Source organism: Symphalangus syndactylus, chromosome 18, assembly GCF_028878055.3.
Source record: "Symphalangus syndactylus isolate Jambi chromosome 18, NHGRI_mSymSyn1-v2.1_pri, whole genome shotgun sequence".
NCBI lineage: Eukaryota > Metazoa > Chordata > Mammalia > Primates > Hylobatidae > Symphalangus > Symphalangus syndactylus.
In genome coordinates, this window is record NC_072440.2 from 14,138,246 (window position 1) to 14,257,245 (window position 119,000).

The 119,000-nt window shown below is 52.5% G+C and overlaps 1 protein-coding gene and 1 long non-coding RNA gene across 4 annotated transcripts; one reads left to right on the forward strand and one right to left on the reverse strand.

The window, feature by feature from the left end:
- Positions 1-3,117: 3,117 nt before the first annotated feature.
- Positions 3,118-4,383, forward strand: LOC129468391 (uncharacterized). Its single transcript, XR_008652639.2, has 2 exons — positions 3,118-3,397; positions 4,057-4,383. It is a non-coding gene; the product is annotated as an uncharacterized lncRNA (long non-coding RNA).
- Positions 4,384-7,663: 3,280 nt separating this feature from the next.
- Positions 7,664-103,973, reverse strand: FBLN1 (fibulin 1). 3 transcript variants are annotated; one of them, XM_055253879.2, is made up of 17 exons: positions 103,783-103,958; positions 87,795-87,900; positions 81,275-81,410; positions 78,944-79,106; positions 75,728-75,787; positions 73,945-74,046; positions 73,211-73,348; positions 71,781-71,918; positions 65,787-65,930; positions 64,873-65,001; positions 63,630-63,755; positions 59,975-60,094; positions 58,445-58,576; positions 56,597-56,720; positions 33,872-34,014; positions 31,153-31,284; positions 7,664-8,496 (listed from the first exon to the last, which is right to left on the reverse strand). In XM_055253879.2, exons 1-17 carry the CDS (start codon positions 103,859-103,861, stop codon positions 8,357-8,359), a joined length of 2,112 nt encoding a protein of 703 aa, XP_055109854.1. In that variant the 5' UTR covers positions 103,862-103,958; the 3' UTR covers positions 7,664-8,356. The 3 variants fall into 3 exon arrangements, with proteins under 3 accessions (XP_055109854.1, XP_055109855.1, XP_055109857.1); XM_055253880.2 differs by lacking the exons at positions 7,664-8,496; positions 31,153-31,284; positions 33,872-34,014 and adding an exon at positions 43,650-44,100 and having other exon boundaries at positions 103,783-103,973; XM_055253882.2 differs by lacking the exons at positions 7,664-8,496; positions 31,153-31,284; positions 33,872-34,014 and adding an exon at positions 48,489-49,133 and having other exon boundaries at positions 103,783-103,959.
- Between the last annotated feature and the right edge of the window lie 15,027 nt (positions 103,974-119,000).

Here is a 119,000-nt window from a genome sequence, read left to right on the forward strand (position 1 = left end):
AAGCTCTCTGTGCCATGATGAGCTGGCATTGGTCTCACTGTCGTATGACAAACAGGAAAGCTAGCAGGAAAGCCACAGACCGACCTAGTAAGCGTTCTCGTTTTACCCTAGGTAGTCATTGCTGCCAAGTTTTTGTGGCACAGAAAGAAAAAAATAAGCCCCCTCTTAACCCCACGGAACTGAAGAAGACTGGAATGTGGGGAATGCCCAGTGCTCCTCAATCCCAATTGGAATAATCATGCTGGACTAGATTTCTTCTTGTTCACCCAAAACGCTAAGGTTCTCAACAGTAAGTCACCATCACCACAGGCCAGAGTGGATTCACCCTGACCTCAATGCCATTAGCATTCGGTCCTGGGATGCCAAAGGCTTTCTCTGCTGGGATCTGGGTTTAGGGGTTGAGGTGCTCAAGTTTCCAGGGCGATGCTTCTGGAAGGGTTTTACCAGTTTCTAATACCGAAGGCTCAGGGGAAGCAGTTTCAACTGGGGACCTCTCTAATCTAGGAAGACAATGGAGAAATAGTTTCTTGTGTGCAAAGCCACTCTTCACACTGGGGCGGGCTCTGCTCCCTAGAGCAAGAATTAAGCACCTGCTGTGTACGCACAGGAAAGGATGTTCAAGAGAGTGCTTTCTGGGGAATCTGAAGATTTCTTCCCAGATCCGTCTGACTTTGCCTGCAAGAAATGCAGAAAAGGGTGTTGCCTTTTAGGAATGATCAAGAGCACTGTGTACTCCACAGGCTGACTTGAATAACTCACCCTCACAGGTGCAGGAACCAGGACAAGGTGGCCAGGGTGTGGGACTCAGAGAGCTACAGTCTCACGTGACAAAAAAGTGTCAGGTTCAAAGTGGCTGGCTCATGTTGCTGTCATATTTGGCTCTGCTAACTACGTAGATTTCCCATGAAGGATGTTAGGACTTGACCGTTACCCACCGAGGACTTTAGCAGGGGTGTTCAATGGCCATTTCTGCTGCAACATTTCAATAGCTTCTGGGTCCCACCCTCCAGGCAACCCCTTCTTCCTCAGCCTAGTTCTGTGACCTTGTGCCCCCTGCCACTCCCCCATTCTTAGCTCCACAAGGGGCACCCACCTCTTCCCCCTCCCAGAGCCCCCTCACCTCCCACCCCTGTCTGTCTCACTTTTTTTTTTTTTTTTTTGAGACACAGTCTCGTTCTGTCGCCCAGGCTGGAGTGCAATGGCGCGATCTTGGCTCACTGCAAACTCCATCTCCCAGGTTCAAGCGATTCTCCTGCCTCAGCCTCCTGAGTAGCTGGGATTACAGGCGCCCACCATCTCACCTGGCTAATTTTTGTATTTTTTTAGTAGAGATGGGGTTTCACCATGTTGGCCAGGTTGGTCTCCAACTCCTGACCTCAGGTGATCCACCCATCTCGGTTTCCCAAAGTGCTGGGATTACAGGCATGAGCCATCATGCCCGGCCAGTTCTCTGCAGACACCGTCTGGGCATCCTATACACTTCAGTTCAATTCTGACGCTGGCCACCCAGAGTTAGCACAGGCCCCAGAGGATACGGGCTCCGTCCTGCAGGACAGTCCCTACTTCAGATGTCAGTTGCAAGGATTGGGTGCTCAGGTTACCCACACTTCCGTCTGACTTGGCTACACATCAGGGGTCCCCAGAACCCCCTCCTCAGGTTTGGTAATGGGCTACAATGGCTCACAGAACTCAGAGAAACACTTTGGTTACATGTATAGGTTTACTGTAAAGGACATTATTGATGACACAGATGAACAGGCAGACGAAGAGGCACACAGGGTGAGCTCTGGTAGGGCCCGAGCACAGGAGCTTCTGTCCCCATGCAGTTGGGGGGAGCCACCCTCCCAGCATGCGGATGTGTCCACCAGCCCGGAAGCTCTCTGGATCCTGTAGTTCAGGGATTTTTATGGAGGCTTCATCACATACGCGTGATGGATTATTAGCTCCATCTCCAGCCCCTCTCCCTTTCCTGGAGGGTGGGGGTGGAGCTGAAAGCTCCAGGCTCCTAGTCGAATCTGGGTCTTTCTGGTGCTCAGACCCCAACCCCACCCAGGAGCCACTGAGAGTCACCTCATTAGACCAAAGACAAGGGATTAGGAGCTTTGTGTCAGGAACCCAGAAAGAGACCAAATAGAAGTAAATGTTTCTTGTTATGTCACATAGCCACACCACGAGGTTGGTGCAGGAGCCCTTGAAGGCAGCCCTTGCAGGATCTGGGACCAAGAGGGCCTCCATCAGAACGGAGTTTTGGAAAAGTAACCTGGCAGCCTAGGGGAGGACTGGACAGAGTGGGGAGGACAGAGGGGAACTGATTCACCAGAGGGAGGGTGCGAAGTGAGTGAATGAATGAGTGGACCAATGAATGAACAAGATGGGACGGAAGGAATGAGACCAGATGGCATCAGATCGTATCAGGGAGCAAAGACTAACGGGCCCAGTTTATATAAGGTCTTAGAAACCAGATCAAGGAGGTAGGATTAACAGTGCTTTCCTCTAAAGAAGCACATTTCCGGCCGGGCACGGTGGCTCATGCCCGTAGCCCCAGCACTTTGGGAGGCCGAGGCGGGTGGGTCACCTGAGGTCAGGAGTTCGAGACCAGCCTGGCCAACATGGTGAAAACCCATCTCTACTAAAAATACAAAAATTAGCTAGGCATGGTGGGGGGTGCCTATAATCCACACTACAAGGGAGGCTGAGGCAGAGAGAATCATTTGAACCCCTGGGAGGCAGAGACTGTAGTGAGCTGAGATCATACCACTGCACTCCAGCCTGGGCGACAGAGCAAGATCCCATCTCAAAAAAAAAGAAGAAGAAGAAGAAGAAGCAAATTTCCAGGAAGAAGCAGGCTATGGAGATCAGGGCAAGCAAAGGACAGAATTAGGTTAGTGTATCAACTGGGTCCAACCAGGAAGACACATGTGTTTATCTCCTGCAGCACCAAAAACCACCCAGAAGACAGCTCAGTGGACCCTAGCAGTGGATTCTACATGTCTGCAGAAAACAAGCTGGAGTTACAGCATCTGCAGAGAGACTACATCCAGGAGGTCTGATGACTCAAAGTAATCACTGCAGTCTGACTTCTACCACTGACACCCTTCCCGTACATAATTTAAATGCATAATTATAATACCATTGCTTAGTTAATGGACACCAATTCGTGCAGGAGCTGCCACAAACAGTAATAAACCAGCTGTGTTAGAAATGGATCACTTATCAGTGCGTGCCCAAGCCTCCTAATGCCTCATGATGTTTAATAATTAAATCGTGACACCTTGAACTTGCAGCTGACACCATGAATCACAGTGGAATTCTCCAAATGGAATGCAGCCACACCTCAGCTTCTGTGCTGCGTGCTGCCACTGAGGACGTTCGATACCATTGAAGCTGTCAGATAGAGGTGGGTTATTTCCCTGTGCCCTGCACCTCCCTTCTGGCAAGTCCCCGGGAAGCAGTGGCCACAGATGATCTGGTGCTCTCTTAAAGACTGAGATCAGGCCGGGTGCAGTGGCTCAGGCCTGTAATCCCAGCACTTTGGGAGGCCAAGGCGGGCAGATCACCTGAGGTTGGGAGTTCGAGACCAGCCTGGCCAACAGGACGAAACCCCATCTCTACTAAAAAATACAAAAAATATTAGCTGGGTGTGGTGGTACGCACTTGTAATCCCAGCTACTCACGAGGCTGAGGCACAAGAAGCGCTTGAACCCAGGAGGCAGAGGTTATATGGAGTCTCGCTCTGTCACCCAGGCTGGAGTGCAGTGTCTCAATCTCGGTTCACCGCAACCTCATTTCAGGAGATGAGACCGGCATCCTTGTGGGAGAAGATGGCCCTGGGCTGGGCATGGCAGAGGGGCTGAGGAGGAAGCGTGTGTGTGTGTGGTGTGTGTGTGTGTGCGGTGTGTGTGTGTGCACGCGTGCACACATGTGAGCATGTGTGAAAGAATGTGTGTGTGTTGGAGATGATTACCGAAGCCTTCCTGGCACACAGTAGGTCTTTTTTCCCACAAAGAGTAATGTGATTATTGGGAGTAATGGTAACTGTGACCGTGCTTCTCACAGGCCGTATTTCAAAAGGTCTACGGTGGCTCCGTTTCTTCTCTGAGGCTTCAAAACTCCGTCAAGAGTGAGTTCCCATCTCATTCTATGTCCAGGATGAAGACGGATGGCCTCTTGGAAACCATCTCTTTGGCATGAACGATGTGGGGAAACGTGAATGGAAATGGGAAACAGTTGCTGGCACCCAGAAGTCATCCGGTCCGGATGAAGCCAAGTCACACGGAAGTGCCTCCAATTATTCTTTATAAATTCCTCTGAGGTTTCACTGCTTGTCCACACAAGACTTTAATAAAATGTGGCATCTAACTGAATGAAGACTATCCTTTCGGGTGTGTGTGTCATGACAGTACTATTTATGGAGGACCTCCTGTGTAGCAGTTCTTGCACTGTTTTATGTAATCATCCCCTTTCATCCTAACAATCACTCCTGTGAAGTATGTGTCCTTATTTTCATTTCGTTGTAGAGAAAACCAAGGCTCTGAGACATTAAGCAATGTGCCCAAGGCCACACAGCTAGTAAGTGGCTGGATTTGAACGCAGGCCTACAAGAAACTATAAGTTTCTTATTTGTATTTATTATCTCATCATATTGTCATTTCTTCAAAATGCAACTCAATCTCATAAAATGTCAGTGGCAGAATCTAGGTGGAAGGTGCCCTGGTATTCACTGTGAAATTCTTTCAACTCGGCTGTATATTTGAAAATTTTCATATTACAATTTTAGGAAAAAACCTTGATTTCCAGGTGTTTTTTCACCTGGACAAACTTCAGAACTTTGGAAAGGCTGGCTTCCCTCCTGGAATTCTAGTTAGCTGGGTTGGCTGGGTTGGCCGGGTGGGCCCTGGCACCCTCCACTCAATGCCCACCTGCATGTTAAAACGGGTCCTGCTAGGACCCTGGGCGGCCCAGGCACTTCTGACACATGCCACAGACTTCCTCTGTACAGTAGAATAGATGTCCTTTAGGAATAAAAAAAACAGGCAGCTTTCTGGTCGAATACCACTCTATGAGACCTTCTGGAACCTTCCCTCCAAGTTTCTTCTACCAGATCAACAAGAAGGACTCAACTTGGTGTCTCTGTGTGTTTTGCTTTCTCGTGCTGCTTATAAACTGCTTTGCCTTTAGTAATTCCCCTGTTATCTTGTACTAAGGCTACAATTAAGAAGGAATCACTCTTGTGGAGGAACTCAGAGGCACCTCCAGCTCCCATTAGCTGGTCCCTTAATGCCGCTGATGCTAGGCTCTGGCAGTAATTACTTTGCAAGTATAATGAGATACTTATGGGTCCATCAGGTGCCCAACCCACAGCATGATATGAAATATGAAGAGTTAGGCTAGTGGGTAATTTACACAACTGTCTACCAAGTCTCCCCAGGATGATTAAGAAAAGGAAATGCCGGACTGAAAAGATGCCAAGCTTCCAGAGCACATTCATGTGGCTCGATTGACAGTGACAACCATTATCGTCATCACCGTCATCGCTGCTTTTAACGGTTAAGTGACAATAAGCCGTCACACACGAATGCAGCACTTTGCAATGCACGAAGCCCCCTTGCACTCATGTTCTCCAGCGCTCCTCACTGCCATCTGGGAATCTCCACTTTGCAGATGTGGAAACTGAAGCTCGGACGATGGCAGTGACTCGCCCTGCTAGCCCTGCCTAGAGAGATCTGCCTTTGCCTCCCTGATTCTGAATCAGATAGGGTCAGGACTTCCTCTCTTCCCCTGGGCTCCTCAACCTGGCGCCCTCACCGCCCACTTGCGGGCCCCTCCTGCCCTCTTCTGCTCCAGACGGACACGCCCTCTGAGGCAGGACTCTGATTGGACAGCTTGGATCATGTGCTCATTCAAAAGCCAATTAGCAGCAGGAGGGGCTTGGCTCTGCATTCACCCTCCCATGGCAGCTGCCCTAAATTTTTTTTTTTTTTTTTTGAGACAGAGTTTCATTCCTGTGCCCAGGCTAGAGTGGATCTCAGCTCAATGCAACCTCCACCTCCTGGGTTCATGTGATTCTCCTGCCTCAGCCTCTTGAATAGCTGGGACTACAGGCGCCCGCCACCATGCCCAGCTGATTTTTGTATTTTTAATAGAAACGGGGTTTCACCATGTTGGCCAGGCTGATCTGGAACTCCTGACCCCAAGTGATCTACCCGCCTTGGCCTGCCAAAGTGCCGGGATTACAGGTGTGAGGCACCACGCCTGGCCTGCCCTAACTCCTGTTAGGAGTATGGGAAACTCTTTTCCCAAAGCAGCCTGAACCTCGGTTTTCCCACCCCACCCTACTGCAGAAGGCTCCCAGAAACCAACTTTGCTGAGCCCAGAACGGCCTGGCTCTGGCAGATTTGCCCCCAAGGCTGCAAGTGGGCGGCAGCACTCCCCCACATGTCCCTGTTTCCTGCCCCTCGCCCTGAGGCTTCCTTCCATTCCTGCAGCCAGCTCCCAGCCCTGCTTCCCTGCCAGGACCCCAATTCCCTAACTCCCTGGCATGAAGAGCTGCGTGGATGTTCCCTGCACTTGTCTTGTCCCCTGATGTGGCTCCTTGGACCGTCCAGCCCCACACCCGGCCTCTTCTTTCCCACCAGCTGCAGCGGCCAAGGCTCTAGCAGGCCTTGTACCTGGGTGGCCCAGGCTTGGCTTTGATGGACCAGTGACCCAAATAAGTGACCTTGGAAAGGTCTTCCCAAAAGTGGCGGAGACCATATTCTTGAGAGTTGGAGTGGTGTTGGCTTGAGTGTGGGGCTGAGATCTCACCCAGTGCTAGGGTCCAGCTGCGAAACGAGGCACAGGATGAGAGAGGTTCTGAGCCACAGACGGGGTCTATACCTAAGAGGATGGGATCAACCTAGGGAAGGATTTGGAGAAGAGGCGTGTGTGGAAACAGAGCCTGGATGCTGAGTCCCTGGAGGCTGGAGTGAGCCCTGGGGCACAGGGAGCCCCTGGCCCCGCCACTGATGCCAATTGGGGTGTCAGTCCCCCGACAAATTCAGTCTGTCCATATCTATTGCTGACACAGGGTTTAGAGAGGGCTTAAATTCAGATAAATGGAATTTGAATTCCCTCTTTGTCTTTCAAACGTGTGAATTTTGGCAGCCGAGTTCCTCTCTCTGAGCCCAGTTTGTCCACCTTAAGACTGTGTGTGATCATACTCACCTCACTGGGCCATCAGGAGGAATGAGCGAAGCACCTCATGTCAAAATGCCTGGCCCAGGCCTGTGTCTGGCAGGGACTCATGGCTGCGGAAGGGTCATTACTTCCCCCCAGGGATTTCTAGAGAGGATCAGGATGCCACCAGGGATGCTACTGGAAGCAAGTCACACAGAAGCCAGAGCCCTGGGTTTGCCTAGCAGCACCGGACATGGGGCAGGGAACGAACCCGAGCCACACTTCTCAGAGGGTGGGCATGGCACTGAAAACGATGTGTGTAGGAAGCTTTTCCAATACGCAAGCTGGGCCCCGCCCCAGAACCTTGAGGGGCAGGAGGAGCATTGAGACAACCTTGGGCAGGGTGAGGCAGGGGGGCGGCGGGGGGAGACTTCCAGTCCCTTAGCTGGTGGAAGACTCCTGTGCCGGCAGAGAGCCCTCTTCTTGAAAGACTCTGATGCACAGGCCATCAGGAGGATCACAAAGTTGTTTATTTTCCCACCTATAAGAAAAGATGGATGATGCAGGGTGCCGAGAAATCCCAGCCATTCCCCTGGTGAACATACTGGAGCCCCACGCGAGCCTAACAGACTGTGTCTTTACCAAGGGATTTTCCTCTATTTCAACAGAACTGCAATTTCCCTTCCAAGTGCTCCCCGAGGCATTGTCATGCTGCTTCTGGGGATAATTTATCGTCCACTTCTGTGCTATTCTACAGCAGCCATGTCCTTAGAACATAGAAAATCTGATTGGCCAAAAAAAAAAAAAAAAAAAACCAAAATGTCAAATTTCATACAATCAGGGCAAGAACTGGTCTTCTTTTGGCATTTGGACTGGCTGCCCCCTAAAAAATGTCTTTCTTTCCTTGGCCCTTAGCAAGGCCCAGCCCAGAGGCAGAGACGGGGGTGACACTTAGCCTTTGCATTAAAAAATGAGCAAGGTCTTCAACCAAACAGTTGAGCAATTGGACTCATTTTTTAAACACCAAAAATACATCAGATGGACTTATTCATCTGGCTCAGCTTAATACATGTTGGCCTAATGCTACAAACAAATACCTAACATTAAAAAAGTCTGAGGGTACAAACAAGTACAGGCCACAGTCACTGGCAGCAATGATTTGGCCTGGAGGTGCACCCGTGGCTGTGCTGCAGACCAGCCCTCAGAACCAGTACTCAGAGACGAAGATGTGGACGTTGACAACATTTCGGTGGGAAACCACGCCCCCGACCACGTAGTTCATCTCCAGCTTCAGCACGGCATGAAATGGGCCCACGATAGGCCGCACCTGGCGCACGACACCTGCGGAGAGAGCAGAAGGTGTGCTGGAAGTCAGAAGGGACTGCAGCAACGTAGAGATCTGGGAAATGGTTTCCCTCAAGGAGTTTCAGAGCTAGAAGGAGGCATAGACCTCATGGAGTCCCATCCTACGCCAGATGCTCAAGTCCCCTGAATAACACTGGCTTCCAAGTGGTCACCTCAGCCTCTGCTCCTGCCTCCAGGGACTGGTGAAAGTGAACTCACTACTTGCTGAGACAGCCTTTCCATCAAGCACTGCCCAACCTGGAGGAAAGCTGTGGGTGTGGGCTTCGGAACTGAACGGCTCTGGGATCAACGCCAGCTTCTGAGCCCAGGTTTTCTGCTCTACCGCCATTTACCTGACAGGTGCTTTTTTTGTTTGTTTTTTGTTTTTGCGACGGAGTTTCACTCTTGTTGCCCAGGCTGGAGTGCAATGGCGTGATCTCGGCTCACCACAACCTCCACCTCCCGGGTTCAAGCCATTCTCCTGCCTCAGCCTCCTGAGTAGCTGGGATTACAGGCATGTACCACCACGCCTGGCTAATTTTGTATTTTTAGTAGAGACAGGGTTTCTCCATGTTGGTCAGGCTAGTCTCAAACTCCTGACCTCAGGTGATCCACCCGCTTCAGCCTCCCCAAGTGCTGGGATTGCAGGCATGAGCCACCGTGCCTGGCCTACCTGACAGGTTTTAAGGGAGCCTAGAAAAGGGCCTGGCATGGAGTGGGTACCTCATAGACATCTTTCTCCCTCCTTCCAAGCCCCTGTGCCCAGTTCTGACCCCTGAGAAGAAATGAAGCAGGCGTATCCTCTCCCCCAGGACTTCTGAGGATTGCAGTGGGCCCTGGATCCTTCTGCAAGCAGAGCACCCCCAGTTCCCCATGGGGCATGCCTCTGGACCCCTTGCTGTGCATGCCTCCATGGAGGGTGACACCTGAGCTCACAGTTCAGTGTTTGTGATAACAGGGAAGCAAGAGGTGGCTGGAGTGACAGACGATGAAAGCAGCAGTGGCGTCCCCTGGGCAGTCAAAAGGAGGATGGGTGGTGGAGGGAGACTGGTATCAGTTCTGGGGAAACAGCTGGGAGTCACAGGGAACTCTGCCTGTACCAGGGTAGGGACCAGGCAAAGACCATGGCCAGAGGACAGGGCACAGACAAAGCTCAGCCACGGCAGGGTGGAAGAGGAGCAACCCCAGGCATTCTGCAGATTCCAGGGGATCAGGGTTGGGGGGTAAGAGAGTGGGTGTCACAACTGCTCCCCAGCCTGGGCCTGCCATCTCCATGGCCCCCGACCAGGCCCGGCTGGCACTGCCTTCCCTCTGCAGGGTACCCAAAGGCTCACAGAGACTCTCCCATACTCTGTACGGGGTGAGAGTATGGGACAGTCCTCGCTGCACTGTGGAGAAGCTGAGGCCCTTTCGAGGCCTAGGTTCCCCAGCAACAAACACTGCCATGCCCCTGTGCTCCTGCACTGCACGATCCAGATGCCCAGCATCTGCCAAGGCATCAGCTCCAGCTGTGCAGGGCAGCCTTCCCGCCAGAGCAGAGTGCTCAGCAGGTCCCCTTCACATGCACACATGTGCTCAACAGGCGCTGGGACGGTTCCCAGGGTTCCAGACATCACGAACAGGTGCTGGTTTCAAAGCTGGGGGAGATCTGGGATGAAAGGTATGCGCCATGCTCTGATGAAGGGTGTGCATTGTCCAGCGGGGGTGAGAATGGAGGTAGGGAAGGCTGGAGGGGTCAGGACAGGTTTCTTGGACTCCTCCAAGGGGTGCAGGTGTTCCTCTGCACCCCTCCTGCAGAGGAAGCTGCACAAGCCAAGGCTGCAGGCTGCTCCCCAGTGTCTGTGGCCGAACAGGCACAGACCTATGGGTGCTGACATTTATGAATGAACTGCCAAGGTCCACATGTTCTGACAGTGGGATTTGTCTAAAGTGGTGTTGAGGGTGGGCTAATTGGCTTTTGAATGAGCACATGATCCAAGATGTCCAACAGGTGGCTGTCTGGTCGTACCATCGGCCAATTTCTATGGCCAATTTCGGGTACCATGTGGCATCACTGAAAGTGGACTTGTGGAGAGATGTGTACAAGCAGCTCTCAGAGCTGGTGGGAGAGGTGTGAACCGGTGTGAGCTGGCTCTGAGACACCTGCTTGGATGCTCTGTGAGGAGCAAATATAGAGCCTGCAGCTTCACAACCACTCGTTGAGAAATAGCTACCAACTGTTTGCCACAAACGGCTGATTCCAGGCTGGATTCTGTGAACAGTTCCTCTGCAGGCTTAGGAAACGTGCACGGGGACAGCCTATCTCCAGCTCTTGGTGCCCAGGACACAGCAAAGGCTCAGGGGAGAACTGAGGGGTCAGGAAGGCCTTCGGTACGAGTGGCTGGTTCCTGGTCAGGAACATCAAGTTCATGCTCAGAACGAGAATCTGGGCACAACGTCCCCCCTTTCACTCTCTGGGTTTATGTTTCAAAAGTGAAAGGCCCAGCAGCTGGGGTGGAATTTCAGGCTGTTGCCTAAGCAAACATGGGCTTTAGCTCTGATGGAGAGATAAGCACAGGCTTCTGCAGGCTGTCAGCACCCTTGCTCTGCCTGCTACCCGGTGATGACATTCAAGCTTTGTCCTGCTTGAAAGCCCATGAACATCTTCAGCTCCCGGCAAAAGACGTGGGCTTATCACCACCCTGGGCTTGCCAGCAGGCCCTGGTGACCGGGTCACTCCTGCCCGCCCCTCCCTGGGCGCGGTCTGCCCACCAGGGTCAGTGTGGGCTCACAGGGCTGAACCCAAACACACCCCCATGGGCCCTCTGTATGTCATATTTTTCTCTCCCCAGGCCTGAGGCCAACAATGGTGCCCCCGCTGGCCACAGTGACCTGCCAACTTTACTGGTACTAGGCGCAGAGATGCTTCTTACCACCCTTCCTGGCATTCAGAGGTTTGGGGCTTGAAGGAGAAGGAGGAGAGGCTGGGTGAGCCTGTGAATCACTGTAGGGAGGAATGGCAGGCACCTCCACAAGCTACAGTCAGATATGTCTTTGTTTCAGCTGGGTGTGGTGGCTCACGCTTGTAATCCCAGCACTCTGGGAGGCTTAGGCGGGTGGGTCACGAGCCCATGAGTTCGAGACCAGCCTGGGCAACGTGGCAAAACCCCGTGTCTACAAAAAATACAAAAATTAGCCAGGCATGGTGGCGTGTGCTTGTAGTCCCAGCTACTCAGGAGGCTGAGGTGGCAGGATTGTTTGAGCTCGGGAAGGTCAAGGTTGCAATGAGCCAAGACCGTGCCACTGCATTCTAGCCTGGGTGAGAGAGCAAGATCCTGTCTCAAAAAAAAGAAAGATCTATTTCTGTTATTATTATATTTCTGTATATTATATAGTTTCATACATGATATATAACTATTATACATATAAAATATATATTATAAAACAATATATTATTTAAAATATATCTTATAAAGTATGTCAAATTTATATAAGTGTATTTTAAAGTTTAGATAAAGTGTACTTTATAAATTTACATATTAATTTATATATTTATATATAATTAAATTTACATATAAATACACTTATGTGTAAATATAATTATATATATCTATATTCATATAAAATATGTTTACATTTACTCTAAAATTTATATATAAAATATAAACATGATAAAATATACAATAATCATATTATTATGTTGATATATGTATATATTTATCTGAAATGTCTATATTTAAATACACACTCCTGGCTGCATGTGGGACCATTAATATTATCAACAGTTTCGATGCACAGAGGGTCTGCACATGCTACGTGTACCTGGCACTGGCTAAATAAGAATGTAGAGAAACCGAAGGTCTCTCCTTGGGGGTCAGTCTGGGGACAGAGAAAGAGAAGAAAGTGCTCATGCAGTGAGCTCCATGTGGGACAGGGACCTGCCACAGATGTTCTAAGTAGGCCCTTTGAGACCTGCAGGACATGAACTGACCTGGCTCCGTGGTAGGACCCCAGATGGGTTATTTGACCTTTCTGAGTCTCTATTTCCTCTTCTATGAACAGGGATTAAAAACAGCAACCTTTGGCTGGGCGTAGTGGCTCATGCCTGTAATCCCGGCACTTTGGGAGGCCGAGGTGGGCAGATCACAAGGTCAGGAGATCAAGACCATCCTGGCTAACACGGTGAAACCCCGTCTCTACTAAAAACACAAAAAATTAGCTGGGCGTGGTGGGACACACCTGCAGTCCCAGCTACTCGGGAGGCTGAGGCAGGAGAATCACTTGAATCCAGGAGGTGGAGGTTGCAGTGAGCCGAGATCGCACCATTGCACTCCAGCCTGGGTGACAGAGCAAGACTCCGTCTCAAAAAACAAAAACAAAAACAAAACAAAACAAAACAAAACAAAAAACCCAGCAACCTTCAAAATCACAAACAAATCAAACTTGATGTCATCCTTCTTCTCTCCACTGAGAAATGACCACTGGCTATCAAAAAGAATTCCAATATTTAAAGTGATCTGACTCCCAGTCAAAGCGTGGCTGAATGCTTAGAAACATACAGCAGGTGTTAAGTATTTCTCTTGGACTGATTTATGAGAGAGGAAAGCCCTGAACATATAGAAAATGATTGCCTCTAAATACCTCGCACCAGAGGACTTCACGAGGTTTGGTCTCTACAATGGCTGAAGACCGGAGCTCCAAGCTGATTGTAAACAGCTGCGTGGTGAGATGAGAAACTCGAAAGGAAGTAAAAGACTGCACGAGGGAAAAGGGTGCTGTGAAGGGGAAGGGAGGCGCTAGGCTGAATCACTGATGGTCAGATTCGGGGCCTGGATTTTCTCAGGTTCTTTGCATTTAACAAGAAAAGTTATTAAAGTAGAATAAGTAGGGATGCTGCGAGGGTCGAACAACAGACTGTATGGCTGCACACAGCAGGCGCTCGAGGAATGTGCACCCCTTCCTGCCCTTCCCAAATCCGCTTCTCTATCCCTCCCCTCTGACCTGAAGTCCACATTGCATCTCCCAGTCTGTGCACAACCCCACTCAACCCAGGACCCCCTTCCCCAGGCCATGCCCTGTCAGCGGACCTGCCCACACTCCTCCAGCCTAGCCACGTTTTCCTGAGCTCTGGTTTGGGAAACAGGTTTCCTCCATCTCCAGGCTAGTTCAAGCACAACTTCCACCTCCTTGCCCTCACCTCGACTGAACCCGGGCCAGTGGCCAGGGAGGACTTCATGAAAGAGGACCTAAACAGTTCAGCTGGTCCTCAGTGCCTGGCACATAATAGATGCCAAATAAATGCCTGCAGAATCAAGATTATGATACCACTTTTCTTCATAGCTTCCTAACCACCCATGAACCCATCCATCCACTCACCAATTCATCTATACATCCATCCATCCACCCACCCACTCACCAATCCATCCACTCACCCATCAACCCAACCATCCACTCATCCATCCATCCATCCATCCACCCACCCAACCATCCACTCACCCATCCATCCATCCATCCATCCATCCATCCATCCATCCACCCACCAATCCATCCACTCACCTACCCATGGATCCAACCATCCATCCATTCACCCACCCATCAACCCATCTGTCCATCCACCCACTCACCCACCCATGAATCCATCCACCCATCCATTAGAGGCTACTCTGCACAGAGGAGCTTTAAACAGGAAGCTTTAAATCGGGTTTTGGGGAATAAATAGGAGCCAAGGAAGCAGGAAGGACAAGTGCAAAGCCCAAAAATATGAAGGTTCAGGCCGGTTCTGGGAACAGTGTCAATCTTGGGGAGAGGCAGGCAGATGAGGCTGAGCCATGTGCTTCATCTGGTGGGGACTGCCCCCGGACCTCACTTTGTCAGTCTCAGAGAACCAAGAAGCTGGGTTATCTCCTGGCTGCCTCCCCATCACCAATTCTACACCACTGTTCTTTCAGAACCACCACCAACTTCCCTATCACAGGGAGGCAAGGGAAGGAGGAAGAAGTAGCAAGGAACACTCACTGCCCACATGCAGCATCGCAAATGTGAGAGAGCTGCCACCAGGGGCCCAGTTCCATCCGTCCATTTGATCCTACAGACTCTGATTTGCCATGTCTCATGTGCCAGACACTGGGACCAGCTGGACTGCTTCATAGAAGTCTTCACAGAAGTCTTCCCTGAACCCTCTGTGTCACCTGGCACCTGGTCTCTTTCCACTGCAACACTGCACCTGCTTATTGCAGGGGACGCTCACAGTTGGCCTCCCTGTTCAGGGACAGCGTCAGCTCATTTCTGCCCCATCGTCCCCAACCCAGGCCCTGGCAGGCCCATGGAAGGCCTTCTGCCATGATCACGTCATAAGATGAAGGCAGAAGAAGAAGAAAAGAGAGTGAAGGAAGGAGAGAAGTAAGAAGGAAAATCAGTCCCTGAAGCCTCACAATCTAGGAACGAAGACAACACTTTGTCCCGAAGGAAAGGCGAGCCACTGAAGGCTCCGGGCGAGAGCAGTTTCATTTGGAGGGACCACCCCAGCAGTAAATGGCAGGACAAAGAGGTGCATTTCCATCACGCCTGGCTTGTCTGTCTTACCTGCCGGGGTGTTTGCCTCCCACCTTTCCGAAGCCCCAGAAAGAAAAAAAGTCCACAGTGCTGAGTTCAATTGTGTTAATCTTCCAAATCCTCATCCCTGGCATTTCTGCTTCAGGTCTTAGACGCTGCTGGTATCCCTTGGCGTGTCTGTGCCTCTTAAAGATATAATTAAGCACTTTTTTTCTCCCTGTTGAAAAATGTAGGTCCCCTCGGGCGCTTCACTTTTATGTCTTGGCTCTGCTTTCTAAGTTGCGGCTGATGTGCTGGGAATCCAGGATCCTGAACACGAAGTGCTCGGGTCCAGTGGGGAGAACCTACGCTGCCTCTTGGGCTCTGGGGTCCACATTCTCGGCCCCATCTCGAAGCCATCTTTCAGCTCCTGCTATTTGACATTGCACTTGATTGTCTCTCCATTGTTTGAAATGATGAAAGTCAGTGGCAGGAGGTTGGGGAGGTCTCTCTGCCTGAGTCTCATGTCTCTGAGTCTAGACACTGGTTTATAAAGAGACCTAGAGTTACAGCCTCGAGTTCCTAGGTGGCACTGCATCGACCAGCTGTGTGACCTTGGGCACGTCATCTTCCCTTCTAAAGTGCAGCCTCCAACGTGAGGCTTGTAATTCTAGCTGACAAAGTGTAATGGAGTGTACAGGGCTGTCAAAGGGCATTTTAGCAAACAAGATGATGAATCAAGAGACTGCACAATATATCATACCAGTGGAAATTAACCGTGGCCACCACGTGGGGTCAGCCTTGAGCAGAAAGGAAGGGAAGTGTAGGGCTGTGTGGACAAGGTGCTGGAACAGAGAGGCCGGGAGCTCAGAGGAGACCCAAGCAGGCTTTGCCCATCACAAGCACCGCAGGCAACTGGGAAGAAGCAACCACCGGGCCTCAGTAAATTCACCCCAAGAGGCTCCACAGTTCCTGCAGGTGAGGACGAGCAGCACAGACCAATGGCAAAGAGGAAACGTTGAGAACACGTGGGGCCGGGCGTGGCGACTCACACCTGTCATCCCAGCACTTTGGGAGGCCAAGGTGGGTGGATCATCTGAGGTCAGGAGTTCGAGACCAGCCTGGCCAACATGTTGAAACCCTGTCTCTACTAAAAATACAAAAATTAGCTGGGCGTGGTGGCGGGCGCCTATAATCCCAGCTACTCGGGAGGCTGAGGCAGGAGAATCACCTGAACACGGGAGGCAGAGGTTGCAGTGAGCCGAGATCGTGCCACTGCACTCCAGCCTGGGTGACTGAAAAAACAAAACAAAACAAAAAAGAAAAAACAAAAAAGCACATGGAAGTACTATCAGCAGTCACAAAGCCACCAGCTAGAGTGTGGATGGGCTGGAAAGAGGTCACACAGCAGGAGACACGGGTGGAGACAGAGAGACCCTATGTGCCCACAGCCGCATTCAGCCCCCATCGCAGTTAGGGATGAGAAACAGTCGCCTCCTTCTCCTGGGGAGAAAAATGAGGCTTTACTAGTAGCACCTTCCGGATCACGGAGCTAACAGGGCCGCAGGTTTCCGTCCAGCTGGGACTGACCTCAGAGCCCAGATCTTCCCATCCCACTGCATCTCCTTCCTCCTGTCTGCAAAATGACGTGCAGGACACTTCCCGACTGTACTGCCCTCAGCTGAGTCATAAACATACGGCAAAAACAGCAGAAAGCAATTAGAGAGAATTGCATCAGGAGCTGGTGGTGCAGTCGAAGGGACTGAGCTCCCAAAACCTGGTCTTCTCTGCTTGCCCGAGAAACACCGTAAAAGCCGGGAAGCAAGGGGCACAGGTGTCTGGGCTGCATATTTAAAATACCAATTGTCAGTCAACATGTCTCAGCAAAACTCATCATCCGTATTTCTTGATTGTTATAAATGTGCTCCTTCCGCAGGTCTCCCGTGAGCTAAATCAGACAGTTTGGAGGGGACAGCTGCAGGTAGCTGAACGAAAGAGACAGCTCCCGGGGTGCACCTTTCCCCTTGGGGAAAAATATGAAGGGAAACGTCAGCTTTGGACTAAAGCCCTTCAGCCTTCACCTGTGACGTGGGAACTAACATTTCTGCAGTGCTTCGTCATCACAGAGCTCACTGACATCGACTGTCTCTCCTCTCATCGCAAACGCAGGCGGCGGGGGCTCACCGGAGAGAAAATTTGGCTCTGTGTGGTTACGTGAGTTGCTGACAATCACACGGCCAGCAAGCAGTAAACCAGAACTGGAACCCAGACCCTGGGCCACTGCCCCTTCCACCAAGCTCTGTGGCCTTGCCAAAGGAAGACAAGGTCTGGGAGAGTTCTGGAAGGATCTGCTGTGTGAGGCACCTCCTTTTAGAAGAAATGAACATGCAACTGAGACTAGAGGGATAAGAAATCATGTCCCCTCCCTCTATGTGTCTCCTGAGCCGACCTCAGCCTCCACCCACCTACATGCTGGGTGGGGTCCTCCTGGGCCCCAGACCCAAACTCGGAGTCCGCTCCAATCTCTCCAGACGCCCCTCCCAGATGGACAATTCAAATCCAAGCACACCAAACACTGACCCACCCTCCTCCCCTAAACTCACTTCCCTTCCTCCCCTACCCCTCACTCTCCAGGCAGGTACCCCCAAGCCAGGAACTTGGAGTCGCCCTCGACAGGCCCCTTACCCCCATCCCTCAGGTTAAACCATCACTGAGGCCAGTGGATTCTATTCTCAAAGGTCTCCATACACTCCTCCCTTCTCTCCCCACAACCCCACCCAGTCTCAGTTCCGGCCTCATCGCATCTACCTGAACACGTGTACCACCTTCCTTTTCACCCCTCCCATGCCCCTTCCCACTGTGCTCAGAGCCGGGAGGTAAATCCAACCGTGGGGGCCACTGTGGCTCTGCAGGGGGCTCTTCCCACCCTACCCCCACCCGGGCTCACAGCAGGTGAGACGCATCTTGCCGAGGCCCATGGCCTCACCCACCCCAGCTCTCCGCACACTGCGCCAGCCACACTGAAGCGCTTGCGATCCCCCAAGGTGAGGGGGCCATGAAGGGCAGGACGAGTTCAAGTCTTGCCAACTTGACTCAAAGACCTGGGCACACCAGAGGGGCCAAGTCCTGCCCTCTGGCTTCCAGGAGTGAAGGCTACTCTGCCTCCTTCTACAGATGCAATAAAGGTCTGGAGGGATGGAGGGGAAGAGAGGCCGGCCCGGTGGGCAGCCCTTGAGTGCAGAAAGAGGGTCCTGAGCCCTAGGCCTGCGGGTCAGAGCAGAGCCCTCCCTTCCCTATCTGACAAGCACGGAGCACTTGTTGTGAGTGGCTGCAGTGCTGGGTGCTGGGGTTACCAACATCGCCTGGCCCTGGTCTGGCTCTTCATGGGGCTCTCAGCCGCTGGGAGAGCAGGCACAGGGGATTGGGGCAGCAGAGGCTGATAAAGGTAAGCAAAGCTCCTTTGGGAGAGCTTCGGAGAAATACACACTCCAAACCGGGAACTGGTATCATGGAAGCTTCCCCAAGGGGTTAACCTTGAACTGACTTTGAAGAATGAGGTGCCCAGCAAGAAAAAGGCGGTGGGAGGGTGCTCTGCAGGGAGGGTGCTCTGCGGGGAGGGTGGAGAGACATGAGCCAGCTTGGTGCTCTCAGTTTTCCTGAGCAGATAAGAGTAAAGGAGGGAGGGCGAGGGAAGGGGCTGATGAGAGGGGCAGGCCAGTCATGCCCCTTCTCTCTCCTGGAGCCATGGGAGCCGCTGCTGGAGTTCAGCAGGAGGGGACAGGTGAGGTTGGTGGAGAACCATCACTTTCTTCTCCTTGTCTCCTGAGAAGCGCCATGAATGAGCCAATTCAGGGCAAAAAGGGGCCCCCTGCTGCAGGGTCACGGCACAGAGCCCCCCCAGGCAGGAGCAAGGCCACATCCTCAATGTCCCTTTTCCAGGCCGTTGTCCCAGAGGCTCGTGAATCTGCAGATGACTGTCTGCGCTGCCATGGACTGAACATTTACAATACACCTACGCTATGGACCACGCTCCATGTTGTCAGGATGCAGAAGTGACAACTGAGATTTCAGGACTGGGTCAGGCCTCAAAGAGCAGAACTCTGCCCTCTCCAAGGTCTCTGGGGAAAGTCATGACAGCAGGAACCCCACAGAGTCCCAGCATGATGTGTGCATTCTTAATTCATGTCACCTGAGCCTGGAAGCTCCTGAGCTCCTGCCTCAGTTTCCTCATCTGGAAAATGGGAATAATGATCTACAGGGTTGCTATGAGGAGCAAGTTTTATATATATATATTTATTTATATTTATATTATATTTTTATATATGCCCAGAAGAGTGCCAGGCACACCACAAGGACCACACAGGGTTTGCTGTTAATTTGAGGACTGTGATAGCTGGCCTTCTAGCCTTGGCCACAGATGGAATGTTCCTAGCAGAGTCCACCTGGAAGCACCTGACATCCTCCCAGTGCTGGCTGGGGAATGGCAGGCACTGAGCTCCTTTCACAGATTTAAAGACGGTCAGGAGAGGCAGCTAAAAGATTCATATCACCATCATTCCTTTTTTTTTTTTTTTTTTTTGCTAATTTTGCACAACATGCCTGTACTGCTGTTTGGCTAAAACATTTCATTTTTAAAAAAGAATAATTTATGAATGTGCCTGGTGATATTAAAGGCTTCTCAGAAGGTGCAGACCAGCAGCCTAAGAGGGTCACAAATCATTCCTGCGGGAGGCTGTGGAGACTAAGAGGCTGTTCCCAGCCCCTTTTAACCCCTTGGTGACTCTGGAAGTCAGCAGGTGTGTGTAGGATCTTGCGGCCAGTTATGGGCACCTGCCGGGGGCTAGGTTGGGGTGACCCCAGTGGGTGCATCTGTTCTGTGTGTGTGTATAAGAAACAAGGACAAACAGGGTGACAAAGGATAGCCTTGCACAAATAAACCCCTGGAGGCTCTTCTGTCTAGGAACTGTTTGGTGGAATTGAAAGTCAAGCGAAGAAACTCCCAATGCCACAACTGCTGGTGTTTCCCTCTTCACGACACCCCTCCCCCGGCACAAGCATTTCTCTGCTCTGGTTCACGACAGACTTTCCAGAAGGAGTTCCCCAGGCACGGCCACTCTGGCGCTCTGCCATTCCCTCTGCCTGGAGCCCTCTTCCTCCAGATCTCTGTATGGGTCACTTCCTCAGCTCCTGAGTCTTTGACAAATGTCACTGACCACCAGATTTAAAGCTGTACCACCATGCTGCACCCAGCCTCCCCAGCCCCTTCCCCCGCTCTGCACAGCCCTCACTACCATCTGACCACGTACATATTATGCTTGTTTCTCGTCTGCTCCTACCCTCTGGGATAAAAAGTGTATGAGATAGGTATTCATGTCTGCCTTAGTCACTGCTGCATTCCTGAGAGCAGGACCTGCCCCCAGGGATACACACGTTACTTGTTGGGAGAATGAGTATGAGGAGATTTGCAAAAGGGGCTCATCCAGGGCCTCAGGTGCACATAAGGAGCTGCACACTGTGCTTGTGGAGCATGTAGAGGGCATCCAAGAGGAGGTGACAGCTGACATGGGCTTTGAGGGATGAATAGGAGTTCACCAAGGGAGAAGGAAGTGAATGTCACGGCTACAGTCCAGGAGAGGAGAGGCCATGGAATATTTGGGGTCTGAGGCATGGGCTGGAGTGGCTGAAGCAGAGTAGAGGGAAGAGGAAGGAGTAAGATGCAAGCAGCTCTGCAGAGACGGAAGGCCAGTTGGTGGATCTGGGTGCTTCTCTCCAGCCTGGAGCCCAGGCATCCCTGAGCGCTGGGCCCCCAGGGGTAAGCCCTACTCTAAGAGATGCAGCAGTAACCACAACTGGCAGACGAGCACAAACTCCCTACCTCGTACACATTTTATTCTGGAGGGTAGGAGCAGGCGAGGGAGATAGGAAGCTCTGGGCTGGGGACATCTTTCTGGCCAGGCAGTAGGGATGGATGTGAAAAGTGGGGCTTAGAACACAGCAGTCACAGCAACACAGGCTGTGGGTGTGGGGAGTGGGTCCGTGCCTTCCAGCATCAGGAACCAGTGTCCAGACACATTTTGCTGTGACACGCATGCGGATTATGAGAAGGGAGATAGTCTAGCCAGGCTCCGTGACGTGCTCGTGAACCTCACATCCCAGTGACAACATCTGGGAGGCGGGTACCCGCAGGTCTGAGAAGCAGCCCACGTGCCTCACAGGAGTCCCCCAGAAGCTCACGAGAACGGCAGCATGTCAAGGTCCTAAAATAGGGACCTCTGTCCCTGTACCGTCTGTAGACCCTGTCCACATGGCCTGGCCCAGCCCTTCCTGCTGGCTCCCGGTGCTGTGGATGGCCTGATGTCACCCACCAACAGGCATCACTAGGACCCCATCCTGCCTGGGCCCTCGGGCTGACTCCACGGTGAATGGATGCGACCCTTTCCCACATGGCCCCATTCCAGGCCCTCCTCTATTCCTTCCAAAACACCTGCTTACCCCCACCACCTTTCACCCGCTCAGTGTGTGTCCCTGTCTTCCCACCCCTGTGATTCGCAGTCCCTGATGGCTCAGGCATGTGTCCGTGGGGACCAAGCAGGCACGGGAGATGGAAATTTTCAGATGCCCGCCAGGTGCTAAGTCTTCCAGCCCAAACCTTGACGAGCACCACTGCCTTTGTGCAAGGCAGACGTCTCAAGTTTGGCTTCCTTCCACTCTCCCACTGGGACCACGATGGTCCCATCCACGGTGACACCGCAGATGTGGAGCTGTGTAATCTCCCAACCTCTTTGGCTGCATCGTCTCACCTGAGCTACACCAAAAAGGCCTGTAGAGAGGGCTGTAGCCAACCCCGGGGGTTCGGCAGGGCAAGACAGTCCCCTCTCCCCACCACGCTGTCTCCTCCTGCAGAGGCGGCCACGGCAGGGGGTGCTGAGCAGGCTGTAACCCGCTGACCCTTCCTAGCCAGGTCCTGGGCTGGAAAACCGATCTCGGGTGTAGAGTGCGGCACTCACGTGGACAGTGCGTCTCCTGGGGCTGAGGCCTTGAGCTCTGAATGAATGCTGTCCACGTTACTGCAGGTCCAGCCCAGGCTGTCCAGGGGCCACCCACTGAGCAGGGAGGTTTCCGGGACTGGTCCCTGGGGCCCCCTGTGTGTCTCACTGAAGTAGGCTCAAAAGCAGAGACTGTATCCCATTAAATGCTACCAAGCCCTCTGAGGAGTCTGGCCTGAGCCCAGGAGCTACTGCAGGGAGGGTCACCAGCTTTGTGATGGGGGTGACTTCTGAGAGTTTCGGTATCTGGGGAATTGGGAGCTGATAACCTCAAGGAGGGATAACAGCGGCTGTTTCGGGGGGCTACACGCCATCACGCAGGGCATAGGGCCTGATGCCTCAGAGCCCATCTCTGCCCCATGGGGTCACGACATAGGGAGCAGAAATGGTGTGTGTTCTCCTTCCATCTCCCAGTCTCTGAGAGACCCTCCTCCCCATACCCTCCACCTCCTGGAACCCTCGGTGACACCCCAGCTCAAGATGGAGTCAGGCCGCAGCTGATCCCAGCCTGGAGGAGGCCGGGCCCCCCACCCTGGGAAAGAACTTGGCTGCCGGCCAGGGTGTGGCCCCCGGGGTGACAGGGCTGTGCCTCCCAGAAGAGAGAAAGCGCCTAATCCCTGGGATTTGCCGTGAAAGCCAGGACAGGGCAATCACTCATCATCGGGCAGGGACGGCTGCGCTGTTGTTTTTAGGTGGAATTTCTGAATCTCATTTGTAATGTGTACTGATCCCCGGCCAAACTCTCCACATGGGCTGCAGGACGCGGTCAGTGGTGCACATTTAACCCCTTAAGAGGTAATAATTTTAACGAGGTGATCTGGGCCCTGCTGGCTGGGACAATGGATGGTCTCAAGCCTTGACTGAGGCCTTGCCTGGCCAGGGGGAGAGGTATAGCTAGGTAGATATCTCCATTCACAAGCCCTTGTACCGGGGCTGCTGCATACAGTTGAGCAGGTTGTGCACTGCAAATAGACTCACCGGTGAATGGTGCTCCCTAGATTTTGCAGTGCACAACACATTCAACTGTACATAGCAGCCCTGCCACACGCCACTTCTCTCTCCCTCTCAGACATGAACTGGGATGACACCAACCCCTAAACCACAAGCACTTTCAGCTATGGGAACTCTGGCAGGATGCTATGGATGCCGGTGGGGAGCTTCTTAAAAGCAGGATGCGTAGCTTGGATGTAGATCTGTTCTCCAGTACCCAGCACAGGGCCTGGCATAGAACAGTACCCCAGGATGTTCTTGTTGAATGAATAAGATAGTTCAAGGATGAATACGATAATATCAAGGATGATAAGATGATTCAAGGCTTCCTTGGGAGGCCTGCTTGCTGGCTTGCTTCCGGCCAGGCCAGCCTCACCAGCCCAGGCCGCAAGATCTGCCTATTAAGTAGGTCCCGGGCAGTTGGAGCCACTTTGGGCTGGATGGTCCTGGCCTTGTCCCATCATCCTTGCTCTGGCCTGTTGTCCCCTAAGGAGGCTCCGGGCTCCCACCAGCCCTCCATTTCCAAACTTCTTCCTCCCAGCGGCTCATTTATCCTCCAGACTAGACCACTCTTATGTTAAAATAGGCACAAACCTCAGTCCCTATTACCCTGCAGGGCAAATATTATTATGGCAATTTTACTGAGAAGAAAGCTGAGGCTCAGACAGGTTATGAAACTTGCCTAAAGTCACACAGCTGGAAACAGAGAACGAAGCCGCAAGCCCAGAGCAGTCTGTCACGGCCACACACACACAATCACGCTTTGCCTAAAAGGGGCCACCCAAGCCATTGCTATTTTTCAAATGGTAAACTTGAAATTGGGTAATAATCCTTATACACCCACAGATGGAAGTGAAAATGCGATTTCAGAACATAAACGGTGGTAGTTCCCTTTAAGGGGGGGTGCGAGTGCTGCAGGAGCGTGTTGACACACTGGCCAAACTCAGAGGCTCCCACGACTCAGCACAATGTGGGAAAGCGGCTGTCAAGTTCACTTTCATGGAAAAGCCTGGGTGTTGTGCCGGCTTCTCATCCCATGTTGCCTCAGCACGCATTCTGAATATGCGTTGAACTCTCACACCAGAGCAGGGCTCAGTGACCCTTGCTGCGGGTTCCAGCTCTCCACCTCCTCCCAGTTCCTCAAGGCGGTTGACCCAGATGACTGCCTTATACCACCACCTCCTGGGGGCCCCTGCCTTATGGGACAGCTGGATACAACCCAAAGACCCTCACACCTACATCGACAGTGCAGGTCTATGCAGCAGTGACTCCCATCTGTCACCGCATGACCTCAGGGAACTGCTGCTCCAAGCCCCCCATTTCGAATTCCTCACGGGAAACCTGCCTGGATAACACCCTGGACCCCAGTAAAGGCTTTGGTCCCACAGGTCTCTGTCTCTCTCCCTCATTCTCTCTCTCTCATGCTGCAGGCGCTTCTCCTTCCCATTGGCCCTGCAAGGGGTGCCCCCCACCTCTCTAGGACCTGTAACAAGCTGCTTCTGTTACTTCCTGTGTTGATTGCGCTGCCTTCTGTGTGTCTCACCTGACTGGCACACCAAAACCCAGCTTCCTTCCCGATCAGGGCTAGAAGGTACAGCCACTCTCAAGAGAGACGGCAAGGCCAGATTAGGAAGAACTGATATTTACAGAACATTTAGGTTTCCCTCAGTATTTACATCCTGTGCACCCACTGTGTGCCAGGCACCGCTGGGAGCTTTCACATACATCGTTTCATCTGATTCCATTAATGAGATGCAGTCTCCAATCAGGGCATTTCCTTCCTAAATGTAATATAGGTGACCATGTCTAAGGTGAGCCGCTGGTCATCCACCCTTCGATCATGTGGACTTCATCGCTGCCGTGCTGCTTGGCCGGCCTTGCCCCTGCCAGGAGCTGAGGACCCAAACCCTTCAGCTTCTCTGAGGAACCCTGCAGCAGCTGAGCCCTTAGAGCTGCCTGGGGGGCTGAGGGGCTTGGGGGACAACAGAGAGCTGACTTAAGGACCTGCTTGGGAAGTGCAGCTCCAACTTGCTGGCTGTGGGACCCTGGGCCAGCACTTTCTTTTTTTTTCTTACATAAATGGTGATACCAGCCCCAGGGTGGCCGTCCCACAAGGCTGCTCACGGATCTAACAGCATATGGTGCTTGTGAAGGGGCTCTGGGCACAGGATGGGTGGACGTACAGGGAGGCACCGGGTGATTCCAATGCAAAACTGCCAGCAAAGTCTCCAAATACTGTCCCTGGGCCCAGGGCAGCCTTGGGCTGGGGACACGAGGTCTGGTATTGATATTACAGGACTGTCCTTTCCCCAAGCCAGAGAGTATAAAACATCTCAGAGATCAAACCCTGTGCATACGCACTCACCACTCACACGCACCCACCCACACACACACACTCCACACCCAGCCACACATGCACTAAATCACACCAGAGGGCTTGCCCAGAAACAAGTGTGCAGAGTGGAGTAGGTCTGAATGTCTTCTAAGATGCGTAGGTTGTCATTAAAGCCCATTCCCAGCCGCGAAGCTCCTGCCCCGGCCTAGAAAGATCCTCCCTAAATTGCAGCCAACCCCAGCATCTATCTGCACCGGGTGCGGCTGTTGCTGTTACTGGGGAATCATTGAGGCTGGGAGGGGTCCTGGAAAGGAGGCAGGTCTGGGGGTCCCAGGGAGCAGCATGATGGGTTGCCTGTGTGACCAAGGATGAGTGGGCCCTCGGCAGGTAAAGAGCTGGAGAGAGGCCCTCCAGGACCTCGCCATTCCGCAGCATGGTGACATCTGAACCTCATCTTTTGACTGCCTGGACATACAGCGAGGTCCTTCCTCATCAAGGGCTGGCCCAGGACCCAAGATCCCATGGCCAAGAGCACTGTAACTGTGTAAAAGGAGGTGCTTCACTACTTCTCCTCTATGGCTGGGACTCAGACTCAACTACTGCTGACAGATGCCTGCCAGTGTAGATACCAGCTGGTATAGACCAGAAAAAATAATCAGGGCTTAAAATAGGCCATGGGGATGGGGAGTCCCGGACCTGGGCAGTTCAGGTCTAAGCCCTATCCTCGAACACTTCCTGGCTGGGAGATCCTGGGGACTTGGCTCCTCCAGCCTCAGTCTTCTTACCTGCTGAGTGGGTACAACCTCAACCGCAACCTCAAGCTGCAGGAGGCCCAGTGGGTTAAATAAAGCAGCAGGATCTGGAAGCTCCATGGGCAGCACAGACCTCCCGTGGCTCCCATGGTCCCCAGGACAGCATCCACCAAGGCCTGGCCCTGCAGCCCCTTTCAGCCTCCCCTCGACCCTCCCTGCACCCTGGATGCTCCAGTAGCCCCAAACCGCATGCTGTGCCCTCTCTTCCCGGCTCCCTGCCTCTCGTCGCGCTGCTCATGGGCCAGCCACAGACGTGGCTGTAAGTTTGGGTGTCCCACTTCTCTGGCTCACCCCTCAGCCTCAAGACCCAGAACGTGTGTGACCTCTTCCAAGAAGCCTCCCCTGACTGCCCCATGGTCATGTCCGTGCAACAGGAGGGGCTGGCCTGCAAAAAAACTACAAAGACAACTCCGTAGCTCCCTGCAACCCTGGAGGCCCAAGGGTCAAGAGGTCCACATGCAAAATTCGTCCATAGGCCAAAGAATTACTTCACCTGCGGGCTTTCCAGCTCCTCATGGCATTGGCAGGGTTTTAACAGAAATGTGGCCACAACCAAGCCTCATAGCACATAGATTTCCCTCCCTGGAGAAATAGGGAGGGCATTTTTGCAGGCCAGGCCCTCCTATCACACAGACATGACCCTGGAGCAGTCAGGGGAGGCTTCTTGGAGGTGGTCACACACATGCTGGGTCTTGAGGCTGAGTGGAGTGAGCCAGACAGACGTAGACGTGGCTGGCCTGAGAGTTAAAAGGAAGTGGTGAACTGGAGGCTGGAGGGGAGGTCTGAGGCTCAGACAGCAGCCACAGCCCAGAGGCCCGGGGAGCCCGGGTGGCCTCGAGTTGCCTTTCTGTCTCTCTCATCCGCACGCTGATGATACACAGCCCGCCCCTGCTGCAGCCAGGGCTCCCCCATTACTCATCACTCAGGAGATATTACCTGAAAGATCTCTTCCCAGAGCACCCCGGATTACAGCCTGCAGAGCTGAGAATGAATCCAGAGCCAGATAAGGAAAGCTTTGTAGTGGCCTGAGAATCCCTCGGGCATTAATGGAGCATTTTTGCACAGGGCGAAAACGCATTCTTCATTTTTCTTTGACAGCCGGTTAAAGAGGAATGCAAGGGGGCTGTACAAAGACAACGGCGCGGGCCCTGCTGCGGGCTCCTCGATCCCCGCTAAGAACGGGTCTTTCAAGGCTACATCAGGGGAAGACCCAGCCCTTGCAGGTTCTTAGTGGACTCGGGGCATTTCTCTCTCTTCTTCTGTTACCCTGGGAGGACTGAACACGGCGAGCCCCGGGGCCTGTGCGCTGATTGTTTTTCTGGGACATCCAAACTCACGGCAACTTTGCCCACGACAGCACCAGTCAACCCTGGGCTCCCGCTCTGTGCGGGGGTGGTGTTTGGGGAAGACCGGGCTCCAGGCCCGCTCTGGCCCCAGCTCTGAGTGGCCTCGGGCAAGTCTCTTGCCCTCTCTGGCCCTCGCTCTCTCCTTTGTTAGAGGAGATAATCCCACCGTGTCACAGGGTCCTGGCGATGATGAAACCCTGGCTCCTGGTCATCACAGGTGCTTGCTAAGTGTCATTCCCTCACATGCAAGGACACTCAGCTCAGTCCTCACCTCCTCCAGGAAGCCCTCCTGATCCGGTGCCCAGTGTCCACACAGGGCATGGCCTAGAGCAGACAGGTGTTCAGCAAGCCCTGTGAGTAGGCGGCATTCCCTGCCATGAGCTGCAGGCAGCACAGAGCTGCACGGGGCTTCCCAGGAGGCTCAAGAGCCTCCCACGCTCCCCTCCAGGAGCAGCAGCCCTGGAAGCCGCTTTCTTCCTCTCCACCACCATCAGGGGTTTCTGTCTAAGTCACTGCTTGAAATCAGAACTGCACTGCTAAAAACAAGTCTGAAAACATCCCAGGCCCTGCGGTTTTTCAGTTGCACAGTCTCAGGCGGTCATTTAACTCAGCTCCCTCCTTTGCCCAAGGGAGACAATCACGGCCCGTCACTGGCAGTGTCTGCGAGGACTGGGGAATGCGGGGGTGAAGGTGCCCAGCAACGGTAAGGAGCCGGCGAGGGTTCAACCCCACATTTCCAGGGCTGCTTCAGGCTGGGCTCGAGTCCAATGGCGGAACCATCTATTGCCAGGTGGACAGGCCAGGGGCCGTGTGCCGGGATGGCTGCCCCTAGGGACCAGGAAGCTCCCAGGACGTATGGAAGTTATTCTGGGCAGAAGAGGAGGGAGAAGGAAGTAGGGATATGGAAGCCCAAGGAAGAGATCTCAGACAGAGAAATAAGATCAGCGCAGTGGGGACAGAGACAGGAGCCAGCCAGCAATGCAGCCTAGGTCCCAACACGCAGGGCTTGCCTCCCTGGTCTCAGTCCTCCACCTGAGATGACATGGGCACCAGGTCAACTCCAGGAGCCCAGCCAGGTGGGGCATCCTGCCCACAGGCCGAGGCGTGGAAGAGGCAGGGGCCTCCCCAGCACACAGGGCTACAGGCACGACAATTCCAAGGGCCAGGCTGGGGCCCTCCCCCACGCAGCCCCAGCCCAGAATTCCCAAGATCAGGGCACCCGTGACCAACTGTGCTGGGGGAAGCCACTGGGTCCTTGTGGCCTCATCCACATTCCGTTCCCAGAAGCCCGCTGCTGGGACGGCACCTGTGATCATCTCTCATACCCTGGGACTCCGTTCCATTGCCCACTGTGTCCCTGATTCACTGTGAGAAGACTGACAAGCCCCCTCGCCCTTCCGGGACTCAGTTTCCCCTCCTACAGAAGAAGGAGTTGGAAGAGATGGTCTCTAGGAGCCTCCAGGCTCTGACATGCCACGATTTTCTGCCCCAGTGGATGGGAAGCTGAGAAACAGACACTCCCAGGTTGGTTCTGTCTGGAGCAGATGCAGCCAGAGAAAGGCGCTGGTGGGTGCTGGTTCCAGGCCCAGCAGCTGCCCAACCTCTTGGCTTGGCTCACCCCAGGAAGGATGTAGGTGGGAACTAAAGACGCAAAACCTGCCAGGAGACTTCCCCTGAGAGAGTCTCCACAGGCCATCAAGGCCTGTCTCTCTGTGCATGCCTATTTCGGCATCATATTTTGATGATCTGATACGGGGTGGCTTCTCCCTGCTGCTGAGATGCAAAGTCCTCAGGGGCTACGTGGCATTTATCCATCTCTGTATCTGCAAGGCTCAGCCCAGGGTCAGGCACGGGTTGGGGCTCAAGAATTCAGAAACAGAAGAATGAGTGAGTGAACTAGAAGGTCCTAGGATTCCAAACTCCCATGTTCCAAGATCTAGAAATCACCTGAGGGCCATGTCCCAGCCACACCTGCAGGCCCAGCATCAAGCACAGGGCTGGCTCCTTTGGGGCGGGGACAGCTGTGGGCTAGTGTCAGGGTGCATACCCCACCCACCAAGTAGGGCAGGACAAACCCCTGACCCAACCCCCTCCCTGCCTGCCCTCCTGCATAGGGGCCTGAAGGGCCCTCAAGGCTGTCTTCATCTAAACTCTTATTTCACAGTGGGGGAAACTGAGGCCCAGAGTGGGGAGCGACTCAAGGGCAAGCAGCCAGTTTCACAACTGCCGACAACCAAACCATGTGCCTTCCCCTTGGAATCACACGAGGGCTAATGCACCATTAATTGTAATTAACTAATTATTCCTGCTGCCAGCTAGTGCAGGAGGAGGCTGGGGTGGGGAGCCCCCCAGTGACTCAGTCATGTTTACAACATGCAAACCCATTTAAAAGCTTGTAAAGGTGCTATAAATGGCTCTTTGGCAAGAGGGGAATAACGATTCCCTTTCTCCAGCTGCCAGTTTTAACAACCGTCGGGTTTGCCGGGGGGCAAAGGCTGAGCTTCCAAGGTCCAACAGCGCCACCTGCAGGCCGCGCTCCAAAACGCTCTGCGCTGTGCGCACTGCATGGTCGCTGGTTCTGGTTAGGACCTCCCGCAATCCAGCGCCTAAGGGACTATGAAGCCCACTCCTCCCAGTTCGCAATGGGGAAACTGAGGCCCAGGGGAGGGCAGGGACTGTCCGTCCGTTGCTCAGCTGCTTTGAAAGTGTTCAGAGTATAAATCCAAGTCCAAAATGGCAGATGCCACCGTTTTCATTTCCCATGACTGTAAATCTTTTAAAATGTGACAGTTCAGGAGAGGGGCTGTGAATTACAGAAACAAGTGTGCGGAATGGAGTGGGCCTGGATATTTTTTCACACGAGTAGGTTGTCATTAAAGCCTGTTCCTAGCCAGGGAGGGCCCTGCCCCCCGCCTGTAAACAACTTCCCCAGCCTGCACCACCAACAGGACAGGACTTTCATGGTCCCCTCATGCCCCAGCCTCCCTTCACACTCCCCAAACACCGGATCTCCAGGGAGAAAGGGCAGTGAGCTCCCCATTCAGATGGGCTGTGCACACAGAGTGGCCTTGGTCCTCTTGCCAACTCATGCATGGGGAGGGGACGACTACTGCTCAAGGCCACATGGCGAATCCAGCCAGCTCCAAGGCTGAGAGACCAGAGCTCAGGCCCTCTGATTCCTACTTTGCTATCCCTCCCATTGTACCCCAAGAATAACAATCCTCTTAGCTCCCACTGACCGAGGGACTGTGCCAGCCCCCAGGACAAGCACTTTACTTGGGTGGTATGATTTGAAATTCATGGTTGTGAGATGCACAGCTCTCTGGAACCCACCCATTTTATAGGCAGGGAGACCGAGACCCAGAGAGGTCACCCAGAGAGTGGAATCACCTAGGTGGCACAGCTAGGTTGGATCCCAGGCAGGATCCCCCACTCTGGCTGTTCCTCAGGCCGAGACTGATTGGGAGCTGTGGTGGCCTCGGTGCTGGGCCCTGAAGGTTGGGTGGGCTTGGATTTGGGGAGGGGACTCAGATGGGAGTTGAGCTGGGCCAGAGAGGGTCTGGGGGTGGAGGGGGAGGGGTGACTGGATAGAGCTGATATTCCCAGCCACTCACCCACGGTCATGCCGTCCATGTAACGCTTGATGATGTCAAAAGAGTCCCGCAGGTTCCCTTCCGTTATGTCGAAGATGATGTTAGCCTGGCTGGCAGGATGCGGTGGCGTGATGGCCCGGAGGAAGATGATCTCTGCAGAGGCACAGCATGGAGAAGGGCTCAGCACAGCCTGGCCCCAGGAACTCACCCTTGGGGAATGAAGACCTAACCCGGGCCCTTTCACGAGACAACATCAATGAAGCCAGAGATCCCCTGTGTGGCGAGGGTGGAGGGGTCTGGACCTTCCTATATCATAGCCCATCCCTGTTTTGTAGGGGGGGGAACTGAAGTCAGGAGAGATTTTGGATCTTCCTCGGGGACACAGCTAATCAGAGGAAGGGCTGGTGAGAAGTCATCAGTCACTGTGCATATTCATGAAGGTGGGGACCAGAGGAGGGAAGCGAGTGAGGGGACAGAGGGAGAGAGCAGAAAGGCCAGAGGAGTGGGCTCCTCTCCCATCTATAGTGCCTCGGGTCAGGGGGGCCACTGCTCAGAGTGGCCTGGGTTCTCTGGGGGGTGTGTCCATCTCCCAGATCAGACAGTGAAGCAGGGCAGCCCCAGCTCTGGGCTGTCTTGGGGGAGTCCTCTCTGTGGGCCTCAGTTTCCTCACCTGTAAGGTGAGGAAGGAAGCCGGAGGAGACCCACTAAAGGTGCTTTCAGGACTTAAGGTCAGGGTCTGGATTTCCTGGGCCCAAGATGCTAACAGGTGTCCCAGTGGCACTCGGCTCCCTGCGATAACCAACACTCAGATCGGGGCTGGCCGGAGAGGCCACAAAACCAGCCACTGGGGACTTGGGAAGGATTTGTATGTGGTTTGGTGAAACCCCATCATTTTGCAAAAGGCAAATACCAGTTAGTTATTTTCTCTGACCCAAGTCTGTGCCACCCTGTGACGATTCAGCGCTGTTCCTTTTCGGGAGGAGCAAGCCTAGGGGGGCTGGGACCGGGGACGGCTCCTTGGGCAACCACGTGCTGGGGAAGCCTCTCCTCCCCCCACCCCCCCCCACACACGGTTATGTCATGGTGTAAACACTGGTGTCCTCGCGGCTGGCTCCATTGTATGCCTCCCCTGAGAGGGTGGGAGGACCCCTTCTTATCGCCATGTCCCTAGAGCCTGATGCAGAGGGGCTCTGTTCGTGGCTGCTGAATGAACTCATCATGGCATGCTTCTCCGCAGGCCAGGGATAGGGACTCCCTAGAGGGCAGGGGTGGCTGGGGACCGGGCACACGGGCAGCACAGCCAGAAAGCGAGGTGAACAGGACAGTGCTCCATCCATAGCCCTCTGCCAGGCTTGGGAGCACGCAGCCCGGGCCCTGCTCCAGAGAAATGCTGCAGTGATGGCAGGCTACACAACATGTCTACACTGCATGCCAGGAGCTTCCTAGAGAGCCAGGCCGGGGTGTGGGAGCACTGACTGGGTTACACCTGAGCTTCCTGCTTCCCGTCTGGCCCCTCCAGTTTACCTGGCCCTGGATCAACAGGATGATGTTTCTATACGCAAACCTCATCCACTGCAACCTTCCGATGGTTCCCCCAAAGCCTGGGGGTTGAAGGCCCAACTCCAATTTTAGCCTCCTGTTTATCCTTCCAGCCCCCCTCTTACCAAGGCTCTACGGCTCCAGCAGAAAACCTTGGCTCAGTTCCTCAAATGCCCACACTGCCCCCCCAAACCTCCAGACCCGTCAGGCCATGTCCTGCTCCACTGGGCACCCTCCTCTCCCCTTCTCCCCCTTTCACTCAAATACCTCACCACTCAGGACCCAGCCTGGCCCTCACTTCCTCCCGGAGGCCCTCCCTGATTCTCCAGTGCTGGTCACAGAATCAGCGCTTAGTGGCTCTCTGCAGAACAACCGTTACCCACAAGAAAAGACCACCTGAACGGAGCTGAGAATGGGCCAAATGCTGCTGTGCCAGGTGGGTGTGGGGGGGACACAGACGCAAAGAAAGTTCTGCATTTCAAGTTGCCAGGCGCGGTGGCTCACACCTGTAATCCTAGCACTTTGGGAGGCCGAGGCGGGTGGATCATGAGGTCAGGAGATTGAGACCATCCTGGCTAACACAGTGAAACCCCGTCTCTACTAAAAATACGAAAAGATTAGCCGGGCGTGGTGGCGGCGCCTGTAGTCCCAGCTACTCGGAAGGCTGAGGCAGGAGAATGGCGTGAACCTGGGAGGCGGAGCTTGCAGTGAGCTGAGATTCAGCCACTGCACTCCAGCCCGGGTGACAGAGCGAGACTCCGTCTCAAAAGAAAAAAAAAAAAAAGGCCGGGCGCGGTGGCTCACGCTTGTAATCCCAGCACTTTGGGAGGCCGAGGCGGGCGGATCACGAGGTCAGGAGATCGAGACCACGGTGAAACCCCGTCTCTACTGAAAATACAAAAAAATTAGCCGGGCGTGGTGGCGGGCGCCTGTAGTCCCAGCTACTCCGAGAGGCTGAGACAGGAGAATGGCGTGAACCCGGGAGGCGGAGCTTGCAGTGAGCCGAGATTGTGCCACTGCACTCCAGCCTGGGCGACAGAGCGAGACTCCGTCTCAAAAAAAAAAAAAAAAAAAAAAGAAAGTTCTGCATTTCAAAGCCTGGGCCACATCGTACAAGGAATGACTCCTGTAGGCCAAGCCCTCAGCTGAAGCCGAGGGAGGCCCTAGGGGGCCCTGGGACCCCCACGCCCATTCCACTCACCTTCAGGGCGGGTGAACTCGCGGAAGGTGGGCAGCGAGATGACGGTGTGGGAGATGGTGTGCACGGGGTCGAACACACACGTGACGTCGTTGGGGCGGCAGGACTTGATGCAGCGGACCGTGTCTGTCTTCTCCTGGTGGAGCCTGAGGGGAACCACAGCACACGAGGCTGACGGGGAAGTTGGGACAGCAGCTCCCACAGGGGCCGAGGTCCAGGGAGGAGGAGCAGGTGGCCAGGACAGGGGCATCTGTCCCAGAGACAGCTCCATCAGAGAACGGCAGTGGTCTCTGCAGCCTGGCTGCTCTGTGGGGAGGCTTCATGGCCCTTCCTGCAAACTGGACTGGGACCGAAATGCCAGAAACACCCTCCAGCTTCCATGTGCCCTGGCGGATAAGCACAGCTTGGAAATTTGTGCATGAACTGAGCATCAATAGCTACAACAGCAAAATAGAGTCACAGGTTCACTTGCCCAACAAGTATGTTTTGAGTGCCAGGCACCAGGTGCTAGGGACAGCAAAGCGAACAAGGGACACATGGTCCCGCCTTCTCAGAGCCCACAGTGAGGCTGGGCAGCAGGGTAGATAGAAAGCGCCAAGCTCGGTGCCCAGCACAGGGAAGTCAATTCCACATCATCAGGCGATGGGGAGGCAGGAGAAGAGGCTACAGTCTCTCAGAGGTCTGGGTTCTAGCTACTGTGCTAGACAGATTTTTACAACCTCTTGATCATAAAATAAAACACAGATACAAAATTACACAAAATGAAAGTATAGTTTAACGAGTTATTATTTAAGGCAAACGCCTTTATAATCACCACCCAGGTCAAGAAAGAGAATTGGCCAGCCACCGAAGGCCCCACAATTGCCAGATGGAGCTCAACCCCTCCTGCAACCCAAAAGTGACCCCTAGCCTGAGTCCCACAGCAGTCCTCTACTTGGGTTTTTTTTTCTTTTTTTTTTTTTTTTTGAGACAGAGTCTCGCTCTGTCGCCCAGGCTGGAGTGCAGTGGCACGATCTCAGCTCACTGCAACCTCCGCCTCCCAGGTTCAAGTGATTCTCCTGCCTCCGCTTCCTGAGTAGCTGGGATTACAGGCGCGTGCCACCACACCCGGCTAATTTTTTGTATTTTTTTTTAGTAGAGACAGGGTTTTACCATGTTGGTCAGGCTGGTCTTGAACTCCTGACCTTGTGATCTGCCCACCTCGGCCTCCCAAAGTGCTGGGATTATAGGCCTGAGCCACTGCGCCCGGCCTACTTGGGTTTCTTTATAGTTTTCTCACAACAGTGTGTATCTCTAGATACAATCATTCAGACTTGCCCATCAGCAAGTTTTTGCTCTGCCTTTTAACTCCATTTTAAGCTACAGGTTTCTTCTCCGTTCTTTTCTTTTCTTTTCTATTTATTTATTTGAGAAGGAGTTTTGCTCTTGTCGCCCAGGCTGGAGTACAATGGCGCAATCTCGGCTCACTGCAACCTCCGCCTCCGGGTTCAAGCAATTCTCCTGCCTCAGCCTCCCAAGTAGCTGGGATTACAGGCATGCACCATCATGCCTGGCTAATTTTTTGTATTTAGTAGAGATGGGGCTTCACTATGTTGGTCGGGCTGGTCTTGAACTCCTGACCTCAGGCGACCCACCCACCTCGGCCTCCCAAAGTTTTGGGATTACAGGTGTGAGCCACCACGGCCAGCCTCCTTTATTTTCCATACAACTTATCTATTAAAGAACCTGAAGAATTTGAGCTGCTGTGTTTCCTACAGGCTGGACTTTGCTGATTGCATCCTCATGGTGCAGCTCAGTGTGGTCCTCTGTCCACCGGATTTTCTGGACATTGGCAGCTGGATCCAGAGGCCTGATCCCATGCAGGCCCGGTCCCTTTGGCAAGATGGTAGGTGGTCGTGTGTCTTCAGTGAGAGCCACACAGTGACTGGCTGTCTCTCTGTGAGGACAGCATCTACTGATGCTCAAGGCCTACGCCCACTGATTCATCAAGGATTGCAAAATGCCGATCGTCTGGTTCTACCATTTCATTTCCATTTATTAGCTGGACTACTCCTGTAAAGAGATGCTTCCCTTCATGTGCTATTGTGATTTAATTACCAGGAAATAGCAGATCAATACTTGGTTCTTTCCTTGAATTTTCTAATTTTCAGGATAATAAGCTAACTAGTGCTCTATCATTCTCCAAAGGATTTTTTGGGGAAAAAATAAATCAGTATGAACCCATGATTGAAGCCAATCCAATGAGGTTTGATCCTCTGCAATTTTTATCCTTTGTTGAAACTCAAATTTTCACATCTCTTGCTAGAGGGAAAATGAAGTTGGCTCCTGGGTCCTTTCGGCCCGGTCCTTGTCGTCTTTCACAGCTTTCTTGCTATCTGATGTGACAAGATGATCCAGCCTTATTTTACACTTTTACTGCCCAAGACCTGGAATCAACCATTTCTCCAAGAAGTCCTGGATTTGTATTTCTGTTTTTGTTTTTCATTTATTTTTATTTTTATATATTTTTTGAGATGAGTCTTGCTCTGTCACCCAGGCTGGAGTGCTGTGGTGCGATATTGGCTCACTGCAACCTCCACCTCCTGGGTTCAAGTGATTCTCCTGCCTCAGCCTCCTAAGTAGCTGGGATTACAGGCGGGCACCACCACGCCCAGCTAATTTTTGTATTTTTAGTAGAGACGGGTTTCACCATGTTGGCCAGGGTGGTCTCGAACTCCTGTTTTGCTTATAATAGGTGTGCATTTGTTTGCTATACAACAGACTGGGTGGCTTAACCAACAGAAATTGGTTGTCTCATGGTTCTGGAGGCTGAAAGTCCAAGATCAAGGTGTTGGCAGGTTTGGTTCCTTCTGAGGCCTCTCTCCTTGGCTTGTAGAAGTCTGACTTCTCGCTGTGTCCTCCTCACATGGTCTTCCCTCTGTGCATGTCTGTGTCCTAATCTCTTCTTCTTCTTCTTCTTCTTCTTCTTTTTTTTTTTTTGAGACAGAGTCTTGCCCTGTCGCCCAGGCTGGAGTGCAGTGGCATGATCTCGGCTCACTGCAACCTCTACCTCCCAGGTTCAAGCGACTCTCCTGCCTCAGCTTCCCAAGTAGCTGGGATTACAGGCACATGCCACCACGCCCGGCTAATTTTTGTATTCTTAGTAGACATGCAGTTTCACCATGTGGGCCAGGCTGGTCTTGAACTCTTGACTTTGTGATCCACGCACCTCGGCCTCCCCAAATGCTGGGATTACAGGCATGAGCCGCCACACCTGGTCCCTAATCTCTTCTTATAAGAACTCCTGTTGTATTGGATTAGGGCCTGTTCATACGATCTTACTTTTACCTTAATTACCTGGTTGAACATGACCGCATTTGGAGATAGGAACTTTAGAGGTATTGGGGATTAGGAATTCAACATATGAATTTGGGGGGGGACACAATTCAGCCCCTAACACTTTGTATGGGTGTCATGGTTTGCATTATGTCCTTCCAAGAAAGATGGCAAAGTTCCATCCCCAGTACCTCAGAATGTGACTTTATTGGGAACTACGGTCATTGCAGATACAATTAGTTAAGATGAGGTCACAATGGAGTAGGGTGGGCCCCTGATCTAAGATGACCGATATCCTTATAAGAAGAGGGCTATGTGACAACAAAGCCACACAAGATCATGTGATGACAAAGGCAGAGATTGCAGCGATGTAGCTGCAAGCCAAGGAACACCAATGATCACCAACAAACCGCCAGGAGCTGGGACAAGTCATGCTCCTACAGAAGGAGCATTCTGCCACAGAAGAGGCATTCCCTTACAGAAGGAGCACTCCCCTACAGAAGGAGCACACTCTACAGAAGAGGCATTCCCCTACAGAAGGGGTACTCCCCTACAGAAGGAGCACTCCCCTACAGAGGGAGCATTCTGCTACAGGAGCACTCCCCTACAGAAGGAGCACTCCCCTACAGAAGGAGCACTCCCCTACAGAAGGAGCACGCTCTACAGAAGGAGCACTCCCCTACAGAAGGAGCACTCCCCTACAGAAGAGGCACTCCCCTACAGAAGGAGCACTCCCCTACAGGAGTATGTCCTACAGAAGGAGCACTCCCCTACAGAAGGAGCATGCTCTACAGAAGGAGCACTCCCCTACAGAAGGAGCACGCCCTACAGAAGGAGCACTCCCCTACAGAAGAGGCATTCCCCTATAGAAGGAGCACTCCCCTATAGAAGGAGCACTCCCCTACAGAAGGAGCACACCCTACAGAAGGAGCACTCCCCTACAGAAAGAGCACGCTCTACAGAAGGAGCACTCCCCTACAGAAGAAGCATTCCCCTATAGAAGGAGCACTCCCCTACAGAAAGAGCCCGCTCTACAGAAGGAGCACTCCCCTACAGAAGGAGCACGCTCTACAGGAGCACACTCTACAGAAGGAGCACTCCCCTACAGAAGGAGCACGCCCTACAGAAGGAGCACTCCCCTACAGAAGAGGCATTCCCCTATAGAAGGAGCATTCCCCTACGGAAGGAGCACGCCCTACAGAAGGAGCACTCCTCTACAGAAGGAGCACTCCCCTACAGAAAGAGCACGCTCTACAGAAGGAGAACTCCCCTACAGAAGAGGCATTCCCCTATAGAAGGAGCACTCCCCTACAGAAAGAGCACGCTCTACAGAAGGAGCACTCCCCTACAGAAGAGGCATTCCCCTACAGAAGGAGCACTCCCCTACAGAAGAGGCATTCCCCTAGAGGTTTCAGAGGAAGTGCAGCCCTGCTGACACCTTGATTTTGGACTTCTGGCCTCCAGAACCATGAAATGATACATTTCTATTACTTTAAGCCACCCGGTCTATGGTACTTTGTTATAGAAACTCATCCATGGAATTTGACCTTGATGCTTTTGGGTTGATCATCCTTAGAGGAAATTAGTTTTCCTGGAGTTTGAGAAAGAGTATCATTCACAGTTATCTTCCTGACTTTGCAGGGCTCACCTCCTGACATTCTTCCACATTTACCCGGACCTTCTCTTCCCACAGTCTCTATGGTCTCTTTCCTACACAATTTCTGTTCCATTTCCAGCAGTCTCTCCCTCGTGTGAGACCCTGACCTTAGGGGGAGCTGTGGTGGCTAAGTTTCAAAAGCTCCCAAGAGCAAGCCTGCGCCAGCCCCTTCCTCCCTCCCACTGGCTCTGTGCACACTCTGGCCCCTGGCGTGAGCAAAACGCCTCCCAGTTTCAGCTGCTGCTCCCCCAAAACACCTAGTACACTTTCTGGGGATACCTGTTGATTATTTTGGGGTCCTGCCACTGTTTTTTCCTGCACAGATGCCAAAGTCATGCAGGTGGGCCTGAACTGCAGACAACCATACCTTGTTTAGTTGTAAATGTTTTCCATGGAGTTTTATTTTCCTATCTAGTTGTCTGGGTGTTTTTTGGTTGGGATCCAGAGACCTTCAGAAATAATGCATCTGCATCTTTCCGGAGTCTATGCTACATGTTTTGCATATCCTTTTTTTTTCTGAGACGAAGTCTCGCTCTATCGCCCAGGCTGGAGTGTGGCGGCACAATCTTGGCTCACTGGAATCTCTGTATCCCGGGTTCAAGCAATTCTCCTGCCTCAGCCTCCTGAGTAGCTGAGATTACAGGTGTGCACCACCACGACTGGCTAAGTTTTGTATTTTTGGTAAAGATGGGGTTTCATCATGTTGGCCAGGCTGGTCTTGAACTCCTGACCTTGAACTCTGCCTGCCTTGGCCTCCCAAAGTGCTGGGATTACAGGCATGAGCTGCCACGCCTGGTCCATTTTGCATCTTATTTCATTCCAGCCTCACAGTCCTTTCCTCCTTACCACACTGCCTCCTCCTCTAGCTAATAAGATACCCTGTTCTGGGTTTGGGAATGGCAGAGCGGCTCTGTGAGATGGGGCTGGAGCAACAGTTTCATTCATCCCAGGGATGCTGCCTCTCTCCAATATTTGCTGCAGTGTAGGACAGGGGTTCAGAGCACAGATCCCAGCCCAGGCTGCCTGCGTTTGAATCCCAGTGCCACTGGAAACCAGCTGTGGAACTTTGGGCAACTTCCTTCACCTTTCTGTGCCTCCCTGTCCTCACTGTGGAATGGGGATATTAACACTGCTTGCTTCCTTAGGCTGCCGTGAGGAGTAAAAGAATTACATGCTTGGAACAGCACCTGTCTCATGGTCAGCACTGTATGTGTTAGCTGTTGGTGTTGTTATTATTATCATTACAATAAAAATCACCCTTATTACTGTCTTTTCTCCTTGGGAGCTTGATTTACTAGTGACACAGCCAGGAAAGCACAGGTTCTAGGAATCAAAAGTGATGTCAGCTCCACATATGACCTTGGATCCCTCCAAACTCTGAATCTTCATCCCCGGGTCAATGAAGAGCCACACGAACGCCCAGTTACCTTCCAATGAATGAAGAAACTCGCACTCACACTTACGGAATGCCTACTCTGTATCAGGCGCTGCCTGCTGGACTATTTCAGGCCGTCTTCAAAATCAGCCATGAGGTGGGCCTTGAGGCGGGCCTTGAGGCTCTGAAAGGCTGACGACGTCTCCAGGGTCACAGAAACTAGTAAATGGCAAGAAGGAAATTCAACCTCCTGCTCTTATTTTGCTTTTCCTGCGTGGTGCCCTCTCTCAGCAGGATGAGCTGGGAACATGGCTAGGGAGCCCCAAGGAGCTGCGGGACAGGGGTGAGCACTCAGGCCATTCAGCTGTCACTCCCACGGTGCACTCAGGCACACACGCAAACCTTGGTGGGATCCCAAATGCAACGGGACCCCTCAGGAGGCAGGGAGTTCCACAAGCAAAGGGGAGTCCCTTGGTGGGAATGTTGCAGAGGAGCTTCTGGCAAGCTGCGGAAGGTCACTGGGTAGGCTCCAAAGCCCCTGAGAGGTTTCCCCCACCTCTTCACATTCCTATGCACATGAAGGCAAAGGTGTTCCTTCCAGCCTGAGTAATCTGGCCCCTGATGAATGGATGCCTGAATAGGACAAGAACCCCTGCTGTGGCTTGCTGGCTAAACAGAGGAGACAATTTTTATTTATTTTTTTGAGACAGAGTCTCACTCTTGTTGCCCAGGCTGGTGTGCAATAGTCCGATTTCAGCTCACTGCAATCTCTGCCTCCTGGGCTCCAGCAATTCTCCTGCCTCAGCCTCCTGAGTAGCTGGGATTACAGGCGCCTGCCACCATACCCAGCTAATTTTTGTATTTTTAGTAGAGATGGGGTTTCTCCATGTTGGCCAGGCTGGTCTCAAACTCCTGACCTCAGGTGATCTGCCCGTCTCGGCCTCCCAAAGTGCTGGGATTACAGGCGTGAGCCACTGCACCTGGCCGAGGAGACGATATTTGAACTAAGCCTTAAAAATGCTATCCATTCATCCACCCATCCATCCATCCATCCATCCATCCATCCATCCATCCATCGGTCTCTGTCCATCCATCCATCAACCCGCATGTTTATTCAGATGTTTACTGAGCTCCTTCTTCAAGCCAAACACTGCAAAGTTGCAGAGAATACAGAAATTAACCAGACACAATCCCCGCCTTCAAAGAGCCTGGCTAGGGGGGACGTTAAGAAACAGCCCCAACACAATGGGGTAAATGCTCTGATGGAGGAGCCTGGGGCCAGGGGAGCTCAGGCTAACTGCACTGAGGAGGTGACTCCTGAGCCAAGTCTGCAAGGAGAATGGCAGTCTGCAGGGGGACAGCATGGCACATGCTAAAGCCACAAGAAGGCAGATTCAGGGAAGGGCAAGCCTCCCCATGGGGCCAGGGCACAAGCACATGAATGAGCTGCAGTGGGGCAGGTGCAGCTCAAAGGGTGGGCAGGGGCCAGATCACGCCAGGCCTCCAATGCCATTCCAAGGGGGCTATGCTTCATCTGCTGGGAAAAGACAACCATGGAAGGTTCTGAGGAAGCTCAGACCATCGTAACCAGACTGGTCCTTCAGAGAAGCTCTTGGGCTGCATCTTGGAGAAAGTACTAGAATATGGGAGACTTGAGGCTGGTGCAGACCAGGCATGATCAGAGAGAGGACCAGGAGACAAAGTGGCGAGGGCCGCGGGGAAAAGGGCTCGTGCTCCCGCAGCACAATCACAGCTGCCTCAGCGCGAGGTGTGGGGCTGACTCTGTCCAGGTCCATCTTCCTCACTAGGCATCAAGGTGGGCATCCCTCAACCCCTACTTCCATGGAAGAACCCTGCAGTCCTCTTTACTTGACCCCGCTGGGATGTTCTGCCTTCCCCGCTTGGATTTCTGCCTGGAGACGGTATCAGCACAGTGTCACAGCCACAGAAATGCTAGTGACATAAGCCAGGGCTGGCAGAGTCATCTGTTCCCTGAACAGACATTGACAGAGCACCTTCTGCACGTGAGATGTCTTGCAAGGAGCTGGGAACACCGCACTGAATGAGACAGACCTGGTCCCTGCCTTCACAGAGCCTTCTGGAAGGTGGGGAAGACAAACGTGAAACGCGAGTCAACAGGAAACGCAGCCTGTTACAAGCACCACGAAGGAAAGGGGTCATGAGAACGATGGACAGAGAAAACAGAAGCCAGGGGTGGCAGGGAAGGCCCCTCTGAGGAAGACACATGAGCTGGAGTTTAAGCAACATTCAGGCCAAGGGTGCAAAGCACGTGCCAGGGGACCGAGGCAGCAGAGCTTGCAGCGTGGCTCAAGGGAAGTGGGCAAGGACAGAACAAGTTGAGGCCAGGCTGGAGATTGCACACAAAGACTAAATTAGGCATGGCCTTCAGACATCTTGAGGATCTGGAGGCCTTAACCCAAATGGTAAGGAAGCTGGGAACGGTTTTAGGCAGAGGCTAAAAGATCATTCCAGCTGCCAAGCAAAGAATGAGCTGTACGGGAGGTGAATGGACGCTGGGAGCAGCAGAAGGGGAGAGGTGACTGGCTTGGCTGGACCATGGTGGAGGAGATGGAGGGAGGCAGGGGGTTAACGCCCTCAGTGGAGGTATTGTGGCAGAATGCAACAGCCAGAGCCGCGGAGTCAGTAAACCAGGGCTCAGATACCAGCTGTGTGATCTTGGGCAAATCACTTGCCCTCTCTGAGTCTCCATGAGGATGACCACCTGCCTGGCAGGACTGGTGTAAGGCCTGTGAAGGGTCCCGTGAGCACCACATGTATTGTGTGGTCCTTTGCCTCCCTCTGGCATAGGGCCAGGATCCTCAGTGGGGGCAAAACGACTTCACTGAGGCAAGAGCTGCATCTTAGGAGCCGCAACCGCGTTCCGTATTTCTGCACCACGGATTTGGGCTTCTGATCAAGACAAACAGAACAGGAGGCTTGAATCTCAGGAGAAAGCTTTCTTGTCTCAGTGAAATGCTCACCTCCGGGGATACAGCAAAGAACCAGGCAGGGGCCAGCAGACCCGCTTCCTTGACCTGGCGTGGCCACAGCAGGCCAAGCAACCCTGGCCAACCCTTCCCCTTCTCTCTGGGCCTCAGTTTCCACATCTGTAAAATGAGAGGGGACTGTGCTCAGCAATCTGAGGGCCCTTCTCCACCACCACCTTTATTCTTTGGGTTCAACACAAATGAAGACGAGTTAACACATGTGAAATGATGTGCCCCGCCCAGCCTCCCTGTCAGCACAGACAGTGGGCTCTGTGAACAGGGACCCCCGAGCACACACCCTTTAGTGGGGAGCGCTCCTGAGTCAGCCCTCAGGGGTACCAGGCAGCGGCCAGTGCCCGGCTCACCCCCAGGTAACAAGCGGCACAGACTCCCAACCATGCCAAATAAAACCAAGGCACGCGAGGCTCACTGTGTGGGACGCTTGCTAAGACTTTATTAATGCCCCGGAGGGCAGGGTTAGGAAAGCAACAGGAGGGAGACCCCGCGACACGAAGCGAGTGCTCAGAGCTCTGCAGACACAAAGATGAAAAGCTTGGCCACAAAGGAGCTGACGGTGCCGTGGCGATAGAGATCCATCTTGACGGTCAGGAGCAAGTCCCTGGGCTCGGGGACAGGCTTGGTGAGGGCCACCACCCCACTGTGGGGGCTCACCTTCCGGGTGGTGAAAAAGCCCTCCTCATTGCCGCCGGTGATGGCCAGCTGCATGCTGTCCCCGGGGACAGCACTGGAGGGGCCCATGCGGAAAACCACCGCGGGCGCTTGGATGTTGGTGGGGAAAGAGAGGTGGTAGTAGGTTATTCTCAGAGGCAGCTTGGAGCACTCCCGATTCTCATGGCAAGGCAAGCGCTCACAGCGGCTGCAAGAAAAGTGGGCAGAGACAAGAAGAGGGTTAGGGCCGGTTCAGCAAGCGGAGAAACGGCAGAGCGTGGGGATGCGGGGCTGGCAGGCAGGGCCTCCCGCCGCCCCTCTGGCCGATTCAGCCAACACAAAGGGCGCCCCCCACTCACCTGCGGGAGGCGCCGTGGACCTCCAGGCTGCTGATTCAGGCACTAGCCTCTTCCAACACCATCTGGGGCGCTGGGTGGCTGGGGGCCAAGGGCTGTGCCCGAAGTGAGGTGCGTCCTCTGCTCACCGGCAGAGCCCCACCCCAGGGGCACTCCACAGGCACACCCTGCCCTTCCCAGGCCCTTGCCTAGACAGTGGCCAGGGCTACACAGGGCTCTTGGGTGTGTCTCGGAGGTGACCCGTGAAATGACTATCTCTGCCACTAGCAATCAGAGCTGCTGCCGTTCACCAAGTGCTCAGCTATCCCTCACCACGCACTCTCTAGTGTGATCACTGCCACCACCCCCTGACAGTGGCTTTGGTGCTATTTTTCACATGAGGACACTGAGGCTCAGAGAGAATGTGGCCTTCCCACTTCCCAAGGTCACAGAGTGAGTGAGGGAGCCATATCTATGCTCAGCCAGTAAGGTCAGTTCCCAGTTCCCTGTCACTAAGCCCTTGTGTTCCAGGCCCAGTACCCCATCTGGGTCCACAGGGCCAGTTCAGGGCTTGGAATGGAAATGGGGACAGATCCCAACTTCCTGTGATAGAAACAGAGACAAGTCCTAAGTTCCTGGGTGGAGACAGGGACGGGTCCTAATTTCCTGCAGTGGAGACAGGGATGGGTCCTAACTTCCTGGGTGGAGACAGCGATGGGTCCTAACTTCCTGAGTGGAGACAGGGATGGGTCCTAACTTCCTGCAGTGGAGACGGGGACGGGTCCTAACTGCCTGCAGTGGAGACGGGGACGGGTCCTAACTGCCTGTGGTGAAGACGGGGACGGGTCCTGTGATGGTTAATAGTGTCAACTTGATTGGATTGAAGGACACAAAGTACTGATCCTGGGTGTGTCTGTGAGGGTGTTGCCAAAAGAGTCACATTTGAGTCAGTGGGCTGGGAAAGACAGACCCACCCTTAATCTGGGTGGGCACCAACTAATCAGCTGCCAGCACAGCTAGAGTATAAGCAGGCAGAAAAATGTGATCAGAGAGACTGGCCTAGCCTGCCAGCCTACATCTTTCTCCTGTGCTGGATGCTTCCTGCCCTCGAACATCGGACTCCAAGTTCTTCAGTTTTGGGACTCGGACTGGCTATCCTTGCTCCTCAGCCTTCAGATGGCCTATTGTGGGGACCTTGTGATCGTGTGAGTTAATGCTTAATAAACTCCCCTTTATATATATATGTATTCCATTAGTTCTGTCCCTCTAGAGAACCCAAACTACTACAGATTTTGGTACCAGGAGTGGTTCTAGAGGAACAGAATATCAAAGATGGAGTTCTTTCATTGGTTTTGGGGTTTCTGGAGTTGGCTGGTTAACGATTAGACCCAAAAATGCTAAGGACTCTACTTCTAATAGTATAGAGAACACTGATAGTCCTTGGCATGAACTGTTTAGAGAGTTATGCAAAATAAATGCATTTGAAACTCCTGATTCATCACTCGTGAGGCAAGTTTAGTGACTATACGTAATATCTTTGATCATATGTGGAGAACCAAGGAACATAATGAAGCTGGTTGGTTGCTCCTAAGTTTAGTGGACAAAGTGATGAAAGAAAATGATGAACTCAGGGATTCCATCTCCCGGCCTCAGAAGCAGATACTGAGCTTCAAATCTGCTAAGACTGCCCTGAGTGAGTGTCTTATCTCCTGCAGAGGAAGAGCTGAAATTGTGGAAAAACAGACACAAGCTCTTATCATGCGAGTGGCTGACCTGCAATGAAAGATGCAAGCACAGCCTCACCAGGTGTCTGCTGTTAAAGTGAGGGCACTGATTGAAAAAGAATGGGACCCTGCAACTTGGAATGGGGACATGTGGGAGGAGCCTGATGAAGCTGGGGACACTGAGTTTGTAAACTCTGATGAACCTTTTTTGCCAGAAGAAACAGCTTAACAGCTTAACAGCTTCCCCATCCCCAGTAGTGGCAACATCCCATCCCCGACCCATCAGCCTTTGCACCTTTGTCTAAGGAGATAAACCCCATGCTGCCTGAGGCAACAGTGATGGCCTCCTGTGAGGCAGTTGCCAGGCAAAATAATGCTGATTCTGCTCAGGAGCCACCCCCAACACCCCTGTTTGCCTCTAGACTTGTAACTAATGTCCTGGAGGGCCCCTAGAGATAAGGTTGAGAGTGTGACCCACGAGGAAGTGAGCTACGCTCGAAAAGAACTGCTTGAGTTTTCTAATTTATAGAAACAGAAATCTGGAGAACGGGCAAGAGAATGGATATTAAGGGTGTCGGAGAATGGTGGAAGGAACATAGCGTTGGATCAGGCTGAATTTATGGATTTAGGCCCACTAAGCAGGGACTCTGCACTTAATGTTGCAACTCGGGGATTTAAAAAGGTTCTAATAGTTTATTTGCTGGTTTAGCTGAAATACGGATGAAGAGATGGCCCACTGTGAGCGAGCTGGAAATGCCTGGTCTTCCTTGGTTTAATGTGGAGGAAGGAATCCAAAGACTTAGGGAGACTGGGATGGTAGAGTGGATTAGTCACTTTAGACCTACTCAACCAAGCTGGGAGGGTCCAGAAGATATACCCTTGACCAATGCCTTTTGAAACAGATTTGTGAGGGCAGCACCTGCATCTTTGAAGAGCCCTGTAATTGCTCGTCTTGGTATGTCAGATCTAACAGTGGGAACCGCAGTCACTCAACTACAAAATTTAAATACAATGGAAATAATTGGATCCTGAGGTGGCAGTGGCCAAGTGATAGCACTCAACCGTCAAAGGCAAGGTGGGTGTAGCTTCTGTAATGGACACAGCAGAGGCAAAGCGGCAATCGGAATAGTCTGTCTTGTGTAGGGCTCTGGCATTGGCTAATTAATCACAGTGTTCCTATAAGTGAAACTGATAGGAAGCCTACTGCATTCCTACTTGATTTGTTTAAGCAGAAAACCTCTAGGTCAAGTGGACAAAAGAATAATTTGAATTACAAAAACAGAGAATCACAGCCCCTCGATCAATTTCCAGACTTGAACCAGTTTACAGACCCAGAACCCCTTGAATGAAGGGGAGGCTGGGTCCTCTTGAGGAAGGACCCCACTACATTACCGACAATTTATGCAGTGAATCTTTCTCCCATCCTTCCCCAAAGAGACCTCTGGCCTTTTACCAGAGTAACTGCATTGGGGAAAGGGAAATGATCAGACATTTTGGGGACTACTGGACACTGGTTCCGAGCTGAGGTTGATTCCAGGGAACCCAAAACGTCATGGTGGCCCTCCAGTTAAATAGGGGCTTACAGAGGTCAGGTAATTAATGGAGTTTTAGCTCGGGTCTGACTTACAGTGGGTCCAGTGGACTCATCCTGTGGTCATTTTCCCAGTGCCAGAATGCAGAATTGGCACAGACATACTTAGCAGCTGGCAGAACCCCCACACTTGCTCCCTGACCAGTAGGGTGAGGGCTTTCATGGTTGGAAAGGCCAAATGGAAGCCATAAGAGCTGCCTCTACCTAGAAAAACAGTAAATCAAAAACAGTATCACATCCCTGGAGGGATTGTGGAGATTAGTGTCCCCATCAAAAACCTGAAAGACTCAGGGGTGGTGATTCCCACCACATCCCCATTCAACTTTCCCATTTGGCCTCTGCAGAAGACAGATGGATCTTGGTGAATGGCAGTGGATTATTCTAAGTTTAACCAATTGGTGACTCCAATTTGCAGCCGCTATACCAGATGTGGTTTCATTGTTTGAGCAAATTACCATATCTCTTGGTACCTGGTATGCAGCCACTGACTTGGCAAATGCCTTTTTCTCCATTCCTGTTCCAAGGCCCACCAGAAGCAATTTGTCTTCAGCTGGCAAGGCCAGCAATATACCTTCATTGTCATACCTCAGGGGTGTATCAACTCTCTGGCTTTGTGTCATAATCTTATTCATGTCATAATCTTATTCAGAGAGACCTTGATCACATTTCGCTTCTGCAAGATATCACGCTGGTCCATTAAATTGGTGACATTATGCTGATTGGATCCAGTGAGTGAGAAGTAGCAAACACACTGGATTTATTGGTGAGACATGTGCATGCCAGAGGGTGGAAAATAAATCCGATAATAAAATTCAGGGACCGTCTACCTCAGTAAAATTTCTAGGGGTCCAGTGGTTTGGGGCCTGTCGAGATATTCCTTCTAAGGTGAAGGATAAGTTGCTGCATTTGGCCCCACCTACAACCAAGAAAGAGACACAACGCCTAGTGGGCCTATTGGATTTTGGAGGCAACACATTCCTCATTTGAGTGTGTTACTCCAGCACATTTATCAAGTGACCTGAAAGGCTGCCAGTTTTGAGTGGGGTCCAGAACAGGAGAAAGCTCTGCAACAGGTCCAGGCTGTTGTGCAAGCTGCTCTGCCACTTGGGCCATATGACCCAGCAGATCCAATGTTGCTTGAGGTGTCAGTGGCAGATAAGGATGCTGTCTGCAGCCTTTGGCAGGCCCCCATAGGTGAATCACAGTGGAGGTCTCTAGGCTTTCGGAGCAATGCCCTGCCATCTTCTGCAGATAACTACTTTCCTTTTGAGAGACAGCTCTTGGCCTGTCACTGGGCTTTGGTGGAAACTGAATGTTTGACTCTGGGTCATCAAGTCACCATATGACCTGAACTGCCTATCGTGAACTGGGTGCTTTCTGACCCATCTAGCCATAAAGTTGGTCATGCACAGCAGCATCCCATCATCAAATGAAAGTGGTATATACATGATCGGGCTTGAGCAGGTCCTGAAGGCACAAGTTAAGTTACATGAGGAAGTGGCTCAAATGCCCATGGTCTCCACTCCTGCCAACTTGCCTTCTCCTCCCCCAGCCTGCACCGACGGCCTCATGCAGAGTTCCCTACGATCAGCTGACAGAGGAAGAGAAGACCAGGGCCTGGTTCACAGATGGTTCCGCACGATCTGCAGGCACCACCCGAAAGTGGACAGCTGCAGCACTACTGCTCCTTTCTAGGACATCCCTGAAGGACAGTGGCAAAGGGAAATCTTCCCAGTGGGCAGAACTTCAAGCAAGGCACCTGGTTGTGCACTTTGCATGGAAGGAGAAATGACCAGATGTGTGATTATATACTAATTCATGGGCTGTGGCCAATGGTTTGGCTGCATGGTCAGGGACTTGGAAGAAGCATGATTGGAAAATTGGTGACAATGAAATTTGGGGAAGAGGTATGTGGATAGACCTCTCTGAGTGGTCAAAAACTGTGAAGATATTTGTATCACATGAGAGTGCTCAGCAGAGGAGGATTTTAATAATCAAGTGGATAGAATGATTCGTTCTGTGGACACCACTCAGCCTCTTTCCCCAGCCACCCCTGTCATTGCCCAATGGGCCCATGAACAAAGTGGCCATGGTGGCAGGGATGGAGGTTACACATGGGCTCAGCAACATGGACTTCCACTCACTAAGGCTGTCCTGGATATGGCCACTGCTGAGTACCCAATCTGCCAGTAGCAGAGACCAACATTGAGCCTTCGATATGGCACCATTCCTCGGGGTGATCAGCCAGCTACCTGGTGGCAGGTTGATTATATTGGACATCTTCCATCATGGAAAGGGCAGAGGTTTGTTCTCACTGGAATAGACACTTACTCTAGATATGGGTTTGCCTATCCTGCACACAATGCTTCTGCCAAGACTACCGTCCGTGGGTTCAAGGAATGCCTTATCCACCGTCATGGTATTCCACACAGCATTGCCTCTGACCAAAGCACTCACTTTACGGCTAAAGAGGTGCAGCAGTGGGCTCTTGCTCATGGAATTCACTGGTTTTACCACGTTTCCCATCATCCTGAAGCAGGTAGATTGATAGGATGGTGGAATGGCCTTTTGAAGTCACAATTACAATGCCAACTAGGTGACAGTACTTTGCAGGGCTGGGACAAAGTTCTACAGAAGGCCATGTATGCTCTGAATCAGGGTCCAATATTACGACACTGTTTCTCCCATAGCCAGGATTTACGGGTCCAGGAATCCAAGCGTGGAAATGGAAGTGGCACCACTCACCATCACCCATAGTGATCCACTAGCAAAATTTTTGCTTCCTGTTCCTGCAACATTACGTTCTGCTGGCCTAGAGGTCTTAGTTCCAGAGGGAGGAATGCTACCACCAGGAGACACAACAACGATTCCATTAAACTGGAAGTTAAGATTGCCACCTGGACACTTGGGGCTCCTCCTACCTTTAAGTCAACAGGCTAAGAAGGGAGTTACAGTGTTGGCTGGGGTGACTGACTCTGACTATCAAGATGAAATCAGTCTACTACTACATAATGAAGTTAGAGTATGCATGGAATACAGGAGATCCATTAGGGCATCTCTTAGTATTACCATGCCCTGTGATTAAGGTAAATGGGAAACTACAACAGCCCAATCCAGGCAGGACTACAAATGACCCAGACCCTTCAGGAATAAAGGTTTGGGTCACTCCACCAGGAAAAAAAAAACAAGATCTGCCAAGGTGTTTGCTGAAGGCAAAGGGAATACAGAGTGGGTAGTAGAAGAAGGCAGTCATCAATACCAGCTACGAGCCATGTGACCAGTTGCAGAAACGAGGGCTGTAATTGTCATGAGTATTTCCTCCTTCTTTTAAAAACATGGCCAGGTGCTGTGGCTCACGCCTGTAATCCCAGCAATTTCGGAGGCCGAGGCGGGCGGATCACTTGAGGTCAGGAGCTCAAGACCAGGCTGACCAACATGGTGAAACCCCATCTCTACTTAAAATAGAAAAATTAGCTGGGTGTGGTGGCGCACACCTGTAATCTCAGCTACTCAGGAGGCTGAGGCAGGAGAATCACTTGAACTCGGGATGTGGAGGTTGCAGTGAGACAAAATCACACCACCACACTTCAGCCTAGGCAACAGAGGGAGACTGTGTCTTAAAAAACAAACAAACAAACAAACAAAAATCAAAAATGTTTTTGCATGTATACACTTGTACTAACAAAAATGTCTTCATTTTATTTCCTTTCTCTTTTATCAAGTGACATAAGATTTATTGAATTCACATCAGCATTTAAGTATCGCTAACTTTAATAGTATTTGGGTTGGGGATTGGTGAGTTTCTGGTTGTATGAAGGATAGTTGTGTTATGTTAGGCGTAATTATGACCGTATTATTGTCTTTATTTGAAGATTATGTATGATCTCAGGAGATGTGCATGGGTTCAAGTTGACAAGGGGTGGACTTGTGATGGTTAATACTGAGTGTCAACTTGATTGGATTGAAGGATACAAAGTATTGATCCTGGGTGTGTCTGTGAGGGTGTCACCAAAAAAGATTCACATTTGAGTCTGTGGGCTGGGAAAGGCAGATCCACCCTTAATCTGGGTGGGCACCATCTAATCAGCTGCCAGCATGGCTACAGCATAAGCAGGCAGAAAAACGTGAAAAGAGAGACTGACCTAGCCTCCCAGCCTACATCTTTCTCCCATGCTGGATGCTTCCTGCCCTCAAACATCGGACTCATTTTTCTTCATTTTTGGGACTCAGACTGCACTCCTTGCTCCTCAGCCTGGAGATGGCCTATTGTGGGGCCTTGTGATCATGTGAGTTAATACTTAATAAACTCCCCTTTATATATATAATGGAATATATATGTATGTATATATATATATTCCATTAGTTCTGTTCCTCTGGAGAACCCTAATACAGGTCCGAACTTCTTGTGGTGGAGACGGGGATGGGTCCTAACTTCCTGCGGTGGGGATGGGTCCTAACTTCCTGCGGTGGAGACGGGGACGGGTCCTAACTTCCTGCGGTGGAGACGGGGACGGGTCCTAACTTCCTGCGGTGGAGACGGGGACGGGTCCTAACTTCCTGCGGTGGAGACGGGGACGGGTCCTAACTTCCTGCGGTGGAGACGGGGACGGGTCCTAACTTCCTGCGGTGGAGACGGGGACGGGTCCTAACTTCCTGTGGTGGAGACGGGGACGGGTCCTAACTTCCTGTATAGGATGAGCACAGATTCCAACTTCCTGTTACAGATTCTAACTTCCTGTGACAGAATGGAGATAGGTATTATCTTCCTGCTACAGGATAGTAACAAGTTCTAATTTCTTGTCACAAGATGGGACAGGGGTCATCTCCTGTGTCCTGAACTCCTGGCCCATCATACTCTGAAGGTGGCTGCCTTAGGAAGCAGGGCCCAGGTGCGGAGCCCCAGAGGACCTGGCCCAGGCGCTCCAGGAAGCCCTGCCATCTGGGCTGTGTCTGGATTCTGCGGTCAGGAGCATCCTCTTGTCCTGGCCTTCTATCACATCTCCCTTTTGGCTTTTTAAGTTTCCATGTCTCGTGCTGGGTTACTTGGACTTGCTTGAGGCATTTATTGAGACTGGGGTCTCCTTTTACCTCCTCTTTCCCGGTTTGTCGGGACTGACAGGAGGCCATGCATTTACTTGGCTAGTGACCATTCCAAGCTCTTAGAAAGGACTGGCCTGGGAGTCAGGGGCACTGAAGTGGGGAGTCCTGCCTGGGAGGGGCCCAAAACAGAGGCAGGAAAGAAGGTGGGCACGGGTGCTGCTGGTGGTGGCCTGCCCCAGAGATGCCCAGGTCCAGGCCAAACGGGAGTGCTCCAGGCGATCTGAGAGCTCTCCCCCAGCGAGGGCCTCTGAAGAGAAGCGTCCGTGAACTGGGGGAGGAGCATGGGACCCATAAGCTGCGCTTCCGGGTGCAGGTGAACTGCGCTTCCGGGTGCAGGGAGCAGGCTGCAAGCAGCAGGCTTTCCTTCCACTCGCTCCCACCACTGTCTCCCATCGTCCTCCCGCTCTACTGGCTGGAAGACAGATGCCCAGTGAGGACGCAGAACTTGCTGATGGCTCCATGGTGTGTAGTAAGGGGCAGACTTGGCTTTCAAAGTCAGCCTGTCTTACTTCAAAGCTTTTACACACACAATATATGCACGCACACACGCGCACGCGCACACACACCAGCAACTTCAGGACCACCCTGGATGGGGCTGGTCAGCAGGTGGCGCTAAAGTCGCCCGGTGGGATTTTGGCTTCCCGGCTTCTCTCAGCATGGCCGGTACTAACCAGGGGTGGAATTTGTTTTGCCAGAGGGAAGCATTCACCCAGCACACTGGAGGAAAGCAATGGGAGGTGTGCGCATAGTGTTCTGGTGCAGCTCCCGCCGTCATCACTCACAGCGAGCTGGTCACTCCTCCCTTGGAGGCTCCCCCTCCGACCCCACACAGTCATTCCTCAGAGCACCCCAAAACCTTCTCTACACTAGGAGTTTCTGGGCTGGCTCCTTCTGGACAAAGAACAGGGCCTGGGGCACCCGCTATGTGCTTTGCAAATGACTAATGCACAAAAATAAACACGTCCTTGATTTTCCTGGTAAGTCCTGGCTTCAATGATCCTACTTCGCTCTACTCAAACTTATTAAAACACCAGAAACATAACTGTCTGGCAAACTGCCTGTCAGACTGGGAACGGCCCAAAAATCCCTTTTAGCCAGTGTGTCTAGGTCAGGGACGGGTTGTCATCACTGAATCTATTACAGAGCAGGGCATAGGCGAGCCCGCCCCGTCCCCGCCTGCCATGCAGGCCCTGGTTTCCAGATATGTCCCCTCAGCAGGCCACGCATCCTGGGCCATGTCATGCGTTAGAGGACAATGTGCTCCAACTCACCAGTTCAACACATTTGACCGTAACACCCCAAGCTCTATGGAAATGATCCTCAGCCACCACACACCAGAGAAAAAAGGCCCTCTAGGCCCCCCTCCTTCTCCTGGGAGGCACGGCAGTTCTGGCCACCGCCAGGTGCTTGTGGATATCCCTGCCGGCATTTTCCTGACTTTCACGTGCTCGTCGTCTGGGAGACAAGCCCCGGGAACTGGCCAAGGCAGGGGGGCCATCGACGGCTCTATCTCTGCCACCACCCACCATGTTACACCCTCAGGACCACAGCTGTTCACTCGTGTCCCATCCCCGGGAAGCGGCAACCAAGGCCACCCGGCTTTGCTCCAGCTTTCTAGACCACAGGTCATCAGGTGCCGGCCCCACTGAGGGGATAAAGAGGATGTGTCCGGCCCCATCAAAGGCTGTGGGACAGCTTTGCACACTTCCTCCTGCGGGCAGAAGGGAATTGTGTGGGCAGGACTGTACAGCCTGGTCCTGCCCACAAGGCCGAGCCCTGTGGTTTGCGGCTCAGCTTCCTGGGTCATGCTCCAGTTACCAGCCCTCGGCCGCTGGGATGTTCCCCAGATGGGAGCCGTGTGACTGGAGAGAGAAAGCCACAGCGGCGGACTCTGCAGTCCTGTCTGTCAAGGCTCCCGAGTGAGGCGCTCTTGCTGAGTTGTTAACCACAGAAGCTCTGGCCACAGGTCTCTCCTAAATATGGCTCTTTTCGATTTTAAAAATTGCTTTCTGAAGCTTAGATGAAAAAACGTTTTAAGCAGCTTGGATTTTTGATGAGCAGGAAAAGGGGCTGTAAAATACAAAACTCCAGTCTGAGGGGTTAGCAGTGCTGAGAGGGGGTGGCCCCTCCTCACTATCAGTCCCAGGAGTCCAAGGGCTGGAACAAGCCAGGCGCCCAGCAGGTCAATCCCTTACTGCACAGCACACAGGGCCCAGGTTTCGGGCTGAACTCCCCATTTCACCACACATGTGTCCATATTCCCACCGCTTCTGCCTAATTTGCTCCCTCTTCCACCTTCATGCAGGCATGGCCCACTCCAGACAGCCCCCTGCCCACCCTCACGCCCAGCCAGGTGGGGGTCCCTCCTCCCTCTTAGCACACGCTCCAAAGGCGGAGCCAGTGCGGGCACAAAGCCCTTTGTGGGCTGTCTACGCAGGTGCCTACACGCAGTAGGTCCAGGAAGAAATGACTTTCTCCAGCACTGAGGAGTGGCAGAGGCTTCCACAGCCAACATGAGGGGTGGAGCTGGGTTCTGCTGATTTCAGCCATGACCTCAGCACACATGGCCAACCTGCCCACCCTCAGGCTTAGGAGGCGCCAGGGCCCCTGTGCAGGGCAGCCTCCCCCTCTTCGAAAGGTGGTTTCACGACTGTGTGCAAGTTAGAAATCGAGGTCACAACCACAGCCAGCCTCCTGGAATCTTCAAGCCCAGGCGCTGACAAAGGCTGGGGAGAGAGTGAACTTACAATGACAGACGGCTGCACAGCCTCCAACCGAGGCCATGGAACTTTCTTAATGTCTCAGAGAAGCACTGTCACTGCCTGCCAGGCTGTTGCATAACCATGAGCTCTTCGGGATGCTACAGACTTGCAAACCCAGTTTTGGGGCAGCTTTTTCCTAACCCAAGCTCAGGAAGGAAACAAGATGTTGGGTTTTCGAGCAGACAGAAATCCGTGCTGGGAAACAGCAGATCAGGGAAACGGCCGGGCCAGCCAACCAGAACCCCAAAGCCAGGAAGAATATGGAGGGCTGCCAGGGACAACGGGGCTGCTCGGACACCCAGAAGCCTTGCTATGCCACAAGCCAGGGCAGCTGCCCCTAGGGTCAAGCGGTGGACACTACCACTGATCCTCAGGTGGCAGGGGCAGCTGGCCAAGAGCCCAAGGCAGGCTGAAGGTCAAGGGGCCAAGGCCTGGGAAACAGCTGGCTGCCTGCATTGTGCACTCAGAGTGCTGGGGGAGGTCACAAGTCCACAGTCCTGAGATCAGTCTCAGCCAGCATGGAGCTTTTCCTGAAGCAACTGACAGTGGCACTAAATGAGACTTTCTGAATACAATTAGGGGCAAGGGGGATAAGAAGTGGGAACCGTGGTCTCAAGTGGGCGCTGTGATGGCCTAGGAGTGAGCGAGCCTACAAAGACATAGGGGCATACAGCCCCATGTTTAGGATCTGGAATCTTTGATGCTGTTCCCACACAGTCACTAGGCTGGACGAATTCTGGCTTTCAGGTGGGCACCTAACAACAACGTCCAACAAGTCACGTCGGCTCCCTGGCTTTGGGCTGACACGGAGACATTGTTACCTACGCATCTAAGTCAGAGCACGTTCTGACATCTGCATGTTACAGATGAGGAAACTGAGGCCCAGAGAGCTTGCCCAAGGCTTCCACCCTAGGAAAAAAGAGGGCTGTGGTTTCTGCCTGGTTCTGTGCACAGCCTTGGCCTGAAAACATGACTATAGACCCCAGACTCATTTGCAGTTACTCCCTTGACTTTCTGAGACCAGTGTCACTAGCATTTATGGGCTTGAGGGCCAGGGATCAGGTGATCTTTGAGTGCCCTGAGTCCCTCATGGGAGGACACTGAGGTCACAGCCTGATAACTCACCCACCCGGGAGCTGGGTCACCAGGAAGGCCAACACAGACAGACGATGGCATGGTCCAAGGGACTTACGTGGCTGCGGAGCGGCGGTAGTTCTCAGGGCACTCGAAGGCCAGGCAGCGGAAGCCGCCCTGGATGTTGAAGCAGGTCTCGTTGATGGAGCAGTTGTGGATGCCAGTCACACACTCATCAATGTCTGCAAGAGACCCCACAGCAGCACAGTGAAGGCAGAGGCAGCAGGAGCCATCCCCATCTGGAGATGGAGGAGCCCAGGCCTCCCATCAACTAGGGTTAGGGGTGGCGATCAGGCCATCCCTGCCCTCCACTCACTGATCTTCAGAGCAGCATCCTGTGCCAGTTCTTACATTTATAGGATATTTACATTTATAGAGTGTTAACTTATCATTCGCAATCCCTGGAGGGAGCGTGACGATGGTAAAAATAAACACTACATGATGGGTCCTGGGAATCCTCCTAAGAACTCAATGAGGCGGATACTGTTACAATCCTCATTTTATGAGGAGCTCACAGAGCTTAAGAGATCTGCTTGAGGTCACGCATTTTATAAATGTCAGAGCTGAGCTTTGAACCGTGGCAGGCTGGTGCCAGAGTCCATGCACTAACTAACCAGAGCCTCTCTGCGGCTCCCAAGGCACAGCACCCTTACCCTAGGTGTGACTCAACCTCTTAGGAGAAAAGGGCAGGAGCTGCTAGCTCCACATAACAATGAGAAAAACAGCCTTCGAGGGATCATATGTCTTGCCCTGTGTGTTGGGGTTGGTGGCTGTTCAGGGTGGACTGGAACCACCAGGCCTGGGACTCCTGAGATGGGGCCTGGGGCACCCCACTGAGAGGCCTCTGGAGATGGGGGAGCAGCCCAATTCCCACAGACTCTGGAGCAGCCAAACAGTGGGGTTCAGGGGCTGTCATCAATCCTGGGAGACATCCATTAAGAGGTGCCAAATGCCTGAGCATCGGTGGCAAAAACAACACTCCCCAGCCTCAAAGGCCGGCTCAGGAATGTGTTTATGCTGAGTCTGGGCGGGACCCCAGGCTGCGGTGAGGGAGCCTGGCCAGGAGAAAAGTCATTTGCTCCGAAAGAAATGCAGACACAACCGGCCTTCCATCCAGAGCCCGGGGCAAGTAGAAGGGGCCTCCCAGGAAACACCGCAGCTCCTGCCTGCCTTTCATCAAAGTCACCTTCCTCATGACCGGAAGCTACATCTGTGGGACCCAGGGGGCTTCCGGGGCCCCAGGATCCACAGCCCTGTGTGGGGCTCCCAAGGAACTGGCTGGACAGCCCTACCTCCATGACTCAGCTTCTGGGCCCAGTGTGTACACTGAGGATCACGCGCTCACAAACATCTACTCAGCACCCGCTGTCAGTGATTGAATGGATGGTTACCGGATGGCTCTGGGGGACACACGCTGCCCCCTAGAGCGTTCATAGAAATGGGGGCTGAATGCAGAACCAATGCCATTGGCACCCACTACTTAGCCCATGCTGGAGCTGACCCACAGCCATGAGTATCCCTGGGCCATCCCACACCAGGCCACGCCATCCCCTGGCCTGGACTGCTTCCTCCCTGGCGGGCATCTTCCTAAAGGCCTCTGTTCCAGCCTTTTCAGGGCTGCTGAGGGGAGGGGAGGAGGGCTCAAGTGTTCCTGCCGGATGCAGCTGCCATGGGCTCAGAGAATCCAGAGGACAAGTGTGCTGGGGCCTGGGTGTGGGAGACCAGGGTGCTGCGGACCCCAGGACACCCCTTGGATGGGGGAGAGGCCTCCTTTTCCTGAATGCATTCCATCCGTGCTGTGGCCCTCGGGTTGGGGAAGCACAGCCCCCGAGCCCGGCCTCAGCCCCACGACATTGCAGGGCCCCAAGCAGAGTGTGAGGGACCCGAGGGCATCCCGCCCGCTCACCTTGGCAGTTGCGGCCGTTGGGGGCCAGCCTGTAGCCAGACGAGGGGCAGCTGCACTGGAAGCTTCCAGGGATGTTGATGCAGCGGTAGGAACAGATGTGACCCCCGGTGGGCAGGGCGCACTCGTCGATGTCTGCAACGCCAAAGCCTACCTCAGCCTCAGTGTCCTGGCATCTGGCCATGGCTGCTGGCCACGCCACATCACCCTGGGGGCTGCACTGGGGCACGGGAGGGCAGCAGCACAGGGCAAGCTGAACACAGGAAGCCTCAGAGACCATCATGCTCAGAGAGGCGATGGGACTAGCCTAGGGTCACACAGCAAGTTCATGGTGTGAAGTATGCATGTGGCGGGCAGGGGGAAATATGGACCACAGTTCAATAATAAGAAACACACCTCAGCTGGGTATACTGCCTCATGCCTGGAATCCCAGGCATGGGAGGCTGAGGCAGGAGGATTACTTGAGCCCAGGAGTTCAAGACCAGCCTTGGCAACAAAGTGAGACCCTGTCTCTACAAAAAATCAAAAAAGTTATCCAGGCATACTGGTGCATGTCTGTGGGCCCAGCTACTCAAGGAGGTAGAGGTGGGAGAATTGCTTGATCCCAGGAGATGGAGGCTGCAGTGAGCCATGTTTGTACCACTGCCCTCCAACCTGGGGGACAGAGCTGTCTCTGTCTCAAAAACAAACAAGCAAACAAAATACACACACACCTTACATGAAAACAGTAATCATCATAATTGCCCTTAATTGCCTGTAATTGCTGTCATCTGGTTTAATCCTCCAATGATCTGGTGAGGCTGAAGTTCATCATCATGTTACAGATAAAGAGTTGGAGCTCTGAGTCAGGAATATAGGAGGTCCCTGAGCCCCCTCCTTACCTCTCCACCATGCACCACCACCAAGCCCTAAGATATGCGGCCCAAGGTCCCAGTGCACGTTGTAATCACCACCGTGCACATTTACTAAAGAACAAGTCAGGAGTGGTTTGCTGCCTTCCCACCCTCACGCTTAAGGATGGGAAAAGTATATTAGAATTTCAGTTGGGGGCTGGGCACGGTGGCTCATGCCTATAATCCCAGCAATTTGGGAGGCTGAAGCAAGAAGATCACTTGAGCCAAGGAGTTCGAGACCAGCCTGGGCAACATAGCAAGACCCCATCTCTAATTTTTTAAAAATAAAAAATTAGCCAGGCATGGTGGTATACGCCTATGGTCCCAACTACTTGGGAGGCTGAGGTGGGAGGATCACTTGAGCCTGGGAAGCTGAGGCTACAGTGAGCAGTGATTGCACCATATCACTCCAGCCTGGGCAACAGAGCGAGACCCTATCTCAAAAAAAAAAAAAAAAAAATTCAGTTGGTGGGAAAACAGCAAACCACTTGCTAGCCTCCAAGGGTGGACATGGAAGGTTTGCCAGGTGAAGAAATCCCAGCAGGCTCTTCCCTGTGGATTTTGAAAGTCAGAGGCCGTGCTGCTGTGTCATGGCAAGGCCAGGGGGTGCTTCCCCCTCAGCAAGCAGGGGCGTCCGCACCTTCACAGGTGACTCCGTCCACATCGCTGAGCTGGTAGCCTCGCCGGCAGTAACACTGGTAGGAGCCGTAGACATTGGCACACTCCTGGCTACAAGGGCTGCTGCTGCACTCATTGATGTCTGAAATACAAAGCGAGGGTCACTGCTCAGAGCATCACACGTCCCTGCCTCCACAGCAGCCCTCAGGGTCAGTGAACAGAAAACCTCCTCTCCACCTCCCTCAGGTTAACGCACTCAGAGAGGTGGAGGTCCCAGGGGGCGTGGCCGAGGGAGAGGCGTCATCGCTGGTGCCTCCGGACCCTCCATCCCTGCCCCTGCCTGCTTCGACCACACCTTCTCCTGCCAGGACGGCAGCGATAGCCTCCAGCCTCGGCCCCTGGAAGCCAGCCCCGACCTGGCTGCCAGAGTCCACTCTAGTTCTCAAATGGAAATCTGATCCTGTGCTCCCCGCTTCACCTCCAAGATGGCATCCTACACAGATGACGGCACACAAGGAAGGCCTCGGCCACCCAGCCCATATGCCAGTACTCATCATACTCCAATGCACAGAACTCACTGGGCCACTCAGCAACTCTGAACTACTGCTCAACTGTCCCCTTTACCTAAAGCAGAGGTCAGCAAATCATAGTCCATGGGCCAAATTCATCCCAACACTTGTTTTTATAAATAAAGTTTTATTAGAACACAGCCAGGCAAGGCATGGTGGCTCATGCCTGTAATCCCAGCACTTTGGGAGGCCAAGGTGGGTGGATCACGAGGTCAGGGGTTTGAGACCAGCCTGGCCGGCATGATGAAACCCCATCTCTACTAAAAATACAAGAATTAGTCGGGCATGGTGGCACACACCTGTAGTCACAACTTCTCGGGAGGCTGAAGCAGGAGAATTGCTTGAACAAGGAGGCAGAGGTTGCAGTGAGCCAAGATCACACCACTGCACTCCAGCCTGGGCGACAGAGCGAGACTCTGTCTCAAAATAATAATAACAATAAAATAAAGAATACAGCCACGTTCATTTCTTTTTTTTTTTTGACACAAAGTCTCTGTCTGTCGCCCAGGCTGGAGTGCAGTAGCTCAATCTCAGCTCACTGCAATCTCCACCTCCGGGAGGCTATTGTCCACTAAATGTGGATATGAATTCAAGCAGTTCTCCTGCCTCAGCCTCCTGAGTAGCTGGGGGATTACAGGTGTGCGACACCATGCCCGGCTAATTTTTGTATTTTTAGTAGATACGGGGTTTCACGATGTTGGCCACGCTGGTCTCGAACTCCTGACCTCAAGTGATCCGCCTGCCTCAGCCTCCCAAAGTGCTGGGATTACAGGTGTGAGCCACTGCGCCCTGCCACATTTACCATGGTCCTCTGGCCACTTCTCTGCTACCACAGCAGAGTTGAGCAGTTGCAACAGAGATTGTGGCTGGAAAAGCCTTAAATCTATACTGTGTGGCTGTCACAGAACGTCCAATAGCCTTCCACCCCATGTTTCACCTCTGTGGCCCCCACACACCAGGCCTGGCCTCCACCTGTCCAGGGTGGTCTCTCATCCCCCGCTAGAGACACTCCCCAGTGCAGGACCGAGTTCTTGCTACACGCCCGGGGCAGGTGCTTAACAAATGGTTAGTAAGGTCACATGGCAAGGCTGGCCAGGCTCTGGTTCTATGTCCACAATATTGTCCACTAATGTGGATATGAATGCCGACTTTTCAGTAATTTACAAGTGACTAGAGGAAGCACAAGCCAGGAATCCCACTACTTCTACTAAATAATAATAAAGCCAGCAGCCTCCACACTGCCAGCTCTTCATCCTGTGCTCAGCCCTGTGATAAGCTCTTCACATGCTTAATCTCGTTTCATCCTCACAACTCCCTATGGGGTTGGTCCTACTATGCCCATTTTACAGATGAGGACACCATGGTCCAAGAAAGACTGAGTTACTTCTTCAAGGCCATGGAAATGGCAGAAGTCAGGTTTGAACACAAGCCTGAGAGACTCAACTCGTGAATCTTGTTCCTTGTCCACACACGTTCTTGTGAACTAATCCTAGGACCCCCTCACACCGTCCATCCTCCGATTTGAGAAATATGCACATCACAGTTCACCCTGGCGTATCTAACCCCTGTGACCATCTCATCAGGAAGGAAAATTCTCATGGCAGAACTTTAGGACCTGCCATGTTTTGAGTCAGGCTGCAGAAACCGTCCTCTGAGCCAGTGCACTGCACCAAACAGGGTGTCATGGGCAGTGTGGACGATTGTGGACGGCCATCCAAAGCTCTCAGTGTCTGCTCAGCTCAGAACCTAATCCGTATATAAGACACGACATCTGCCAAGCACCTAGTATGTGCCAGGCCCTGGGCTGACATGCTGTTCATGTGACCTTCCCATCAGCCCAGGAGGTTGGTGTTATCTGAGAACCACAAGACTCTGTCCAACCCCCACATACCAAGAGAACTGACCCAACTTCAGCGTGGCTGCCATTGGCCCAAGACCACGTACCCAGGATGCAGACCCAGTCCCCTTGGCATGCCTGCCTGAGAAAGATCAACGCTGCCAAAAGAATTTTCTCTTGGTTCCAGCCCAAACCTGACTACAGGCGCTGACCTCCATTTTCCTGAGAAGCATCTACTTTAGAAAAACTTGCAAATGTAAATGGTTTCTCTATCCCTTTGAGATGTGCAACCAAGGAGTGTCTTTCTCAAGGGCTGGGGACATGCCTGGGGAATGTCATCATCGGGAAGGCCAGGGTGCTTCTCCCTGTCTCTGTGAGAGGGAAAAGCCTAACTCCAATAAGAAGTTAGAGACAGGCCGGGCGCAGTGGCTCACACCTGTAATCCCAGCACTTTGGGAGGCCGAGGTGGGCGGATCATCTGAGGTCAGGAGTTCAAGACCATCCTGGCCAACTTGGTGAAACCTCGTCTCTACTAAAAATACAAAAATTAGCTGGGCGTGGTGATGTGCACCCAGCTATTCGGGAGGCTGAGGCAGGAGAATCGCTTGAACCCGGGAGGCGGAGGTTGCAGTGAGCCGAGATCGTGGCATTGCACTCCAACCTGGGTGACAAGAGCGAGACACCGTCTCAAAAAAAAAAAAAAAAAGAAGTTAGTGGCAGGTGAACAGTGACCCACGCCCTAAGGGCCTCAGTACTTCCTCTCACAGCTCGTCATTTACAAAGCCTCCCTCCTTTTGTTTGGGTGACTTGAGATCAGTGGACACAGAGGCCTGTCTCCCCTAGGCAGCATCTGATTAAAACCCACACACCATCTTTGTGCAAAACCAGCGTCCAGTTTTCGCTGTTGTTTCACACATCAATCCCTCTCCCTGGGGAGGACACGGAGGCAGGGAGAGGTCGGGTATAACCAAGGCCCCGTGACTCGTGGGTCTCACGCTCCAAGCCCCATAATCCTAGCCACATCCCACATGGCCTCTGCCGCGGCCTATGAACCCCGACACCGCCTCAGAGGGCGGATGCCATCAGGAGAAATCGGGTGGGCAGGCGGGCAGTCCTTTCTGATGAACAATAGTTTATAGGCACTTCCCCTGCTAACACGTCATTTAACAGGGAAACCAACGCGGATCTGCTCCAAATGAGTCTGCAGAAGGGTGGCTTCCCCAGGAGGAAGGTGACCTGGGGGAAGTGATTGGACGGGGCTCCAGCCTCACCTTCACAAGACCTGCCGTCCACAGAGAGCCGGAAGCCCACGGAACAGCTGCAGAGGTAGGAGCCCAGAGTGTTCTCGCACTTGTGGCCACACAGGCGCCCAGGGTAGCGCTGGCACTCATTGACATCTGAAAGTGAGGGGCGGGCCGACTCAGGGCAATGTCCAACACAGTGGCACCACACTCCACCCTCCTAGTAAGGCCAGCTCATGTCTGTTGTCCTCCACCTCCTCTAGCCTTGTTTCTTTTTTTTTCTTCATCTTTCAGACAGAGTCTCGCTCTGTCTCCTAGGCTGGAGTGCGGTGGCATGATCTCAGCTCACTGCAACCTCCGCCTCCCAGTTCAAGTGATTCTCCTGCCTCAGCCTCCCAAGTAACTGGGATTACAGGCATGTGCCACCACGCCCGGCTAATTTTTGTATTTTTTGTAGAGATGGGGTTTCGTCATGTTGGCCAGGCTGGTCTCAAACTCCTGACCTCAAGTGATCTGCCTGCCTTAGCCTCCCAAAGTGCTGGGATTACAGGCGTGAGCCACCGCGCCTGGCCTCCAGCCTCACTTCTCAGATAAGGAATGCAAAGTGACTTGTCCCGAGCATGCGGGGAGTCAGTGGGAGAGCCGGGACTGCCACAGTGTGCCTGCCCGTTGGGCGAGCCTCGTGCTCCTTCTGCAGCAGCACATCTGAACTTGTGCCCTCCTGCCAGTCCTCCTCCCCAGGGCCCACAAGGAGGGTCTGCCAGGATCTAGCAAAGTGCCCACTGTGGGGGAGTGGAGTGGCAGCTGCCAGGCTTCCCTGAGCACCGGTTTGGTGACAGCAGGCACTGGCTGGACAAGACCTGACCCCACTCCTGGTCAAGTTTTCCCCTCGCTGCCCTGGGCTAAAGGCACATCTCTCTAGCTCCTGTGGCTCTACAGCTCAGCGGTGAATCTCCAGGAAATCACTGATGCTGCCCACATGTGTAGACCTGGCTCATCAACACTTGGACATCCCGGGTCGAGCAGAACCCCTTTCTACAGGCAGGGAGCAGGCTCACACACAGGGGGGCTGTGCCAGTGGCTGCCTGGCTGGGCAGCAGCAGAGCTGGGGCTAGAATGGGGTCTCCTGACTCAGGGTCTTCTCTCTCGGGGTCTGCCTGCACTTGGGATTATCTGAGATGAGGATCAGACCACGTCACTCGAGGTGCCACAGAATGTGTCCCTGGTGCCATGTGACCGGGTTCCCCCGAGGCCTGTGGGGCCCCCCACGCACCCACACACATCCTGCTGATGCCGTCGAAATAGTAACCCGTCTTGCATTCACAGCGGAAACTGCCGGGAGAGTTCACACAGCGATGTCCCTTCCCACAGGGCTCAGCAGGCGGTGCGCACTCATCCACATCTTGCAAAGGAGAAAGAAAGCCATGATGAAAACCTTTAGTTTGGGTTTTTTCCCCCCAAGATGATCAGAAAGGAAAGCAAGAAAGGAACACATGGAAACGGGCATTCCATTTCAACACGACTTCACAGAGCACCTACTGTGTGCCGGGCCCCGGACTGGGAAGACAGCTGACCCGGAGGCAGCCCTACCTGGTTGGCAGGACAGCAATGACTCCCATTAAGGTAGGAAGTGCCCAGGAACCCAGGGAGACACTGAAGAAGTGTCCTGGGGGTTATGCAAGGAAGTCTCCTTCCCTGGCGGGATCTAAGCAGGCTGGGTGCCCTGGATCCAAAGGAACGTAGGAGCAGGTGGGCAGAGGGAATGACATAAGAGCAAACACCCACACAGAGAGGAAAGGACAGTGCTTGTGTGGGGAGTGGCAAGACCCACATTGCCTGAATTACAAAGTTTGTGGAGTTGGGCCAGCTCTGGGGCACTGGACTGTAAGCAGAGGCATCCATCCTTTGTCATCAATGGGGAGCTGATGGAGCTGTAAACAGGGTGGGGTGCGAGAGCTTTGGGCTCAGGACAAGCCGGACAAGGCTGAGGCAGTAGACGGGCTGGTGCTCTACTGCACCAGTCCAGGCAAAACAATGAAGCCCCATGCTTGGGAATTGACAATGGGATGCATGGGCTGATAGAAATGGCTTTGCTTTGGGGATCAACTTTCTGCTTCCAGAGAAGGCAGGGTGCGTGCTGGAAGCAGACAGGAAAGTGGATTTCAGATTTGTTTTCTTAATACCAACCAACACAGCGCGTTCCCTCCTCGTTGAGATGGTAGCCACGGCCACAGTTGGGCACGTTCTTCTGGCACGTGTAGGAGCCCTCCGTATTGATGCATGTATGCCCGACAGGGCACGGGGCACTGATACTCAAACACTCATTGATATCTGCAGCGGGAAAAGACAGAGACCACGTGGTTAAACCTGGAGTGTGTCCCAGAACCCAAAAACTGGATCTCCAAAGAAACCCCCCTTCCCACCTCTTTGCAAAACCACAAATGGAGGGGCTCAACCCCCTCACCCTGGACCACACAGCCGCCTCCCAGCTGGCTCCCAAATTTTACCGCCGCATAGTGCCTCAAACACCACCTCTCTGGCTCTTCTTCCTGTCCCTAAATCTCCAGCACCTCCACCGTTCACTCATCGGGACCTGCCTGCCTGGCTTTTTCTGCATTCATCTACTCCACACACTGGGCACGGTGTTAAGGAGACAGGTGACCGTCCACGTGGTGCCAGCAACTCTGGCTCCCAGCGAGGCTCTAGGCCCCTCCGATGACCGGGCTTCACAGGGCCTATGCTGAGCCAGGCCCACCCGGGAGGTGCCATGGCTCCCTGAGCCCACTGCACGGCAGTCTCCTTCCTTGAGTGGACACACCTCTGACATGGGGACGGTGGGGCATTTACCTTTGATGACACACAGTGAGCAAGTGTGAACCCATGAATGGTCCAGGAGGGCCATGCTACACAGGGATTCCCTCCTTCTGCTCAAATTCGGAGGAAGAATACACAGATTGCACTTCCCGATAGAGGGAGTGGAAAAGGACCCAAGCGTCTAACCATCACCTTGGAGAAGCTTGCTCACTTACAAAGCATCTGGGGCGGGGGGACAAAGAGAGGGAGTGATGGTGGAAGACCCCTGAGCATAAGTCAGAAAGGAGGACAGCTGTACCCCTCTCCCTGCCAGCCAAGTTCACCCTCCTCAGTCAAATGAGTCAGCCCTTCGCGCTGACCATGCAGCAATTTACAGTTTACAAAAGCTTTTACATCCATGACCGCTCTCGAGCACCACAGCCAGCCTGCAAGTGAGGTGAGGCAGGTACCACTATCATTACCGCCTGCACTTTACAAACAGGAAACCAAGGTCCAGAGACTGAATGACTCTGGGCTCATGGCTGCAGTCAGGGGCCAACCAGGGCCTAGGTCTAGAACCAGGGTCTCCTGCTTTCCAGCTCCCTTAGATCAGTGGCCGGCAAATGATGGCCCTTGGTTCAAATCTGGCTTACACCTGCTTTTGTAAATAAAGTTTTATTAGTGTGCAGCCAGGCCCACTCTGTTATGCATTGCTTAGGGGTGCTTTTACACTGCAAAAGGCAGAGTTGAGTGGTTGCCACAGAGACTGAAGTTGTTATTTACCATCTAGCCCTTTAGAGAAACAGCTGGGTGGCCCCTGCCCTGTCACACGACTAAATGCAGCGTTTAGCAGAGTGGTGGCTGCCTTCCCCAAGGCGCTGCAGGCTCCTCACTCAGACTGCATTCCCCAAACTCTGTTCCACAGAACAAGTGTCCCTCAGAACAACAGTGTCCCTCAGAACATCGTGTGCTCCACAGGGGAAAGACTTGGCTATCAATGAATGAATGAATGGGAATGAATAAACAGAGAGCAAATCAATGTAAAGCGTCAGGTGAGTTTGGGAACATGGCGCCCAATCTCTCCCTCTCAGGGATTCACATAGGAAAAGCCCAAGCTGCCAAGGTCCCCATTCACTTGGCTTCACCCAGTGCTTCCTAGATTCAGTGGAACCCCTTCCTGCCCCAGGACCTGCCGACATCCCCAGGCAAGGTCAGCCAGGGCACGTGGGAAGCCCTGGCCCATTCCCTCCTCCCCACTCAAGAAGAAAGGAAGAGGCCGGGCGTGGTGGCTCACGCCTGCAATCCCAGCACTTTGGGAGGCCGAGGGATGGACCACCTGAGGTCAACAGCTCAAGACCAACCTGGCCAACACGGCAAAACCCCATCTCTACTAAAAATACAAAAATTAGCCAGGCATGGTTGTGGGCGCCTGTAATCCCAGCTACTTGGGAGGCTGAGGCAGGAGAACTGCTTGAACCAGCAAGGTGGCGGTTGCAGTGAGCCAAGATTGTGCCACTGCACTCCAGCCTTGGTGACAGAGCGAGACTGCGCAAGACTGTCTCAGAAAAAAAAAAAAAGAAGAAGGAGGGGAGGGGGGAGGTGGAGATGGGGGAAGGGAAGGAGGGGGAGGGGAAGGAGGAGGGGGAAGGGGAGGAGGGGAGGGGGAGGGAGAAGAGGAGGGGGAGGAGGGAATTCCAAGAAAAAGAGCAAAGAAAACCAGACAAAGCCATGCTGGTCTCAAAGCCCTCGGTGACCCAACCTTAAGGTCCTAGAAAATTCTCCATGCATGATGGGGCAGAGACCTCCAATTTCTGGGACCCTGATCCATCCCTTGTGCTAGCTCTGCAGGAAGAGCTCTGCTGCTACAGGCAGGAGGCTCAGATGGGCTCTTGGGGCCCCAGGATGGTTCTAGGAGCTCCGGGAAGATGGATTCTGGCTACATAAGGGAATCGGTGCTTCCCACCATGGACCATGTTCTTCCTGGGTGAGGGAGCGGGTACCACGGGCAGAGGTGTGGGAGCAGAGGACCCAGGGTGCGTGCTGGGGGACCAGGACCTGACAAAGAAGCTTTTCAGCCCTCTCCCAGATGGCCTGAAACTACCTTCTATCTTGATGTATCTTCTCCTTAGAAAGAAGTATTTCTGCTGATGCAGTCGTTTTTAAAAAGATAAGATAAAGGTGCTGACATGAAATGATTTCTAAATACCCTGTCAAGTGGGGAAAAAAAGCAAGTCGCAGAACAGTCTGGTCCCATTTTCATAAAAAAACAAAAAGTCTCAAGGCAGCAGAGCCAGAAGGGCTCACAGACCCTGCCAAGAGGCAGGCAGGACCGGCCAGGGGAGGAGCGTTTACTTCCTACACTTAGGTTTTGTTTGCTGATTTGTAAATCAAGACGTACATAATTTTTGAAATAAATAGAGATCTTTTAAAACAATGATTCCTGAGCTTGATTGCAAGGATTGAGAGCACGTGAAAAGCGGAACCCCATCCTCATCCTGGCATCCCAAGATCAGGGTACCCTGAGGGAGCTGAACATTTGGCTTCCGATTCTGTCACTGAGGACCCAGGGAGATGGCACGGAACAGCTCAGTGCCGCCAGCTGGCCTTCAGCCCACAGCCTGCTTGCCAGTCCTGGAAGGACAGTGAGGGGACGGCTCCCTCAGCCCATACGCAGTGCTGCACCCTGTAGAGAGGAAAGTCAGGGCTAAGCTGAGACTTGCAAACGCTGCCTCTTTGTGGAAATCGGGGCTGATTTTGCCATGAGTCAGGGTTTCCATCCTCAGTCGACGCCAGCCTCCTCCGGATCCCCCTTTGAGCAGGCTGCAAGTCTGAGCAGGACTATCCTCCCCGCTGGCCCCAGAGAGCCCGTGGCTTCCCTGCTCACCACCCCCTGCGCTGAGTGACAACCACCCCTCCCTGCTGGCAAAGGACTGGCGAGGGGCCAACTGGCAGCCGAGCCACAGCCCCCCCAGCTCAGAAGTCTCCCCCAGGGGATGACAGGGAAGCTGTAACAGAGGAAGGCTGGGGCGGATTTCAGACGAGGCCCCTGTCCTAAGGGCTCACTGTTCCACTTTTCTTTTTTTCTTTTTTCTTTTGAGACAGAGTCTTGCTCTGTTGTCCAGGCTGGAGTGCAGTGGCACAATCTTGGCTCACTACAATCTCCGCCTCCTGGGTTCAAGCGATTCTCCTGCCTCAGCATCCAGAGTAGCTGGGATTACAAGGTGCTCACCACTACACCCGGCTAATTTTTGTATTTTTCGTAGAGACAGGGTTTCACCATATTGGTCAGGCTGTTCTCGAACTCCTGACCTCAAGTAATCCACCCGCGTTGGCCTCCCAAAGTACCAGAATTACAGGCGTGAGTCGCTGTGCCAGGCCATATCCATTTAATATCTTTAAATATCTCGGTGGTTAAAAAAAATGCAGCGGGGGAAGAGCTCTCTCTCCAAACCACTATTTCAAATAAATGATCAATACAGATTTCGCTAAGGGAAAGTTGAAATAGAAGCAAGATGGAAATTTATACTCCCTTGCTCATGGCAGGGGAGAGGTGATGTGGCCACCCAGGTAGGGAGGTTCTGACTAGTGTGATCTGTAGCTGGGATTCCTCACCTCTTCTCCTAAAAAGTCTCTCTGACCTCAAAGGCAGGACCCAGGAGCGTCTGCCAAGCAGAGGCTGAGGGAGAGCCAGTGGATCAGGACTTAAGCGCTGACTGCAGTGGCCTAGCCAGGCAGTCAACCTGACAACGGCAGGGGAAAGCAGGACTCACCTCCTGTCTTTCCAGAACCAGTAATGCAGGCTGGCCAGCACACAGCTCCTCTAGCGTGAGCAGTCTTATCCAGGCCTCCTAAATTCATACTAAGTTCACATGGGATTCTCTCTTTTCATATTAGTATTTCTCTGATATCAGCAGAGTTTCTTTTTTTTTCCTTTTTGAGATGGAGTCTCGCTCTGTCACCCAGGCTGGAGCGCAGGGGCGTGATCTCAGCTCACTGCAACCTCCGCCTCTCAGGTTCAAGTGATTCTGCTGCCTCAGCCTCCTAAGCAGCTGGGATTACAGGCACCCATCACTACGCCCAGCTAATGTTTGTATTTTTAGTAACGACGGGGTTTCACTATGTTGGTCAGGCTGGTCTCAAACTCCTGACCTCAGGTGATCCACCCTCCTCGGCCTCCCAAAGTGCTGGGATTACAAGTGTGAACCACCGTGCCTGGCCAGAGTTTCTTTTCTTATTGTGGTAAACTACATGTTCGCCACGTGAACTACATGTGAACTACAAATTTTATGTAACATAAAATCTGCCATCGTAACCATTTTAAGTAGATGGTTCAGGGGCATTAGTGCATTCACACTGTTGTGCCACCATCACCCCCATCCATCTCCAGAACTTTTTCATCTTCTCAAACTGAAACTCTGCACCCAGGAAACACTCACTCCCCATCCCCCACTCTGCCCAGCCCCTGGCACCTTCCATTCTACTTTCTGTCTCTATGAATTCAAATACTAACACAGACTATTTTTTATTTTTATATTTTATTCTATTTTTGAGACAGGGTCTTGCCCTGTTGCCCAGACTGGAGTGCAGTAGCACGATCACAGCTCACTGCAGCCTCAACCTCGCTGCTCAAGGGATCCTCCCACCTCAGCCTCCCAAGTAGCTGAGACGGTAGGCATGCGCCACCACACCCAGCTAATTTTTTGTAGTGATGGGGTCTCACTATATTCCCCAGGCTGGCCTCAAACACCTGGGCTCAAGCAATCCTCCTGCCTTGGCCTCCCAAAGTGCTAGGATTACAGGCGTGACCCACTGTGCCCAGCCAAGTATTTTTTAAATAATTTTTTAATAGGCTAAATGCCTGTGGCAGGGAATCACCACTCACCGAGTGCTTCCTGTGTACCAGTACTTCACAAGTACCTCGCCTAATCCTGGCCTCAAGTCTATAAGCCAGGTATTATGATTACTCCCATTTTATAGAGGAAAAAAATTAAAGCTCAGAAGAAGTAATTTTCTTGGGTCACTCTAACTCCAAAACCCAAGCTCTTTAATCTAAACCCAGATCAGCAAACTGTGGCCCTTGGGCCAAATCCAGCCTGCTGCCTATTTTTGTAAATAAAGTTTTATTGGAACACAGCCGCACCCATTTGTTTACAGATGACCCTTGGCTGCTTTAGACTGTAATAGCAGAGTTGACTATTACGACAGAGACCATATGGCCCACAACAGCTAAAGTATTTGCTCTATTCGCTGTCCAGCCCTTTACACAAAAAGTTTGCCAACCCCTGTTCTGTACACCATGCAGCCCCGCAGATTCCAGAGGCCTGCCCCAAGGCTAGATCGCTGGCCCCTCCTGGAATAACCCACTAATCCTGGCAGCACACGTCTTACCAATACAGTTGCCTAGAGCATCTTGTATAAAGCCACTCTTGCACTGTAGCTTGGGTCGGCAGCGGAAGGATCCCAGAGTATTCTGACAGATAAAATCGGGGAGGCAGTTATGAATACCACTCTCACACTCGTCAATATCTGGTACATCATAAAAAAAGGAAATTGTTAGCAAGAGTCCTGCCAGAAGCATCTTACAACACTTTAAAATCACAAGAAAGCTTTTTTCTAATGCGCATTACTCAGACTATAACCCAAAACATTCTAATAGAGAAATCATACACAAAAAGGACTTCACTGAGCCAAATCGTGCTCCAGTTGCTAAAGACTTATAAAGCTGACTTTTTTCCCAAGGCTCTTATGAGGCAAACTGTCTGTTGTAATAAATCACCCTGGCATTTTCCTGGCAGGTATATATATATTAGTATTCATTCAGGCTAAGTGTATGTTTAGTTTAGATCATAAAGCAATTATCTTAGTGGCAACAAACACAGTCTCTATAAACATATTCATTCTGAAGCCTTCACAATAATCCAAATATTAACAAGGGTTACAGTCATGATAGGATGTGATGGGCTGCCCTTCCCTTGAAGTTCATGGCTGTCAAATGGTCAAATGTGTATACTCAGATGGCTTGGCCACTGGGCTCTTGGGGTCCAAACCACCCAGCTGGTGTGCGGGGGTGGGGAGGACAGAATTTGCTCTGTGGCCCTCAGATGTCAGAAGGGGTGTGCCATGCTTTGAAGTCACTCTCATGATACAGTGAGTGACATTTTTACACAAGTGGATTTGTCCTTCTGAAAGGCTTGAAACGCTCTGCAAAACTGTGTTCTAAACGATCCTCATCAGAGCCTCCCCATCTGCCAAATAACACACCTAAGGCTTGGCGGGGAAAGGCTGGCAGCCAGAAATGCCATGTGTTTATGCAGTGGAAGGGGATATGCTTTGAACTTCAAGGAAGCCTGGATTTGGATGGAAGGCAGCTGTTTTGCAAAAACAGTTGTGGGGTTTTTTTTTGCTTTTTTTTTTTTTTTTTTTTTGAGAAAGTACATGTGAGAACCTGAAATTCATCCCTGGTCTTGATTTTAAATAATCATGCACTGAGCCTTTTTAGAAACCCAAATCTGCCATCATTTACTCTGCACCGTAAGAACGTAAATCTTTCCTAACAGCAGAACTAGCTGGTACCGGTGCACTACTGTCAACTTTTTCAACGTTCTGAACATTATTGGCAAGCACTTTCATTTTCCATCCCACCCGTCCAGACACCCTGGTGGGTATAACCACCTCCCTCCTGCGGATGAGCAGGCAGTCACCCAGGCAGCCACAGAGGGCGCAGGACTGCGGGAGCCCAGACCCCAGAGCTGCCCTTCCCACCGCGCCCTATCTACGCCTGGGAGACCAGGTTTGCAGACTCAGAGCGCATGCTGTACCTTTGCAGCTATTGTCCTCTGTGAGCTCATAGCCAGTCCCGCAGCTGCTGTCCCGCTGGCAGCGGAACGAGCCCACTGTGTTGATGCAGGATTCTCCAAGCCGGCAGCTGTGGCTGCCCGTGATGCATTCATTGACATCTAGGAGAGACCGAGGCAGTGCGGGGGTGACCAGCAAGAACGACCCAACCTAATACATCCTCAGAAGGAATGTGCCAAAGCCACGGTGGAAGTGGTTCCCTGCACCCTCGCAAACTGAGCTGAGGCCCACCATGTGCACATCCAGGCTGTGGACTGCATGGAGTCGAAAGCAGTGATTTCTCTCCCCTGCTAACGTTCGTATCTACTGCTTTTTCTGAGACTGGAGTTATGTGGTCCTCAAGAACCCCATCGGGGGGCAGCATCTTCTCCATCTCCCCCATCTCACAGACGCGGGGGCCAGGAGGGGCTGAAGGATGTGCCCAAGGCCACTCAGCAGATCCTGGATCCGGAACCTGGTTAGACCCCAAATCCATCCTCTTTCCCAGCCCCAGTGCTTATATTGTCTTGGAGGGAAGTCTTGGCAGGGGCCTCTGTGCTGCAAACTCCAGGGAGCACAAGAAAGCAAGTCCTGGGCTGCTCTCCACCCCTGAATGGGGTCTGGGTTGTACAAGGCAGGCCCTGCTCAGTCCTCCAGCACAGAGCTCCCAAGCACAGTGACCTGCCAGTCCTGCTGGCACCTGGAACAGAGATATTACCTTCACAGGAGACACCATCAGACAGCAGCTGGTAGCCCACGAAGCAGGAGCAGACCACCTCGTCACCCGTGTCTCGGCACTGCTGCTTGCAGGGCCCGCCTCCTGGAAGCACAGCGTGCGTGAGCCAGGGCTGGACGCACCCAGGCACCGCGTGGTTTCTAGCTCCGTTCAGGCTGGGTCATAGAAAACGCCCTCTGGGCAGATGAACCCAGGAAGGCAGGCTGACCTGGCTGGAGCCCACCTGCTGCCCTCCTGGGAGACCCCCAAGCTCTGGCTCTGGACACCCCCCAGGGGCTGCTGCTTCAGGTCCCAACCCCCCCGTCTGGAAAATCAGGTGGTGTGCAGGGTGCCCTTTGTAGGCTGGGGTGTACCTGGAAGGGGTGAGGCAGAGAAGAGCTCACCGCCTGTCACGGACATGGGGGTGTGGGCTCCACGTGGAAGGCCAGGCTCCAATTAGGCCTCATGTACCTGCTCCTCACTAAACTCTCGAGCTGTCCCGCTGCTCCAAGCCCACTACCATGGCCTCAGCTCCTGCAGCTGCCCACCTGGCTGTGGCCACAGCCTCCTACCTGGTCTTTCTGCATAGCCCAGCAGCACCCCACAACCTGTTCTTCCTACAGGGCAGCCAGAGTGATGCTCAGAGTGCAAATCTCATCAGGATAAGCCTCGACCAGGGAAGGATTCTACAAGATACACTTCTAACTGCTGCCAGCCTGCCTGTTTCTCGGTCCCCTCCCTCTGGCCCTCTAACCCCACCTCCTTCCCCGGCCCACTGCCTCCCAATACCCCGCTACAGTGGGTCTGTGCCCTTTACATGGCTTCAGGTCTCCCTGAGGACCGTTTCAGGGTTATTTTCCCAGCTAGTCCTGCCTCCTCCTTGCAGACCAGCTCTCCCCTCCCCAGAAAGCTCCTCCCATAGTCCTGAGGCTTGCTGGGGTCACTCCCTTCCTCCCTCCACCAGGCCCCTGGACCGCACCCCTGGACCAACTGTCACTGTACACTGACTGCATCATTTGGGGATTAAACTGGCCCCTAATTAACACCCTAACCACAGGGCGAACCACTGAAAGAGCTTGTGAGGCAGATCTGCAGGTCTAGACATGCCAGAATGTTCCATGAAAGAAAAACAGTTTTATCATATGAAAAACAAACCTGCGAGGCCTTTACTTAAATGTGCAAACATCTCCTTGTGAGGCAAATGAATATATAGAACCGTGGCTGGGGGTCCAGGGGCACAAAGGCAAGGAACACTTAGCCCTGTCCTCTCCCCTGAGAGCCTGAGGGAGGCCTCTGTCACCTTCACAAGGCCTGGGGGCTCAGTAATGTGCAGGCTTTCCACACCAGCCCTCACCAGGGCCCCTCCTTGGTAAGCCCCCACTTCCCCTCCCCCGCCAGCCCTAGATCTGGAAGGGGGAAGAGAAGGAGGAGCTGGGAGTCCAGGACTTCTCAGGGAGGAAGTGGCTCATGACTGGCTCCCAGCCAAAGGGTACTTTGCAGGGTAAACCAAAGCAAAACCTGGATTCCAACTTCCAATGAGATCAGCATTGAGATTCCTTGGTTTTGTTTTGGTTTTCTTTTTTTTTTTTTTTTGAGACAGGGTCCAGCTCTGTCGCCCAGGCTAGAGAGCAAAGGGGCGCGGTCATAGCTCACTGCAGCCTCAACCTCCTGGGCTCAAGGAATCCTCCTGCCTTGGCTTCCCAAAGTACTAGGATTACAGGCCTGAGCCACCTTGCTGGCCCCTTGGGGTTTAAATACCAACCCATGGGGGACGCCCGAGTCTCACCTCGGCAGCGGTCATTCAGATATGGGTCCTCTTGTTCCTCCTCGACCTCAATGATCTTATCTAAGGGGGAAAAAGACCAAGTCAGACATTTATCCGAACACCCATCTTATCTTAAAAGAAACTCCCAGCATTCTCTCTTCTTGTCACTATCAGGCAGTAATGCCCATTTGAACATCTTATATAAACAGCTAAGTATTAACTTTATCCTCTTTAAGACAGAATTACACTTGTAAATGTATAATTGATCTCTGATCAATTATAGGCCAGGCGTGGTGGCGGGCACTTGTAATCCCAGCACTTTGGGAGGCCGAGGCGGGTGGATCACCTGAGGTCAGGAGTTCAAGACCATCCTGGCCAACACGGTGAAATGCTGTCTCTACTAAAAATACAAAAATTAGCCGGGTGTGGTGGCATGCGTCTGTAATCTCAGGTACTCAGGAGGTTGAGGCAGAAGAATCGCTTGAACTCAGGAGTCGGAGGTTGCAGTGAGTCAAGATCACACCATTGCACTCCAGCCTGGGCAACAACAGCGAGACTCCGTGTCAAAAAAAGGATCAATTATAACAGAAAGACCACAGACACAAAGGCCTGTAATCATTGACTTCATGCTGGGTGATGTTCCCATAGTCCAAATTACTTGACCATCTCAGCAAATGCAGTCACAGCCTTGCTAACAACCAACACACGCCCTCCAAGTCTAAAGCAATACACACAGTAAAAACTTGAGTCTCCTGATTGATTCTATTAAATGCTATTATGTGTTTGAAAAGGGTTACTCTCCATTTCTGTACTTATTTGTCGCAGGCCAGCACTGGTCTGGGGACCTTCTGCATGGCCCCCAGGAAGCACACAGTGGGTCCATGGCACAGGTAGCAGTGGGAGGAAGATGCGGCTGTGAAGACAAGAAGCCCTCCCAGAGGAGGGAGCATGCGAGGAAAGTCTGGGGCAAGGACTGAAGCAGATAAAAGACAGAGAGATAAAACATCTAACATCTGGAGCTGCAGAAAAGCCCAGAGACTGCTCACACTGCAGACATAAATCAGTGAAAATCCACCCCCGAGACGCAGGAGAAATCCTCCACCAGCACGAATAGTTTAGGTTTGTTTAAAGTGAAAATGTCATCTCTGATTTCAAAAGCCAAGGAATGAGGCAGAAAGTGGCCCCAATCCCTCTTGATGACTGAGACATCTGAAATCATCTCAGTGGCATCCATGGGACCCCGGACTTGAAAAACTAAGAACAAGAAGTGAAAGGTTCCCTGTGTCACCCGGGACCCTACAGCCATCAGCTTGACTTACAGACTACAGGTCTGAGGGTTCTTCCCTTTCGCCCCTTCCGGCACCTCCCCACCTCTTTATTTATTTTATTATTATTTTTTTTGAGACTGAGTCTTGTTCTGTCACCCAGGCTGGAATGCAATGGCGCCATCTCGGCTCACTGCTAAACCTCTGCCTCCCGGGTTCAAGCGATTCTCCCTGCCTCAGCCTCCCAAGTAGCTGGGATTACAGGCACCCGCCACCACGCCCAGCTAATGTTTGTATTTTTAGTAGAGACAGGGTTTCCCCATGTTGGCCAGGCTAGTCTCGAACTCCTGACCCCAGGTGATCCGCCTGCCTCAGCCTCCCAAAGTGCTGGGATTACAGGCGTGAGCGACCATTCCCGGCTCACGCCTCTTTATTTTTTAAGAGAGTGGGAACAAAGCTCAGAGAGAGGAGGGAACAGGCCAAAAACCACACAGCAAGCTTGGCCCAGGCGGAGTCCTGCCTTCTTCCAGACTAATTCTGTTACAGCACAAGAAACCATGGCCTAAGTGTAAGAGACTACTGGACAGCCATGAAGTCTCCTGAACCCTGTAACTGAACCACACAGAAATGCAGGGCAAGGACACAGAACTGGGGGGCACACAGCTGAGAGCTCTCTTGAAGCTGCTCTTGGGGTCACATGCCCCTTTGCTGAGTAAGTGTCTATGATTTGACAGAGCAGAGCCAGCTATTAGCCAGCGATGGCCCCTAGCTGCTCGCCCATATATCATCAGCTCCAGATGGAGAGGGCACTGGCCAGGAGATGGAAGGCCAGGGTCTCCCTCCTCCACGTGTCGGCCGTGCAATCTTGAGCATCAGACCCTCACCCAAGAAGTGAGAGCAAGGCCAGCCACCCATGCTGCCCCGGGCAGCTGAAGGGACAAGGGGAGATGGTGAGGGCAGACACTTACGGGGCCAGGTGCTGTACCCAACCCTTGACACCCAATCTCACACTCCATCCTCCCAGCACCTGATGAAGTAGGACTGCAACTATCCCCACTTCCCAGATGAGGGGACCGAGGTACACATTAGGACCCGGATGGGAGCACGGATTTGTCTGATCCCAGACTTCAAGCACTCAGCGTCTCTCCAGGACAGCGGCTTTCAGATAAGGTCACAAATATAAATGGCTCCGACAACCGGAGTCAGTCCATGCTGGGTTAAGGCAATGGTGACACGGATGCACATGTTACCTGTAATGGTTCATTTTAAGTGTCAATTTGGCTGGGGTATGGTACTCAAATATTTAGTCAAACACTAGCCTGGATGTTGCTGTGAAGCTGTATTTTAGAGATTAATATTGGCCAGGCACGATGGCTCACACCTGTAATCCTAGCACTTTGGGAGGCCGAGGCAGGTGGATTACCTGAGGTCAGGAGTTCCAGATTAGCCTGGCCAACATGGTGAAACCCCACCCCTACTAAAAATACAAATATTAGCCAGGTGTGGTGGTGCACACATATAATCCCAGCTACTCGGGAGGCTGAGGCACAAGAATCACTTGAACCTGGGAGGCAGAGGTTGCCGTGAGCCGAGATCACACCACTGCACTGCACTCCAGCCTGGGTGACAGAGCGAGACTCTGTCTCAAAAAAAAAAAAAGAGAGATTAATATGTAAGTCTGTTGATGCTGAGAAAAGCAGATCATTTTCATCAGTAGAAGGCCTTCAGAGAAAAAAGATTGGCCTTCCCGGGGGAGGCGGCATTCTGCCAGCATACTGCCTTTGAGCTCCAGCTGCAATGCCCCTCCTTCCCTGGGGCTCCAGCCTGACGGCCTGCCCTGCAGATTTTGGACTTGCCAGCCCCCGCGATCACGTGAGCCAAGTCCTTAAAATCTCTCTCCACTCTCGCTCTATATACACATCCTGGAGAACCTTAATACACTGCCCATTAGGGAAGGAAGGGGGAAAATTACCCGTTTCTTGGAGGCCCCCGACATCCAAATCTCTGGTCTCCTGGCTCTTGACACAGCACGCCCGGAAGACCTGTCCACACTGGTAGCCGACCATGAGGCTGTACTCGCAACTCTGGCCCTGGGCCTGGGCCGCCCTCCCCAGCAGACAGCAGTGGCAGCACCTCTGCAAACACAGGTGGAGATCCCAGATGGAGGAGTGGGGCAGACAGCCCAGCGGGGTCCACGAGAGGCCTCAGGGGATGCCTCTCTGAGCCCCTTGTCCACATAACCTGGAGAGTGATGACTCAAGTCTGGCTTAGATACCACTTCTAAATGTCAGCAATAAATAGCAAAGCAAGGCCATCCCCCTACCCCAAATCATCTAGGTCCCAGTTTTGAAAGGAACCTTAAAGGGCCTGGCATCCACTTCCCCTCCCCACCCCGACATGCGATTGCACCCCTCAACATCTCTGCCCTGCCCAGCGACCACCCTACTCTGCTCACACACCTCCAGGAAGAGGGAGCTTCTTATAGCACCATGCACCAGCTCCAAAGTTCTGTTCCTTTTGCATGGTCTGAGATTTCTCTACCATGCCCGGAAAAATGACACGCATGCATCTTGCCTCTCTGTTTTTGAGTTAGAGGGGTTCAGGCAGCAGGAATTGCACTGTGCATTTGAAAGCACAGGAACTTCAAGATGAGTCATCAAGCAAGGTCAAAGGACAGGGTGGCTGTCTGCCACCTGGACCCAGGTCCCAATAGTTACTTCCAAGTCCCTGTGGCCTCACACCTGAGTCCCAGAAGCAACATTTGCCCTGACACATGAAAAGCCCTGCTTCAGTCTTTATTAAGTGGTTATCCTAAGAGGAGCACAGAACTTTCTAAACAGTCCCCAGCAGGAGCCGGGAGGTGTGGCTTTGCCTCAGTTATGTGGCGCTGATGTGTCTTCCAGGCTGCTTATTCTACGCCCTCCGCTGCCAGGAAGCATAGGGAGCATCAGTCACCTCGTCCATCTTTTGGGGTGTGAGTAATCCTTCCCGGAAACACAAGTCGCTCATCTGCCAAAGCGATCTGTTCCCACTCCCGCTAGAATGTTCTGCGCTTTTTCCACACCTCTCAAGTCTGGGGACATGGGCACAGCTGTGTGCCAGACCGACGGCATCTGCAAGGCCCAGCCCTGCATTGGGTGTTGGGTGTTGGGCATGGGGACAGTCATGAAACGCCCAAAGTCCTGGTTCCCAGGCGCCCCCACCCTCACCCCACCCAGCTCTCTCCTGGGCCAGAGCCCTGCCCTGTGAAAGCCCACACAGGCCAAGGTGGGCAGGGGTATCAGGACCCCCAACTCCTCCACACGGAGTCCCTCCACAGCCCAACCTATGCGGAGAATCCCCACAAAGGAGCTCCCCCACCCTCTCCTGGTATCCAGACTTCATTCAGATTCTTGCTTCTTAAAATTATTCCATCACCTTCCTAACTAGGAAAGGGAAGCTTCTTCCAGGGAATGCATTTTCGTCATCTGGCACCTCCAACAGAAGCCCAGCTTCTAAACCCGAGCTCCTCCAGGCCCAAGTTCCTCCTGGCCGGGCTTGTTTTCCTTGCTGGCTGGGTGGTAAGGGAGGGATGGCCTGGACACCTTGGGTTTACTGCCCGTAGGCAATGCCGTCAGGCACCTTTCCACGTCTTGCAAAGACACAGCCCTTCCACGGCCAGAGCGGTCCTGAGTGACCTGCTAGCACGTAGGGTCCTAGGAGCACTCAGGGAAGAGGACTATGCCATTTATTCACAGCTTACCTTCAGGGCAAGATCCCGTCTGGGTCCCTGACAGGACGGCAGAGAGGCCATTTTGGAGGGTGGGCCTCTCTGGACCTCAGTTTCCTCTTCTAGGGTGGTTATAGAGGTCAGATCTTATCAGAGGTCTTAGTGAGCGCCCATTTTTACCTCTGGACCCTGACTAGTCTGTGGGTAGAGAAGCCTGAAAGCCTCCTGGGTAGGGTGAGGGTGCCGACCCTGAACTGAGAAGAAGATTCTGGAAGCCCAGGAGGAGCCCTGCTTTGACTTCTGCATCTGCCCAAAGCCTGGAGACAGGCGGTTCTCAGGGCAAGGCCAGCTCACTTCACCCCCTGGCCTCATGGGAGACTCGGCCCCAGGTGTCCTCTGGGGTTTACGGCTACAAAGGAGGGGGAGAAACACTGGGGTTTTCCACCTGCCTCCTGGCCCAGGAACCTCCAGCTGCTCACAAAGAAAGGTGGCCTGAGGCAGGGAGCGCTGACAGACAGTGCCACTTGGCTGGGAGGGCCTGGGTCTGCCGACTAGTGGGGACAGGCAGCGGCCCACACGGTCTTTGGCTCTCACCTTCACAAACGTGGCCTCCAGGCTGGCGTTGTCACCATGGGGAGTGGCACAGTGGTCCTGCTCGTTGGCCAGGCTGATGCCCGTGGCACAGTGCAGCTCCTCCAGCTGGCTGTGGCAGCACTGCTCCTGCACCATCCTGTGGGCAAGGGGTGGGCTGGGCCAAGGCTCTGTGGGCAGGGGGCCCAGGGCACGAGATCCCCGGGGGTAGGGGTGCTCTCACCTTTCAGCCTCCCCTTCCCTGCTCCCACAGACACAGAGAGAGAAACACACAGCGCCCCAGTGCAATACAGAAGGAGCTCAATTAGCATTTAGTTAGAAAGGCTTGGCCGGGCACAGTGGTTCACACCTGTAATGCCAGCACATTGAGAGGACGAGGTGGGAAGACCAGTTGAGCCCAAGAGTTCGAGACCAGTCTGGGCAACATGGTAAGACCCTCTTTCTTTCTTTTTTCTTTTCTTTTCTTTCTCTTTCTCCCTTTCTCTCTCTCTCTTTCTCTCTGTCTCTTTCTCTCTCCCTTTCTCTTTCTCTCTCTTTCTCCCTCTTTCTTTTTCTCTCTCTGTCTCTTTCTCTTTCTTTCTCTTACTCCCTTTCTTTCTCTCTCTTTCTCTTTCTCTCTCTTTTTCTCTCTCTGTCTCTCTCTCTCTCTTTCTTTCTTTCTCTTTCTCCCTTTCTCTCTTTCTCTCTGTCTCTTTCTCTCTTTCTCCCTCTTTCTTTTTCTCTCTCTGTCTCTTTCTCTCTCTCCCTTTCTCTCTTTCTCCCTTTCTCTCTCTCTCTCTCTCTTTCTTTCTTTGAGATGAAGTCAGGCTGGAGTGCAGTAGTGTGATCTCAGCTCACTGCAGCCTCTACCTCTCGGGTTCAAGCGATTCTCCTGCCTTAGCCTCCCCAGTAGCTGGGACTACAGGCATGTGCCACCACACCTGGCTAATTTTTGTATTTTTGTAGAGATGGGGTTTCACTGTGTTGGCCAGGCTGGTCTGGAACTCCTAACCTCAGGTGATCCCCCCGCCTCAGCCTCCCAAAGTGTTGGGATTACAGGCGTGAGCCACCGCGCCTGGCCTCTTTTTTTAAAAAAAGAAAGACAGAATGCAGCATGGTGTCTGGAATCAGAGTCAGGAGGCCCAGTTTTGTCACCAGAGTGGTCGCGTCACTCCTCTGAGCACTAGGCTTCACCCACAGAATGTTCCTGCTGATTTGAAAACCAAAAAGCGGCAGGGGGCTGACTCTGGGCCCAACCTTCCACCCCTTTAACAGGTCGAGCTCTTCTCAGTGCTCGTTCCATCTTCCAGGCTCAGAGCAAACAGCTTCTGAGAGTCCTGTTGGGTAGCCTACCCAAGGCCCCAGAGGGAGGGATGGTGGCTGCAATGGCACCTAGCTGCACAGCCGACGCCTCCCAGCCCCCCCGGCTCTGGGGAGAGGTCCTCGACCTGCCAAAATCAGCTCCTCCAACACAACCATGAGGCTGTGACAGCTAGAGGCTGGCGTGGGCGGGCTCCAAAGGCAATGAGCAGAAGAGGCGTGTGTCACAGGTGGCCCCTGACCAGACCCAAAATAACCCCAGCTCCGGCCAAAGCCAGCAAGGGCAGGAAGAGCCACCCAACCCGTGCCTCCAGGAGAGAGGGTGGGGGCCTCCCCAGCTTCCCTGCACCGCCAGCCAGGCCACCTCTGCACAAAAATGGCAGCCACCAGCGCACCTTCCCCCAACCTTCCCTGGGGGACTGGAGGTCTGAACCCGGCTGCCCATGTGTCTCCAAAACTGCCTTCAGGCTCTGGGATGGAATTACTGAGCTGAGCTAGCACACATTTCACTCATGCTTTCAGCGGATTTGCAAATAACAGGCGTTTCACTAAACTGCCAGAGCGAGCCACCAGACACACGTGCATCCATTCAAAAACTATTGGCTGGCCAGAAAATCACAAGTGTTGGTGAGGATGTAGAGATGTTGGAACCCGTGTGCATTGCTGGTGGGAATGGAAAAGGGTGCAGCTGCCGTGGAGCACAGTTCCTCACAAAATTAAAAACAGAATAATCATAGGACCCAGCAATTCCACTTCTGGGTATATATCCACAGAGCTGAAGCAGGGTTTCAAACAGATACTTGCACACCCATGTTCACAGCAGTTTGTTGTTGTTTTTTGTTTTATTTTGTTTTTGAGATGGAGTCTTGCTCTGTCACCCAGGCTGGAGTGCAATGTTGCGATCTGGGCTCACTGCAACCTCCGCTTCGTGGGTTCAAGTGATTCTCCTGCCTCAGCCTCATGAGTAGCTGGGATTACAGGCACCCCCCACCATGCCCAGCTAATTTTTTATATTTTTAGTAGAGATGAGATCTTGCCATGTTGGCCAGGATGGTCTCAAACGTCTGACCTCAAGTGATCTGCCCGCCTCAGCCTCCCAAAGTGGTGGGATTATAGGCGTGAGCCACTGCGCCCGGCCTCACAGCAATATTATTTACAACACCCAAAAGGTGGAAGCAATCAAGTGTCCCAGGCACCTCAGGGTGTCCAGCTGCCTCAGGCTCACCCCCAACACCCCAGCCTCTATCTCACGGCCCCCTCAGCCACCTGGTTACCCTTGTATCTGGTGCTTCCTCCCTGGGACTGGCTCCACTCCAGCCACCCTGGCTGCCTTGCTGTACACACCCTCTCCCCTGGGCTCTTGCGCTGGCTGTTCCCTCGGCCTGGGATGCTCTTCCCACTTTCCATACTGCCCACGCCCCATTCAGGTCCTGGCACAGTGAGGCCAACCCCACAGCTCTAAAATTATAAACCCGCCATGAGCAGAAGCCCCTGTGCCTCCCTGTTTCCCCCACGGCACATCCTGCCTTCCTACAAACCATCAGACGGACTTATTACTTCCTTTGCATTCTGCATACCCTGTGGAATGCCACCTCCACGAGGCCAGGGGACTTTGCATATTTCGTTCACCGATTTATCCCCACTCACCAGAAGGGAGCCTGGCACCTAGCAGGCCCTCAGTAAGATTTGCAAAATAAAGACGGGGTTAGAGAAATGCTGGGCTGGAAAATGTCAGCTTGGGACCTGCTTTAGGTTTCACTGGATGTGTCCAAATTCCACCAAAAGACGCTCAAGGACATGTGGGTTTAATCTAATCCAAGGTTTTAGGTGGATTTAGATCTGGATCCCAAAGAATGTCGGGCCTTGGTGGAGACCTAGAGTCAACATGATACATGATGGGAAAACATCAAAGCTGCCATCTTCTGACCACCCCAAACATGTCCTTGTTGAAGCTGCAGGCTGCTTAACCCCTGCTTGGCTAGAGCCCCTGGTTACGGAGAGGTTGGCCTCTCCCTGCAGTCCTCTCTGAGCCTGTCACCCACTCAGGGAGCTGACACCCCCTCCTTTGGGCCCTGTGGACCCTCAGGGCCTCACACCCTCCACTCCTGCCAGGAGAGCTGGCCTGGGCTTGCCTGCCTGCCTATGGCTTTCATCCTGTCTCTTCCTGAGCATCAAGAACCAATAAAGATTTGTTGAATGAACAAAAACTGATTTTACTTCAGCTGGTGAGCCTCACAGAAAGCCACTTCAAAAGAAGAGAATTTGGCTGGGCGCAGTGGCTCATGCCTGTAATCTCAGCATGTTGGGAGGCGAAGGCGTCGGATCACTTGAGGCCAGGAGTTCGAGACCAGCCTGGCCAACATGGTGAAACCCCCGTCTCTACTAAAAATACCAAAATTAGCCAGGCATGGTGGCAGGCACCTGTAATCGTAGCTACTCAGGAAGCTGAGGCAGGAGAATCGCTTGAACCCAGGAAGCAGAGGTTGCAGCAAGCCGAGATTGTGCCATTGCACTCCAGCCTGGGCGACAGGGCCAGACTCCATCTCAAAAAAGAAAAAAAAAGAACTGACTAACACAACAGACAAACCAGGTGGTCAGTGACCCCTGTTTCTTGCATCTTTCAAATTAAGAGGTTTCTTGTAAATCAGATTTGATTTCTGATGTGCCGTATCCCTTCCCCGCCTTCATTAAAAATGAAAATCTGTACAAAACTCATTAGAAAATCCCTTCATTAGCATGACTGCACTGCTGGCCACGCCCCACACCCACAGCCCTTGCCTCACCCAGACAGGAGCTGTGACCTCCCCAGGTTGGGGAGGCTGGGGCGGGGTCCTGCTCACCTGAGGATCCCCACAGCCGCACCAGTGCCTGCCTCCTGAACCCTTATGTGGGCTCCGTCTCACTGTGAGCTGGAGCCCAGGCTTAGCCTCTGATTGGCACAGGCTGCGTGGGGTTTGGACCCCAATGAGAACAGGGTAAAGGGGAAGCATGCAGGAAGGGCTGGAGGGCAGCGGACAGCACCTGGGGCCACAGGGCAGTGACGCAGGCAGAGCCGGGCAGCTCAGTAGCTCACTTGAGAGGCAGCCTGGGACAGGTATGTGGCCCCTGGCCTGTGTGTCCACTGGGATGAGTCAATGGGCCTCCTGGGGCCTAAGTGACACAATGGGCCAGTCACTTGCATCTGGTGACCCTGGAGTGGTGTCCTGGGCATTGAGCCACATGTTTCAGGGACACTGTCATATGGAAACTCACGATACCCAGGAGTCTGGACTTGCACCCGCACTTAAAGAGAGAAGGAATGCCCTCTCAGCCATTCTGATGGTATTTCTTACATTTCAGGAAATCTAATGTATGTCTGAAATTTCTAAGAGGGCAATGTGTTTGTCCTCTGGGACTCAATGGAGATTAGGATAACCCCAAAATTGGCCGGGCACAGTGGCTCATGCCCATAATCCCAGCACTTTAGGAAGCCGGGGCAGGAGGATCACCTGAGGTCAGGAGTTTGAGACCAGCCTGGCCAACACGGTGAAACTCTGTCTCTACTAAAAATACAAAAATTAGCCTGGTGTGGTAGTGCGTGCCTGTACTCGAGAGGCTGAGGCAGGAGAATCGCTTGAATCTAGGAGGTGGAGGTTGCAGTGAGCCAAGGTCAACATACTGCACTCCAGCCTGGGCAACAGAGCAAGACTCTGTTTCAAAAAATAAAGAAAAAAGGTAACTCCAAAATTTATCAAAGACATTAGTGAGTAGAAGTCAGTAATACATTTGATAGTGACTAAAATCCCCATTCACAAGCAAGGCCCAGAGAGCTGCTGAATCTGCGGCCTCAGTTCCTCTGCCTGCACGGTGAGGGGTTACACGGGCTGATGCCTCACTTTCTTTTATTTCAGTAAGTATTAATAGTAGTGGCTCCCTATTATGGGCTAAATTGTGTCTTCCCAAAATCCATCTGGTGAAGTCCTAACCCCCAGTATCTCAAAATGTGACTCTATTTGGAGACAGCGACTGTAAATCACTTTAAAAAGTGATACGGTTAAATCAGGTCGATAGGGCAGGCTCTAATCCAATAGGACAGGTGTCCTTCAAGGAAGCGGTGAGCAGGACACAGACACACACAGAGGGAAGGCCGTGTGAGGACACAGGGAGAAGAGGGCATCTACAGGCCCAGGAGAGGGGCCTCAGAAGGAGCCCACCCTGCCGACACCTCGGTCTCAGACTTCTGGCCTCCAGAAGGAGGAGCCGGGGGTTGAGCCGCCCTGCCCCTTATACTCTGCTCTGGCAGTCCTAGAAAACCAATACGTTGCCATGGTCTGGCTTTGTGGTGCTGGTTTCATAGGTGATCTCTGATTTTTTTCTTTTGACGGTGGGGGCACGGAGTCTCACTCTGTCGCCTAGGCTGGAGTACAATGAACGGTCTCAGCTCACTGCAATCTCCGCTTCCCGGGTTCAAGCGATTCTCCTGTCTCAGCCTCTCGAGTAGCTGGGATCACAGACGCCCGCCACCTCAACCAGCTAATTTTTATATTTTTAGTAGAGACGGGGTTTCACCGTGTTGGCCAGGCTGGTCTCGGACTCCTGATCTCAGGTGATCCACCCACCTCAGCCTCCCAAAGTGCTGGGATTACAGGCGTGAGCCACCGCGCCCGGCTTCTCATCATTTATTCTAAGCTTACACAGTCTCAGAATTTTCAGAGAGCTGGAGTCAATGTGGGGAGAGAAGAATAAAAACAGTCGATCCAGATGTTGGCTACTGCAGAAGGTGAAAAACCGGCTGGTCAAACGCTTCACTCTACACCGGCTCATCGGCATTTTTGGGGTCTGTAGGTGGTCCGTGTTTCTGTTCGCAAGGCTCTTTAGTCACATCATCTCCTCTGCTCCCCCACAACTGTCCCCCCTTTTTTTTAAAAGAGAAAACTGACTTGCCCACAGCTGCCCAGCTGTGGCAGAGCAGCTGCAAGCCCAGATCTTCTTGCTGCCAGCCAAGTGAAAGAGACAGATACCCCAATAATCACAGAGTGGCACAGGAAGGGTGAGCCAAGGCCCGGTGTCAGGCAGGTGCCAGGAAGGAGGCAGGAGTCACCCACTGCAGCACCCGCAGGCTGGATGGATCCGGGCCTGGGTGTCCAGCCTCTCCCAAGAGGTCTGGCACACACTGTCCCTTCCTCTCCCACTTTTCTCTAAAGGAACATTGTTCCAGTGAAACAGTGGCCACTGGCAAACGTACCTGCATTCTTTGGATTCCGTAGCATATGGCAGCGAGCAGTCCTTCTGATGAGTGGCCATCCGGTGTCCATCCGCACAGCAGGCCTCCAGGAGGACATCCGCGTCCACTGTGCAGGGAAGAGAACAAGCTGAGAGGTGGCTCACCACTCAACGGGTGGAGGGCCCTCCCAGATGTACCACCAGGACATGCATGTCCTTCTATCTTGACTACAGCATCAGGCTGAGGGCACATCCCTTAGTCACTCTGCAAACCAGTACTGAAAACCCCACCAGGCCCCAGCTGGGAGTCCACACCCCACTCCTTCCTAGAAGAAAGACCTGAATCCTCCCCCATCTGAATCCAACTAGGACAGGGCTGCAGCTCAGCCCCTGAGATCCAAGCACACATGGATCCCTGCTCCAGCCACACGCTGGAGATGCTGGTACGGTCCCTGTCCAGACACGGTCCCTGCCTTCACAGTCCAGTGGGCAAGAAAGACAGCCCCTGATGACAGAGGCACGGCCACGCTGCCGGCCAGCCCAGCCCAGCAGGTCAGGGAACAGCCGACATGACTCTTTCCAGAGGAGAGACTGCAAAGAGGGAGGGGGTTCAAAAGGCAACGAGCTGAGTCAAGTAAGAAGGAAAAAAAAATATTTCTTTTTTTTTTTTTCTGAGACAGAATCTCTGTCGCCCAGGCTGGAGTACAGTGGCGTGATCTCAGCTCACTGCAACCTCCACCTCCCAGGTTCAAGTGATTCTCCTGCCTCAGCCTCCTGAGTAGCTGGGATTACAGGTGCCCACCACCACGCCTGGCTAATTTTTTGTATTTTTAGTAGAGATGGGGTTTCACCATGTTGGCCAGGCTGGTCTGGAACTCCTGACCTTGTGTGATCGGCTGGCCATGGCATCCCAAAGTGCTGGGATTGCAGGAGTGAGCCACCACACCCAGCCTAAAAACCACCATTTCTAGACCAGCTTCTGTGACCCACATCCGTGTTTTCTCCTTTAATCTTGGGAGCAAAGGGGTAGGAAGGGGGACATGAGCCTCAAGCTACAGATGAGGAAACCGAGGCTGGTGATGGTTTCTGCCCTTGACTTACCACAAGACCACCTCTTCTACAGAAACGGGGACCTGTGAGAAGTCTGGTGAAGACAGGACTGGCAGAGCAGAGAGCACAGGTTCAGGAGTAACAGCAGCCTGGCCATCTCATCTCCCACTCGCAAAAAGGGCAGATGAAAGGGTCACGCTCCAAGCAGCCGGCCCACGCCCTCAGAGCCAGGCCACAGCCCAAATGAGCTGGGCACACAGGCCCTTGTGCCCCATGCCGCAGCCCAGGCTACAGCCCCAGTGGGCACCCTCCCAGCCCTTCAGCTCATGGAAGGGAGACGACCCCATTGTGCCCCGAGGGAGGAGCGGCCGGGTGCCAGGTGCCCACATACTTGGCCCTCATTCTAAAGGACTCAAATGCCAGAAAGCATTAGCAGGACAGCCCCAGCTGCTGGGCAGAAGGTCACCTCTTGGCAGGATGCTACAAAACTGGGCTTTAAGAAGCATCACTTTTCCTTCCTAATGGCTTTCCAGCCCCTAGAGGGTAAATCCCACTGGGCTTGGCAGCGTTTCCACACACACAACTGTGGATGCTCTGCCTGAATGCATTCTTATTCCAGGCTGGGCCCTCGGGGTGGCCCAGAAGGAGGCTGCTGTCTGCTGGGTGAGGCAGTGCCTTGCTAAACCCCCCTATCGGTCATCAGCCACCGTAAGCACTTCTAGACTATGCGGCCTTCAGATGCTCCATCCCGTTCTCTGCAGGGGAGGAGGAGAAACTTCCAGAAACATTCCAGAATGGATAAGGTCAGTGCACAAATGAGCTAGGGCTCAGCCAGGCCATTCCACAAAGCCAGGAGGAGGGGGTCTCACCTAGAACCATGTCCCCCAGTGACACATTCTGGGCTTTCCCTTTTCCCCAGGGCTTCCAGGAAACTCAGAGCTGCTTTCTGCAGTGCAAGGTAGACCCACCCTTCTGACTCTCACCCAGCTCCCCCAGGCTGGCAGGAGGAGTCCTGCAGTGCCGTGGGTAAGGGTGAAGGTTCATCCCACAGCAAAGCCCAACAGTTTCCAGCAGGCTGACCACTCAGCCCCTCTCCCACCTCAGGTGTCCCCTCTCTAACGATGCTGTTCGGTGAATGTGAGATTCACCAGAGCCAGAGCTAACGTCAAATTGTCTGGAGTTGCAGGCCTCCCAGCACCAAAGGAAAAGTCATCAGGAGTGACAGCCACATTATCATGGGGATAACCTTGAATGTTCCCATTCATTCCATTCATTCATTCATTCATTCATTCATTCTTGCTCTAATTCATTAAGAAAAGCAAAAGCACTCACTAAGCCAAGGACCTTATCTGTTACAGACGAGACAGGCTGTGGTGCACTCCTGGGTGAACACAATGTGATCCAGCCATGTGGCCTGACAGCAAGGCTGCTCTCCCCTGTGCAGCCAAGCCCGGTTCCCATCTGTCCCCAGACCCCCTTCACCCCTTCTCTGGCCAGGCCCACTCAGCCCCTACCTGCAGTTTCACCCTCGTGTCTTCCGCAGCCCGTCTCCTATCCTAGCCCACCTTCCGTGCCCTGTCACCCTCTCCTGGCCGCCTGCCTGTCCACCCTGCATGGCTCGGGTGCCCCTCTGCTCCCATATCACCCCGTGCCTGGCGCATGTCTCCCCATCCTCCAGAGCCCTGCCTGCCTGCCTTACCCTCATAGCCACAAATGTCTTGAGGGCAGGCTCTGTCTCCTGTCCTTGTATGCCCCCGGAATCCATGCCAGTATGTGGCAGCTACAGAGTTGAGTAGAAACAGTGTAAGCTTTGGAGCCAAACAGCCTTTGGTTCCAGTCCCAGCTCCAGCACTTTCTTGCTCTCTGACCCTGGGCAGGCAGCGTCGCCTCTCTGAACCACAGCTTCCCCAGTGGGAAAACGGGGCTTGCACTATCTTCCCAGGGTTGCTGAGAAGAGGGATGCACTTTATAAAGTTCCAAGCACACAGAAAGTTCTCTGTAAACAGTGGCAGGAGGATTAAACCATCAAAGGGGATTGACTTATCGCGGCTCATACGAAATGGGGGAGACAGCCGGGTGCTGGTGTGCAGAATCCCCCGCAGGTGAGCTGTGGCCCCAGAGCCTCCTTCGGACTCTGAGAAAGGAGAACACAGGGAAAGGCAGGCTCCCATGGCCCTGGGAATTTTGCACCCAGAGCTGCAGAAACGGTTTGGAAATGCTTCCTGCTGGGGAGTCTGGGTACTGTGAACCTCACTCTCAGCAGGACAAATGTGAAGTGCTTTGGTCTTCCAGAAACTCAGAAGGCAGCTCCCATGTTCTGAGCAGCCCCAGAGCTGAACTCTGCAAAGCAGGGCTGTCTGGGGGCTATGCCCGAGGGGAGCTGAGCTCACCCCATCATTAGCCAAGGGAGAGCTCCTGCACAGCCCCATCAGGGAGTCCACGAAGAGCCGAGCAGGGACCACGGCTAGGCTGGATGGCGACGAGGCAGAGGCATGGGGAGGAGACCCAAGAAGTGGGACGACCATCCTCACTGTAACACTCACCAATCAATTGCCAGGCCCTGACCCACAAGGGCCTACAGACAAGGTCCCTCTCAAACACCGGCTCTCACCCCTCAACCCCTTCCATTCATTCTGCTATCATCCTGCCTGGGCTCCAAATGGAATTAAGAACAGAGGAAGGTGAAAAGCGTCAAGTCACCAGTGACATGAACATACACGTTAAGGTGTCCCTGTTCCCACCCAGGCTGTGCTGCTCCCACAGCAAACTAGCGTGCGACCAGCTCCTCACAGGGCTCAGTGGACACTGGAGGCCCCCACGCCCTCCTGCCCACTATTCCCACCCACGGCTCCTGGGCCCCGGGTTCTGGCATCAGGCTCAGTCCTGGCAGCCTCCAACACTGTTCTTTCTTGCTCCTCCTGAATTAAAACCTCCTTCGGGGCCAGGGATGGTGTCTTCCTCCTCTCACTGTCCATGTCGCACCTGCCCACGCCTAGCACAAACGTCATGGCTCAGTAAGCACCAGTTAAACAGAGCCAGGGCAAGGGGCCCGATCTGCAAGACCACTCTTGACATGCAAAGGCTGCTAGGGCAAGATCCTCTGCCCCCACAAACAAGCCTCCTCCTCCTCCATCATCCCAGGAGGTGGAGGCAGTGACCCCCAGGAAATCCCGAGGGGCTGGAGCCCACCCACACAAAATACGGGGCTGGTTAGAATTTCCGCAAGAGCCAGGGATGAGCTAGGGGTGGGGGAGTGGCTGAGGCTACAGAACTGCCAGTTTCTTAGCCTTGGAGATGTGCCTCGATTTCCCTGATGGACTCAGCACTGGTCACCTCCCACCCATTAGAGGAAAACTGAGCTTCAGGGAGAAGAGGGGCCTGGCATCATGGCTCCAGATGCCAACAAAAGTACTATCTGCAGCAGGTTAAAGATGTGTGTAGCCCACACAAGAAAAGGTGCGTCATTAACTTGGGTTCCAAAACAAGGGCACCGACCTCTTTTCAAGCTCTCCTTGGGACAGGGCAGGAACAGGCTCCCTGAAGCACAAAACCAACTCCGCTCCCACCCCTCAGACATATCCTTTCCAAGACACATTCTAATTAGACAAGAAAAAAAGTTGTCTCTGTCAGCCCTTTTAAATAAACAAGCTTGGGCCGGGCGCGGTGGCTCACGCTTGTAATCTCAGCACTTTGGGAGGCCGAGGCGGGCGGATCACGAGGTCAGGAGATCGAGACCACGGTGAAACCCCGTCTCTACTAAAAAATACAAAAAATTAGCCGGGCGTGGTGGCGGGCGCCTGTAGTCCCAGCTACTCGGAGAGGCTGAGGCAGGAGAATGGCGTGAACCCGGGACGCGGAGCTTGCAGTGAGCCGAGATTGCGCCACTGCACTCCAGCCTGGGCGAAAGAGCAAGACTCCGTCTCAAAAAAAAATAAAATAAAATAAACAAGCTTGGCCAGGTGCGGTGGCTCACGCCTGTAATCCCAGCAGGTCGAGGCGGGTGGATCATGAGGTCAGGAGTTCGAGACCAGCCTAACCAACATGGTGAAACCCCGACTCTACTAAAAATACAAAAATTAGCCAGGCGTGGTGGCGCATGCCTGTAATCCCAGCTACTTAGGAGGCTGAGGCAGAAGAATCACTTGAACCTGGGAGGCAGAGGTTGCAGTGAGCCAAGATCATGCCACTGCACTCCAGCCTGGGCGACAGAGCAAGACTCCATCTCAAAATAAAATAAAATAAACAAGCTTTATTCTGGTTACGAAAATCAAGAAAGGCCAGTAAGGCAGGTACGGTGGCCCAGGACGAGAGGACCTGTGAGGTCCCTAGAGGAGTTACATTTGTAGGGAATTTGTCAGAGACAGGAAGTAAAAGGATGGGTGCCACAGGCTGGGGGAGAGGGGACGGGGAGTTAGTATTTAACAGTTTGGGAATATGAAAAGTTCTGGAGATGGAGGGTGGTGATGATTGTACAATAATGTGACTGTATTTAATACCATTGGACCGTACACTTAGAAATGGTTAAAATGGGCCGGGTGCAGTGGCTCACGCCTGTAATCCCAGCTACAATTAGCCGGGTTTGGTGGGGTGAGCTTGCAATCCCAGCTACTCAGGAGGCTGAGAGGCAGGAGAATCACTAGAACCTGAGAGGTAAAGGTTGCAGTGAGCAGGGATTGTGCCACTGCATTCTAGCCTGGGCGACAGAGTGAGACTACATCTCAAAAAAAAAAAAAAAAGGAAATGGTTAAAATGGCAAATCCTATGTGATGCATATTTTACCACAATAAAAAGTATATTTTTTAAGCAAAATAATTTAGTGTTTGTTGGTCATAACATCCTGCATTAGGAAAGCAATCAATGTTTTGCCCGTTGACTTACTTGCCTTCTTCAATCAATGTTGTTTTCATGCAGTAATCTGAACAGTGTCAAGCGAATTAATTTAGTAGATTGTATTTCAGAATGTTCTGTACAGCAGTTCGACAGTGTATGCGATGGTTTACATGGCAAGCTATGAAACTTCAAATGAGACTTAAAATGTTCAGTAAAAAATAGATTGCAACTTTGCAACCAAAATAAAGATGACTTAACAACTTTAAAAGAACAACAACAACAAAAAGGCCAGGCATGGTGGCTCAAGCCTATGATCCCAGCACTTTGGAAGGCAGAGGTGGGAGGATCGCTTGAGCCCAGGAGTTCAAGGTTGCAGTGGGCCATTACTGCACCACTGCACTCCAGCCTGGGGGACAGGGGGAGACCCCGTCTCAAAACAAACAAAAAACTAAAAACAAAAGAACACCCTGAGGATCACAGCTCCCCCGTGTGTCCTGTGAGGTGGGGCGATGGGGGTGGGGAAGGGCCTGGGGTCCAGCCCCACCCTGGCTGTGCCTCCCGCATCCCTGCAGGCACTTCCAGTTGCTCATTTGCCTGGGGATCGGGTCACCTGTGGATATCCAAACGCCGGGTGTCCTGAGCTTCACTGCCCATCACACAGGCTGGGGACCATCTGAGGCCCACAGAGGCACCTCCCACCTCACTGTCCTACCCACCTGCTCATCAAGTCCCACCCCATGTGGTGACTTCTCAGTGCCTTCCCAGGACCCTTGGCCAGGCTGGGGTGGGGGCAAAAAGGGGACGGGGGCTAATAGATCCCCCATGCCAACTCCACGCCTCACGGGTACCAAGAGTTCTGCGGGGGTCGACAGCATCCAACCAACTGCCTGATCAGTCAGACCCCCCACCTTCAGAAGGGTGTCAAATCAAGGCCATTTGTACACAAGCCCTAGGGCAGCTGAGCAGCCCTGGAACACTGTGAGTCAGGAGGGTAACGCGGGCCAACCGAAGCCACGCCTGCTTCTTCCATCCCAGACCACCAACAGTTGTGAGCGGCTCTGAGATCCAAAAATTACCTCTGACCAGTCCCACACTGGACACCCACCCAAGCAGAACAGGCACTCGCTGGTAACTCGACACCCCGTCACTGGGCTGTGGGGGATCAAGAGAGAAGCAGGGCCTCAGGGGACCTGGAATCTTCTCTCCCAGACCATTTCCTGTTGTTTCGGAGGAGTTTCAATCAACCAGTCTCAATGTGACCCCTGCATCTGACCATGTGAGTTAGATCCAAAGCATAATATTAGATAAAAGCCAATAGCAAACTCTCGCAAAATCTTGTTAACCTTCAACTCGAATGTTCCCAGGGAAGGCAACACTGCGAGTTAAAACTGCTCAGCCTTGAATCCGGCTCCCTCCCTTACTAAGACTCAGGGAGCCTCACGTCCTTCATCTGTAAAAATGGGGGAAGAGGCTGTGGCTCACGTGTGTAATCCCAGCACTTTGGGAGGCTGAAGTGGGCAGACATCACTTCAGGCCAGGAGTTCGAGACCAGCCCGGCCACATGGTGAAACCCAGTCCCCACTAAAAATACAAAAATTAGCTGGGCATGGTGGCGGGCGCCTGAAATCCCAGCTACTCAGGAGGCTGAGGTGAGAGAATCACTTGAACCCGGGAGGCAGAGGTTGCAGTGAGCCAAGATCGCGCCACTGCACTCCATCCTCGGTGACAGAGTGAGACTGTCTCAAAAAAAAAAAAAAAAGCCAGGCATGGTGGCTCATGCCTGTAATCCCAGCACTTTGAGAAGCCGAGGTGTGTGGATCACCTGAAGTTGGGAGTTTGAGACCAGCCTGACCAACATGGAGAAACCCTGTCTCTACTAAAAATACAAAATTAGCCAGGTGTGTGATATATGCCTGTAATCCCAGCAACTCGGGAGGTTGAGGCAGGAGAATCACTTGAACCCGGGAGGCAGAGGTTGCAGTGAGCTGACATCGTGCCATTGCACTCTAGCCTGGGCAACAAGAGCGAAACTCCGTCTCAAAAAAAAAAAAATCATGGGGGAAGATTGATGAGATAATCCAGGAAAAGTGCTTACATCAGCACACTGACCACAGGAAAAAACAGAAGCTTCAAAATTACACAAAAGGAAAAGTTATCACACCAGGATTGGGAGAACATTCTTTTTCAAAGGAACCACACACTCCTCCAGGCTGACACGGTGCCCGATGGCCAACACGCCACCACGTCCACCACCTCTCTTCAGGAGAGAGACATGCCTGCCAGAATAACTGTGCAGATGGATAGAGCTGGCTCAGTTCACAGGCCTCAGATACCGTTTGTTGCCTGGGACAGCTGCTAAAACTAAATTTTTTCCAGGTGAGTTAAACCTCCATAAGGATTATGGTGTAGATCAGCAGCATGCCCCATGTTCCAAGGCATGCAGAGAAACACAGGTCACATGGCCTACGGGGACCATGCCCTGGACACCTGGGAAGGATATGGCCACGTGCTCTTTCTAAGACTACAGATGGGCAGAGATTCTATACCACTCCTTGGGTGGAAGCTTCCAGAATGTCAGCCTGCTAACTGTAAACATCACAGAAGCTTTGGGCAATGCCTGATCCCATTCCCGGCAGCCTGTGAACCACGAGGATCTTAATTCCCAGGTTGCTGATCAAGCAGACTGTCACAGAGGGGAGACTGGGGGCTGGGAACCCGGAGGCCTGGAGTCTGCTTCTGATCTCATGGTTGAGAGTTTTCCCACCTGGAGCAAGTCTGGGCCTCAGTTTTTTCATTTATAAACTGAATGGAGGATTTGGCCTGCAGTTAAGAGCAGGCTTCCCAAATCCCACCCTGTGTACGGGCATTGCTTTGGCAAAATTTCCACTGGGTTGCAACAAAATAGGGTGAAAGCAAAGCAGGACCCAGGGACCTCTACAAAGGCAGCCCGATTCCATCTACAATGCTGTCTTTTATTGTGAGGCCGTGTCCTTCCAAAATCTGGGGCATTAAAATGTCCCCTACCTCTGTGAAGTGGTGACGATATGAGATGGTGGTTGATTGAGTGTCTGTTTTTTATTTTAATATCCTCATCGGGCAAACAAGGATATTTTAAGTTGGCAAAGCTCCGTGAATAGCTGGGGACGAAGTAAAGGCATGTGATCAGAAGCCAGCCTCAATTTCCTTGATTTCCTTTGCTCAAGCTCAAAAACTCAGAGGCCGCTGAGGGCGTCAGGAGTTCTGAAAAGTGAATGGGAGCTTGAGACTTTGTCCCGTGTGCCTCCTGGACTCACCACCCAAAAGGATCATACCCCCGCCCCACCTGCCCCACAGCATTGTCTAAAGCTACAGCAAAGAGTTGGAGTGGCCTCCGTGGTGTCCAGAACCAAGGAACCGAAAAGCCTGAAATGCAACGAGATGTCAACCACAGAGACCCTGATGGAAAGTTCCAACCAAACAGGACTGGGCGACTGCACCCAAGCCCCACCTGTGCCCTGCCCCTCCCGAGTAGCTGGGATTACAGGCACCCACCACCACGCCCAGCTAATTTTTTGTATTTTTAGTAGAGACGGAGTTTCACTATGTTGTCTGGGAAGCCAGCAGCGGTCTAGCCAGATTGGCCTATGTCCCTACATCCCTTACAGGTCCAGGATGAGGACAGGAGGAAGCAGGGCAAACTTGAGCCTGCTCTTAGGGCTCCTGGCCCCATCCCCAACACAAGACCCGCCTGCGTCCACTGCTGAGCCTGTTCCCTGCATCTGTCACAGAGATGACAGGGGTCTTGGATGGTGAACCAGCCGGGAGGAGGCAGCAAGAGAGGAGGAACAGAAGGCACCTCTCTGGGAAGGTGAGAAGCATTCTCCCCACAGCTCCCTCCAGGCAGCTCTGGCCCAGGCAGCAACTTCCTACATCAGCCCAGTGCACACAGGGGCATCCTCATCCTTCTGCAACATCCTCCCTGCTCCAAGGGCCTCCTGGGCTTCCAGGACGCATCTCCCCGTGTTCCTCTCACTCCTCTGGCCACCTGTCATGCATCCTCTGCACCTGGCATTTGGAACCTGGAGCTTCACAGGCTGGAGGGTCCCAGGACGCTTGCTCTCCTTAGGCCAGCTTGTTCATGCCACACCAGCTCAAAGGTCCCTTCCTCCAGGAAGTCCTCCCTAACTACCACCAATGCACACACATATGCACATACACACGCATGCACATGGGACAAATATGTTTTCTTTCTTGCATGGTCTCTTTGTACCCTGAGCTTCCCAGCACTTAGCACAAATAATTAACTCTGTACTTAGTGCCACGAGACTGAGCCAGACACTGTCTCATTCTGCCTCCTGCCCCCATGCCTGCCCTGAGCAGTCATTCAATAAATGTCCGTGAATGAATGAACGCACAAATGATCTCACGTGATCCTAGCTCTTCTATGAAACGGGGGCAAAGAGAGAATCACCAAGTTGCCCGAGGCCATGCAGCCTCTGCAGAGGCAGGCTTCAGATCCAGCTCTGACTCCAAAGCTCATACACACCCCGCCATCACACTCCAAAGGTAACAGGCTTCCCCCACTGAACTACACTTAAAGATTCAAGTCTTCTAAAGGTACGTGAGGCTGGCTGGGCGCGGTGGCTCACGCCTGTAATGCCAGCACTTTGGGAGGCCAAGGTGAGCAGATCAAGAGGTCAGGAGTTAGAGACCACCCTGGCCAGCATAGTGAAACCCTGTCTCTACTAAAAATACAAAAAATTAGCTGGGCGTGGTGGCGGGCGCCTGTAATCCCAGCTACTCGGGAGGCTGAGGCAGGAGGATTGCTTGAATCTGGGAGGCAGAGGTTGTAGTGAGCCAAGATCGCGCCCGTGACAGTGCGAGACTCCATCTCAGAAAAAAAAAAAAGATACATGAGGCTGTCCAGTGTGCTGGTGAGGGGTATGACGTCAGGGCCAAGCTGCCCAACCTCGAGTCCTGCTGCTGCCACTTAGCAGCTGTGCACCCACGGGCTTACTACCTGGACTCTCTGGGCCTCCGTGTCCCCTCATTGATGAGGGGGACAATGACAGCATGTCCTTTGCAGGGCTAGGGTGAGGGTATACCTAGGTAACACAGGTGAACTGGGGCAGGGGTGGGGCAGGAAAGTGCTCGAGTCCCCATGCTGTGGGGAGACCACGCTGGGTGCACAGGTGTTGGGTTTCCATCCTCAACCCACCACACGCATCAGTGACTCTCAGAAATGGCACCGTGCCGGTCCACAGAGGAGTTGTAGGCCAAAAAAGAAGCCAGGTTTCATACCTAGGTAGCAAAACTCACAGGACCTTTTCACTCCAGTGGGTAACAGGATCCAAATGGAAAAACAGGGCCAGGCGCGGTGGCTGACGCCTGTAATCCCAACACTTTGGGAGGCCAAGACGGGTGGATCACTTGAGGTCAGGAGTTCGAGACCAGTCTGGCCAACATGGTGAAACCCTGTCTCTACTAAAAATACAAGAATTAGCCGGGTGTGGTGGCGCATGCCTGTAGTCCCAGCTACTCAGGAGACTGAGGCAGGAGAATGGTTTGAATCCAGGAGGTGGAAGTTGCAGTGAGCCGAGATCGCACCAGTGCCCTCCAGCCTGGCCAGCACAGTGAGACCCCGTCTCAAAAATAATAATAAAAAAATAAAAATAGGTTCAAAACAACACTGGATCACCTATTTCGTAGGGCTGCTGAGAAGACGACATTCGTTACTAAATGTAAAGCATTTCACCTATAATAATTACCCAGAGGGCACTCACACCTTATAGTGAAGTAAACAGAGGCAGAGAGTTTGTGGGTGTCATCAAGATCTCTCCGGGCACTTTCAGAATTGGGACCAACATACAGCTTCCTAACCCCCTTCTAATGTTGGCTCCGCACAGTGTAGTAACCCGCGAATAACCTGTAGGCAGCTAGGGCGACAGGCGCCCCGCTACCTCCCACCCCAGCCTCTAGTTAGGACCACTGTGGGGTTAAAGGAGGTGGGGCCCAGCCCAGCTCTATGCCCAGCCCCAGCCCCGCTCCTCGCTGGGTGACCTGTAGCAGATGACTTAGCCAGCCCTGAGCTCCCCTCCAGCCTGAGGGGGTCTCCGATCCCAGGGAAGTTGACACAGTGGTTCCCCCCTCCCACCCTGTTTAGTTATGGGGCCACATGTGAGATCATTACAAGGAAACTGGAACCATATGGGGCCTACAAAAGGATTCGTTCATCAAATTGTTATGATTTGCTATTCTGCAAAAGGAAAATCTTATTGTATAAAATATGCTGGCAAAATAACTATATGCCCGCTTAGAACTGTTCTAATAAACTTCACCTGGAAGGCGGCCCTGCCCAGGTGCCCAGTGCTCAGCGCCGGGCCTTAAAGTCTCACCAGGTCGGGGAAGCTGCTGGAGAAATCTCTAGACAGCACAGTCTTCCCCAGTGGTGAGGAGGCGGTGGAACTGGAAGGAGATGGAAGGAACTGGTGGAACTGGAAGGGGGTAGAAGGAGGGGGTTCCCTGGAAGTCTCGTGTTTTCTCTTCCTTCCAGGTATTTGGCCCTGCCATTTCCCCTGCCAGGAACACCCTTTCCCCCATCCTCCCAGCCCTACCCACAGACTTAGCCACTGCCTTTTCCTCCTCAGGTTCCCAGTTTGCATGCCGCTTCCTCCGGGAAGTCTTCCCTGACTCTGCCAGTAGGGCTCAGTTCATTTTTCTGGATCTCCTAGCTGCATGGGGGAGAAAAACCAGGTCTCTCTCCTTTCCTGCCACGTCCACAAGACATAGAGCAGTGTCTGGCACTGAGCTGTCCCTTAGTGAAAGACTGACTGAACAGCTAAGAATACCACCTTTCCTGACACGGGTTTGGCACTGACGACTACCAGTCCTATAGCCCCATGGGGCTTCCTCTCAGAGCCTGGCTGGGAAATTCAGTAGTAGTAGAACGTTCAGAGGCATCTTGGGGAAAATGATTCTGGGGTGTTGGCAGAATCGCGCTCTTCCCGCGCTCCCCTCACATCAAGCCCCATCTCCTCCAAGGAGCCTCCAGGGAGCCCCCAAGGGCTGAGAAGGCTCCTGGTGCCAACACTTCCTAGGGAAGGGGACAACAGGAATAATAGCTAATACTAATAATAGAGCTGCCGGCCGGCGCGGTGGCTCACACCTGTAATCCCAGCACTTTGGGAGGCCGAAGTAGGTGGATCACCTGAGGTCAGGAGTTCGAGACCAGCCTGGCCAAGATGGTGAAACCCCATCTCTACTAAAATACAAAAATTAGCTGGGCGTGGTGGGCGCCTATAATCCCAGCTGCTGGGGAGGCTGAGGCAGGAGAATCGCTTGAACTCGGGAGGCGGAGGTTGCAGTGAGTCGAGATCATGCCATTGCACTCCAGCCTGGGCGACAAGAGCGAAACTCCGTCTCAAAAATAAAATAAAATAATAATAATAATAATACAGCTGCCATGGTAGACACTATCCTATGTTCTCTCTCTTAATCCTCAAGACAACCTAAGTAGGTTTTTGTTCCCTTCATTTTATAAATGAGAAAACCAACAAACCATCTCATGGCTTTTTCTGATGGAAACTGATTTCTGGTCTCACAAGGCCCGTGGAGCCCTCCAGGGCCTAAAGATGAGTCAGCTGCGTGCCTCCACTCCTGCCCCACACAGCTAACAGGGGTGGCAAATGCAGCCCTGAGTTGGGGGGCCCAGGAGCGGGGCGTAAGCCAGAGCTGTGGGTGCTACAGGAGAGGCCCCAGCGCTGACCCCCATGGTACAGAGTCTCATCTTCATGCATTCAGGGCCCCGGCCCCCACCTCCTGACTGGGAAACTTCCAGGAGTGGCGGCACAGACCACATGTTTTCAAGCCAAGTCCTCCCTGGCCTTTGTTCTCCCTCCCAACTCTCTTTTAATCCGTCGGAAACGCTGCCCGGCTGCAGCCAGAGGCCAAGAAAGCCTTGGAGAAAACACAATCGTCTTTTCCTAAGACCTCCTCCTCTCCACTCCCTCCCACCCAGCTCTCAGTAAAGCCCAACGGGACGGACAGACACAGGACAGTCAGGCGGCTCCTCTCGGCCCTTTGGCAAGAAAGATCTGTGCCCTTCTCCATTTAAGTGGCCGTCGCCGCCGAAGAAGTTTCTGCAGATCAGCTAACAGGCTCACCATCTGCGGCCCCACAGCTCTCCCGGAGCAGGGGCGGTGCCACTTGTGGCCTTACATACAGGGCTTCGGGGCCTCACAGCTGCAGATAGGGGCCAGGCAGTCTTCAAAAGCCCCTTCCCAAACCGTACCAAATTAAACCTGTTGAAACTCAAACAGACTTCTCCCGAAAACAAACAAAAGGCCCACAGGACATCCAGCTGCTTTTATCGAAGTGTGCAATTAGGAGGCTTTTTTAAACCCTTCCACTTACAAACTTCTCTGTGGAGAAGGGTCAACGGCGCAGTGAGCCACTCCGGGCCCGCAAGTCCTGGGGTGTTCATTCAGTCACACGCGCACAGGGAGAAATTGTTCGCAAACCGTAGACAGAAAAGAACAGTGAGAGGGAATGCAGAGATTCCCGGGCCGGGGAGAGTTTTACCACGCCTTCTCTCAGGCCCTCAGCTTCCTCATCTATACAGTTGGGGTCTCTGAGCCTCCTTCCTTTTCTAACAGGAGTCTCGGATGTCTCACCCACCCACCACCCAGGGCCTCTCTGGGTTTTCCCTCCAGCTGGCAGCCACCCGGCCGCCTGCTGCTTGCTGGAATGCCCTCTTCCCGCGCTCCCCTTACATCAAGCTCCATCTCTTCTTCTAAAGAGCCTCCAGGGAGCCCCCAGGGGCTGCGAAGGCTCCTGGTGCCAACACTGAGCTCTGCGCCTCCCCACACCGTCTCCAACCCCAGGAGGTGCCCAGGCCGTGCCCAGCACCGCCTGAACAATCAGAGCTCCACAGGGCTCTGCTGCAGGGAGCCAGTCAAGAACGCTCTGTAGAGCTCAGCTCCCGGCCTCCCCTCCCCCTCCAGCCCCCTAGAACCCCCTTCCTGGAATCCCCCAGTGAGCATTAGTTGGGACAAGTGACCTTTTGACTAACAAAGGCAGTCACCAGAGGTTAAAAGGAACTCAACTAAACCAAGGAAGACTCGATTCCGAGGGTGGTCTTAGGGCACTCCCCTGGACCTGGGCCACTGGAGAAACAAAGACGCCAGGAGTGCCGGGCCTGGCTAGTAGCTCTGAGAAGCCATGGGTCAGCAGAGAGGTCACAGGTCATAGCTCTGCCGCCCAGCAGCTGCTCTGATCAGAGGACCTCGTGGTGGTCCCCCCAGGGACCAGGCCTTGAGGGTTAGGGGGGAGAAAAGCGCAGGCTGGGTGGGCACTGTACCGGAGCTGTCAGTCCCAGAGTTGGGGCCTAAGGTCTGGGCCATCGACCAGATCTGCTATTGGAAAACTCCATCCCCCTTGCCACTGGTGGAAGTGACCAGTCCCCAGTCCCCGCTGAGCACCGAGCCCGGCAGAACCACTGCCTTGGGCCCTCTGTCCCAGGAGGGAGGCAGGGAGGAGGTGGCCAGGTCCGAATCCCCTCCATCCTCCCAGCTACGGCCCCAGAAACCTCCAGGCTGCTCCCTGGCTTTCTCATTTCTCCCTCTCCAGCCCCTATCCCAGCACCGCTAGTGTCTCCTGGGGAAATGACTGCTTCCCACCCTCCAGGCTCAATTTTCACATCCGCAAGCTGGGTACAACAGCCCCTACCTGGGGGTGGAGGCGGGAAGCGGTGAGGAAAGAGCCGAGGGCGCTTCCAGCGCCAAGTGCAAGGCGCCCTGGGCTCGGTAACCCCCAGCCAGCGTCCCCCAGCCCAGCCAGCGCCCCTGAACCCCCAGGGCCCGGGGTAGGGCCCCCGGAGCCGGCTGGATTTGCTAGGACTGGGGTAGGAGGGTGTGTTTGAGCGGTGGGGGAATCCGGTTTTGAAACAAGTCCCCAGGCCGCGGAGGAGATGAGGACCAGAGCTGGCCGTGGGGGAGGGGGGGCGTCGCCGGGGCCTCGGCGGTGACAGTCCGGGGGCGCCGCGCAGGGCAGCGCACGGACTCCGAGTCCCCATGGTTCCGAAACTCGCAGGGAGCGCGAGGCCGAGGGGGTCGGGACCCTAAGCGGGGGCGGCGGACCCGGGACGCCCCTACCTCCGACCGCCAGCAGCGCAAGGCTGCCGAGCAGCAGCAGCGGAAGCGGGACCCGGCGCGACGGCGCGGCGCGCTCCATGGGCGGCGGGCGACGGGCGGCGGGCGGCGGCGGACAAAGGCGCGGGCTCCACGCTCCGGCCGAGCCTCGGCAGCCAACGCTGGGCCAGGGCCGCGCCGTTCAATTATCCCGCCCGGGAGGAGGGCGCGGCGGAGGCGGGGCCGCGGGTCGCTTGGTCCTCCCTCCCCGGCGCCCCCTGCCGCGGCCCTCCGGGACCCTCCCTCCCCGCACCCCGGCTGCGAGGGACGCGCGCCCACGGATGGGGGCGAGGGCCTGGACCCCAGACTTCCCCGGAGGGGGCACAGAGGGGGCGCCTTCGGGCCGGATGCCCCCAGTCCTATCCCCCAACTCTTAGTGAAACCAGATCCCCTCCTCCCCCCACCCCCTCTCGAGGGGCGGGCTCAGGATCTAAGGTTATCCCCGCCCGACTCCGCGCGGAGGAGCGGGGACCCGGGCCTGGAGTCGGAGGCCCGGCTGCTGGGGGGACGGGGGCAGGCCTTACCGCCAACCCCGCACCTTCGGCCCGGAGGCTGCAGGTCGGTGGCTGACCCCAGGCGTGTCCCGGGATGGGACCCGACTCTGCTCTCAGAGACAGGGACAGTCGGGCCAGGCCAACAACCAACCAAAATCCCAACGTGTGCTGGGCTCCCCCGGGACACCAGGGCCCGAGGGAGAGACCCGGGAAGTCACCGAGGCTGCAGGGGAGGCAGCTTTGGCGCTGGGCCTGCGGGAGCCTCTTCTTGTATAGGAATTCATGGCTACCGGGGTTACTGAGGATGAATTAGTCTTTGGAACCACAGTAGATTTATTTTCCAAAGAAGAAAAATAAAATGGTGCAGGTGAAGATGCGGAGGAACTGGATGAGACGCATAGGAACGCCACTGAGCAGCTCAAAGCGGTGTTCCTGTGAGTTCACGATGGACCCCTTGAGCCACCAACGCCCCTCCCAGCCTTACACTCAGCAGAAACGCATACAACATGTGCTCCAAAAGACAGAAAGACATGTAGGAGAACGCCCATAGCCGCACATTCATAATTCTTCCAACTGGGAAGCCCAACGTCATCAAGGCAGATGAATATCGTGGAGTATTGGGGCTTAGGAGCACGACAAACTGAACAGGAATGAATGATCCGCACCTCACATAACGGGTAAATCTCACAGACATAAGTCAGAGTAATAGAGTCAGCCACAAAGGAACACTCGCTGCATGATTCCATTGACATAAAAGGGAAGAACAGGCCGGTGGCGGTGGCTCACACCTGTAATCCCAGCACTTTGGGAGGATGAAGTGGGCGGGTTGCCTGAGGTCAGGAGTTCGAAACCAGCGTGGCCAACATGGTGAAACCCTGTCTCTACTAAAAATAAAAATAAAAAAAAAATTAGCCAGGCATGGTGGTGCACACCTGTAGTCCAGCTACTCGGGAGGCTGAGGCAGGAGAATCGCTTGAACCCAAGAGACGGAGGTTGCAGTGAGCCAAGATCTCACTACTGCACTCCAGCCTGGGCGGCGGAGTGAGACTCCGTCTCAAAAAAAAAAAAAAAAAAAAAGGCAAGAACAGTTCAGAGGTCAGGAGAGTGGTGATCCTGGAGTGGGAGCGTGCTGGGCTTTCAGGGGCTGGCTGGGTTCAGCTTTCTTACTCTGGGTATTGGTTACAAGGTTGGGCTCAGTTTGTGAGAATTTATTGAGCTGTTCATTTATGGTATGTGCCCTTTTCTGAATACGTGCTTTTTCTTTTTTTTTTTTTTTTTTTTTTTTGAGATGGTGTTTTGCTTTTGTTGCCCAGGCTGGAGGGCAGTGGTGCAATCTCAGCCCACCGCAACCTCCACCTCCCTGGTTCAAGCGATTCTCCTGCCTCAGCCTCCCGAGTAGCTGGGACTACAGGCATATGCCACCACGCCAGGGAAATTTTGTATTTTTAGTAGAGACGGGGTTTCTCCATGTTGGTCAGGCTGGTCTTGAACTCCCGACCTCAGGTGATCCACCCGTCTCGTCCTCCCAAAGTGCTGAGATTACAGGCGTGAGTCACTGTGCCTGGCCACATGTTAAATTTTAAAATGAAAAACAAAAGGACAAGAACTCATCTCCCCACAGGGTGTCTTATAATTTGAAGTTTGCAGAGAGCCCAGGAAAGCTTACCAAGGGGACCAGCATGCTCACGCCTCTGAGGTTAAGGAGGCCCCCCAGGAAGAGGTGACACGCGACTGGCCAGTGAAAGGTGAGCAGAGGTGGGAAGAGTTTCCTTGGTGGTGCCAGCTTTCCTGATGTCTCTGCAAAGGTTTGGAGGCACCAGAGATCCTGGTCCATTTTGACTTTGGATGGGGTGGGGTACGAAAACACAGCACATCAGCAGATGGCCTGAGGGAGGCATTTCTGAGTTGGAACAGGTTGGGAACTCATTACTACTTTGGTATTAACTTAATTCGTTTAAGCCATCGGAGAATGGGGTGCCCTGGAGGAGTCTAGATGACTAAGAGAAGGTGGTGGAGGGGGAAGGGGGAACCAGAGGACCTGGGGGATCCAGAAAGAAGACTGGTAGAAACAGGCAGAGAGGTAGGAGGAAACCAGGAGAAGGCAATATCCAAGAAGGAATCAAAAAGTGATTCTGGGCAGGTCGTGGTGGCTCATGCCTATAATCCCAACACTATGGGAGGACGAGGTGGGTGGATCACTTGAGGTCAGGAGTTCGAGACCAGTCTGGCCAATATGATGACACCCCATCTCCACTAAAAATACAAAAATTAGCTGGGCATGGTGATGCATGCCTGTAGTCCCAGCTACTTGGGAGACTGAGGCAGGAGAGTTGCTTGAACCCTGAAGGCAGAGGTTGCAGTGAGCCAAGATTGTACCACTGCACTCCAGCCTGGGTGACAGAAAAAAAAAGTGATTCTGGCTGGGACTGCCCAGTGTGGCCCAGTGCTCAGTGAAGCCAGGACTGAGAAGTCCCAATGGGGTTGGAGCAGGTGGCCGCTGGGTGATGTGACGGGGGCCCTTTCTGGGGATGGGGAGGGAGTGGCTGTGTTGTGGGTGGCTGAGAAGGGGGTGGGGATGAGGAAACAGGGACAGTAGGAGGAGGTGACCCTCCTTCATTCAGCTAGGCACTGACACTGTCCTAGGCAGGCAGAGGGACTGCTGGGAGAAGGAGGGCTGAGCCAAGCCTGCAACAGCTGGGGAGGGAGGCCGGAGCCAGGAGAGAGGACATGGAAACCTGTCCTCTCCCAGCCTTTCCCGAAGCTTCAAGAGCTTACTCCTGTTCTAAGGCGCACTCCCCACCATTTTTTTTTTTTTTTTTTTTTTTTTTTTTTTTTGAGGCGAGTCTTACACTGTCACCCAGGCTGGAGTGCAATGGCGCGATCTCGGCTCACTGCAACCTCTGCCTGCCGGGTTCACGCAATTGTCCTGCCTCAGGCTCGGGAGTAGCTGGGATTACAGGCACACACCATCACACCCAGCTAATTTTTTGTATTTTTAGTAGAGACGGGGTTTCACTATGTTGGTCAAACTGGTCTCGAACTCCTGACCTTGTGATCCGCCTGCCTCAGCCTCCCAAAGTGCTAGAATTATAGGCGTGAGCCATGGCGCCCAGCCAAGGTGCCCCCTTTTTAGGCACTCACTCTGGTCCTCATCCCAGGCCTGTCCTCCACGGCTTCTCCACATCCTCTTGTCCCTGTGGCTGGTGACGTGGAAAGTCAGGCACTGGGTGTCAGGAAAGTAGGCACCACCATGGACCCCTATCCTCCAGGACCAGCTAGAGGTCCTGACAGCCTGGGACAGGCTCTGAGGCCAGACCACCTGGGTTCCAATCCAAGCTTGCTACTCTCTGGCTCTGTGGCATTGAGCATTTCACTTCTTGGTACCTTGTTTCTTCATCTGTCACGTGGGGCAAGGATTAGGACTTTGCATGTTCATGAGAATTGAAGGAGAGGCTGACTCTCATCACATGAGCCCCACAGAGAAAACGCTGTAATTTAATCACTGTCAGCTGCTGTGCTGGTGGTGACAGTGATGTGCCCTCAGGACCAGAACAGGGGAGCACTAGTCCTGACCCCCTCCTCATTCACCGTCTGGCTCTGGGCAAGTCCCTTTCTGGGCCTCAGTTTCCCTATCTGCAAAATGCAGGAGACGGACCAGGATGCTTCTAAGCATGCTTCAGACCCCAAAACCCGGGCTGACTCTCGGCCCCCTTCTCTAGTTCTCAACACATCCAGCTTCCAGAGGCCCACTGGAAGATCACAGGCCTGAGATTCTTGCAGTCCAGGTGAGCCACACCCAGGTGTTGGGAGAAGAACCCATCATAGGCACGGGCATTCTGCACATTCTTGCTGAGTATGCCCCAAAGGCAAAGCCCTGGTCACTCTGTACCCGTGTCTCAGGGTCGTGTTTGCAACAAGCAACCTCAAAGGAGGAGGTACCATCTCCCTCTGGACAAGTTTACCATAAAAGCAGTAAATTCCCCAAACTCAGTGTTCTCCTGTGTAATGCAGCCCATTGTGTGTGCACGCATCCACCATCCATGATGGGCCCCTGGCCTCGCCCACCCCACACCAACCCTAGGACTTGGAAGACACAGGGAACTCGTGTGAACACCATGCTGAAACTCCAGCTATTATTTTACTGCAACTAATAAAGTCCCTGTCTCTGACCCAGGAGTCTCAGAACTAGAGATTGGCAGTACCTCTATTTGAATAGAGGTCATCTGACGCCCTTTGCATCTTGGGTTCCGTTTTTCAATAAACATTATAGCATTGTAACATTTCCCTGTCTTATTAGAAATCTCCATTACATATCCAGTGAGTGGATATGTTTAAAAGTCGCATACACATTTACTTAACCACTCACTCTCCTATTAGGGGACATTTTGGTCATTTAAACTTTGCAGCGTTAGAAATTATGCTGAGTGAAACCTGTGCGCTCCAGGTTCAGCTGTACCTCTGTGGCTCCCAGCAGGAATGGCCTAGAAGAGTAAGTGCTGCACCAAGAAACTGACAAATTCACAATCCAGAGAGAGACACGGCAGCTGTGAGTCTCTCCACTTCCAGCCAGCATTGTGTCACTTCATTGTTTAATCTGAGCTATTTCCACAGGGAAAAAAAACTCTTATCTTCTTTCAAAGTATGTTTTTAATCATCAGAGAGGTTGAACCCTTCTCATATGCTTATTAGCCGTTTCTATTTCTCTTTGGATGGCTCCCTTCATAACCTTTACTTGTTTATTTTTGTAATAGAATTATTTAGAACAGTGAAAATCTAGGGAAAAATACAGAGTTCAACAATAGCCCATTTATGGTATGTACAGTTGGATTCAACCCTATCAACATTTCATGATTCAGTGGGATATTTGTGCCATTGTTGCAAAGAAAGAATAGGATACATAAATAGAAAGATAGTATTTGTGAACTAATATTATGTGAAAAAATAGAAAACCAAATTGAGTGTGAGTGTGCAGTGAGGACCACGTAAAAGCTGTATTCATGTGGCTAAAGACTAAAAGGAAACTGAAAGAAAGTGGACGGTGTGTTTGACTAGCGAAAAATTTTTGTCGTTGTTTTTTGTTTCAGGAAACAGTTGAGTCAGGGAGGAATAATTGTGCCAAAAACCTAGAGACATATATAGTCACTGCACTTCAACCTGACCCCGAGTTTCTTGGCAACCAAAGCAAAATTCGAATTATGATCAAATTATGATTATACTGTTCTTATTTCCTGACCAAACACAGTCCACCATTAGGAGAGACGTGGTTGTTTCTGGCATTAAATTATCATCATTTTTCTCCTGAGTCTTCTTTTTGTTTTTGAGATGGAGTTTCACTCTTGCCTACCAGGCTGGAGTGCAATGGTGCAATCTCAGCTCACCACAACCTCCACCTCCTAGGTTCAAGCGATTCTCCTGCCTCAGCCTCCTGAGTAGCTGGGATTACAGGTGTGCGCCACCATGCCCGGCAAATTTTTGTATTTTTAGTAGAAACGGGGTTTCACCATGTTGGCCAGGCTGGTCTTGAACTCCTGATCTCAGGTGATCCACCTGCCTCGGCCTCCTAAAGTGCTGGAATTACAGGCGTGAGCCACCTCGTCCAGCTCTCCTGAGTCTTTATGTAAGAGTCAAGAGACTTGATGAGCAGCAAATTTGCTTGTAGTTTGCAAAAAATGAAACTGGTCTTTGGAAAAGTTCCATTAGGGGATATAGGGGCCAGGGAGGCCCCCCCCCACCCTTTGATCCCTGGGTCCTGGGCAAGTTGACACACACCCCAAGGAATCTGCTCCAAGCAGGAAGTCATTCATTATGTCCCGCTTTGACAGTCCAGCTTTTTTCCATCCCAGAGGAGCAGAACAACAGGTCACTCTCCCCTGATAACAAATAGCCCTCCGAATATTTGAAAGATCATTATTGGCATGCATGGACTGTTTTTCCCTGAGTTAGGACACAGACAGCTTTGACGCTGCCCAACCTCTGGAACACAAGCCTCCATCGGTTTTTGCACGTGGTGCTGCTACTGCTACGCCCCGTCCCCTCCCTCTCTTAGCTTTTTGAGAGCAGCAGCTGCCCTGGTCTCTGCTCACCCCTCCAGGTGCACCTCAGCCTCATGTACCTTGCACACGTGCAGCAGCTCCCCAGCCCTTGCAGGGCTCCTAGAGCACCCAAGCTCCAGCCTCCCTTCCTTGCATCTTTGCTCAACCAGGCTCCTTCCTGTCCTTCAAGTCTCAGCCAAGATGCCACCTCTGCAGAGAGCGTTTCCTGCCCATCATCCTGACCAAGTCCCTGCACCTTGGTGCCCTACACCCACCCCCATCTTTATGATACATATCCCCCTTCGTATTCCCTTATTTCTTTGTTAATGTATCGATTTTTTTCCTCTGCCCACTAGTCTACAGGCTCCCTAAAGGCAGGGACAGTGTCAGCCCCGTTTGCTGCTATGCCCTGGGTTATTGAGCACATCTTTGATGCTCAGTACATTTTTGTTGGTGCATGAATGGAGAGGGCAATGCCTAGCAGCTGGCAATGCCGTGTGTTTTGAGACAGAGCCATGTGTAACATGATAGCCACTGCTGAGATAACCATTCTTTCCATATTACAGCAGAGGAGACTGGCTTAGAGAGGTGGCTTAGAGAGTCCCTGTACCCGGTTTGGCTTCCCAGATACTGCCCTCTGCCAGCATGGGAGCTGTGGTCCACCCACCTCCACACCTCCACTCCTGGGTCCATTTCTTTTCTTTTCTTTTCTTTTCTTTTTTTTTTTTTGAGACAGAGTTTCACTCTTGTTGCCCAGGCTGGAGTGCAATGGCGTGATCTCAGCTCACCGCAACCTCCGCCTTCCGGGTTCAAGTGCTTCTCCTGCCTCAGCCTCCCGAGTAGCTGGGATTACAGGCATGCGCCACTACGCCCAGATAATTTTGTGTTTTTGTAGTAGAGACGGGTTTCACCATGTTGGTCAGGCTGGTCTCCAACTCCCAACCTCAGGTGATTCTCCTGCCTGGGCCTCCCAAAGTGCTGGGAATACTGGTGTGAGCCACCACACCCAGTCACTCCTGGGTCCATTTCTGAGTCCCTCCTCCACTAGGGGCTTTTTTCCTCACTGGGAAGGTCCCAGGGCAATGGCTTGACTAGAGCAATAAATGCAACAAGAACTCTATGCTTTTAAGTGGGCTGCCAAAACATTAGAGATTTCAAGTTATTCCACACACATAAAATTTGGAGAACCACGGGCTCTGCCAAGCCTCCAATAGATGCCTCCCACACAGCACGACACCCAATTCAAGGCTGATATGGTCAGGATTTGTGTCCCCACCTAAACCTCCACAGGTGGAGGCAATTGAATCATGGGAGTAGATCCCTGCTGCTGCTCTCGTGATAGTGAGTTCTCATAAAATCTGATTATTTCATTTGTTTTATTTTTATTTATTTATTTATTTATTTATTTATTTATTTATTTATTTTGAGAAGGAGTCCTGCTCTGTTGCCCAGGCTGGAGTGCAGTGGAGTGCATCTCAGCTCACTACAGCCTCCGCCTGCTGGGTTCAAGCGATTCTCATGCCTCAGCCTCCCAAGTAGCTGGAATTACAGGAGCGAGCCACCACACCCAGCTAATTTTTGTATTTTTAGTAGAGGCAAGGTTTCACCATGTTGGCCAGGCTGGTCTCGAACTCTTGACCTCAAGTGATCCACCTGCCTCTGCCTCCCAAAGTACTGGGATTACAGGCATGAGCTACCACACCTGGCAAGATCTGATGATTTTATAAAGGAGGGGCTCTGTCTGCTTCACTTGGCACTTCTCCTTCCTGCAGCCTTGTGAAGAAGGTGCCTGTCTTCTCTCTCACCTTCCACCATGGTTGTAAGTTTCCTGAGGCCTCCCCAGACAGGCAGAACTGTGAGTCAATTAAACCTCTTTCCTTTATAAATTACAGTCTTGGGTATGTCTTTATCGTGGTTTGAAAATGGACTAATACAAAGGCATTCCGGAATGCCATGTACTGTCTTCATGGGACTCCTCCTGCAGTGACAACCCCATGTCCTCAGGCCAGGTGGTGATGGGGGAATCCCTGGAGGCTGAGGAAGCACCAAGGAAGTGGTCAAAGAAGGCTTCCTGGCCGGGCACAGTGGCTCACACCTGTAATCCCAGCACTTTGGGAGGCTGAGGTGGGTGGATCACTTGAGGTCAGGAGTTTGAAACCATCCTGGACAACATGGTGAAACCCTATGTCTATTAAAAATACAAAAATATTAGCTAAGCATGGTGGCGCACACCTGTAATTCTAGCTACTCAGGAGGCTGAGGTGGGAGGATCACTTGAACCTGAGAGGCAGAGGTTGTAGTGAGCCGAGATCGTACCACTGCACTCCAGCTTGGGCAACAGAGTGAGGCTCTGTCTCAAAAAAAAAAAAAAAAAAGGCTTTTTGGAGGAGGTGACCCAACACTGGCACTTTCACAGTCTACAGGTGAGTAGGAGCTAAAGAGGTTCAGGACCAGGAGAAGTGGCCTCGGGGAGGGTGACAAACATCCCATATAAGGGAGCAGTCTGTGTACGGGTCTGGAGGAAGGATGTTGGATTCAAGTAGTGGGTGTAGTTCAGCAGAGGTTGGGGATAGGGGTGATCAGAGGAAGGGCTGAAAGGTGGGTGGGGCTGCCACAGGAAGGGTGGACAGTAGGGAGTGGTCCTATACCAAACACCTCAAAGAGGGTTAAGAATTTAGGCTGGGCGCTGTGACTCACACCACTTTGGGAGGCCAAGGCAGGCAGAACATGAGGTCAGGAGTTCAAGACCAGCCTGACCAACATAGTGAAACCCTGTCTCTATTAAAATACAAAAAAATTAGTTTGGCGTGTTGGCGCGTGCCTATATTCCCAGCTACTCAGGAGGCTGAGGCAGGAGAATCACTTGAACTGGAGAGGCGGAGGTTGCAATGAGCAGAGATCGCATCATTGCACTCCAGCCTGGATGACAGAGCGAGACTGCATCTTAAAAAAAAAAAAGAAAAAAAAAGAAATTTGGCAGAAGCCAGCTGCCCTCTCAGCTCCCTGCTGGAGGCCCGTCTTGCACTTCTATCTAAGGATGTTAATTTCCATGTGTCGTTCGCCCCAGCATGTGCCAGGCCTTTGGTCTCATTTTACTTACACAGTCAGCCGTGAGAGACGCATGCTCTGCTGTCTCACAACAAGGGAGGCAGGATCATAAAGGAACCAGTCAGCTTCATGAGGACCCATGGCAGGGCCAGGATGCAACCCAGTCATGGCTGGGACCTGAGCCATTTCTCACCACCACACCGCGCCCACACAGCACACTGCCAAATGATTGCTTAGTGTTAGGAGCCGAGCTGTGTCCCCCGCAAATTCATCTGTTAAAATCCTAACCCTAGTCCTTCAGAATGTGCCTGTATTTGGAGGTAGGGTCTCTGCAGAGGTCATATGAGTGGGCCCTCCCTAATCCAATAGGAAGAGGATTATAAGAAGAGGGGGTTAGGACACAGACACACACACACCCAGAGTAGACCATATGATAACCAGGGAGAAGACAGACAGCCCTCTGCAAACTAAGGAGAGAGGCCTCAGGAGAAACCAACCCTGCCGACCCATTGATTTTGGACTTCTGGCCTCTACAGTACATTTCTGTTGTTTAATCATGCAGTCTGTGGTCCTTCATTATGGCAGCCTGAGCAAACTAGTACAGCTGGAGACTTGAGGGAGAGGACTTATGTGTCTATGATCTGGGACATGATAGCTCTTTTCTTTTGTGTTTTTTTTGTTTGTTTGCTTGTTTGTTTGTTTTTTTGAGACGGAGTCTTGCTCTGTCACCTAGGCTGGAGTGCAGTGGTGCAATCTTGGCTCACTGCAACCTCTGCCTCCCAGGTTCAAGTGATTCTCCTGCCTCAGGCATGCACTACCATGCCCAGCTCATTTTTGTATTTTTAGTAGAGTCGGTGTTTCACCATGTTGGCCAGGCTGGAACCTCAGGTGATCCGCCCACCTCGGCCTCCCAAAGTGCTGGGATCACAGGCATGAACCACTTCACCCAGCCTGATTTGGAACATTGTGAATAGGTGTGAACCAGGGAAGGAAGGAGTGGGAGAACACAACATTCCAGGACGTTCCAGAACCTCCACTATCCTGGGACACCAGTTCAAACAAAATGAACGTCATTTATCTTTATGTTAAAACATAGTTCCTGGGAGCCTATATCCAGGGCAACTTGAATCTATGCTCCCATGTTGTAGCCCTCGAACGGAATTCAAATAAACTCTCTACTGGAAAATAAATAAATCAATCAACCCCATAGTTCCTGAGTTCCATACTTCTACTCTGCTTTGAAGACTGAAGTTCCTATGCCACAGGAACAAAAGTCCAGAAACAGAAAAGCTGGTAGGATCCTAACACTGGGGGCAGGGAGAGTGCCATTCTGGCTCTCTAATAGTAGTTGGTGGAGCTGGAAAAAGTGAATTTCCAAAAGATTAAAGCATGGGTGATCATGTGGAAGAAACAGAACAAAACAAAACCATTACGTGGCTGAAGCAAATGCAATTTTGTTTGTCTCTCATTTTGACAAAACAAGAGAACACGCACCAAGGGAGTTCTGGAAAAACTGCCCCATAGCCTGGGAGCAGCAGTGGCAACCGAGACAATCGTTTTGGGTGAGTTTTTGTTTGTTTCAGGGAAGATTTGCATTTCTTCCATATGAGCCATAACTGTTGCTTAGAAATGGTGATCTTTAAATTTCCCTTTGGTCCAGGTTGCAGAACAGTGAAGTGGGATTCTAAGGGATGTCTTTCTTTTTCTTCCTGTGTTTGAAGAATTCCCACTTAAGAGCTCCATTAGGAGACCCTGCTTTCTTTCCACTACAGAAACAAAACTCTCACTTCTCCCCCACCAGCTTCCCTTAAATCTGGGGTGCTGGCCCAGGACTGAGGCCAGGCCATCAAATGTGGTGACCCCGGGCTTTGTCATGGGGGCCAGTGGTGGGAAGGAGCAGGGTGTCGTGGGTAGCAATTAGCTAGACCCAGTGTCTCAGGTGGTAAATGAATTTATCAAGACAGTTGTAAATAAAGAAAAGCAGATTTGTAAGAGAAGATATGAAAATACGTCACATGGCCAGGTGTGATGGCTCATGCCTGTAATCCCAGCACTTTGGGAGGCCAAGGCGGGCAGGTCATAAGGTAAAGAGATTGACACCATCCTGGCCAACATGGTGAAACCCCGTCTCTACTGAAAATACAAAAATTAGCTGGGCGTGGTGGCGGGTGCCTGTAGTCCCAGCTACTCAGGAGGCTGAGGCAGGAGAATCACTTGAAACTGGGACGTGGAGATTGCAGTTAGCCAAGATTGCATCACTGCACTCCAGCCTGGAGAAAGAGCGAGACTCCGTCTTAAAAAAAAAAAAAAAAGAAACAAAGAAAAAAAGAAAAGAAAATATGTTAAAAGATTGCAATGGGCAGTGCAGCAGAGAAGGGGCTGCCTGCAAAAAGGCAGGGGCTAGAGGGAAGTTTCATAGGGTTGTGCTGGAGGGGGCTACTTGCAGAAAAGGTCATTGTGCTATGAGGTCGTTGTGCCCTCAGGTTGTTTGACTAGCCACCTCTCAGAACAACTGTTCATTGTTCTTCCCCACCTGGGGCCCCTTCCTCCTTGTTGCTTACTTATAGGGACTCCACATGCCCCCTCTGACAAAACAACAATGACAAATCTTTGGCACTGTGGCAGAGGTCTCATCTTTCAACCGATTCCTGCTGACCAGGGGCATAGGGTTACCCCTACCTAGGATTATCTATCTGTCAAGAGACCCTATGGGTCCTTGTCCCAGACTGCAGGACCTAGGATATTGGATCTTGCTGGATGGAAGAAGGGACTCAGAGAGGGGGAGCAAACTGATGTCCAGGCCGGGTGAGGTGGCTCACACCCGTAATCCCAACACTTTGAGGGGCCAAGGCGGGTGGATCACAAGATCAGGAGTTCAAGACCAGCCTGGCCAAGATGGTGAAACCCCGTCTCTACTAAACCTACAAAAATTGGCCAGGTGCGGTGGCAGGCACCTGTAATCCCAGCTACTCGGGAGGCTGAGGCAGAGAATTGCTTGAACCCAGGAGGCGGAGGTTGCAGTGAGCTGAGATGGCACCACTGCATTCCAACCTGGGTGACAGAGCAGGACTCCATCTCAAACAAAACAAAATAAACAAAACAAAAAAAACCCCCTGATGTCCAGCTGAATTCAGTGGAGACTTATAAAGGTAGCAGATATCATTGGGGAGAGACCAATATTCCATTTGCAGCATCATTTGAAGGTGAAACTGCTGAATTCTAGAAGATAAAATGTTGTGTCTTATTTATTTATTTATGTAATATTTTGAGACAGAGTCTTTTTCTGTTGCCCAGCCTGGAGTGCAATGGCACGATCTCGACTCACTGCAACCTTCGCCTCCCAGGTTCAAGCATTTCTCATGCCTCAGCCTTCCAAGTAGCTGGGATTCCAGGCATGTGCCACCACGCCCAGCTACTTTTTGTATTTTTAGTAGAGATAGGGTTGGTCAGGCTGGTCTTGAACTCCTGGCCTCAAGTGATCTGCCTGCCTCAGCTTCCCAAAGTGCTGGGATTACAGGCATGAGCCACCATGCCCAACCAATAAAATTTTGTTTCTTAAGCCAGTTGCCAAAAAGGCAAAGAAAAAAACCCTTTTGCAGTGTGACCATTTTTCCTCATTGGAAGCCCATTTAGATAACCTGGAAGTTAAGCTCAATGAAAAAGTGTTTGAATTTAATTAGACAAAAGAAGAGTGTGTTCAGGGTTATGAATGTAGGAGGGGAATACATGACTCTTAGGAGCAGAATCAGAAGTTTTCATGTTTTTTTTTTTTTACATTGAGAATTCAGATATATTAAGAAAAGTTAAGGGTACGGAATTAAGTTACGTTAGAGGAAAACAGTGCTTACATTTTTGACCTTCAAGTTGAAACATTTTAGCGTTAGGTCATAACAGTTAGAACTGGAGGAAAAAGTTACAGGAGCTGATAAAAACTGAAGAAAAGAGATGGCTGGATGCAGTGGCTCACACCTGTAATCCCAGCACTTTGGGAGGCCAAGGTGGGTGGATCACCTGAGGTCAGGAGTTTGAGAGCAGCCTGGCCAACATTACGAAACCCCCATCTCCACTAAAATTACAAAAAAAAAAAAAAAAAAAAAAAGCCGGGCAGTGCATGCCTATAATCCCAGCTACTCTGGAGGCTGAGGCAGAAGAATTGTTTGAACCTGGGAGGCAGAGATTGCAGTGAGCCAAGATTGCACTGCTGCACTCCAGCCTGGGTGACGGAGCAAGACTCTTCTTAAAACAAACAAACAAACAAACAAACAATAAAAAAAACTGAAGGAGACAGTTATTATCATAGGCCTTCTCCAGGAGAGAAAATAGTGAAATCAGTGGGACACAGCAAACATTGAATTTCTGAGATATGATTCTGAGAAGTTTTTTTAAAAGAAACATTAAAACTTCTTGCAATTTTATTAAGAGCAGATTAATACCTTAAGAAAATCTTGTTTTAACATAGGGGACCATTGTTAGAAAGATCATCCTAAATAATTCCCTTTCAATTACAACCATCTTAATCCCGTACAAAATTCCTTTCATAAATTCCCCTTTATGAACCTTTTAATCACTTACACAAACCATCGACCACATGCCTAGACTTTCTGACTTGTCCTAAACATCCCTCTTTCTTAAACAACCAGTCATTTTCTTTTGGGACAAGAGTTTACCATACAAGATCCTTTCTCATATAAAATGTCTTTCTTTATAACCTTCCTTACCAAAAATACCTCTTTACCTTTATGACCATTTTATGTCTCTCTTATTTCCTGGTTCCTTTTACCTTGTTTTGTATGTAACCTTTAAATAAACTTTGAATTATTCCTCTTTACCTTGTTTTGTGTGTAATCTTTAAATAAACTTTAAATTAGACATAAATTATTTTCCTTTTATTAGGAAATGAAGGTTTGTACTGCATGTTGCTGTGTGATTTCTGTGTGAAGGGGCCAACAGATTAAGGAAGTTATCTACACACTGTAGATGTTATCCCCCCTCAAGAGATTGCTCAGTTAGATTTCTTCCTAGGAGTTCTCTGAATAAATGCGGGCTATTTTTAACCCTTGGGGCAGGACCCTCTAGGTTGAAGTTATTCGTTCAAGATTTAGGTAGCTTTCTTGGGAGAAATAGGGCTATTAGAGGGAAAGATGAACTCAGAGGCTGTGTAAATATGAAGCAGGCACCTATCTTGGAAAGTATATTTTGGGCCCAAAGGGGTGTGAGGTATTTAGATATTACCAGGGACTGGTGGGACAATGGCATTGGTCCCTTAAATAATATAAAGATGTATAAATTTTTTCTTTTGGAGTCAGGGAGTGCCACTTGTTCCCATTACCCAACAGGATTTGGAGGACAGTTGCCCAGAAAAGGAGAGTATTGTAGAATCACTATAAGTCATTTCTTTAAAGAAAATGATAACTCCAAAATTTTTTAAATGCAAAAATCTTTACTTGCTGATAGAGGGGACACACAACTTTCCAAACAGGATGCATTAAAGACAGCATGAGGCCGACTGAACCTGTCTCCTCTCCCCTCCTTTTTTTGTTGTTTATTAAAAGGTAAACAAGAATCTTTCATTATTTTTTAATCTTATATAAAAGTCTTGTTTAAAAGA

What these genes read in the sequence shown, in the direction of transcription:
- FBLN1 (XM_055253879.2), bottom strand. Translation starts at nt 103,861, where the DNA reads ATGGAGCGCGCCGCGCCGTCGCGCCGGGTCCCGCTTCCGCTGCTGCTG. An exon ending in TGCTCTAGGCAACTGTATTG is followed by an intron (nt 65,931 to 71,780) that starts GTAAGACGTGTG and finishes TTCCCGCTGCAG; the next exon opens with ATATCAATGAGTGTTTGAGT. An exon ending in CATCAGCAGGATGTGTGTGG is followed by an intron (nt 63,756 to 64,872) that starts GTGCGTGGGGGG and finishes CCTCACTTTCAG; the next exon opens with ATGTCAATGAGTGCCAGCGC.